This window comes from Trifolium pratense, linkage group LG5, assembly GCF_020283565.1.
Source record: "Trifolium pratense cultivar HEN17-A07 linkage group LG5, ARS_RC_1.1, whole genome shotgun sequence".
NCBI lineage: Eukaryota > Viridiplantae > Streptophyta > Magnoliopsida > Fabales > Fabaceae > Trifolium > Trifolium pratense.
In genome coordinates this window covers 6,935,570-7,068,635 of record NC_060063.1, presented here as the reverse complement: position 1 = coordinate 7,068,635, position 133,066 = coordinate 6,935,570, and the positions used below count along the sequence as shown (strand labels likewise).

The 133,066-nt window shown below is 32.7% G+C and overlaps 14 protein-coding genes and 1 long non-coding RNA gene across 18 annotated transcripts; 6 read left to right on the top strand and 9 right to left on the bottom strand.

Moving 5' to 3' along the window:
• Positions 1 to 3,696: 3,696 nt before the first annotated feature.
• LOC123885616 (eukaryotic translation initiation factor NCBP) lies at positions 3,697 to 7,479 on the top strand. The gene is made up of 6 exons (XM_045934905.1): positions 3,697 to 3,971; positions 5,125 to 5,217; positions 5,311 to 5,415; positions 5,558 to 5,635; positions 6,838 to 6,957; positions 7,061 to 7,479. The coding sequence occupies exons 1-6, from the start codon at positions 3,792 to 3,794 to the stop codon at positions 7,190 to 7,192; spliced, it is 708 nt and encodes a 235-aa protein (XP_045790861.1). The 5' UTR covers positions 3,697 to 3,791; the 3' UTR covers positions 7,193 to 7,479.
• Positions 7,480 to 11,062: 3,583 nt separating this feature from the next.
• LOC123885450 (superoxide dismutase [Cu-Zn] 2) lies at positions 11,063 to 14,863 on the bottom strand. The gene is made up of 4 exons (XM_045934738.1): positions 14,667 to 14,863; positions 13,297 to 13,605; positions 12,001 to 12,054; positions 11,063 to 11,226 (listed from the first exon to the last, which is right to left on the bottom strand). The coding sequence occupies exons 1-4, from the start codon at positions 14,758 to 14,760 to the stop codon at positions 11,198 to 11,200; spliced, it is 486 nt and encodes a 161-aa protein (XP_045790694.1). The 5' UTR covers positions 14,761 to 14,863; the 3' UTR covers positions 11,063 to 11,197.
• An 8,315-nt stretch (positions 14,864 to 23,178) lies between these two features.
• Positions 23,179 to 27,134, top strand: LOC123887434 (tubulin alpha-3 chain-like). Of its 2 annotated transcripts, XM_045936752.1 has the most exons (6): positions 23,201 to 23,500; positions 24,137 to 24,345; positions 24,981 to 25,180; positions 25,456 to 25,964; positions 26,489 to 26,600; positions 26,686 to 26,772. In XM_045936752.1, the coding sequence occupies exons 1-6, from the start codon at positions 23,388 to 23,390 to the stop codon at positions 26,770 to 26,772; spliced, it is 1,230 nt and encodes a 409-aa protein (XP_045792708.1). In that variant the 5' UTR covers positions 23,201 to 23,387. The 2 variants fall into 2 exon arrangements, with proteins under 2 accessions (XP_045792707.1, XP_045792708.1); XM_045936751.1 differs by having other exon boundaries at positions 23,179 to 23,500; positions 26,489 to 27,134.
• Positions 27,135 to 27,153: 19 nt separating this feature from the next.
• LOC123887433 (ethylene-responsive transcription factor ERN2-like) lies at positions 27,154 to 28,358 on the bottom strand. Its single transcript, XM_045936750.1, has one exon. It carries the CDS (start codon positions 28,304 to 28,306, stop codon positions 27,308 to 27,310), a length of 999 nt encoding a protein of 332 aa, XP_045792706.1. The 5' UTR covers positions 28,307 to 28,358; the 3' UTR covers positions 27,154 to 27,307.
• A 3,149-nt stretch (positions 28,359 to 31,507) lies between these two features.
• LOC123885958 (putative B3 domain-containing protein At1g78640) lies at positions 31,508 to 32,296 on the bottom strand. Its single transcript, XM_045935296.1, has 2 exons — positions 32,104 to 32,296; positions 31,508 to 31,971 (listed from the first exon to the last, which is right to left on the bottom strand). The coding sequence occupies exons 1-2, from the start codon at positions 32,294 to 32,296 to the stop codon at positions 31,508 to 31,510; spliced, it is 657 nt and encodes a 218-aa protein (XP_045791252.1).
• Positions 32,297 to 33,233: 937 nt separating this feature from the next.
• LOC123884661 (syntaxin-132-like) lies at positions 33,234 to 37,602 on the bottom strand. The gene is made up of 13 exons (XM_045933805.1): positions 37,406 to 37,602; positions 36,021 to 36,128; positions 35,880 to 35,936; positions 35,707 to 35,755; positions 35,464 to 35,552; positions 35,291 to 35,364; positions 35,103 to 35,145; positions 34,952 to 35,012; positions 34,804 to 34,829; positions 34,645 to 34,722; positions 34,366 to 34,446; positions 33,953 to 34,018; positions 33,234 to 33,602 (listed from the first exon to the last, which is right to left on the bottom strand). Exons 1-13 carry the CDS (start codon positions 37,421 to 37,423, stop codon positions 33,432 to 33,434), a joined length of 921 nt encoding a protein of 306 aa, XP_045789761.1. The 5' UTR covers positions 37,424 to 37,602; the 3' UTR covers positions 33,234 to 33,431.
• A 7,556-nt stretch (positions 37,603 to 45,158) lies between these two features.
• On the top strand, positions 45,159 to 46,255 carry LOC123883177 (two-component response regulator ORR42-like). Its single transcript, XM_045931914.1, has 2 exons — positions 45,159 to 45,456; positions 46,082 to 46,255. The coding sequence occupies exons 1-2, from the start codon at positions 45,175 to 45,177 to the stop codon at positions 46,253 to 46,255; spliced, it is 456 nt and encodes a 151-aa protein (XP_045787870.1). The 5' UTR covers positions 45,159 to 45,174.
• A 5,664-nt stretch (positions 46,256 to 51,919) lies between these two features.
• Positions 51,920 to 56,202, top strand: LOC123884033 (DNA ligase 1-like). The gene is made up of 2 exons (XM_045933029.1): positions 51,920 to 52,168; positions 54,695 to 56,202. The coding sequence occupies exon 2, from the start codon at positions 54,742 to 54,744 to the stop codon at positions 55,984 to 55,986; it is 1,245 nt and encodes a 414-aa protein (XP_045788985.1). The 5' UTR covers positions 51,920 to 52,168; positions 54,695 to 54,741; the 3' UTR covers positions 55,987 to 56,202.
• A 73-nt stretch (positions 56,203 to 56,275) lies between these two features.
• Positions 56,276 to 63,009, bottom strand: LOC123884034 (beta-glucosidase BoGH3B-like). The gene is made up of 9 exons (XM_045933030.1): positions 62,790 to 63,009; positions 61,428 to 61,632; positions 60,291 to 60,381; positions 59,994 to 60,139; positions 59,036 to 59,279; positions 58,571 to 58,675; positions 58,307 to 58,489; positions 58,007 to 58,211; positions 56,276 to 57,173 (listed from the first exon to the last, which is right to left on the bottom strand). Exons 1-9 carry the CDS (start codon positions 63,007 to 63,009, stop codon positions 56,686 to 56,688), a joined length of 1,887 nt encoding a protein of 628 aa, XP_045788986.1. The 3' UTR covers positions 56,276 to 56,685.
• A 3,227-nt stretch (positions 63,010 to 66,236) lies between these two features.
• LOC123884606 (beta-glucosidase BoGH3B-like) lies at positions 66,237 to 71,006 on the bottom strand. The gene is made up of 10 exons (XM_045933742.1): positions 70,903 to 71,006; positions 70,156 to 70,393; positions 69,799 to 70,003; positions 69,299 to 69,389; positions 68,917 to 69,062; positions 68,251 to 68,494; positions 68,068 to 68,172; positions 67,782 to 67,964; positions 67,482 to 67,686; positions 66,237 to 66,847 (listed from the first exon to the last, which is right to left on the bottom strand). Exons 2-10 carry the CDS (start codon positions 70,373 to 70,375, stop codon positions 66,360 to 66,362), a joined length of 1,887 nt encoding a protein of 628 aa, XP_045789698.1. The 5' UTR covers positions 70,376 to 70,393; positions 70,903 to 71,006; the 3' UTR covers positions 66,237 to 66,359.
• Positions 71,007 to 73,385: 2,379 nt separating this feature from the next.
• On the bottom strand, positions 73,386 to 76,907 carry LOC123885056 (probable polygalacturonase At3g15720). Of its 2 annotated transcripts, none has more exons than XM_045934277.1 (7): positions 76,741 to 76,907; positions 76,119 to 76,256; positions 75,269 to 75,460; positions 74,708 to 74,915; positions 74,344 to 74,425; positions 74,142 to 74,250; positions 73,386 to 73,969 (listed from the first exon to the last, which is right to left on the bottom strand). In XM_045934277.1, the coding sequence occupies exons 1-7, from the start codon at positions 76,870 to 76,872 to the stop codon at positions 73,637 to 73,639; spliced, it is 1,194 nt and encodes a 397-aa protein (XP_045790233.1). In that variant the 5' UTR covers positions 76,873 to 76,907; the 3' UTR covers positions 73,386 to 73,636. The 2 variants fall into 2 exon arrangements, with proteins under 2 accessions (XP_045790233.1, XP_045790234.1); XM_045934278.1 differs by having other exon boundaries at positions 76,119 to 76,234; positions 76,741 to 76,871.
• A 351-nt stretch (positions 76,908 to 77,258) lies between these two features.
• LOC123887429 lies at positions 77,259 to 79,209 on the top strand. The gene is made up of 4 exons (XR_006801485.1): positions 77,259 to 77,727; positions 78,430 to 78,534; positions 78,667 to 78,701; positions 78,920 to 79,209. It is a non-coding gene; the product is annotated as an uncharacterized LOC123887429 (long non-coding RNA).
• A 2,748-nt stretch (positions 79,210 to 81,957) lies between these two features.
• On the bottom strand, positions 81,958 to 85,688 carry LOC123884478 (protein QUIRKY). The gene has a single exon (XM_045933569.1). The coding sequence runs from the start codon at positions 85,217 to 85,219 to the stop codon at positions 82,145 to 82,147; it is 3,075 nt and encodes a 1,024-aa protein (XP_045789525.1). The 5' UTR covers positions 85,220 to 85,688; the 3' UTR covers positions 81,958 to 82,144.
• A 7,052-nt stretch (positions 85,689 to 92,740) lies between these two features.
• Positions 92,741 to 94,735, top strand: LOC123884642 (annexin A13-like). The gene is made up of 4 exons (XM_045933783.1): positions 92,741 to 93,286; positions 93,603 to 93,821; positions 93,919 to 94,008; positions 94,264 to 94,735. Exons 1-4 carry the CDS (start codon positions 92,843 to 92,845, stop codon positions 94,492 to 94,494), a joined length of 984 nt encoding a protein of 327 aa, XP_045789739.1. The 5' UTR covers positions 92,741 to 92,842; the 3' UTR covers positions 94,495 to 94,735.
• A 981-nt stretch (positions 94,736 to 95,716) lies between these two features.
• On the bottom strand, positions 95,717 to 111,817 carry LOC123884035 (double-stranded RNA-binding protein 1-like). Of its 2 annotated transcripts, XM_045933031.1 has the most exons (6): positions 111,353 to 111,817; positions 109,215 to 109,361; positions 102,005 to 102,246; positions 101,032 to 101,257; positions 100,181 to 100,306; positions 95,717 to 96,223 (listed from the first exon to the last, which is right to left on the bottom strand). In XM_045933031.1, the coding sequence occupies exons 1-6, from the start codon at positions 111,666 to 111,668 to the stop codon at positions 95,961 to 95,963; spliced, it is 1,320 nt and encodes a 439-aa protein (XP_045788987.1). In that variant the 5' UTR covers positions 111,669 to 111,817; the 3' UTR covers positions 95,717 to 95,960. The 2 variants fall into 2 exon arrangements, with proteins under 2 accessions (XP_045788987.1, XP_045788988.1); XM_045933032.1 differs by lacking the exons at positions 95,717 to 96,223; positions 100,181 to 100,306; positions 101,032 to 101,257; positions 102,005 to 102,246 and adding an exon at positions 106,387 to 107,318 and having other exon boundaries at positions 111,353 to 111,799.
• Between the last annotated feature and the right edge of the window lie 21,249 nt (positions 111,818 to 133,066).

Sequence of the window (133,066 nt, the reverse complement as noted above, 5' to 3'; positions counted from 1 at the left end):
ATGGACCACTTCTTCAAGTGATCCATGGTGCAGGGGCCAAAAATAAAATTGGATTTTGTGTAACATTGCACGTGTTAAAACAACTAAAAGTAGTAACTTTTTTATTAAAAAACAACAATTATTTATTAAAAGATTATACATTTAATATAAAATGCATAAATTTCAATACAAATTTACTATTTCGAACTTCTTAACATTTGTAAATTTGCACATGATAGAAAAATCCAATAAAAATTATAATTTAATAGGAACAAAAAAATATTTAACCCTAAAAAACATATAAATTTTATTATTAAACGATATGTCATTTTACATTTATCAATTAGTTGAACAATTAATTTAAAAAAAAAAAATCAATTACCTAGCTATCAAGTATAAATCATTAGCCAACGTATCCATTTTTGACCAAATAAGGGACATGTTTTTTTATCAGATTTTCCAGAAAAAAATCTAATTTTTTAAAAAAAAAATCACTTTTTTTATTTTACTTGTGTTTGTTTCAGTTTTTTTCAAAAATCATTTTTTTCTTCAAAAAATCTATTTTTTTTAAAAAAAATCACTTTTTTTATTTTACTTGTGTTTGTTTCAGTTTTTTTCAAAAATCATTTTTTTCTTCAAAAAATCTATTTTTTTAAAAAAAAAATCACTTTTTTTATTTTACTTGTGTTTGTTTCAGTTTTTTTCAAAAATCATTTTTTTTCTTCAAAATGAAAAGCTATTGAAGCTATTTTCAATAGCTTTCTTCAAATCTATTTTTTTGAAAACCATTTTATGAGAAAATAGATTTTTATGATTGTAAACAAATGGAAAATAGTTTTAGATTTTCTTTAAAATTTCTATAAAAAAAATCTCTAAATTTTTTTCAAAAAAATTATTTTTTTAAAACTTAAACAAACACACAAGGTCCTATAAGAAATTAAATTGAAGAAAATACGAACTAGTGTTCACTAGAAATTATTCAAAAAAATAAAAAATAAAAAAATTGTGTAGGAAGGAAGTATAAATAATGTTGTTTTGAATGCAAAATATATATTTTGTTGTGTCCTTAACTTATAGGAGTACTAATTAACATTAAACATGACACTTAAATTAACCGGTACTAATTTGAGAAGCTCTTAAAATTTGGGTTATTTTCTTCATTCTTACTACAGTACTTTACTGGATTCACTTTCCCTTGTCAGAGAAAATCTATTAGAAAATTCTAAAAAGTTTTTGCCTTTACCAATTAGTATTACCTTCCAAACTTGCTTCAGCTGGGGTTAGCTTTCTCTTTTTCAGTAAGCGGGAAGGAGACAAACACAGTAGTCTTTATATGTATCTGTTCTATTTTTTAAATGGTTTGAGGCATTCTCTTTTCTTCCCCACTTGTTACGAGATGTTATTATTTGGTCCATATGTTTGTTTTGATCTTGCATTTCGCAGGTTTTGTTCAGAATCTTATACAAAAGCAAAAACATATTGAAGCTGTTAGATTCATCTGTGCTTATAACATGGCAAACAAGAATCAATCAGTTGATCATCTGTTGCGGAAACATGTGGAGAGTGCAAAAGTGATTTCTGAGAACAATTGCAAGAAAACAAACCACATTGCAATCAAGGTTCGTTTTTCTTTTTCATATTCCTTTCTATTTTATGAAACATTTCACACATTCATCTTAGTTATAAATAAGTGGAATGTGAATTCAGGATAAGGCAAGAGACCAAGAAATTGATACTCTAGAAACTGTTCTACAGTGCATTTCGGATAACAAAATAGAATCTGTGGATTTACTTAGCCAGGTTCAAAGTAGAATTCTTGAGCTAAATAGACAGAAAGGAAAATAGCATTTGTATTTGGAGGTAGGGTCATCATCCAAATGCTCAATGTGCAAAGAGAAAAGATATTTTGACATCTAAAATCGACATCCGACACTAGATTGCTATTTTGCTACAATGTCATTGCAGCTTTCAATCTTCTCACGGAAAGACAAAATCAGTTCTCTCTCAGACTCGGTTCTTCATCACATTCTCTCCTTTCTTCCGACGAAAGACGCTGTTGCCACAAGCGTGCTCTCAAAAAGGTGGAAACCACTATTGTTCTCACAGCTCAACCTCCAATTCAAGGACAAACACTTTCCAGACGCTTTCACCTTCCGCCACTTCTTCTATTCCATCATCACCATGCGAGATAAAACTCTACAAATCCTCTCATTCAACCTTAATTGTCGTCACCACGACTTTCACTACAAAACCGATTTATATATCTATATCTATATCTGTATGACCAAATTTGAGTGGCATTGTTCAATTTAAAAGAATATATTGGTAGACTCTTACAATTTCAATGACTTGTTACTCACAACTTAACCCATATGGAGCTTATATTCAAATTCCCCCTTCCACCGGGGTCGTGGAAGTGGCTGACAAAACTTCTTCAAAGTTTAAGTTACAAACTCTTGATGAGATTAATGTTAGGCCACCGCTTTCTTATTTATTTATTTATTTATTATTTTTAAATTTTTAAGTTATAGTACTTATATATATTTTTAAAAAATCCAACTGTAAATCATTGTCAGGTTGATAAATTTGATAAATTTCGCCTTCACAATATTGGAGAATGGAGGGATCCAACAACCGCTCCAGAATGTCTTTCATCTCATCTTACAACATGCACAATTAGAAATTACGGCCGCTTAAACTGCAAATATTAACTTTTTAATGTCATGTTAATTTTTTTTTTTTATTTTATATTTCAACTGATTTAAAGACCCGTGCATACCATTGAGTTTTATTCGATATTTGCGTTTGTCGTTATGTTAAGAAAGGTAGAAAATATATTTTGTGTCAAAAAAAGGTAGAAAATATTTTAGAATTAAATATTTAAAAAACTTTTATTCAATATTTAAGTTTGTCATTATATTAAGATAGAAAATTTATTTATAATTAAATATTTAAAAAATTGTTATATAATATTGTTAAAATATAAGTGGAATTTCGACAAAAAAAGTGGAATTATTTTGTTTTTTCTTGTAAACTTATTTATTCATTTTTTTTTCATGTTTCAGTGCCAAATAATTGTCCCGTGTATATTTTTATTCAAAATTAAAAATTTTATTAAGAATATTTAGGCTAATTTAGTAAGTTTGATACTAATTAACTTTATTATTTAGTGATTAGTAGTAAATTTGGTAGTAATATTTTTGACTTAAAACTTGGTAGTAATATTGTTTATATTTCTTTTCGTTTTTTGATGAAAAATATTTTTTATGTTTCTGTTTTTTAGAGTGTATTTTTTTTTTAAAATTTCTTTATTCCTACTTTTATGCAGTTTCTTCTTATTTTTTCAATATTCTTTCTATAATTTTTTTATTGACTAATTTTTTTATTGATATTTTTTTCTTCCTATTTTTATTTGCATAGATTATTATGTTTTGTTCCTATTTTTAGCATATCATCTTTTTACTGTATTTATCTTATATTTTTTATATATATTTTTTAGTCAAATTACAATGAAGATATAAAATCTGCAACGTGGTTAAAATTAATAAGAATAAATTATTAAATTTGGTGGTAATCGATTTTAATATATTATTAGAATTAGAAGTAGAAAATAGTTACTATATTTCAAAAAAAGTAATTAATATTAATTATTATTATTATTAAATAGAAAAATAAAATATAAGTCTCTTAACATGCTACATATATAAAAGCAAAGCAACCCATTTTTCAATCTTTCCTCTCTAGTCCAAAAAACTCAACCGAAAACACTGAAAGGGAAAAACAAAAAGGGAATTAGGGTTTAACAAATCGCAATGGATTTCACGTCAGGGAAGAATTCATCAGAGAACAACAACAACAACAACAACAATAACGCTGAAAACGCTTACCAAATCGTTGATTCTTCTTCTCAATTTGGTTCTGATTCCTACAATGTCAAAGAAACCGAAGAGCGTCAAGCTCGTGAACTCAAAGCTGGTCTTCATCCTCTCAAGGTTAATCATCATCTTAAACACTTTAAAAACACAATTTATTAGTTCTTTTTTCTGTTAATTTGTTGCCTGTTAGGTCAATTTTGATAATTAGCTTAATCTATTTTATTTCAAATTTTTAATTTGCAATGAAAGTATGCAATTTGTGAATGAATAAAATAAACTGTTGATTGATACTTTGGAGTTTTTATTTCATTTTAGTTTAGTTTTTTTTTTTTTTAAAAAATTGTAACTTTATATATTAGATTATTATATTTTAGATCCATTTTTTTGGTTACTTTCACCATACATTAGATTATTATATTGATATGATGAATATGAATGATTTGGAATTGGGGTTCGTTTGGATTTGGCTTATTTTTGAGCTTATGAAAATAGCTTATGCAAATAAATAAACTTTTAAGCTAATTCGTAAGTTTTAACTAACAAAAATTGTGTCTTTATAAGCTGTTTTTTCATAAACTATCTTGAAAAAACATATAATAATAAATAAAAATTTATTTATTTGCATAAGTTGTTTCGCATAAGCTCAAAAATAAGTCAATCCAAACAAGCCCTTTGTCTTTGTGTGTTAAGAAAGTTCAGCACAATTTATTGATTTCTTGCCTCAATATTAACTGATTGATATGTTGAGGTGTAAATTGATAACCAAATTGAAATTTTTGACCCGTCGGTTTATGTAATTTTTATCATGCCAAACTTAGTGCTCTTGGAAGATGGTGAAGAAATTAAGATTTAGGGTTTTTTATGTTGAGGTTTTGAGTAGGAATAGCTTGCTTTGATATATCAGTATGCTTCCCAAAATCTTTCAATTTGACATATGAAGTTATTATAATTGTGGATGAGTGGTTGCGAATGATATGTTTGCTGTATTGGACTATTGGGTTGCTCTTCTTTGAAGCAGATATGTTAAGATAATTAGGCTCTTAATGCTTTGACAGTCTTGTTGATTGTGTGTGATGGTTTATTTTTATCTCTCTCTCTCTCTCTCTCTCTCTCTCTCTCTCTCTCTCTCTCTCTCTCTCTCTCTCTCTCTCTCTCTCTCTCCGCGCGGGTGTGTGTGTGTGTGTGTGTGTGTTTGTGTGTGTGTGTGTCTTTCAACCTGCTGGGTGACATTTTGGTTGATTTATTTTGTATTGGTGATTTCCTTGATCAGACCAAGTTTGTATTTTGGTACACTCGTCGGGTTCCTGGAATTCGAAATCAATCATATGAGGACAACATTAAGAAGATTGTTGAATTCAGTACGGTAAGATGTTTTCTGTATTGGATGTATTGTGTTGGATTTAGGTTCATTCTTCATTGTAGATTTTCTTACTGTGACAATTGTTTGTGTTAATAGGTTGAAGGATTTTGGGTCTGTTATTGCCATCTTACTCGTCCTTCTGCTTTGCCTAGTCCAACAGATCTGCACCTTTTCAAAGAAGGAATTCGTCCTTTATGGGAGGTAGATACTTTTAACGGCCTTAGCTTATTTATCATTTTCATGGTATTGATAATTTATGAGTTGTTCTGTTTTGGAGGGAGAAAGGTAGAAGTTTGTCCGAATGTTGTTTAATTTGCTTTGACACACTGTTACTTTTTTGAAGGACTCTGCTAACTGCAATGGTGGAAAATGGATTATACGATTCAAAAAGGCTGTCTCAGGTCGTTTTTGGGAGGACCTGGTTAGTGAAAATATTTTCCCGAGTCTTGTTTCGCCTGTTGATAAATTCCTGTCATGATTATGGAAAATGTTAACACTATAATATATTGAATAATTCTTCAAGTTTGTTGCTCTAAAGAATTTTACTGAAAAGTTGGTTCTTATAGATCCCATTCACGTGGGTTCATACATGTAGTTGATCCGATGCCATCTAGTAGGACGAGTTTCAGTTGTAGTTTGCCATACAAATTATAAAATATTCGAGTATTTGAAGTCCATTATGGGCCTGAGATGTTTTTGTTGTTACTTTCTGCCACAACTGAAACTACTGAAGACAACAACCTAGTTTTAGATTCCATTCCTCATAAATATAGAATTTTGTCTCTGAATTGCTTCATTTATGATGCTTGATTTCTATGTTCCATATGGCTGTTCATCCTCTCCCAATCTTTAGGAAGAATCTCAAGTTTGACAAGATTGATGTTTCAAGATGTTAACTGATTAATGAATATTTTTCTGTCTAATAAAGTTGGTGTTCCCAATAACTCGAGAAGGAAGCATTGTCAAAATTCAATTTGGAAAGTAACTGTATTCACCAATTTCCACAGTTCATTTTCATAGAAATTATATTCTGTGTATTTGAAAAGAATTGTGCAAATGGGATTAGGATTTTTGTGTATAAGAGTTTCTGAATAAGCACTTGGTTGTTTTAAAACATGTCTTCATCAGTTGGCAAGTAGGAGTATTCTACTCAATGTATTGAACTTCTTTAATTGGTTAAGTGGAAGGAATGCTACTATTATAATTCTGCACGGCTTGCTTCTTGAATCCTTTGGAGCCCTCAATTTTTTAGAACACTAGTTTGAAAATTGTAGGTACTCCATCCATTTATCATAAAGCTTACAATGATAAAAACTTCTAACTGCTTATTGCCATATAACTATTACTAGATCATATGTGCAAAATAGTATGAATTTTCCCGGGTGAATGATGTTGTGGCAAACAAATGATAAATATTTATGTGGTTTCCACTTGATTTTGTTGATCTGACATCTTTCTTTCTCTTTCGTAAGTTTATTTTAGTTAAGGGGTCAGCCAAATTACCATTTTGAATCTTGATTAGTGAATTTAATCTCATGATCTTTGCCTGGATTAAAATTACATTTCTGTTGTTTATTGTTGGAGACTTCACATTAGTAATAGTATTATATATGCCAAATGTAGGTGCTTGCCTTGGTGGGTGACCAATTGGATTATGGTGATAACATATGTGGTGCGGTGCTAAGCATCCGATTCAACGAGGATATAGTGAGTGTCTGGAATCGCAATGCATCTGATAATCAGGTTGGCAACATCACTGACCCTATTTTTTCGTGTGGATGTTCATGTTCCCAAAATGTATATTCATGTTTGTCCTTAATAATAATATTCATGCTTTTTCACACAGGCTGTTATGGCTTTGAGAGATTCAATTAAGCGTCACTTGAAGCTTCCTCACAGCTATGTTATGGAGTACAAGCCCCATGATGCTTCTCTGCGAGACAATTCATCTTACAGGAATACTTGGTTGAGAGGCTAGAGATACATGTGTTTGTCCAAGTCCCCTCTGCTGAAGTTATTGTATACCAGCGCAGCTTCATTCTTCCTTTTAATCATTGTCCGCAATGTAATGATGGTGTTGGGTGTTTCAGGACTGGTTATGACTTTTGAATTAAATTTACGACAACATTTAAACTGTTTTATATAGTTTAATTTCGATACTCGTGGATTTGCTCTATAACTTATGTTTTGTCTTAGTTGTTGTAAATAGCGTAATTCCTATTGCTATTCACCTTGCTGAAGGAAAAGTGCTACTTTTTTTATCCAGATGACAGATTGCTCTTGTAGCGTAGTATTTTATTATGAATTTTTAATTAATCCTCGGGCTTTTTAGACCTTACACTGCACCCCTTTTCTCCATGTACACCTTCTCCTATCGTTTAATTTGGGTAATTTTAATATACAGTAGAGAAAACAAAAAGGCTCTTGTTTTTCCACAGTAAGGATGGAATGCTTGGCGGCTTTTCTATAGTGAATTTCATGGTTGAAATGTTGTGTGGATGTGACCACTTAGGGTTTCCGGAAGTGTGACTGGATCTTCTCCGGTGGTGGTGACAGGAGAGGTCCAGTCAAATTTCGACCATTGATTTGCACTATCAAATAAAGTAAAAAAAAAAAAAAATGAAAGGTGGAGATCTAAACTGGACACTATGATGTAAATTCCACCGGAGAGGATCTGTTCTCCTACATCGTGTCTGATGTTTGATTGAATGATTAGGCGATGCACCAGTGACAATTTTTAATTCCAATGCTTATAATTAATTCCAATGCTTCCACAACATCTTCCTTTCTTAAATTGTTATTAGATTGACTTATATGTTGCCCTTGATTATAATCATTTGTTGCATTCTGGCTTTTATGTTGATCTGCATTCAGTTTTTTTTTTCAATCATTAAATGACTTGCACCGTGGCTATCACAAATTGAATGCTCATGCTCGTAATCTCATACTTCCGATCTTGATTATTGGCTAAAATCTTTGTCTACAGTGACAACTGACTGTAGAGAATCTATTTCCGTATGCATAGCAACTCTTACTTGGCCAGACGTCCTCGCCTACTGAAGAGCGGGCAAACTAAGGTTGCCTTTGCCAAAACCATTAAGCAGAGAACAAGCAGGGTATAACAACTTAACAATGCAGAAGATTTATCATTTTCACTTTCCTCTCCTCTTTTCCTCTCCTTTTCTAACCCTAGCCGTCACCACTTTTTCCTTTTCTTCTTCTTAGTTTATCAAAGAGGGGTGATTTTAGGTCAAATCTTGACCTTAAATCACCCCTCTAAATTGTTTTTCTTTCTCCTTATATTAAATAAGTGTGATTTTCACATATTTGTTTGTTTTTGTGTATTTTGTTATCCCGTCTTTGTGCGGTGTTGTCCCGTCGTTGTGTGGTGTATTTTGTCATCCCGTCTTTGTGCGGTGTTCATTTGTTTCAGGTTGAAGGATTAGTTTCGATCAAGTGCAAATCCATATTTCAATGTCGACTTTTGTGTCATCAACGCTATAGAAAGAAAAAAAGAATGTGTACCTTCTAAGGCTTTCTTGGTTTTGCACGAGGGGCATTGTGCATAATGAATTGAAGGAAATTCGAGCTTTGTCCCGCACAAATGACAGCAAAAGAAATCACGATTTTGTGAATAAGAAGACATTGTGTTGAGAGTGTAGAGAGCTAAACCAACCGAAAAAGAAACGCAAACTAACAAGTAAGTATTAAGCAAGGTTGTTAAAATCAAGATTCTACTTGAAGAGAACAATAGTGTTGGATTTGGACATGGATCAAGTTATACTCCCTTCGTTTCAAATTACTTGACGTTTTATAAAAAAAACAAGAAATTAAGAAAATGTATTTTTGCACCTTATTTTCCTATTAAACCTTTTTTTTTGCACACCTTTCTCTTTCTAATAAATTTAATATGTTCTCTTTCCAATAAATTTAATATGTTATGTACCAAAAAATAATTAATGTTATGTACCCAAATTTTTTTTTAAAAAAAAACTTTAGTTTTTCAAATATATATTAAATTTTTTTTGGTTTCAAAAACTACTCCTAAATATTTGGAATTTACATGAGGGTATAATAGATAAAATATAGCCTTAAATTATCAAAACGACAAGTAATTTGAAAAAAATAAAATTTTCTAAAATGTCAAGTAATTTGAAACGGAGGGAGTAATTTATAAGCGATAAAATTTGTGATTAATTATATAAATAAAATAAAGGCGGATCACCGGCTAACCTGTGACCCTGCGGATTTAACCCGCATAACCCGCGATTTTAACGGACAAAAAAAAATGGTCTTAAATCCGTGCAGGCCACAGGTTAAACGGGTCGGCCCGCGGACCTTGGCCCATATACCCAGCTCTAAGGATTTGGGCCTAAAAAACAATAAGTTAACCCGGACCCATTAGTTTATGTTGCAAATTGATTTTTTATTTTTATTTTTTTTAATAAAAATAAAGGTGGCTTCACTTTCTATGATCGTATCCGAACCAATCCAAAAATAAAACCGTAAACCAAACCAATTTAAACCGAAAACCGCATTTAGTTTAAACCGCACAGATCATTTTTCTTCTAAACCGTGCGGTTTGGTTTGGTTTACGATTTTTATTTCACAAGGAAATAGTAAGTGAAACCTATGATGTTAATCACATAATCGCAGGAGAGAAGGAAAACCTGAAGTTTCTGGCGGCCTTTCTTCTTCCTACGACGGCCGTTTTCCGGCGAGTTGAGTGAGTGCAGCGCGCTTCTTCTATACAAGGGAAAATGAGACTCCAACTTGTATGAGATGTGATTGTGAATTGGGAAATACAATAACATAAAGCAATGCATTAGATCGGAAAACCAACACCAACAACACAACGACAAGGAGAGATGTGCAGAAATCGAAATCGCACGAAAACAGAAGAAGAATTTGAAACAGAAAAATAAACCAGGAAATCGAATCGAACTCAGCAAATTTGTCTTCAAATCGCAGTAGCAATCACACACAGTAGCCTCAGCATATTTGAAAGTCGGGGACTAATTGCACAATTGGTAAACTTGGGGAGCAAAAACTATAATTTAGCCTAATTTTTATGATAAACACTTATGCTTAAACTTACGTTATTTTCATAGAAAAAGATAAAATAAATATAAATTATTTTAATATATCCTATGAGTTATTCTCATAAGTTAAATTAGAGAAGTTGAAAGAAACCTTATGAAAATTATCATAAGTTGCTTTTATAAGTTCTTTCAAACAATCTCACAAAACTTATGCCAATAAATAAGCTCAAATAAACCGATCGAAATAGACCCCAAATGTCAAAGCAAGTAATCCACCAAAAAAAGAAGCCTCGTAGATATTTATAACATTTTGCAAATGTGTCACTTCAGTTCTATGAACAAAGCCTTGAAGACCTAGTTAAAATGCTCAAATGCACTCTTCAAATTGCTCAAATGCATTCTTCAAATTGCTCAAATGCATTCTCAAATATTGGTCCTTTCTTAACACCATGCGCCAAACAACTTTTAGACATGTTTGATATTTATGACTTACTTATATGTTGCCCTTGATTATAATCATTTGTTGCATTCTGGCTTATATATATATGTTGATCTGCACTCATATTTTTTTTTCCAATCATTAAATGACTCGCACTGTGACTATGACAAATTGAATGCTTGTAATCTCATGCTTCCGATCATGATTATTGGCTATAATCTTTGACTACAGTGACAGCTGATTGCAGATAATCTATTTCCGTAAGCATAACAACTCTTCCCCGGCCAGGCGGTCTTCGACTACTCAAGGGTAGGCAAGCTAAGGTTGCCTTTGCTGAAACCATTAAGTAGAAAGAACAAGCAGGATATAACAACTTAACAATGTAGAAGATTTTTTCTACTAGTCATTAAAGTTGCTATAAATGTAGTTACAACATTATTGTACTTTCAAAGAGAAATCAAAAGACATTGTATACACCATATTTATCTGCAGTCCAACTATCCTAAACAGATGACCGGAGCCCAATGATACCTGGTCGACAATTAGCAATTGTTAGACTTCAAAATATAAAGCAAAAAGCATCATGCCATGTTAAACTAGAACCTGGATCCTCTACAGCCAGTTGTAGACCGTTCGATTAAGAGAAAGAGATAGTCGGCTGCACCATACAGCCGACTGTAGAGGATCCAATTTGGTTAAACTAAACTTAATCATGTATACATGCTACTATTCCTGTCATGCTAAGCTTAACTGACATCAACCCTAGATCCCGTGCAGCCTCTAGCCACACCTCATCAGTAGGATTAATCTAACGGCTGATAGAATATATTCTCAGTAGTTATATTAGTCTAACAGGCGAAATTTGGCTGAAGCGGCTGCAGAGGGTCCAAGTCAACCTACTTCATTTCAGTGTTGTCAATCATGGATTGCTTCCATTACACTACAATGTTATAGCACCGCCATGACTGCTATTTGAAAACACTTTGTATTAAAAAGCGAATTGCAGAACAATAGTGAATTGTTCATCATTATTCTGCTACGCTATAGCGATGTACAGCCGCTATACCACTATTTGGCAACACTTTCATTTAGTTATTGAATTAGTGAAATGCTGTATGGTATGAGTCAAATCCTGACTCAAACTCAAACCGTGTTTATATACCGATCTAATATTTACCATGGAGAACCTAAGCTACTAACTTATTATATATGCAATAATGGACTTGACTTCTAGAGTAGACCATGATTTAGTAATGGGAAATTTAATCCATAAAGAATCTGAATAATAGAAGTGTTACCACTTACCACATGCTACTCTTGCACCTGCATTCCCAGTAGTCTTGCTGAGTTCATGTCCACCTGTTCATTATTAATAGAAAAAAGCTCAAAAATGGGTACATTATACAAAAACAAAGCAATGAAGATTATTGTTATGAATCCAGAGAGGGCAAGTAGTAAATTGAGAGAAAAGAACGAGTAAAACAATTACTTCCTTTCTTATTTTTTCTGATATATGATGCACTTTTAACAACACAACTTCTCCAACTTGTTCTAACTGAGTAACTGAATACCTTCTAGTTGACTAACCAAATCCTAACTGGTATTAAATTATAAACAAAGGCTAACATGCTATGAAGCACCGATACAATACAACTATCGGACACGACACTGAAGCGTTGACACTGGCAATAATTTGGAAAAATAGAATAATTGAATGTAATCACATGCTTTGGTGTTCGACACCGGGGACACACCTTCACAATGTGAAGTGTCGGTGCTACATAGTTAGCATGTCATGTGAAGTGGTGAGCACAGCAGTAGTCCATCCTGGACCTCCAGAATTTCAAAGAAGCTTAGAAGAAAAGCACATTTCTATAGTCTATTAGCTCAAACAAAACTCAGCCATTGAAATTAACCTCCATTTGCAGTTAAGTCACTAAAACTTACTTAACAAGTTGGTCCTTGGATTATAAAACTTGTATCAGGTTGGTCTTTTTTTTGTATCTCAATTCAGTCCTAACGGAATAACTTGACTCATATTTGCAAGTTATTCGAGGACTATTCCATAATCCATATACAAATAAATTCAAAGATTAAACTATGAGTGAAGAACAATTCTAGAGACTAGGTAGCATATTTACTTGCCACACACATTGTGTTCATGCATAAATGACTGACAAACAAAAGCGTGTGACTAGAGCTGCAGTAAATAAATACGACGACTACACAGAGCAGTAAACAAAAGATATCAAGGACTGAAAGAGCTGAATCATTTGAAGCACAATGGTAGAAAGTCATTAGAACTGTGAATAACAAATCTCATTAGCAGAGTTAAAAATTACTTCAAAACAGCTTGTGTGCTTCCTAAGTGACAGTTTCATTTTTACATGTACCATGCAAGTAATTTATACTTTAAGCTTTTCATATTAAGAAATAAGATATTCAATACAGCTTTATCATATAAAAAGTTACCCCGATGAACTATTGTATGAAAACTATATATGAATAAGGGAAAAGAAAAGGTATGATTCAAAGTCGAAAGACGAGAAAGCCTAGTCGAACAAGTTCATCAATTCTAGGACCAAAGCTTTAAATTCTTACCCCTTCCAAGATCATCAGGATCAGCATGCACAACAACAGCCCTCCCGAGTATGGAATGAACTCCATTTAGTGGAATCTGTCCATCTTTGATAGAAATCAAAGCAACTCCATCAGGTCCGGCAACAATGTTACCCAAATCACCGGCATGTCGCTCATCGTCAGTAGATGCTCCATGATCCTTCTTGAGTGGATTGAAGTGAGGACCAGTGGAGTTGCAGCCATTAGTGGTGTCACCAAGAGCATGAATATGAAAACCATGAAGACCTGGGGCCAACCCAGTTATCTTTCCGGTTACATGTGTATAATTCCCTGCACAATTGCAATCATAATTAGTTATAATGAAACATAAACGTCACAAATAACTAGCTCGGTTGGTAACTCGAAGAATAGGTAAGAAGTCCTAACCTGTAGGTCTAGGATTCAAACTCTGTAAACTAACATAACTATTTAGAGTAAATTGGCATTTTGGTCATTGAAATCGTAAGAATTGAAATATTAAATTAGTGAAATGGCAATTTAGTAACCGAACATAAAGAATGCCAGTCAATTCAGTCATTTTATAATGAAAACATAAATGTCCCAAATAGCAAGCTCGATTTATTGTAACTAAGCTGTCTAAGATTCAAACCCTTTAAAGGGTAAATCATCATTTTGATCCACAAATGCGTGAGATGGTGTCACTATGGTTTGTCTGTAGCTGCATGGACTAAACCGACTAACAAAAGACATATTTAAGGACCAAATAACTAATGAAAGCCACATTCGAAGACCAAATTCACTAAGAAAAGATACATAAAAGAATGTTTATGTAATTTCGATACATTCAACTATGAAGCACGAACATTCCTCAGATAGGCGTGTCCAGTGTTGGACACTAACACGACACCGGCACTTATGATTACACTGAATTATGTCATTTTTTAAAATTATTATCGGTGTCGACGTGTCGGTGTCCATATCGTGTCCTGTGTCCATGTCTGTGTCCATGCTATGAAATGCTTCATAGCTCTTAACGCATTTAAGGACCAAAATGACACTGGCCCTTTAAACTAACTAACATAACTACTAATTTAATATCAAGTACCAACAAACAATTGCCTATATACAAAAACCTAAATGTTATTAAAACATGTTTCAATCACTAATCTGAACGTAATTAACCATAATTTTCATATGTACACATCTACATGTGTGAGTTATCCAATCTTGATACATCTATTGAATTGTATTATCAAATTTTTGTGTCTGAAATTGGTGTTTAAATAACATTTCTGATTAAAAAAAATGAATCAGTACCTATATTAACAAATTCATAAAGAAAAATAAGCTAAGGAGAGAGAGAGAGAGAGAGAGAGAGAGAGAGAGAGAACCATTGGGGTATTGAACAAACTGAAGAGAACCTCTAACGTTGTCATCTCCGATGATGAGAGCCACAGCTTTCACTGTTCCCTTTGCAGCTTCCATTTCATAGCACACTGTCTTTTTGGTTTCTTCTTGTTTACCGATAATATTATAATTCTGTTGGAAGAGAAAAACAATGGGCTTCCATTTTTAATTATTTATTATTTTTTCAAGTTTTTTTAGTGGAAACAGTTATTTTAGTGTTGAATGTGCAACCCACTATCATTTTGGTCTCTGACCGAAAAAAAAATATAAAATAATTTTCGACTCTACAATTCGTTAGTTACTTTAGCCTCTGACATTAAAAATGATTGTTAACTTTACAAAAAAGTTGATGTGCCATTTTTTGGGGACACATGGCACGTTGATTAGGCATTAGTTGGACAAGTGGTTTGAAGATATGGCGAGGGACAAAAATGACAATATTTTTTTCTTATTATTTCTTCATCATCTTCTTCCTCCCACTCCTTCTTCATACGTTCATCAATAAAATCCAGAATTTTAAACCAAATTTTTTTAAAAAAATCATCAATAAAAAATTTGCAAAATTTTAACCAAATTTCCAAACAAAATCCCTAAAACCTCAAAATCTTAAAATTTCAAAATAAGTTGAGTAATGGTCGACCATTTATACCTCCATTTTGTAGACAAAATGCTTGTTCTAACAACACACCATTGAAAAAAGTTAACAATATCAATGTGTAAATTTGTTTTTGTTTTTAGAGTGACTACAACAAATGAAAATATTTTTGACACAATTTGGCTGTTCCAATTTTTTCAGAAGTTATGGTAAAGAGCAATCAATTGATAGTTGAGATTTAGGGGAAGATGAAAGTGCATAAACAACTGGGCATTGTTGAGAGCAGTGAAGTGAATTCATTTGAGAAAAGAGAAAAAATCAAATAGAAGAATGAATGTTGGAAAAGAACAACAATATTATGATGATCTATTGTTATGTGTTTTGGGTTCGGTGAGATTTAGATGACGGTGGATGAGAGAAAAGACAAAGTCGCTTTAAATTTTTTGAGATTTAGGAATTTTGTTAGAAGATTTTGTAATTTTTTTATTGATTATTTTTTAAAAAAGTTGGATTTAAAATTATGTGTCTTATTGATGAATGTATGAAGATGAAAATGTGAAGAAGATGAAGAAGGATGAAAGGAAGAAAAGATGAAGAAATGAAGAAGAAAAAAAAAATTTGGTCCCTCGTATTGTCGTTTTGGTCCTCGCCATATCATCAGACCGAGAATGGATTCTCTCAAGTGTAATTTACACTTGAGAGAATAAAGTGTGGTTTGTTACCATTGATCAAGAGAGAGAAACATATAAAAATTTAAACAAAATGAATTTAGATGGTGTTAGATTACACTTTATTCTCTCAAGTGTAAATCACACTTGAGAGAATTCATTCTCCATTAGACCGACCACTTGTCCAACTAATGCCTAGTCAACGTGCCACATGTCCCCAAAATTAACTAACAGATTGTAGAATCAGGGACTATTTTGTATTTTTTTTCTTCAATCAGGGACCAGAATGATAGCGAGCTGCACCTAAAATGATTATTTTTCTTTTTTGTATTTCAAAATTATACTAAGAGTTGAATTGTCTATATACAGTCCAATATATTAATGTTGTGAACCAAAATTAATAAAATATGATTAGGTGTTTTTTTTTACAAATGATTAGGTGTTTTTTTTTTATTGATTTCCTTTTTCGTTAATGGGTCTACCATTTTCTTTATCATAAATTATATTATAAATTTACTTACCATTAACCTTTTTTTTTTTTACAATAATACTTGCCATTAACTATAAACTTACAAAATAGTACTGTTGATAGAAGCTCATATAAAAATAGAATGATGTATTGTTGATGGAAGCTCATATAAAAATCCCGAGATCATCGAGAAAAAGGTATAAGAGGATTTAGTGGACACATTGATTATCCTGATAGCCTATATGCGGAACTCTTAGCCATTTTTTATTTTTTTTGGTAAAGAACTCTTAGCCATTTTAAATGGATTAATAGTGGCTTAAAGGCTAAAAATGTGAGTTGCAAATCAGATTGCTTACAAGCATTAAAATTTATCCAAGACCCAACACTTCAACCATATAAAAATTTATCCAAGACCAAACACCTCAACCATATGAGTACGCTCACGTAATTTATTGCATCAAAGAGCATCTTTTGCGGGATTGCGATAGTCTCATTTTAATACACATATTGAAAAGGTAACTAATGCGCAGACTATATGGCGAAATTGGGTGCAAATAGCATAAACATAAAGTGTATGGAAACATTTGACAAGCCTCCAATTTTTCTACATTCTTTACTCATTACAATATTATGTTAGTTTTTCTTTGTGGTTTGGTTTATATATGTCCCCACACTTTTGTATCTTTTCTCTTGGACATGCCGCAATTGATAGAAAAGAGTTGATAACACAGTTGTTTGGGATGGTCAATTTCTTTTGTGATGATTTGCATGTCCTATTTAGCTAAAAAAATTGGTTTATACCTATGGCATATATTTGGTTATTGGTGTTTGATATATTTACCTTAACTCATTTAATTAATGAATTTGATATGTTTAACTTTTTCTTAAATAAATCATCAGTTTATAATTTGCCTCATATCTTAATATGTTTTTAGTTGACGATACTTTTTAATACTAAAATGTACTTAAAAATATTCCAAAAGTAAAGTTCATTTTGAAAAACAATCCATCAAAACTATACAACTATATCTTTTGTAGAATATGAATATGAAAATCCTTAATGAAATACAACTATATTTTTATTTGAGTTGGAACACTCAAAGAAATTGAAAAGGTTCAAACTCTAACTATTGTAACGTGTATATAGCACACGAACAACTAAGATTGACTTATAAAAAAAAAATAGGCTTAATTAGTCTATTGGTCCCTTAAAGATATTTTAGATTTCACAATGGTCTCTTAAAGGAAAAAAGGTCCGGATTGGTCCCTTAAAGACACATTTGTTTCTCACATTGGTCATTTCTGTCAAGTTTTCACAAAAAACGTTAGTTTTAGTTGACTGAATTGTGGATGTCATTAAGTCTAAGTGGTCCACTAAAAACCTTATTAATTTTTAAAATTTTAACAATTGGAATTTTTTGTTATATTTGGAGTTAAAATTTAACGGAAATGACCAATATGGCAAACATATATGTCTTTAAGGGACCAATCCGAACATTTTTTCTTTAAAGGACCAATTCGGACTTTTTTTCTTCTTTAAAAGACCATTATGAAACCTAAAATGTCTTTAAGGGATCAATAGACTATTTAAACCAAAAAAATACCATTAAATTTTGTACGCTAACTTTGAAAATTGTAATTATTCTAATTAAATATCACAAAAATATTTAGTTTAGAGTTGTCAAAATGATTTGTGGCCAACGAGCCAACCCGATGATTGACTCACATCTTTTTACCCTAAACAATTTGTCAAAGTGAAAAATTGAGTAGGGTCAGTTTGGCCGTTGGGCTTCAAGTCAGCCCAATACCAACATTTCTAAGTGGGTTTGTGAAAAAATGACATTAGTAAAAGTTTTAGTAATTATGATCTGTTCTGGGCCGAGCATCGAGCTCGAGCATCAGAAGGTGTCGAACATACACGATCCGAGCAAGACTCCAACGGTCTGATACTCTTACGTATTGTAACGGCCGAAAACCGGAATGATGAGCATTTACTGCACATCAAGGCCTCCAAGCCGTTTTCCGGCAGCCACTTGATGGCCATTAATGCCATCAAGGGCCTTAGCCCAGCGCTGGGGGCTATATATATGCATCTCCACTTCATTTGCAAGGTACGCATTTTTATAGCTAAGAAAACCTCTATAAACACAAACTGACTTGAGCGTCGGAGTGCCTGCAGGTACACAACCCCCCTCCGCTTCAACAGGGGTCTCAACGCTCTCAACCACCGCAAACGCCGGCGAAGTCGCATCATTCTGGTCAACACGATCATGATCTAATTTAAGTTATAATAAAAATATTTAAGTATTCAAATAACATGTGATCAGAATGTTCACAAATTAATTTTTATTTTATTTTCATGCTGCAGTTGGTTTGTCGGCCTTTTCCGGACCTATATAAACCAAGTTGTTTAATTGTTGATGGAATCACATATTGAAATTCTAGTAGAGCGGTGTTATGGGGTCTTACTAAAAGATGAAAGAAATAAAAAGAGGAAAACATGAGAATAGACGAAGAAAAATAAGATATCATAGAAATAATTTATATTCAAAGAGGTAACCGCGCAAGAATTATAACTTGTCCCGAAAAAATGGAAATTACAAAATTTTATGTTACTATTTAAAAAAGAAGAAGAAGCTATTTGATAGATAATAAATATATAATGCATATATCTATATATATAAATCTTAGATAGTTGTGGAATTGTCTATCTAAACCCTAATCCACAAACCAATGAAAACATTTCATTTAGCCACATCATCCACTTACATTCATTTAATGTGGGGTACTAATTGTAATTATTATTATTATTATTATTTGGGGTTATTATTCATTTTAAATTTTTTTGTTCATTTTATTATTTTGTGTATTTTATTGTTTTTTTTTTCAAAAAAGTTAATGTTTTTGCTAATAATATTTTGTCCAATCTTTGTAAATATAAGAAGTTGGTGGATTGTCAGGACTACTTTCTAATGTTAGTAAAAAAAATAGATAAAATAAAATTTACTAATGGTTGTTATGTCTTGTATGATTTTTATTATATTTGATATTTGAGTATGAGTTAAGTTGGTTTATTTTTGCTCCAATAAGTTTCAAATTAATATAAATGTCAAATTCGATAATACAGTAGTTTTTTGGTAAGAGATAATGAAGTAGTTTATCCAACTCAGAATCCTCCAATGAGATTTATAATATAAATAAAAACTTATGTTTCAACATCGATTGTTTTTCATGGTTAATTATATGTTGTCATTTCAATAGTTATTTTGAAAAATGAGTTAAAGATATTGCTAATCAATGTTAATGAAAAAGATACCAAAGTAACTTCAAATATGATATATAAATAAGTTTTTTAAATGTATAAGCATCTATATATATAATTCCTAGATAGTTGTGCAACCACTAATCTAACCACAGTGTATGAGTATGACCACAAACCGTTTTCATAGTGACATGACAATTTATCGATTACCAACTTATTTTGGTAGATGCAATAGGATCCATTGTAATCTTTTCGAAATGTATAAACACATATTTAATATCTATCTTATATTTACATCACTTTATTATTATTTTTTGAAGGAACATCACTTTATTATTATTATTATTATTATTATTATTATTTTGTTTTTGTTGATGTTATTATTATAATTTTCATAATACTTATTGTTTCAATTTATACGAATGATTTTTCAACATTATAATATAAAATACCGCATAACACCTGTGCATCGCACGGGTGTGGGACTAGTTGTATAATAAGAGTTTAAATTTTACAAAGTTTTGTATTTCTAACTAAAATAAATAATATTTATTATCACATGACTTTAAGATTCATATTTAATACTGCAAGAATTATGAAGAATGAATTCAAAATCCATGTATGTAGTTGGTTAGTAGTGTTCTTCGTTATTGATATGCATGTAGGTAGTTTATGATATTTTTGGTGATTGATATGCATGATTGTAAGTGTCATTTTTTTTTATAAGCAAAAATATATTATAAGGGAGTACAATGGGTACTCAAACCCTTACAACAAAGAGCATTAAACTAAATGCTTAGAATACAAGACATATGATTTAAACACCAAAAAGGAAAAGGAGTACAAGTCATACGTCCAAACCGACTAGTGAACCACAACCAAGAATGAAGTTTGATTGTCTCCAATAACGATGAAACATCCGGTATATTGCCCTTAAAAATTACTTTATTGCGAAGATTCCAAATATTCCAAGTGGTTGCCAACCATACCAAGTACCGGACACGACCTTTGTCTTTTATTTTGAACAAATCACCAAATAAAAGGAAATGATCTCTACACCTTCGACTCTGGTTTGTAAAGATGTCCCTAACCAAGATAAAACTTTATTCCATACTCCCTTACTAAAAGGACATGAAAAGAAAAGATGGTTTTCGTCCTCAACTTGTTGAAAACAAAAGACGCAAGATAATTCGTGATGATTAGTCAAAATACATCGGTTATGAAGAGTTGCTCTTGTTGGTAATTTGTTTAATAATAACCTCCAACCGAAAACATTTACTTTCGAAGGAACATCCGACTTTCATAGGCGTTGAATGGCCTCGAGCACATGAGCATCTTGAAGCTCGACCTGCCGCAGGTCTAATAAATTTGTGTAATAGGATTTAGCTGTGAACAATCCATTGGAATCAGGAATCCAGCGCCACCGATCGTGATTATTGTTGTTAAGGGGAAAACCATCGAACATACCTTGTAATTCAGTAAGCTGCTGGGCTTCGTTCACACTCAACGATTCAGACCAATTCCACCTCCATAATGGCACTAAACCAGTTCCTTGTACACGTTTAGAAACCTTAACATTCTTGATCACTTCTTTAGCATACAAATCAGGATAATGATCACAAAAAGCCTGATTTATGTACCATTTAAATTGCCAAAAACAAATGTTATTACCGTTACCAACGCAACAACTAAAATTGGATTTAAACCAGCTGTCACTCATCCCGCGCCCGGGACTAATAATATCACGCCACCACAAAGAGGAATGTGCACTAGGCGTAATATCAAGACGACTAAGCAAAAGAGAAGGTTCTAAGTGTCATTATATTTAACACATGATAATGAAAGAAATCAATTGTGTATTATTTATCTAATGTTTTTCAATTTTAGTAAATACAAATATTATATTATTAATATTGCAGATAAACACATGTGATTTCTTTTCGATAATTATTTATTAAGTTAAATATATGAATGATTATAGTTTAACCAAAGTTTTGAGTTGAAATTCAAACTTACTAAAACTCTTAGAGAGATTTTTATCGTACATTTAAGTCCAAAAAACTTGAGGGGTTATAGTTGGTATAGTGATAGAGGGCATATAGTTAACTAATCATTCATATAGTTTGGTTAACCATAAGCATTATATGCTACGCTAAAATTCATCGTCACTTGTCCATGCACGGTATGTGAAGCTGAAGCATACGCAACTAACGTCACTATCTTAGAATACTAATATTTTTTTTCTTTCTTTTTTGTGTTTTTGTATTGCAAATTTGGTGGGATATACTTTTATACGGTGACACTCTCCTGATAAAATAAACGTAAGGGACCAAATTAATACTTTTTAAACGTAAGAGATCAAATTGAAACCTAAAATAAATGTAAGAGACCAAATGTGTAATTAAGCTTATTATTTTATGTATATAATACTATATAATATATATTATCAAGTCTCAACTCAACTATCTATTTACAACATTTTAATTTAATATTATACATGCATAAAATAATATTATGATATGATAAAGATACCCACATAAAAAATAGTATATATAAATGGGGAGTGCAAACAATGATTTCTTTAAATATATGAGATGTTGTCAAAATAGTTGTTTGAAATTATAAAAATATTTTCAAATCTGTCTATTATTAGTAATGTTTTGGACAAATTGACTAATACAAAGCATATTTGAGGACCAAACTAACCAACAAAAGATAAATTTGAGGGTTTGAGAATCAAAATAACTAAAAAAAATATGTTTAAGAGTCAAAATAATTGTTCTTATTTTCGGTCCCCCGTATAATAAGTTTCTGGATCCGTCCCTGTTGATGAGTCTAACTCCCATTTGTGTTTTTTTTAATAGATCATGTCTCAATTTTTTTATCAGTACAGATCAGGTCATTGAATGATCATGGAAACAACTATAAAAATTATATATAATTACACAAATCGTTTCAAATTTTTTTTTTATAAATAAAATCACTCTGTAACTCATAAATAACTTAACTACTTTATTTTAAATTTTTTAAAAAAACTATATTTTGTTATTTCTTTGAAAAAATTCTTTGAAAATAAAGAATTAATTTACTAAAATTAAGTTGTAATTTTTATTAATAACACTATCAATTTTTAATGATATTAGGTTGAACGTGTATTTTGTTATTATTGATTGAATGTGATTATTTTTTACATTGTTATTTTCATTTTAAATAAAAGATTACTCTTTTTTAAAATTGCAATTTTTAATAAAAAATTATTTTACCTTCAAAAGTTCTCTTTATCTAATTTGCTTTGGGGCCTCAAAATATATAGGGACCACCCTGCTATGAACATTATATATTAAACTAAGGAATGTGCATTATTTATTTATTTTTATTCCATTCTTTACAATTACAAACTGATCACCAAATAATAGTTTTCAAATGACAGGTACTAGATTAATCCTAATCCAATACCACTCATTAATTTAAGTATTTAATCAACGGATTAAAACTCAATAATACTTTTGGCGTTTGAACTTGATCATGCACTCTCATATCAAGTTTTCTGTTAACTGCAACCTTAATTAAGAATGAAAGAAAGACAATAAAATATTCTTGTTATTTTCTTCTTGGTTTTTGCATAATTTCCCTCCTCTTTGTGATTGATTTTTATGATCATTACTCTATTTTTTATGCATAATTAAATAAAATTAGAAAAAAGAAAGAAAAATGAGAGAAATAATAAGCATTCATATTGGACAAGCTGGAATTCAGGTTGGTAATTCATGTTGGGAGCTATATTGTCTTGAACATGGCATTCAAGCTGATGGAACCATGCCCAGGTTTATAATTAATTATTAACTTTTTTCTTTCTATTTTTATATATATATATATATATTTTTTTAAGAGAGTATATTATTTTGTTATTATATATGTTTCAAGAATTTCATATGTACATTAATTCCATGTGCAATTGATTGCAATATTAGATTATGTGAATTGTGAAACCTTGAGTTTTTCTTCTACAAATTTGTTTAAAACATAATGTAGCAATCTTTTTAATTTCATATGTTAAATGTTATTGTTGTACCTAGGATTTTCTCATGAATTTAATCAAAATTTATAAACATGGATCAAATTATAACATTTCATAGACAGATCACAGATCAAATATTGTGTATTTGAGATTTCAGGTTCGAGTCTTGTGGATGAAAAAAACATAATTCGAAGGAGATGTCTCCATCAATCATTAACAAAACTCATAGATCGAGACCTCTTCTTCCAAGAGAGAGAGAAAAAAAAAACTAAAAACCGAGTGATTGATTTATTGTTGGCGGGGGTCTAAGACAAAAACAATTTGGATTTCAGAATAATTACAATTTTTCCCTAAATTTTAAGCTCCAAATTTATAACTGTTTAGATATAAGAATTTGATTTTCAACAAATTCTATCTAATACTGATTCACATAATTTTGCAGTGATGAACCAAAACATGATGAAGCATTTAACACATTCTTTAGTGAAATTGGAAGTGGCCAATATGTTCCAAGAGCTCTATTTGTTGATCTAGAGCCAACTGTAATTGATGAAATTAGAACTGGTTCTTATAGACAACTCTTTCATCCAGAACAGTTAATTTCTGGCAAAGAAGATGCTGCTAATAATTTTGCAAGAGGACATTATACAGGTTAGTCAAGTTCTATAAAATGCTAAAATTAATTCGGTATACTTTAGCACTAATACCTCTGATTGAAGGCGTGTCTGGTATCTAACATATGTGATTACATTTGATTAACTCATTTTTTTAAATTACTACCAGTGTCAACGTGTTAGGGTCGTGCACAATATTTGTGTCTGTGACCGTGCTTTATACACTTAGGGACTGTTTGTTTATTGACCTATATATGTATCTGGAGACTATTTGAGAGAGAGTTCATGACATGCACAACTTTTGGGAGAAATATTTCTATATTAAGTTGATATTTGTCTTAGTTTATTTACATAATTTATCCAAGATAGCTTATAAAAATAGCTTATACCTTGTTACAAAATAGCTTATACATAAGCCCTTATGCTATAAACACTTAATTAAGTTGTTTATCGATGGATAGTCATATGCACTAGCGAGATTATTTGGAAGAACATATGAAAACAACTTATGATATGTCCCTAAGCTGTTTTCAATTTATTTACGTAAGCTCTCAAGGATAGATTATGAAACAACTTGTAGTTTACATGAAAAAAAATTGACATTATTATATGATAAATGCTTAATTAAGTTGTTTATCCAAACATATATTTGATTGTCTGTGTATGATGCAGTTGGAAAACAAGTTGAAGACCTATCCCTCGATCGCATAAGAAAATTAGCTGAAAATTGCACCGGCTTGCAAGGATTCTTGGTTTTCAATGCTGTTGGTGGTGGAACTGGTTCTGGTTTAGGATCATTACTTCTAGAGAGATTGTCTGCAGATTATGGAAAAAAGTCAAAACTTGGCTTCATCATTTATCCTTCTCCTCAGGTATTATTAGGCTAAGAAAAATCAGCGAAAGTGCATGTATTAATTGACTTATACGAGCTTATCTACTAGCACAAGCACTTCTGAGACTATTTGAAAGAGATTATGTAAACAACTTATGACATGTGCACGAGTTGTTTTCAGCTAATTTTCATAAGCTCTTCATGATAGCTTATGAAAACAGATCGTATCTTATATAAAAACAGTTTGACTTTATTTTATCTTTGATTATTGAAATAGCTTATACATAAAGACTTATATTATAAGCACTTATGCAGGTTTCTACTGCAGTTGTTGAACCTTACAACACAGTTCTTTCAAACCATTCTCACATTGAGCATAGTGATGTAGTTGTTCTTTTAGACAACGAAGCAATCTATGACATTTGTAGAAGATCATTAGACATAGAAAGACCATCATACACTAACTTAAATCGCTTAATATCGCAAAGTATCTCGTCTTTAACAACTTCATTGAGATTCGACGGTGCAATCAACGTTGACATTACTGAATTCCAAACTAACCTTGTACCGTATCCTCGAATTCATTTCATGCTTTCGTCTTATGCTCCCGTGATATCTTCTGCAAAGGCCTATCATGAACAATTATCGGTGCCTGAGATTACTAGAGCTGTTTTTGAGCCGTCAAGTATGATGGTTAAGTGTGATCCAAGACATGGGAAGTACATGGCATGTTGCTTGATGTATCGTGGCGATATTGCTCCGAAAGATGTTAATCTTTCTGTCTCAAATATCAAGACAAAGAGAACAGTTCAATTTGTTGACTGGTAATTAATTTTACATCATTTGAAGAACATCATGAGATTTACAATTTAGATTACATGATCTTTGCATGTTCTGTTTTTTTTTCTGCTTTAATTAACTTCTAGTTGATCATTAGCATATAATTTTTATTTACAACATGTGGTAGATATAACCAACGTAATGTGACACAAATGATAGATACTTGAGCCCCTTAACCATTTGGCTCTGGGTTCGATTCCTGACCGATACATATGGAAAAACATTTGTTGGGAGAGGTCAACCCCTTAAATGGATCTCAGTTACCTTGAGGGGATTAGTTCTCTGCAGTTGTGCGCTTGTTTATCACCTATTATAGAAATAACTTATACATAAACTTATATAATAAATATGTAGGCTATAAGCGCTTAATTACTCTGTTTATCAAACCAAGACCTTATTCTATTCTTAAGATCTAGCACATATTCCCTACGTGACAAAATATAAGCAGAATTCAACTATTTTAGGTTCATTGCATAATTAATGTATCTGATTAAATTTTTTGTTTTAGGTGTCCAACTGGATTCAAATGTGGCATAAACTACCAACCACCAACAGTTGTACCAGGAGGTGATCTAGCAGAGGTGAAACGTGCAGTTTGTATGATAAGTAACAATACAGCTGTATCTGAGATATTCTCAAGGATTGATCATAAATTTGATCTTATGTATGCAAAAAGAGCATTTGTGCATTGGTATGTTAGTGAAGGAATGGAAGAAGGTGAATTCTCAGAAGCTAGGGAAAATCTTGCTGCTCTTGAAAAAGATTATGCTGAAGTTGGTGAAGATGGTATAGAAGAAGCTGGAGTAGAAGATTATTGAATATAGTTTAATGTATCTATACTTCTATGTTGTATGTAGGACCGTTCATGGTTCAGTTCAATCAAAGAACTGAGCCGAACCGAACTGAATCATAACAATGGTTCTTAATAAACAAACCGAACCATATAACTTGTATGTATGATGTTCTTGTTCTTGTCATTGTTTTAAATTGAAGTGTGTATGAATTGTGTTTATAATTCATGTACAATATTGATAGTGTTGAAATCGTTGTAATTCGTCCGTCCCTATTTATAAGACACTTTGGTGTATGATATATGATGCTTAGACTTCATGCATTCATCGCCATGTTTCAACGAGAAAAAACAACAATAAAAATTGAGCAAAGATCTTTTTTAAAAAATCATATTCATATTCAGACTTCACACTTAGAATACAGTAGCGTTAAAACTATAGAAACAAGTTTATTTTTGTCGTGTATATAATCCTATTTGACTCGAAATGTTAGTCTTCGCCGGAGAATATACCTAATGTATACCAAAAAGAAAACTTCATACATGTTGTTTGTTTGAACATAAAAATGAACACAAGGGTGAAAGATTCCATAGAGCTTCATTGGAATCTTGAACAGTTTCCATGTACTCTTGCACACCATTTATTGCATAAAGTGAAGCTGATATTTGCCTTTCAACTTTCATCCTTTCAAATTCTGAAACCCCTAAGTCAACCATATCACACAATATTCCATCATGGTTTTTCATATCCAACCCTTGACCAAAAGGAAAATTATCAAAAATAGGTCCAAAATCCCATGAAACATTGGACTTATTGAAACTAGATTCATACTCATTTAAAATGCTCAAATCTGGCCTATATGCATCCTCCAATAATTTTTTGTTTTGTTTTGTTGTCACACTAGAAATCGTGTTTTCAATGTTTTTGTGAATGTTGTTATCGCTCGAATTAGTACTAATAATAGTATTAGTGCTAGTCACGCTGCTAGCACTAGTACTATTAGTAATACCGCTAATATCATTATTAGTGCTAGCGACACTTCCAGTTCTAGTAGTACTACTAGTACTTTTAACATAACCTCGAGTCGTGCTAGTATTGTTAGTGGTGCTACCGGCCCTAGTCCTATTAGTAGTACCACTAGCTGTGTTAGCACGATTGGCGATGCTTCTTCTAACATCCATATCTTCTTCCTGTTGTTTGGTACCTTTTCCTCGGTTGTTAAGAAGACTTTGAATCCGCGAAGCGAGAGGCGAATCATAGGAAACATTTGTGACGAAGTTGGTGCGAGTGTTGGAACCTCGAAGAAGTGTCGCAGCTTCATCGTAAGCTTTCGCAGCTTCCTCGGCTGTTTCAAATGTTCCAAGCCACATTCTTATGTTTTGTGTTGTGTCCTTAATCTCAGCAACATATCTACCTGATGGTCTTTGTCTCACCCCAACAAATTTGTTTTTTGTTTCAATCTTTTTGTTTTTCCCTTTGAATTTGTTACCTCTTTTTGGTCTCAAACTCTTTGGTTCTTCAAATTGAATTTCCATTGAGTAGGAAGAAATAATATGTATGAAAAAAAATATAGTGCAAAGTTTTATTCCTCAATTTTCATGTTGTTGTAAGAGATATATGAATGAAAAAATGTGTCAAGTGGGCTTAATATAATATAATACACTACAATAATATAATAATTTAATAAATTTTTAAATTATGAATGATGAAGACAACTTGACAATATTAAATTTGTCTCCGATATACCTGTCTGGTTTGTTGGCATTACTCTCATGTTTCATTTTGGATGTTGAACAAAAAGAGAATCAAATTGAATTTTCAACTCCAAAAAAAGAGAATATTCAAATCCATGCAATTTTAGTTGTACCTTCGATACTTTTTTAAACAAAAGAAATTTTATTATGTACCTTCAATAGTTCTTAAAATTTATAACATATATGTATATTTTTTGATTAAATAACATATATGTATATGTATCACCACCGCACAAATAAACATGTTTTCTTATTAAAAAAAGATTAGAACGGAGAGAAATTTTTATTAATTGAAGTGATATTAATGGTCTTTGATTATTTAATAAAATCCATTACTTATTGGAAGAGAAAAAAAAATCCAAGATGACGCGGGTATCTTTTAACTTAACCAAAATCTTGGCTTTCATCCCTGGTTAGGGCATATATCAGTGTTAAAACTCTTATGATGTGTTTGGTTTGAGAGAAAGAAATAGGGAAGAGAGAAAAACACGGAAACCAATGAATGAACTTGGATTAAAATTAGTCTCAAGAAATTAGTCTTTCCAGTTTCGTACGGAGGATATCATTTTACGCAAAAAAAAAAAGTAAATAAAAATAAAATTTGGTCAATAATTTATATCAGTCGTGATTTGAATAAGTCTTCACTAACGACCCTAACATGCTTCTATTAGCCATTAGTTCAACTTTATTGAAAAATAAAAAGTTGGAAATTGGTTGGAAAAGAAAACACATTTTAACCATAATCCTATATATCTAAAATAGTCAACAAAATTCTTAAAGCTTAAGTAAAGAAGAAAGGATCACCAAATGATCAAACCACATAGAAAATAGAAAGTATCAAAAAGTAAATCAAAGAAGCTAGCTAGTGTTTGTCCTTTTTTGATCCCTTAAATAATTTTGTCTAGGTCAAAGAATATATAAAAAAGATGTTAATGATATAGCATGAATGGTCTCCACTTGGAGGCTCAATATTGATTTTGAGATGAATCCATATTCAAATTTTCATGTTTGGCACTTAGTTGGACCAACTCATTTTTCACCTTATACTTCTATTGCCACATACATAAATATATATTAAGACAGAAAATTATTAGTATGACAAAAAAAAGTATATTATTTTTTTTTTGTCAAGTAATTTAGTCGTTAGAAATTTCACTATTAAAATGAATAAATAAATGTGCTAAATTTCAAACATTGATTTCTATGTATTATACGCAATATTCCTATCAACTTATAAGTTGCGTTTACATGACTATATTTTATTTTTATTTTATACATATTATCAATTTATCATGTCGTGTGGACTACGTTTGTTGTAAATTGCTCCTCAAGTCACCGACAACACAACTTTATTATCAATATTTTTACTGTTTTCTTTACCAAACTCAAGCAATCCAATGTTTATTATACATGAGACATTGTCATTGTCTTCTTTGTCATTTGACTAAGAAATGCAATAAGAAAACTACAAAATGGTATTTTAGTTTGATTTAATCATGGATGTGTTCTTAGTTCCATTTAATCATGGATATGTTCTAGAAAGTAGAGGTTGCGGCGGAGGACAACAATGCGAAGTTTCTGATGGGTGGTGTACTTACAAACACTATAAAACTTAAGTCAATAAATGACCCATTGAGGAAGTGTTATTCGAATGTGTGGATTTTGTCGTGATTTTTGAAGATTCAGTGTGTGGCGTTGTGATGTTCGTATTTAGTTTGAATGAGTCTTGGGGACTAATCCAGAACAGAATGAAATTTGATAAATATTAAACAGAGACGTAATGTAAAATTATATAAAAGTTTATAAATATAATAATAAAAAAAATTAGTTCAAGAACCTAAATACAATTTATTACAAGTTTAGGGCCAAGTTACAATTTTTTTAAGAATAATCTCTAGAGTGCAGAATAATTATACCAATAATGTGTCTTAAACTACAATTATTAAGAAAATCAATTCAATAAAATATATTATCTATCTAAGACAGAAACTTGTGACCAACTAATTGTCAAAAATTAAATTTTGTGGATTTTGCTCAAAGGTTCACAAAAAATGGATTTTTAATAATTTTTGTTAGGGGCAGTAAGCAAATAATTCCATTTAGAAAATTCTGCATGAAGGTAACCAAATTAGTAACAAATTTCAAAATGAAAATTTTCACATTTATATCCACATAAAAATTTTAAAAAAATTAATTGTAAATAGCTACGTCGTTAGATATTTTCAATTTGTTGCGAATAATTCCCTATGAAGTTATATATGAAGTTCAGGTCTTCGCGAATCGAAATGTAATTCGATCAATCAAAGATTCACAAATAAATAATCAATAACATTTGATTTCTTAATTATGTATGCTGCATTTTATTTATATGTATTCTTAATCATGGTAGATCAAGGTTTGAGTTTGTCCAATTGATTTTTTTTTTATATATGTACGTATAAAGTAGTGTATTCCAGAACTTTGGTTTGATTTAAGCCATTAGGTTTGGTCTAATGGTGAGGGCTTTGAGTAGTACGTTATAGGTCCTGGGTTCGATCCCCAGCTCATTGTAAAACAAAAAAAATAAAAACTTTGGTTTGATTTCTATATGATGTGATATATGTTTGCAGCTCTATAAATGATTCATTATGTATAAGTTCATCCTCTATGCTCTATACACAACTTCCATATATCTCTTACTTCTTTGTGACAATTTAGGAGGAAATTTGCTTTTGAAATTTGATATGTCTCTTATCTTATTGTTGAATTATATTAGATTAAGTTTGAATCTAGATTTTGGAGCTTGATCTATATGGGCATATATTTCATTTGAATACTATTTGTTTTGATTTGTGCTATAATTAAATTATAATTTTCTAAATAGTTCATATTTATATAGGACATCATAGAATAAAATAAATCTATAATCAATGAAGGATATATGCTTTTCACGCATCAAAAGACTACACAAGAAAATGATCGGTAGTTCTACACAACGAAAAATTATAAAGCAATTACGGAAAAGTTAAAGCGTCCATTATCTCGATCCCAATGTAAGCCAATTTGATCTCCTTTCTTTAATTCCCTTCTAAGAACAAAATCTTTGAACCATCTCTTATTGAAAACATAGCTTTGTGCGGAAGTCCATATCTTGAAAACGAGAGAATGAAGAGACTTTGTGTCAACGTCCCATACTTTTACTTCCACGCCTTTATGCTTGGCAGCTTTAGCACCACCCAAGACCACCGGAATCACAAACTCTTGAGTCAATTCTTTCTTCAACATAAGCCTACTCAAAGTGCGACAAACATCGCTCTTTTCAAGCACCTTCTTGATCTCCCATTCATCATCAACATTACACGTCTTCTTAGTTTCTTGTTTGTTGGCGATTTTTGTGTCGTCGTGGCTGGTAGACGAAGAAACATTGTGTAGCTGAGATTTCTCTTTTCCATATTGATCTTTGTCTTCTTCAATGGAAGATCATATTCGCAATAGCCCCAAAATTCTCCCGTTGATCTTTCTCTTCTTTATTGGAAGATCATATTCCCAATTTCTCAAAACAATATCATCATTATTATCAGTGTCGTTGCTAAGATCACTCTTTTCCTTCTCAATCTTTCTCTTATTCAATGGAATATCATAATCACAAACATCCCAATTTGTCCCAACAACAACATTTTTGGTTTGTTGTTGGGTTTCTTCTTCTTGGCCTTGTAAGAAGGAAGTGTTAGGTGTAGATAGATGACAAACATCATCGGTCAAGCAGGAGGAGCAAGAATTACAGTGAAACATAATTGAATTAATGGAATTCTTGTTTCTCAAGTAATGCTATGAATAATAACAAGGCTCCTCACTTTACTTATATAGTAAGAAAGAATTCCATATCTTTTCTTTCTTTCTGCCCAATTAATATATCTCACTCACATATCTTTTTTTCAGGCAACATATCACTTATCTTCTCATAAAAAGAATTAATCTAATTTAATATATATCTCAATTAGTTGCTAGTTTTATTATTTTTTATGGGATGGGCTATTTTTTTTTTTTTGGTATTTAGTTTTTATTTAATTAATTAATAAAAACGTCAATCAAAATATAAGACCCACAAATTTAGTTTAAAAAAAAGTGTACAAATAATTTTAAATTTAATTACCGAAAATCTACAACTAATTAGGGATATGGATTCTCTAAATCGAGTAAAGTGTAAGATTAGACAATCAAGGATTGTAATTGTATAAATTCATAATTTATTATGATGTACTTATAATATCTATCAATAAAATATGAATTAATCAACATATAGGGATTACTATTTGACCCATACCCAGAGAGTACCCGCAAAAATTACCCACAACGGGTAGGGTAAAAACCCGCATTTTGGGTACGGGCACATGTATGAGTAATTACCCGCAAAAATGAATGGGTATGAGTGCGAGTACAGGGTACCTTAGTACCCACCCTGCCCCATACCCGCATAATATATATTTATTTATTTTATTTATATTATTACTAGCGGGCCACGCGCCCGCCTGTGTCTAACTTATGTACCAAAAAAAAAGATATGCCTTATGTTATGGTTAGTTTATTAATAAAAGATTTTTGCTGCTAAAAAAATATGTGTTTTATGTTATGGTGAGTTTGTTAATAAAAACTATGTATAACCTACTATCGACAATATTCTGAATTCAAACCTAAGTCACAACTAATATGAGTGTAAGGTCCAACTATATATAGTATATAACCAATAAATATTTTGAATTTGAAGAGGCAGAAATGTGATAAACATGCACATGTATAATAGAGTGAAGTTAATTTTCTTAATTACATTGTTCCCTTTAATAAGATACTAATAATCACAAAAAGAATGGAATATGAATAGGAATGTTAATGCTCAATTGTTGTCTAATAATGTGTTACTGATCAGTAACTATGCCTGATGAGTAACCCATGGTTTGAGGACAGAAAGAACAATGAACATAACCATGATGAGAAATATCATGATGGCAATACACATCCATTTTCTCGAGTTTTTTTGCAGTTTCTTCGCCTTTATAAGAGTATCGTTACCTCGCTGCACATGATCTACTGCACTTGTAACCTGAATTTCATCACAAATGTAACTCGTCAATCATATTTACTCATTTTTTCGATAATTTTTAAGAATATTTTAGTACTCCCCATCAGGGGAATTGGATTCTTTGCAGTCACACTGCATGCAGTCAGGATATTTTGACCGTATGATCAATATCGTACGGTCCATCTAATCTTAATCAAACGGTCCAGATATGACCGATTGCAGTGCAGTCACCTCTCTCTGACTGCACTGAATCCGGATCCATCACGAACTATTTTGACCGACATTTGAAATTTTTGAAGATCAAATCAATATTTTTCAATTCTCGAGGACCAAATAGTTCTAACATTATGCGCAAAGTGATGAAATGTTACCTGTGATTCTATGTTGTTAAGCATGTCTCCTTGTGCATCAACTAACACTGCAATATCCATAAATATCTGCCAAGACATGAAAGTTATAATTAACCAAACTAATATATCTGCCAAGACAACTTAATAAGTGCTTATCATATAACTATAAGTGCTTAAGCTATTTCTACAACAAAAAAATAAGATAAAATCAAACTGTTTTCATAAACTATCCTAGAGAGCTAATGAAAATAAGTTGATGTGATAAACTTTTTTCATAAGCTCTTCCAAACAGTCTTGCAAGTGCTTATGCCAGTAGATAAACTCAAATAAGCCATCCCAACTGACCCTAATTTAAACCGACACTTTAATTATGGCACCCTTATTTAAAACAACATGTATAACATTCAAATTAACTGAATGGAATGATTAAATACCTGTTGTAAATCAAGCAGTTTCCTCTCAACATCTCTGACTGCTTCGTGTCGTTCTTGAATTTCTGCAAGGGTATCCATTATCTACAAACATAACTCGAATGTGTGAGAGATAACCTTACAAGGTAGCTTCTGATTTCATTAAAAATCTCTAAATAATAATCTTTGAATTCTTAAATGTCAAAATCACTTTTTTTTTTTTTTTTTAATTTATTTATAATCTGTAACAAACCGATCTTATTCTTTACAACATTGCCTTCTAAAAGTTAAGGAGAGACGAACCTGGCCTCGTCCTTGTTCCTGGATTGCCTTTTGGAAAATTTGTTCACTGTCTCCGGTCTCAATTAATCTGTCAATTGTCTGTACATCGTTAAATGATTAGAAGAAAAACTTCTAAAGCGCACATTTTCTTCCATTAAAAAAGTTCAGTTAAAAAATTACCTCTTCATCAGCTCTTTTGCCCGTTACTGACAATCGCGAAAACCAGATAATACATAAAATTATTAACTCCGTGTCGAGGTAAATAAATCAATGGCATCAAATTGCGTAAACGAAAATGAAAAAACACTAATAAGTAATGAACTCAAACCTGTAAATACACGTCTCTCAACAATGTCTCGATATTCTTCATGGATGGCTGTTCTCAGGGTCTGCAAAGATTTTGACAAATAATAAGCAATTAAGTCGAATATTAGGTGACTCTAAACAAAAATATCGAACAAAAAATGCGATTAACTTACCTGAAATTCAGCCATCTTGTCCTTCAGTTTCTTTTTCAAGTTACTACAAAAAAAAAGTTACATACGAGTTTGGTTCAGTAAAAACTCTAAGCCAATAATAATCATAATGATGATTTAGAAGCGCAAACGTGTAATCATGGTTTGCGGAAAATCCTCAGGTTTAGTCATAAAGATGGATAATTACTGACATTGTCGTTGCTGTTCTTGACCGATCAACAGCTGATCCTTTTCCGCAACCAGGCTTCTGTCTATTAGCCAAATTCTACGACACATAATGGAGTAAGGGATGAGACCATGAAATTAATAACAAGAATCTAAGTACTCAATACAACACTCGAAGATTTTTCAGTAGAGATTTTACCTCTTTGTCTAGCTCTTCAACTTTGGTCTTTAAGAAATGCGCAGTTTTCTTAACTTCATCGACATCTTTATCCATTCTCTGCCTTATAGCTGCAGGCAAGGATCAAGTAGAATAAATTTGTTTGATATTCATAAAACTTCATTTATAGTCACAGAACGCATATTCAAACGTGTAACAATTTAACATATTATATTGAAACATACAAAAGATTGATCGAAAAAAGATAAAACATATCATACGAACCCTTCATGGCAGGAGCTTTGCTAACAGCTTTGGACTCCTCATGAGCATCCTGCATAATGGTTTGCATAAAAACGATGAGCATTGACAACAAAATTTAAACGATTTTCAGTTCAACCGATAAATGTTTCACACGAGAAAATAGTTAGTAGTAAACTGTGAGAAAGAAAAGTAACCTGAAGCTTTCTCAAAAGGTTATCCAGCTTAGCATATTGTTTCTCAAGTTCTTGAACCTATTGAACCAATTAAGTCATGAATGTTAAAACCATCCACTATTTATAATGCTTGTTTTCATCAAATATATAAAGATGGAATACCTTTTTGAAGAAACTATCCAAGCTAATCTCTCCGGAATTCCTTCCGTATTCCCCCATTTCAACGTCACCACCTCCATGACCTCGGCCACGGGGGATGTCAAACGATTCCTGAAGAAAATCATCAAATTAATATATATGGCTATGTTCTTCTAGTTCATGTATTTGCAGCAGACTCTCAACACAAGATCTAACATATCCTAGACACAGACACATATTCTAGACACAAAATTGACACGTCGACACTAGTAATAATTTGAAAAAATGGAAGTGATTACATAATTCAGGGTCATAAGTCTAATTAAATTTAATGCAAGCATATTAGAAATTAATAATTGCAAACACAGTTTCGGTAAACATTCCATGAACTTTGTAAATACCAAAAAGGGTCTTTCTTTCCTAAACACTTGCTTCATAACATTCCATACAGAATATCTTTTGAGTTACTTTCTTACCAAAAAAATTCACTAAAGTTATCCAAATCCAATGAAAAACATCTTAATGCTCCATCCATTACTTAATTTTAATTTTAAAACCTAGTGGATACTTAAATCTAGATTAGTTTAACCGTCGCTATCCCTATAGCTTTTTTCATAAATCAAACAGATCTCAAAACCTATATTTAGAAACCAAACCAAACATCAAATCGGCAAGACCTTAGGGTTATATGCCAACTGCTTTAAATCGCTCAAACAAGGACAAAAGCGCGATCAAATCAGCGCTCAAATCACCAAACCGTTGACAATGTCGGTTCACTGATCACCATTCAACCAGCTGAACCGTCTAGTTCTATTCCGTTTTTAAACATTGCTCATAACACAAATTCAACAAAACATATCAAACCTATAAAGAAAAATCAATACCAATTCCAATAACAGAAATCTCTCAAAATTCATAAAACTATGAAGTAATAGAGGGTAATCAAATTTTGCAGAAAACCATGAAATATCCACCAGCAGCTATACGCAACTACATTGCAATATGTATCATATATATATAAATAAATAATTCTAAAATCCTGTTCTTATTTGTTTTTGGTATTAACCCTCTGGTTCTTGGGGAAGGGGGCCGGTAATCAAGAGTTCGATTACAAGATAAGTAAAGTCTGACCAAGAATTGTTTTCACCCAGAATCGATTAAATAAAAATGTCTAAAAACAACCTTCTTCAAATTCAAAATCCCCCGATTTCTTGGCAAACAAGTATCACAAAGAACAATTTTTTTTTTTCTCAAATCTAGATAACCCAACAACACAAAATCAAAAATCAAGGGAAACCCATTATACAAAATACTAGATCTAAACAAAACCCTATAAAAAGAACAAAACTTGAATAAAAAATAGTTAAAAAATCAAACAAATAAAAAGAAAGTGCAGAATTGAACATTACCGTTAGAAGATCATTCATTGTTGAAGGAAAAAGGAACGAAAATTGAAAAGGAAAATTGAGAATGTGAGAGGAAAAAGGATTTGGATTTGGAGCTTGTTAAGACCTGGTTAACAACAAAGAAACCAGGTCTTCACAAACAAAGAGAAAGAAAGAAAGTGCTTTTTATTTTATTTTTTATTTTTATTTTATATTTCCATATTTTTTTAATTTTTTTTCTTTCTTTTTTGACTATTTATGTGTATTTTGTTTAATGCTAAACGCAAAGTTTGGAAATAGAAACACGATGGAGACAGGCTGGAAAAAGGCTTAAATTGACAGGTAAATCAGATTTGTATTTTTTATTTTATTTTTGTCAAATATCAGTTTATTTGTGATTAAGAATTTAAGATTAAATTTACCCTAAATATGTTTTTATATTAGTTCACAATAAATCTTCAATCAAACAACTAAACCTCAACTAGTTATATTAACTATTATAACTTAAGAAACCTAGTTCATATGAAATTATTGTTATGTCTCAATTGTGACAAAGGGAATCATTCATCTCAATCAATTTGTTCAACTTGACCTAATTGGAATAATAAACACTTAAGAAATTGAAATTCAACAATCTGACGATAAATCTAGTTATTATGAAAGAATTGTTAAGTCGCAACCAACTAATCTGAAAGTGACTAAGGAGACTAAGGAGATCAAATATTCTAAATTTGACTGTTCAACTAGACTAAATTGGAACGAGAAACATTTAAGAATTCAAATTTCGATAATCAAATAATTAAACCTCACTAGTTGGATTAACTATGACTTACGAAACCTAGTTCTTATGTAATGAACTAATACTAATGTGGATTGTGACTAAAGAAATCAAAATTTATAGATCAAATTCTCTTAAACTTGAAACACAGTTCATATATAAACCTAGCTAATTATACTTACTTTCACTAAGGAATTCAAAATTTCTCAATCAAGTCGTTCAATATGACCGAAATTGAAGCATGTGTGTATAATGTTTTTTTTTTGTTGCTTATATGTACTCTATGTAAAAATGGTCGTCATACATTTGTCTGCTTACTTGGTTGGTCTTATAGTAAAATAGGCTTAGTTCAGATTTATATTAAATTTATTCATCAAACAAGTACGGGATGGCCGATAATCAATAAAAAATGGTTTGGGGGCTAATAAAGTACTTTAAAAATGCCCATCTCATATTTCATTCGAATCATTCAAATCGAAATTGGCATTTTTGGGGGCAATTTGTTATCCCATATTTTAGTCGAGCTAAAATATGTTCCTATCTTTGGTTTCAAGGACATTAACTCTATTAAAGTTCATTAATTTCGACTTTCATAAAGTGAGGCATAAATGTCTTCAAGAACAAGAGAGATTATCTTTGATCATCTCATTTATGAAAGTTAAGGGTAATGTCTTTAAGAATAAGAGAGTTCTAATAGAAAGTATTCTGAAAAAGTATGGATTCGTTGTCCTATTTCTAAGTTAAAAAGGTAAAAGAGATGACTTATTTTCCTTTGCTATCAGGAAATATTGCCTTTCGATCGTCTGGTGTTCGATTGCAGTTATGAATCGAAATACTAATGATTGTGGACTTAGAAAATCTTTTCCTTTCAAATATGATTCGATTTCGACAGTTGCAGCGCTTCAGAGCATTGTTTCATTTCAAATGAAGAAGGACGCGTGGCAGAAGACTACTAGTTTAACGTTAAGTAGCAGTTACTTATGTTGTCTATAAATAGTAGTTTATTAGTCGAAATAAGGGTCACAATTCACATACACAAATTCTCAAAAACTCAAAGTATCCATGCTACAGCGAGAAACGAGTACATCGAGAAACATGTATGAATCAGTGAACCATTTTTTTTTATTTGTAAACCTTTACATTTCAATGCAAATTTAAACTTTACAAAGTCTTTACTTTCAAAGTTTTTTATCTTCTTGCATTTAAATGGTTCTCTCATTCGAGTGAACTTTCTTGTCATTTATCTTTGATTTATGATTTACATGTTTCTTTCATACAAACTTTACTTTACAAACTTCGCCTTTAAAACCTTTTTGCTTTAAATACCCCTTTTATTGCAAATTAATGTTGCATCTAATGAAGAACATTCAAAACTCTTTTAATCTAACGCACAAACACTTGTCCCGAGATTTACTAGTTGATCTCTCAAGTAATTAATTTAAACTAGCGATTGTTTACCAAAAATCAGTGTAAACACAAGCACTTAAGCTCTGAACCATTGAATTTCATTCACATAAAAAATACTTTGAAGTCAGTATCTACTCATTGTATTTTAGCTCTAAGATTTCATTAGTGCTTTGTATTATCACAACAATCTTTATTTATACTTTAGATTGAGAAGTCTCTTGCTTGGTGCTTGAACATTGTGTAAAAGTCTCTTGTTGTGTGCTTGAGCAATTGTAATCTTGTGTGATTATAGTGAAAATCCCTTTGAAGTGCAAGGGGACTGGACTACTCTCGTTTTGTGAGAGGAATCAGTATAAATTGCTTGTGTCCATCTTCTTTCTTGTGATCTCGTTATCTTTGTGTTCGTTTTGTGTTATCCGCTGCTTTTAAGCTTAACTCGAAAAAGTTGTAGTTTGTCTTAAAACACAATCCAACCCCGCCTTTCTTGTGTTTTCATACCTTCACGTTTAGTGTGAGTGAAGAAAATAATATACTCTGTATATCTATACCTATAATAAAGGCAAAACAATGTGTTTTGGTGTAGCATTTTTTCAAAAATCCCAAAATACTCTTAACAATTTTTTTAAAATTCAAACTCTTCTTTAATAACTTCCAAAAACCAATTATATTGTCCTTTAACTTCCAAAAACCAACTATACACTACCACTTTCTCTTCATTTGTTCCAATATTCTTTTATAATTAATAAATCTCCGTTTACAATTTATATACGTTAGCAACATAGAAAACATGGATAAATGAAACTAGTATATAATAAATGGAACTGTGCATATTTAGGTTCAAAATATGTTGGAACAAAATTGAGTTTTGTAAAATTCTCAATCACTATTAAAGGTTTTGATGATAACAAAGTATTAAATGTACAATTGGAGGTACTAAAATTTGATTTCAAGAATGCAAATTTATTTTGAAGATAAGCTCTGAAGACATGCCAGAAGATGATCATTCAGAAGTTCTGAAGGCTCATAGGTTATCAACATTCAGAAGATGTAAGCTTCAGAAGTTGAAAGCTCGGAAGATGATGAACCTCTGCACAGATCTCTGATCTTTTCAATGAAGATGTTTGCCTATTTGATTCATATGGTCAACACGTTTATCAAAGACGAAAGCGACTATACCAATGGTTCGGGATAGCTATCTTACACAATCCCTAGTCTTAAGGAAGTAACGTGATATGGCTGGTCTTCTTTGCTGAGAAAGAAAACTTTCTCTACGTCAAGGAAAAGTTATGGAAACTCTTGTTCAAAATTGGATGGTAATTCAAATCCATGTCAAGACAATTTAGATCAGACCAAGCTGACTATCTTATCTTCATCAACGGTCAAATACAACGTCTCTATTTCATTCGCCTATATATACAAGATGAATTGCATCTCTGAAAAAGAAAGACACGCGCATACACTCGAATTGAAAGAACTCTGCACAAAGACTTAAAGCTCTGAAGCTCTGACTATGTCATATTCTGAATATTGCTCAAACACTTTGTAACTTATCATACTTGTGTTTGTTTAAGTCTTAGGTGTCTTTTATACTTTCATTTGAATCCTTGTGTTGTAAGAAGTCTCTTGTTAAGGTAACTTGAGCATTTGAGTAGGAAGTCTCTTCTTAGTGATAAGTTGAGCAAGTGGTGAAGTAACAAGGTTTGTCACAAGAAAGAGAGGTTTGAATTGTGACCCTTTTAAATTTTAAACTGCAAAACAAGTTAAGACAATAACAGACTATAGCAACACAATGTTAGATCAACTGGAGAACGTTCTCCTTAAAATATAAGTGCAAGTAAGTATTTAGTGTGTATAGTGTTTGCACAAATAAAAGAGTAAGGGAGAAGAGAATCACACAAAGAATTTATCCTGGTTCACCCCTTAATAGTATGAGCTACTCCAATCCCCACTTGCGTGAGATTATCCACTATAATCTAGACCAAGATTACAGAAACTTCCCTTTGATCTAAGCCCAGATCAAAGACCCTTTATGATCTAAAACCAAGACCACAAAGTATCCAGCTATAACCAGCTGATCTACCTTTACAAGGTAACCTCAATCAATTATACCCAATTGACTTGAGAGAATCCTAAGGATTTATCAATGATTTCTTTTGGATCTAAGCTTATGAACCTAACCGGTTGTGAAGCTTACAAATTATACACTCAAAGTACTCTACAAAATATGATCTTAGATTTCTAGAGAGCTTTAGAGTAAGAGTGAAAAGAAGAGCTTGATTGCTTGAGATGGAATGTATTAGATTGCTTTGTGTGCTTCAAGTTCTTGCTCTTCCAACCAAATCAACGTGCTATTTATAGATGGAGATGCTCCCTTGTTGCTTGAACATCAGACATATACGTTGTGGGTGGAGAAATAGCCGTTGTGAGAGAAACAAAACAGTCAATGTGAATCTGTCCTTTAGATGCTCCAGGAGATCATTCTTCTAATGGTCTCTGACTGTCATATTGTACTTGTTGGTCATAAATATTCTTTAGCCAACTGTCAATGAGTTGTCTCTGAGTGTATATCCGTTGCAAATGTATTTCCCATGTGTGGAAATAAGATTTGAATGCCTTTGGATAAGATTGCCACCTAAGTGCAAAAACCTGGGAGATCATTCTCCAAGATATTGGAGACCATTCTCTGAAGTGGTGTGGATAAGGTCCAACGAATTTATGAGCTGTTGCAAGTTGTTGCAAGTTGTCAAGAAGTGGTGTGGATAAGGTCCAACGAATTTATGAGCTGTTGCAAGTTGTTGCAAGTTGTCAAACAGCTGTAAACACTCAACAAAGGCATAGATTAGCAACTGTTCACTTGTCCTTCAAAGGACACATGAATAGTAAATGAATTATTCTTTTATGGAAGAATGTAGTCACCCTTGTCATACTCTTGTACTTGGATCAGATGTGAAGCTTCCTTGCAAGCTGTCACCACTTGTTGTTGAGTTCTCATTGGTCTAAATTATCTTCTTTAATGATGTTCTTGGAGAACATAGAGCCTTGTTGCAAGATGTGAATTTATTATTCCTTAAAGAAGCTTATTCGAGTAAGTCCAATAACCAAAATCAATTCCTTGCCTTAAATGACTTATTTGCACTATTATGATCCTTTAATAAGTCCAAGTTGACTTGAATAAATGCTTATGCTTTTGAACACGTGAGTCTGGAGACCAATCTGAGATCATTCTCTGAGGCAGATTTGTCTAAAACGTGTTTGATTCTTTTCTTATGAGTGAAACAAGGTTAATTTAATCCTTTGCATATATCCTTAAATTAAATCACTCAAGAGAACTTGTTAGATCACAAAATGATCAGAATCAAATTAAAATTTAATTAAGGGTTATTATCTTTAAAACATCAAAATAGGATTTTGTCTCAACAAGTGGTTGTAATCTTTGTGATTATTTTAGTGAAACTCTCTTGGAAGTGCAACAGGACTGAACTACTCTCAATTTGTGAGAGGAACCAGTATAAAATCTTTTGTGTTCTTCTTTCCTCTCTATATTTTTACCTTGTGTTTTAGTTTTATCCGCTGCAACTCGAAAAAGTTTTTAAAATACTAAAACACAATTCAACCCCCCCTTCTTGTGTTTTCCACCTTCATAATAAATATGGTCATAAATTGTTGTCAAAAATAATAAATATGGTCATAAACTCGGCATTAATTTGAAACGGTCATAAATGTTGGTTTCCGACGAAAATTTCCTAGGTAAGCACCATAGGAAACGTGTGACAGGCATGGAAAACAACCTTTGTGCATAACAGCTTAATGAAGTCTTGTCTTGTCTGTAACATTAGGTGATTAGTGAGGAAATATTTCAAGGAAAATAACCTGACTCCGTCAAAACTGCTTAGTGAGGAAAAATTCCTCGGGAATGTGTTATTTGTAAAACACGCTTCCTTTACAATTGGTTTCCTAGGAGTATTTCTTCGGAAACTACTGCGTTTTACGAGGAATCTAATTTCCTCGGAAATTTTTGTAAGTAATACCAAGATTCTTGTAGTGTTCTTGGTTAGAAACCTCTTAGAAGGGAACTTAGTTAGCTGGATACAATTACATAGTTGTGTGTGATTGTATGTAAAACAATTATATAATATAATAATAATAATAATAATAATAATATATGTACTTTTTTTTGACAAAAATTAATAATATATGTATTAAATATATACAATAAAATATTATTTATTATATTGTATTATATCATTTAATACAATATATGTGTTTGATGTTTTTAAAACACTTCTATTATATTATAATATAATATTCATTTGTGATCGTATGTAAAACAATTATATAATATATATATATATATGAGTCAGGATCCGTTGACACCAACTAGTTTGACACCAAATGTTACACCTCTCAATAACGTTTTAACCGATATAAATTTTATAAAATCCACCGTTGGATTGAAAGTTTACATCATATAGATCATTTGTGTAAAATTTCAAATAAATCCAAAATCATTTGATATGTTATTGAGATACATCAAAATTAACGGTTTTTGTATTTTTTTAAATGCCGTTAATCTTTATGTGTCTCAATAGCATATCAAATGATTTTGGATTTGTCTGAAATTTTACACAAATGATCTATATGATGTAAACTTTCAATCCAACGGTGGATTTTATAAAATTTATATCGGTTAAAACGTTATTGAGAGGTGTAACATTTGGTGTCAAACTAGTTGGTGTCAACGGATCCTGACTCTATATATATATATATATATATATATATATATATATATATATATATATATATATATATATATATATATATATATATATATATATATATATTATATAATCAAATAAAAATTATAAAAAATTATTATAAATATTACTTTTTCCGGAATGATAGGAAAGAAAAAAGGTTTGCAATACTTTTTCTATATAAATCTATCGTCAAGTTTGGCTGAAGATAAGAGTGTTTGCAGATCTAAGGTTAGAGAAAAATTTCTAAGTAGATTTTTATAAGCTAGTTCACCAACTCTTATTTTGATGTTGCAATTTGGCTTAATTGTGCATAATAGCTTGCAAGCTATAAAAGATTGTTATGTCTTCGTTTTCAATTTGCTTACTATTGTTCTAAATTGTTTTTTCTTGTTGATCACATCATTCACAAACAATTTTTAATTAATTGTGTTATTATATCATGGAATGTTGAAGTAAATTTTTATATCATCCTCAATTTTAACCATTTAGATATATATATTTCTTCTATTACTTCTTTGAAATATTCATAAACTTATAACATGTTTGATATCACAGTGGAATCTCATGTATCGTGTAATAAATCATCGCTACCAGCTTGTACCAGACACAAAATACATCGCAAAAGAGCTATTTCAAAAACACAATTAATATTGATGTTCATAGTGACGAACATTTGTGATTAAAAAATCGTCACCAAATTTAGTGAGAGATTTAAAAATAGATTTCTCAAAAATTTATTTATTTTTTAGTAGGTGTAGATCACACAAGTTTTTGTTTTCACCTCCTTGATCTTTTATACATATTACTTATGTTGTATTCCTCTTTATGCAGAAACTACAGTTAATCAAACAATGGATACAGGGATCACAGGATATAAACGTCTGAAAAATCCCGAGGAGAAAAAATTGCAAATCAAAAAGCGCAAATTAATTGACATTCCTAATCACATCAATGCATTACTGGTAGATGGTGTGACTGCAGCCAGGCGTTTGGAGCATCATATGCTTGAATCAATAGGAATTCGAACAGAGCCTGCATATAATGCTCAAGAAGCAATACAACTTTTATTGACTGGTGTGAAATTTGACTTCATCTTTGTTGATTTTGATTTGTCAATAATCAATGGACCTGAGGTATCAATGATTTTTTTTTATTTTACCTTTTTTATTTTGTTAATTATCTTTATCACATTTTAAACTAATTAGTTGGTAGTTGACATGGTCATCAAATTAAAAAGTTTAACTTATATTGACGGTAAGTCTTGGGGTGACTAGATAAGAGAAAACCTCAATACTGAAATCTCGAGTACAAAATTACTTACATATTATCCAGTAGAAACAATATCATACTAATAGTGGGTTTCAAACTCGTTTTATTTCTAGATCTGAGATGAATTCTTATTAATTAAACTGATTTACGATGACAGTATTCACCTAAAATCATACATCAACAAAAAAGGTCACTTGTCATCAGCTTTATGGTACAACTGACTGCAAATAGTTAAATTATGAAGAGATTCAAGTTTATCTCTTTTAAGCTAAAAACCTATAGTCGGCAAGTTGACTCCGTAGAATCCAAGTCCAGACACAAGTTGTCACATTTTTAAATAAATGTTGATAATTATTAACAATTGTTTAGTTGGAAATAACTCATCTCATTGTAAAAAAATTAAAAATATCATGTGATGTAATGTTCTTAATTACTTTGGTAGTTATAACAATTTTTTACTAAAATGATTTGCAATTATATTTTATGTAGCTGGTGAGGCAAATGCGTGCAATGGGGGTACAAAGTAAGGTGGTTGGTATGTTAACAAACTTCAATGACCATAATGTGCAAATGTTTCATGAAGCAAGAGCTAATGCCAGTATTCAAAAACCTTTGACCCGAGAAAGTTTTGAAATCATCACTGGAATCCTTCGCTATATATAAATTTAGTGTTCGTTTGTTGTTATGATGAGTTATGTTTGGGATTTGTATGAGTGAGATTGACTCTTTGAGTTCAATTAATGTCATGTACTGGATGGAAAATAAATGTAGTTTATCTATAATATGCAATAACAAGTTTATGCGCTTTTTAAATATTGGTAATAACATATTGGGTCATGTTAAACAGTGCACCTGATGCACTTGTTAAGCATACACAAAATAGAAATAAAACATAAAGTTACTGTTAATAAAAACAACTTTTTACACTTTCAATGCAATGAATGTACGAGTTTCAAGACAAAATTTCCTTATTTATGTGCTTAACCATATTTATTTAACTTAATTTTTACAAATGTAGTTTGTCAATTGCATACCTGATTTTAAATAGTGTATTCTCCTGGTGATATGATACAACTTTTCTTATTTAAAAAAATAATATTGATATTGGACATGAGCCTCTATCAAAGATTCAAACTTTTTTTTTTTTTTAAACTTCAAATATCATAGATAAAAATAAAAAGTGGGATACAAAAGAGGGGGACCAAGCCTAAACCCTCAACAAAGGAAACAAAACAACTAGCTAGCAACATCTAAAATAAGGAAAACCTAACCTATTTCTAGTTAAATCTTCCCTAATTTCAACTGGAGCAGATGTCCACCATGTGAAACCTTGCAAAGATAACCCGAGATTAGCAAGCTTGTCTGCACAATGATTGCCCTCCCTATAGATGTGAGATATAATGAAGCTCATGTTTCTAGTCATGTATATACAGTTCATCCATCTGTTCTTTAGTTTCCAAGGAATGATATTCGGAGATTTAAAGGCCAAGGAGACTAGTTTAGAATCACTTTCTATCCAAAGATGAGACCAATTCTGAGCATATGCATGTTCAATAGCAAGAATGACTCCCATTGCTTCCGCAAACAAAGCATTAGCCAACCCCAAATGCTTGGAAAAACAACTAACCATTTCACCTCTATGGTTTCTAAAAATACCAGAACAAGCAGCAATACCAGGATTACCCAATGAAGCTCCATCTGTGTTACATTTATACCAACCAAACATAGGTGGTTGCCACAAAACCTCAATGATCTTAGGGGGCCTAACATGATGTATATTGATTTTAAAAAATTTCAAGATACTAAAATTAGTAATAGATGAGTTAGAAGACAAAGTAGAGCAATTACCAGTTAAAGAAACTGAAGCAATGATTTGAGATATGATAGAAGTCAAGTTTGGCTTAATATTTTTGAACCTTAAGTTATTCCTGCTTTGCCAAATACTATTGAAGATGTTTATAACTGCAGCAGTTATTGTGATTCTGCACTGAGGGTTCCATCCAGCACTGGTTATGTTCAAAATGGATGTGTATGAACTCAAATCAAGCCTTTGATTAATTATAGAGGCCAACCAATGCCAAATAGACAAAGCAAAAGGACATTGTAAAAACAAATGCAAAGAGGATTCACTTTGCTTTTTACATAAGCTGCACATAGAGGTTAGATAAAAACCTCTAGCTGATAAAGCATCATCAGTTGGCATTTTGTGATGAAAAAGCCTCCACACCAAGAAGGATTTAGAAGGAGGGATAGCAATATTCCATATGGTTTTGGACCAGCTAGCAGTAGGACCAGGATTAGAGAAAAATTGATAAGCATCTTTCATGGTCAACTCACCAGAAGTAGTGTGGTTCCAAATAAGAAAGTCCTCTTTATCTTCAAAGGGGATGGAGAATTGCTGAAGATAAGACAGCAGTTGAGGGAAAGCAGTCTGAATATCCATGGGAATGTGCCACTGGTGGTCAAAGATAAAATCTGAAACTGGATAGTTTAATTGACTTTGAAGGTTGCGAGGGACATTAAACAAATCCACTAAAGGAACACCACTCCAATTATGAAGCAAAAAATTAATTCGTCTACCATTGCCAATCATCCAACAAGTGTTATTCCAAAGATTCTGAATTTGAGCTTTAATACTGGACCAAACAGAAGAGTAGATGTGGTGCCTGATAAAACTTTTGTTTCTGACAACTCTACTTCTCAAGAAGCTAGCCCAAAGGCTATTGGAGTTCATCAGATCCCAAATGAGCTTCAGATTAGAGGCTTGGTTCAAGGAAGATAAAGATCTGACTCCTAGACCCCCTTCATCCAAAGTGGAACAAACAATATGCCAGGGCACTGTAACCAACTTCCTAGCGTTCATGTCACCACTCCAAAGAAAGTTTCTCATAAGTTTTTCCAAATCCTTGATTACAATGACAGGCCAAGAATAAATGGTTATGGAATAAATTAACATGCTTTGGATAACACTTTTGAGCAATTGGACCCTCCCAGAATAAGAAAGAAGTGAAGCCTTCCACTTAGCTAATTTGAGCTTGATTTTATCAAAAATAGGGGCAAAATGACAGGTCTTTGGCTTACCTTTGAAAATTGGAACACCCAAATAGATGAAAGGAAGCGAACCAATAGAAAAACCGAGAGAGTGAGCAATATTGTTAACTCTAGATTGAGACATTGAACCAGCAAAGATTGTTGATTTAAGAGGGTTAACATATTGACCTGAAATCTGGGCATACTTAGCAAAACAGTCAGTGAGAACATTGATGTTTGCAGAAGTTCCTTTGCAAAAAAGCATGACATCATCAGCATAGAGGATATGTGAAGGAATGTGGTTGGATCTAGTACCCTTTATGAGCTTTAGGTGACCATCATTGACTAGCTATTAAGTTGTTGTTTGTAAAAAAAATAAAAAATAACCGGTGAATTATTACTGATTCACGGATTTGGAAGAAAAAAGGTGAATTACGCAATTGCTTGACCCGTCGTTTCTAATAATATTATTGGGGGTAAAATGACGGAATCTTAAGTCAACAAACTCAATGAGGGGGTTAAAAGGACATAATCTTGATATTTTGGGGGGGGGGGGGGGGGGGGGTAATTGAAAAAACAAATATTACAAGGGGATAAACCAAAATTCGCTAACATTACCGGGGGTAAACATTATTTAGCCCTTAAACTTATGAGCATAATATTATGTAAAAATATAGTTCATTCAATGTATATTCGTCCCAATGATTGATCTATTTTGTTAAAATCAGCTTAACTTTTACAATAATATCTTGTAGAGAACTGAACTATAATATACGTCGACCCAATGAAGAGCAAACGTTTACGCCTGAACTAATATTTGTATCTTCACCGTCTTCGTCGATAATCAATATTTTTAATCATCCTCTAGAAGTAACTCTTGAAATCGCAACATACAACTGACCATATGAAAATACTGGCGACGAAAGATATATCCCAACATGCTTAAGAGATTACCCCCGATTCTTATTAATAGTCATCGGAAAAGAAACAATTAAAGGAAATTGACTCCGTTGAAATTTAAAACGAATTCTTACGGAAATTAACTCCGTTGAAATTTAAAAGGAATTCTTACGTCAAATGGTGTCAAAGACAATCTTGGTATGAAAACCTGATCACCAATATTACTTCCTGAAATAATTTATCCTTCTAGAACACGTTTTTCCATTCTTGTAATAATAAGTCTTGTTCCATTGCAAAATCCTAATTTTTTATTCAAATTCCTTAATAGCATAATTGAAACTCCAACTTTAAGTCTCAACTTGTGATTTGGAAGCCCCGACGTATAAATCGTGTTAAAAATTTCGACAGTATGAACATCATCCATTACCTGATCATCTACATTGTGTGCCAGTGAAGTATGATAAGTCAAATATGTTTCAACCATCAAACCTAGTAATTAATATGTAGTATAATATATTAAACGTGATCATAGTATAATATATAGTAAAAAAAAAAGTGTTCGATTCGTGGTTAGGTATTTTTTAACATTTTATTTGAATTAAATCTATATATATATATATATATATATATAATTCCTAAATAGTTCTCCTAACCCTAATCCATTTAGACCAATCAAATTGTTTTATTTAGACACATCATCTATTTAAATCCAATTAAATCACTTTACAATGACACATCATTTCTACTTATATTATTATTATTATTATTATTATTATTATTATTATTATTATTATTGTCATCTCTATACTTTCATATTCTACATTTATAGACTTATGACTTTTTAATATACACTCACTCAAGCCTTTACTTTTTTTGACGAATATAATAACTTTTGCTTACTATATTATAATAAGGAGAGAATACAAAATTACACACTAATTAACTTTGTAACTCTCGGTAATATTTTTTCATCTCTTAAGTCACAATTCAATTTTCATCCCTTGGACTCTTCTACCAATATTTTAATATATAGGTTACAATTGTTTTAATTTGTATCTTATTCATATTTTCCTAACTAACCATTACGAATGTTAGAAACAAATATTTTCATCCCCTGATGCTCAATCATGTGCTTAACAATATTACCATTTGTTTTTTCGGTTGAATGTGACAATAAATTTTTTCATATCTTATATGTGCAATTTCTCTTTCCATTGTCTTGCCTCTTCATCTTTTGTGCATTAGGTATAAATACTTATGTTATTTTCTAAAACCATGATTTGTTGTAGTTATTTTATTTTTTGCAAAAATTAACTTTTTGCATAACAAATAAAATTAAGAGAATTTGACATTTTTTGTTTGTTGCAGATCATACATTCAACTTTTGTGTTGCACATCCATTTATAGGTTTAGTTAAGTGTTACTGTATATGTGTATTCATATTCTATTATGATACAAATTAAATAATATATACTTTATTTTTAATTGAATTATGTAATAGTTGTTTTGCTTTCCTTTCCTTTACTTTTTTATTTATTCATTTTTTTATTGATATACTTATTTTTATAATTTTTGATTTTAGGCTTTGGGTCATCATCTCTTACTCAAAAGAACTGAACCGTGAGGTTGATGCTCTTCACATATGTCCTTTTGAAATATTTTTAAAAGGTATGTACCCTTTAATTTTATTTGTTTTATTTGAGTTTTTCTAATTATGTCACTATTTATATGCCAATTGTATGACTTAGATTTTGCCACATCTCTTTTCATTCAATCTTTTGTGTGTTTTGAAATAGATTTATATGTTGTGCGGAGATATATCCTATTACTCCTGTATATATAAATTTTAGATAGTTATTCTGTTACTCATGTAAAGTAAACCATAATCCTTAAACCAATAATATTTCTTCGTTTAACCACTCACTTACAATGTCACATCACTTTTCCTTAGAAAATAAATCTTTTGAGTCTCGGATTCTCTATTTTAAAATAATATTTAATGTTTCAGTTTTATACAATTGTAAAATAAAAACAATGGCATCACACCCGTGCATCGCACGGGTAAGGGTCTAGTTACGGTAAAAATTAGAGGAAAAAAAAAAATTAGGTTTAGGGTTAACAAAATGTTACAAACTTAGAATATAAGAGATTATTTTTTTAGTCCTCCATGTTTTTGCCGTTTCCAACATTAGTCCCTACTGTGAAGTTTTGGTTAAATGGACAAACGACAAATGTTACATAGATTCCACACAGACTCATTTAATGACTTACTCTTTGCGCGTCCAGCTATGCATCTACGTGACATTTTCTGTCTGTCCAGTCAACCAAAATTTTACGATAGGGACCAATGTTAAAAACGGCAAAAATATGGAAGACTAAAAATATAATTAAAAAAATATAGGACTGTTATTCTTAGATATTCGCCAAAATGTAATTAAAAAAAAAAATGAACTATATCTGATCTAAAGATCGGATGGCCAAAAACTACCTAACCGCACGACGTCACCGACTTATGACTGCAATGAATAAACAACCGCTTTGCGAAAATGTTTTTTAAGGTTTCCATTTTTATGTAGACAGTTCCATTTCCAATTTCCGAATCAAGAAACTAAAAAAGAAGAAGCTAACAAAATCCGCACACAACAGGTATCGTTTTATTTCTTTCTGTTCATTCAATTCAACCATTCATGATTAGGTTCTAACCTCAAGCTCAGGTTCTAACCTCAAGACCTGTATATTTTTTTGTTTTTTTGAAAACTTGTATCCTGACCGACTAATCCAAGGGGACGAATTCCACCGCCCACTTGCGGGGCCATTTAAAGCCAGACTTTTTTGATCTGTATGGACTTAACCCACCGAAATTGGAACCAGAAGAAATCGAACCTCAAGACCTGTATATTACAATGTCATTAGATTGATTTTGGGATTTGTAGTTGTGGTCTATTACTAAATTCTATTAACAAATTGGGATTGATTATTTGATTAATCATAGATTCATAGACTAGCAGTTACAGTTGACGACTTAGTTAAAACTTGTTTGGATTGACTTATCTGAGCTTATATATTGACATAAGCACTTGTGAAACTGTTTGTGAGAGTATGTTCATAAGTTGTCTTTGGCTTATTTCCATAAGCTCTACATGATAACTTATCATTGATTCATAGACTAGCGGTTACAACTGATGAGTTAGTTAAGACTCGTTTGGATTGATTTATCTGAGCTTATATATTGATATAAGCACTTGTGAAACTGTTTGGGAGAGCATGTTTATGAGTTGTCTTTAGCTTATTTCCATAAACTCTACATGATAACTTATGAAAAAACTTATAATTTATATGAAAGTTGTTTGATTTTATTTATTTTTATATATATATTTTGATATAAAAATAGCTTTTATATGAATGAGCACCTATGTGCTTAATTTAGTTGTTTATTCGAATAGAGCAAAGCTACCACGTTGGTCCTTAAATCTTACCAAATACCAATGTGAGTGACTCCACTAAGATTCAAACTCAGGTTTCTTAGGGTCTCTCCCTTACAAGGACAAGTTGATTCTACTTGATCGAAACCACAGTGGTTTTCTGTTTGAATTTTAACTACAGAAATGTTACTTGTTTTCAATTTGTTCTATGCTTTCAAATCAAAGAGTTTTATATTTTTCAATTTTAAAAGTGAATTTGAAAACCAAACAGGCCCTAAAGTTGTTCTCATCCCCTTTCACATGACAATATGTTTTGCTTTTATGAATTATATCAAATGGTCAATATTTTTACTCATCTTAAAGTGGATTTTTCACTTGATATAGTTCATTTTCATATATGTTTGTGTGCATAATCTGTGGTAGTTTTTATGTAGCTTGGGATTCAAACACACTATTACATGGATAGGTTGATTTTCTGTTTAGAAAGTTATCTGTAGAAAGCTTGCATGGAAAGGTCTATGATCCTTGGTTGCAGTCTTTAGCTTTCTGTTTTGAGCTTGGATGTGCCAATAAAAGTCGCAGTCAAAACTAAATAAAGTCTGATCTCATCCGTTAGAATTCAACTGTACTCTTAGAATTCGGGTTGAGTCTAACTCATCCCTACAAAACTAGGTTGTAAGGTGAGGACTGAGGACTGCTCAATTTTTATAAGCACTACTTAGACCATATCTCTAGGAAATGCGGGACTAAATCCACCCCGACATACCCAACACAACGAAGGCATTGGAGGCTGCAATAAAGGCAGCCCAAAATCTGCATATAGGCGACTAGAGGCAGACAAGTAAGGCAGAATTTCCAAGTTCGAACATAATGTTTGGTGCATTTAAGATTGTTAACTTTTGTTTGCCAATTGAGTATTAGACTGTCTTGCGTGTTTTTGGGTATAATATTGGATTGGATCTTGAGCAAATATTTTTGCAGTTAAACTTTAGTGTTCTGGTTGAACATACTGTTGGATTAATATACTATAGTTTTTTGTAAATATCCATATTAAGAAAAAATAACATGATATTTTTTAGGATAATATTTATTAGGACATTGTCGCTGCTTTTGTTTGCCTATTTCAAAAAAAAGAAAACATGATGGATAAACTTTAACTTATTATCTGTTTTATTGGCTACTGTGTTTTCCATGTCTCCGATGATAAGAATAGTAAACTGTGTTTCTATTCTGTAAACAATTAACTTCAGACGCACCTAGCACGCTTATCATTAACACTGAATTCCAGTTGCAATGTTTTTTGACTAAATATGAATTCCATTTGCAATGTTAAATATAAGAATATGACATCATTGAATTCTATTTAGATTGATTTATTTGAGCTTGTCTACCGGCATAAACACTTATGAGACTGTATGAAAGAGCTTGTCGAAACAAATTATGGAATGTCCATGAGCTGTTTTCAACTTATTTTCATAAGATCTCTAGGATAGATTATGAAAACAGTTTGACTTTATTTTACATTTGTTATAGAAATAGCTTATACATAAGCACTTGTCATACAAGTGCTTAATTAAGTTGGTTATCCAAACAAGACCTTAGTCATTGTTTTCGGGGAAGAGTGCATCTGCTCTCAAATGTCTCTGTATTGTTTTTTGTTTTTATCTAATGTAATGCTAGTGGTTATATCAAGTAAGTCGACATAACTTATTGTTTTTTTGTGCATGTACATGTTTTTGGGACTTGTCAGATTCAACCAAGGTTTTTGCATCATCACTGTCCAGTGATAATCTAGACATGGAAGACACATCAAAAATATCTCTGAAGATCAAGACTGAGGATGAAAAAGAAGGCGATGTGAAGGAAGATAAGTCTGAGCTAGAAGTAGAACTGAAGGTTAAGAACAAATCAGTAGAGAAAAAGAAAAAGCATAAGGATGAGAGGAAAGCAGATGATTCCAAAGATATCGGCGAGAATGGTAGTGAGAAGAAACACGACGATAAGGATGAAAAGGACAAGAAGAAAAAGGAAAAGAAAGAAAAAGATGACAAAAGTGACACAAAGAAAAACAAAGAGAAAACTGCTAAGGACAACGAGGATAATTCGGAAAAGAAAGAAAAGATGAAGAGTAAGGAAAAGAAAGACAAGGGTGAAGTAGTTGTTGAGGATAAAAAGGGAAAAGACAATGAAGATGATGATGGTAAGAAAGAGAAAAAAAAGGATGAGAAGAAGAAAAAGGACAAGGATGAAGAAATTAAAACAAAGAAGGACAAGGGGAAAGAAGATGAAGGAGTGGATAGTGAAGAGAAGAAGGAAAAAAGCAAAAAAAAAGATGAGAAGAAAAAACACAAGGATGAAGATGTCGAGAAATTGAAGGGAAAGGGAGACAAGGATGACGGCGAAGAGAATAAGAAGGAGAAGAAGGGTAAGAAAGAAAAAGATAATGACAGTGAAAAAAATGATGAAGGAGAAGAGAAGAAGGATGTGAAGAAAAAAGAAAAGAAAGACAAGGGAAATGGAGATGAGGATGACGGCAGTGAGAATAAGAAGAAGAAAAAGGATAAGAAAGAAAAAGAGAAAGACAAGGATGAGAAAATCAATCCTGAGAAGGACAGTGAAAAAACTGATGAAAAAGAGAAGAAGGATAAGAAGAAAAAAGAAAAGAAAGACAAGGGTGGGGAAGACGGGGACGAGAAAGATGGGAAAAAAGTAATAAAAAAGAAAGAGAAGAAAGATGATAAGGATGAAGTTATTTCGAGGGAGTTAGGTGAACAAAAGGTTGAAGAGAAAGAGGAAGAAGTTGATGAGAAGGAAGTGAAAGAGAAGAAGAAAACAGAAGACAAGGACAAAGGTGGGAAGAAGAGAAAGTTAACTGGAAAGGACAAGACCAAAGATCTTAGCAAGCTGAAGCAAAAGCTTGAAAAAATTAATGGGAAAGTAGCAGCACTTCTTGAAGAAAAGGCAGACATAGAAAAACAAATAAGAGAAGAAGAAGATGAAGGTTACGTGGTCGTGGAGAAGGCAAACGATGTAGTTGAGTAGCTGTTCACTCGGCGCTTCAAATTTAAGGTGTGTATGGTGTTCAATACATGTTATGTGCTGTGTTTGGTGTTTGTGTCTTTGTGAATGCTTCATACATGATACAGTTTATATATTAGCTTGAATACATTGTATAATAATAAGTATGAACTAGTTGAATGGTTTTATGTGAATAAACTTGTCCTTTGATTAGGTAATAAATGTTACATTTGTGGTCAATTTTATGCTTCATCATTTTGATTTCATTCTTGATAGCAATACTTGCAACTAATTCCACAAAATCAACACTTTTCACATAACACCCAACTAATTACAGCCTTATACGTCTCTATTGATATTTTAAGGAAATGTCACAAATTTGGGTTATCATGTGAATATACTATATTGATACTATGATTTATTTTGAGGTGAAAGTTAAAAACTGGATAAATCTGTTTATAATGAGAAATTTAGAAATTTATACAAAAATATACACATTAATTACACTTCTAATTTCTTTTAATACAAATGAAAAGTGGCAAAGAGACTAATAAAAAGTTACATGGATAACATCAGTTTTATCAATTTCACTAATTACAAGTTACAATGACAACACCAATGTGGTGTCAACATGTAAAATATAAAAAGACTATACTAAATCAAACTTTTAGTAGCCTTATACCCTTCATTTGTTGTAAATTATTCAACAAAATATAATTCTTCCTAAGTAGCTTTATTCCCTTCGGTTGTAAGACCAAATCCAAATGGAAACAAAGGATCATAATGAGAATCACCAACATTCATAGGTAACTGATCAACAGTCTTAAACCATGTCCTTGGAAGTTTACCACTAAATCCATAATCACCAAATAAAACATCAGTAACACCATAACCTTCACTACCCGGAAGCCAAGCAGCAACAAGTCCTTCAATCATGTCAAGATGTGGTTGAATAACAACAGGTCTACCCGTGATTAAAACAACAACACATTTTACTTTGCCGCATACATTGTATATTGTTTTTGCTCCTTTGTCGGAAATTGTCAAGTTTAAGCTGTCACCTTTTGTTTCAGCATATGGTGTCTCTCCAACTACCACTATTGCATATGAAAAATCATTTGATTTTACATAGTCTAAAGAAGGATTCTCATGATACACTATCTCTGTGTCTTTGTCAACTGTGTTTTTGATAGCACTCAAAATTGTGGTACCTGTTATATCAGTTGAGCCATGTTAACATTATAGGTTAGGAATACCAATGTTGTCAATCATAGATTGTGGAAAATATGTGTGTTTAACATTCAACTATTCTACATGCCATAACAGTGCAATAATGGCTATTTGACAACACTTTGTACAAATTTGCATATCGCAGAACAATAGTGATTTGTCTAAATTCCGCTAAGCTATAGCGCTGCTATTTGACAGCACTAAGAAAAAAATGCATTCACCTCCTTAATGCACTCTAAAATGGCACACACACTCCTATTTCTTAACTGAACACTCGCGACCCTTATTCTTTCGGAGGTTTTGTTTAAATGACACACTCTAAGGGAAGGTCTATGCAATTAATGTATTTTACAAAATAGAGGTGGGTGTATTTAAACCAATGTTTTAAAAAATCAAACCGGATATCAAACCGACAAGACTTTCCAATTATGGTTCAACTGCTTTAAACCACTTGAACCAGGATAAAACTGCAATCGAACCAACAAAATGACCGAACCATAGTTAAGGGTAGTTCTAGATTCAACTAGCTAAACTGTAAAGTTTGGTGTTTAAAACATTGATGTAAACCTATGATGCACGGGTACTCCATTTGAGGGAGAGTACCAGTACCGGGTACATACCTGTACCTTAATTTATGCACATACACGTACACTAATTTTTCTAAAAATGTCGTACCTCGTACCGGTACCTGAACCTAGGCAACGTAGATGTAAACATACTTTAAGGTGGTGAGTGCAATATTTCCTTGTAATACTGGTTCAAGATAGAGTTAATTAATAAGGTTAAAAAAGTTGAGAAGGGATTTAATGTATACCACTAGTAAAGTTGTTTCCATCAACTCCTTGCCATTCAATGGTCCATCCACCACATTGATATCCTAGATTATCAGCATGGCTTCCAGCAACAAGTACTTTTGAAGCCTTTTTAGGAAGAGGAAGTATTGGCTTATCAACATTTTTACCATTCTTTAATAGTACCAATGATTTCCTCACAGCTTCTCTAGCTATTTCTCTATGCTCCTGTCAAATTATTGTTCCAATTTAATTTATCATTATAATATAAATATAATTTGTAGGGACTAAAATCATATTTTAACCTAAGTTGATGGACTAACCTGACTTCCTAGCTGATCGACAAAGCTATAATCAGCCAATGGATTTTCAAATAATCCCATCGCAAACTTAACTCTCAAAATTCTCTTCACTGCATCATCAATTCTACTGATAGGTACGACATTCTTTTTCACTAGTAAGGTTAGGCCATCTATGAATTCTGTGTAGTTATAAGGAACCATTATCTGCACCATAACAAGGGTAAGTATTATAAACTTCAGGGTACCGAGTTCAATTCCTATTGACGAGAAAAAAACATAGTTTACCATATCAAGTCCGGCATTGACTGCGGCTTCAATTGAATAAGTGTAGTTAGCATGAGGAGGTGAAGTTATCTTGTCAATTCCCTGCCAATCTGATATGACAAAACCCTGCATGAAACCATAGAATTTTAGGCTAATATTTTAAACAGTCATTAAATAATATATTGTCTTCTATGTTCTCATTGGAAGAGACAAGTCCAGCATGGCATTCGTTTAGGTTAACTATTCTTGCTAGGAGGGGTGGGTGCAGTGGCTTCCCTATTATGCTTACTTGGTCCTCGTTACCAAGCGTTTTTAGGCACAACTTACCTCCTCTGCAACCAGCTTCGCCTTGTGGTCGAATTTTTTTGTACCAAACAACCTCTTCTACCTAGTGATTTATTGTCACATATTTTTTTCACAAATTAAATTCATAATATAATCGTTCATGATTTTGAAATCAAATATCCACGAAGTGAAATATTATACCTTAAAATTGAGTATGTTCTTGAGAAAGCCGGTGACTAAATCGCGATTAGCATGCATCTTTTCTCCATTCCAGCTTGAGTAAGAAACCATGATGGTTGAGACACCTTGAATAATTGAGTTATAGTAAGCTGGCATGTGAATGCTAAGCAATTCATGACTGGTCACAGCTGTGTTGTTCTCATTGATTCCTTTTGTGGTTCCACCATCACCAACAAAGTGCTTAGCACAAGCTGCAACCTTGTTTCTGAACAAAACAAATGGCAACATATTCAAACACCAACACTTATACAAGTTGCATCAGTTTTCATGTCTTAGAGAAGAAAATAATATCAGTTTTAAGATCAAATTATGAATAAAAAAGTAGGACTGCTAATGGTTCAGTTTCAGAAGGAAAATGAATAGTTCAGGTCTAGTAATTAGATAGGAAAATTAATGGTTTAGTTCAGTCGCAATTCAATTTTTTCGGTCTGGTTTAGTTTAATGGTTTGATTTTTGATGTTTTTATCAGTCCTAGTAATAGCTATGAAAGTTCATATTTTATTGGATAAATAGGTTTTTATCCTCCTGGAGGCGAGTTTTGGATTACCCCTGCAAATGTTTTTGTTTACCCCCTGTAATGTGAAGATTCTCTGGTTTACCCTCTCATGGTAAATGTTGACTTAAGATTCCGTCCTTTTGTCCCGTGTAATGTTAGCGAGTTTTGGTTTACCCCTTAACTGACCATGTCATGTCATCATTTTTGTGGAATCTTAGGTCAACATTTTCCATGAGGGGGGAAAACTAGAGATCAATCTTCACATTACAGGGGTAATCCAATTTTTTTTTTTTTTTTGCAGGGTATACCAAAACTCACCTACTAGGGGTTAAAAACCTATTTACCCTATTTTATTTTATCAAATCTTAAGGTAATTAGATAAGCAAATAATGCTATAAAACTCCAAGTATCATGAAATCTTACTTTCCAGCAACAAATGGAACACCCTTTGGCGAATTTGCAGGGACATCACCTTGCAATCCTGGAATTATTTCAGTCATTGCTTGAACTATTTTATGATCTTCACTATAACTTTCATAACATCTACCCCATCTTGGATCTCTACATACCTATTATACAAACACATATAAGATAAAACAATGTTAAATAATGGCTATAACAGTCAACTAACGGTGCTATAGCACAACGAAATTTGAATGAACCGCTGTTTTCTTCGTGATTGACAAATAGGTAAGGTATAATTTTGATTATCTTAATTACCGCGATGCAAGGCGCAAAGACATATGGAATTCCAGTTGCTCTAGATTCAAGGGCTGTTGCTTCACCAATCTTCTTCACTAGTTGAGGATCCCTGCAGATTCAATGAAACTTCATCATCAATAGAAAGAAGCATAATGAAACATATCATTTTCTTTGTGTAATTAATTTTCATTCGATCAACTTATCATTAGTTTGTTTGATATTCAAATGTGTCTTTTATTAGTCTGTTTAATTCTTTTTTTTTTGTTTACAATGAGCTGGAATCGAATCCATGACCTATAATTTACTACCAAAATCCTTCATCACTAGACCAAACCTAGTGGCTTTATTAGTCTTTTTAATTCTAAATTGTGTCTTATGTTACTTTAAAGATATTTTTGTAATTTTGATATACTCAAGAACTATAATATTAGCGTCTCAGACATTTGTACTAAAATAATTGTTTGCTCAATTTATATAAAATTTAATACCATAGGATAAATAAAATAGAGAGTAAAAGATAATCAAATAGAATTTTACTAACATTAATCTAAATACAAAATGGGTGTGTTCATTTTACCTAAAACAATTAAAATATTAAGACCTTAATAAATTAAATATTTGATAACATCACTCACATTCTTATAGATTTTGCATTATAATTATAATAATAGTAGGTCTCGACCACTAGTAAATTTTTTGTTAATTTTTTTTGACAAAGTAATTTTTTATTTATTTAATAATTGTTTATTTGGTTTGTGTACCATCCTCAATAACAACTTGCATGCACAACTTGAGTCTCATTTTAGTCATTCTACTATTTTCTCATAATATTTCAACACACTAGACATGACTTTTGAATAATAAAAGAAGATCTATACTCAAAAATTGATGATTAAAAGAAAAAGATTTTTTTTTTATTTTCATATATTTTCTAAAATTTAAGTTAACTTTACTCGCTAATGAGATATTAGACTCTTAAAGTGAATAATTGTCTGTATTTTTTGAAAATAAAAGAAATGTTAAAATTATTTTCAGAAATGTGTTTTACATCTTACTAACAAATTAAAATGAACACATTCAATTAAAATAAAAAAACCATATTTTCACACAATAAAATAATTTAAAATTTTCACACATAATTAATGTAACATTTACCTTGTAGCTCCTAGACCAACATTGTGAGGAAAAATAGTTGCGTTATAGACATTGTTATGGCCATGAACAGCATCAATTCCATATATCATTGGAATTCCAAGCCTAGTTGATAATGCACCCTTTTGAATTTTATTTATCATATCAACCCAATCCTTTGCAGTTGCATTTACCTTAGGAGCACTTCCACCACCACTTAGAACACTTCCTATAAAAATAAAAATCAAAAATATAAATATATTCCTAAGGTTGACAATTCTATGTTTCTGAACCATTAGCACCTTTTCAGATTTTCAAACCGAATTATATGAAATTGTTATTGTTAATCATATTAGGATTGTTAAGGAAACCAAAAGTCAAACCGAACCTATGACTGTTTTTTTTTTTTTGAACGACAAATATATTATTAACCAAGTCTCTGCACAAGATGAACAGAGACTGGTATAAAAGTAACTACATAACAAGGCGCCGTATATAAGCAGAACGCCAAAATATAACACCAAAGCAAACACCACCTAAAAAAAGGTCCACCTCCTAATCCCAAAATCAGCAAGACACCCCTTAGATTTCAGACCACCAAAAGACACCAATCCAGCCACAAAAAGTTGCCACTAGATCGACTCTAACTCCCGATCTCGAATAAAAAATGACCGGTCCATCAGAATCCAAAAAACAGCTTCTTCAGGCTAAACGCTGATGAGACAACAGTAGAATGATAACCTAGGCAGACAAGTCCCAGCTCGAAGACACCCTACATTCCAGACGACGCAGAGCCAACACACACGGCAGCAATCGGCATATAAGTCTCAGCTCGCAGACCACCTCAAAACAGTGAACACCGACGCGGAAGAGATCAACCAGAAACACAAGAAACCTGCAAATCTCAACAGATTTGGACACCAACGGAGACTCAAAAAGAATCCTGCAAATCTCAACAGATTTGAAAAGCAGTCAGAGAATCAAGTATCTAGAAAATTTCTGCACACGACATCAACCAAATATCAACAGCGCCAGCACCAAACACCACCCATCACCACCGTACGTGTCAACTCCACCAAAGCCACCACAATCAAGACCATCAAACAAGACCCCACCCAACAAGTACCAAAGTCAGCGACTCCCCCACCCCTTGAACTATGAAAACACCAAATCACCACCACAACAATGACTGTTAAAAGACCAAAACACCGAACTGCACCAAAAACAACCGAACCATCATCACAGGGCAATTCACAAACTTAACCGAACAAAAGTGGTTGACTTCAACACGTGAACTATTTTCATAGTTCAGTTTAGCAGTTGGGTTCAATTGAAACTACTTTGTAGGTGCGGAGATATAAAAAGACAATTGTAGAAAAAACTTACCAATAAAATACTTTTTCATCACATCATCAGTAGCATTAACACGTTCAATCTGAACCATCTGACCGATTTTCTCTTCCAATGTCATTCTTTCCATAAGATCTTGGATTCGAGTATTTAGTGGCTGCTTTGGATCTTTGTATTTCCAATGCTCATCTTCTGCCATAGCTACCCAACAATGCAAAAGCAAAAAACCCACCAAAAAGAATGTACATTTTGCCATTTTTCTTCCTCTTAAAACATCTTCACAATAAGATATCAAGTAAAAAATTATGGTATAAATATAATCAATCATAAACATGTTCTAGAGAAGACAATAACAAAATGCAAATGAAAAAGTTCTAGAGAAGACAAGGGAGAGAACAAATTATAAACAACCTTATCATGTCATGAATGAAACCAAACAACTACGAAAATTTTTGGAATTTGGAAATTAAAAAAAAAATAAAAAATATATAGGATACAACCATTCGTCAATTAGTGCAAAAACCCATTTCAATTTTAGTCATGAAATACAATTGCAACCAATAAACAACAACACAAAGACTTAAGATCCAGATCCTTAGACTAAGAGTTTGCTTCTAGCCTAACCAACGTTTTAAATATGGGTCGCGGCCACGTTTAGAGTTTCATGATTTCGGATGTTTAGTTACATATTACAGTTGTCGCGATATGAATTAATCACAACATTGCACAAATATTATTAAAAGTATTGTTACAAAATTATAATAACTTAATATGTCATTGTTTTTTCATAATTTCATAACTATAATTCTTTTTGTAATTTTTTAGTGAATTGTTCATCTAAAAACCAAATTAACAACTAATAAATTAGGTTGCTTATAAAAAAAAACTAATAAATTAGGTTTTAATATTTTTAGAAGGGACAAGAGCATAAAAAAAATTAAATGAGACAATAATTTGTTTCATCCAATTTTCCACGACTGTAACGGAGTTTTGACGCGACATAATGTCGTTTTTTCGCGGGCCTTGATGTGATTTCTATTCACACTATAAAACCGGAGAAAACCCCACCTATACTATTTTGTCGTAGCTATTTTCACATTAATTGACCCGTTTTTTAAAACCTTGATATGCAGCTGATTGTATCATAAAATCGGAAGCAGGTAACTCATTTCAACGACAAATCAACATTGAATTGAAAATTGAAAAAAATAAAAGTGAAAAAGAAATGGTACTCACCAATTTACTAGTTTGATTTTGTACGAAACAAGCTTTTTGCTGGCTCTACAATGTGTTCTTTCCCAAGAATAAGAATGAAAATGTGAGTTTCCCAAAAATAAGAATGATTTTTACTTGCTCTACAATGTTTTTTTTTTTTGGTCAAGACTCTACAATGTGTTCTTTTCCAAGAATAAGAATGAAAATGTGAATTTCCTAAAAATAGGAATGAAAATATGAATGTAAGGTATATAAATAGACACAAAAACAAAAAGCACCTAAAATGCAAGCTATTACCGTTTGAAAACGTCTGGTATATGATTCATCCTTATCTCAAATAAAATTAGTAAATAAACTCTCTTTTTCAATCAAATTTTCTTCATGCATAAATCTCAAACTACAAAAATAGGACATATTTGTTACCAATTACAATTTTTTTTTACATTCCATAGATTAAAGTAAATAGGTTCTAAGCTAATATTTTTATGGGTGGTTCGAATTGTATACAGAAAATCGTGCGCTCGCGAATTTGAATCTACAAGCTAAATTACAAGTAAAAGGTAAATATGCTGGAATTATTAATTGAGTTCATACATCAATAGAAATTCTACAGAAGTGTATCCTTGTTTTGTGCAGATATATTTCTGTTTTAGGAAGTGTATTTCTCTCTCGGAAATGAACTCCCTAAAACAGTCTAAGATTTCTCTAATAGAACTTTGAGAAATATCTTTGGTAACTGCTCCTTAGTGGCTGGGCTTTGCGATCTTCCACATCTCCACTACCCTTGTTGAGGTGGCCACATCGCGAAACCATTCCTGCTTAGACTTGAAATTGAATTTGAACTTTGAATTTGGGTGGGAACACCTCTTTTTGAACTTTGAATTTGGGTGGGAACACCTCTCTGAACTTGAAATTTGAAATTCGAATTCGAATTTAATAAGACTTTGTTAGCATACTACATACAATGGCACTTTTGTACCCTTTATGTCATCATTATACACACTAACACACCCCACAACATTCCTTATAATAACAGAAGTAAAGGAGTAGAAGGATAAAAAACTCTCAGACCCGCAAGAAACAAGAGATCACAACATAAACTTCAAAGGGATAAAACAAAATCACAAACCCTTATAAATTTACAAAAGTGAGAACAAAAAACAGACTTATTTTTAGCCGCGACTAGAGGTTATATTTTCGTTGCGTGCAAAACGGTTGTTGCCGGAGAGTGGAGTGGTTGGCGGCGAGCAGGGTGGTTGTTTTCGTCGAAGCACGTGGAAGAAGAAAGGGTAATAATATTTTAGGGTTTATAGACAAGTTAACCGCGGACTAAATTGACGGATGAAAAATAGATTAGGGAACTTTTAGTTGTTTTTAATAGTTTAGGGACTAAGTTGGTGAGAGAGTGATAATTTAGGGACTAAATTGACCGATTACTCTCATATATCATATAATTTGTATATACTTGTTTGGTTTCATTTGACTTATAGGTTGACTGTTGTAGGGTTCACTTATAACTAGTTTAATGTTTATAATTTTCCAAAGAACAAATTATATGATTTTCTAGTAACTTGTTCTTTGTTGAATCTGAAGCCTTGGTTCAATAAGACTATTATGGTGATTTTATTTTGTTATTTAATAATGCAGGCTTGGTTTCTTAGCTATCAATCTTTTTGTGAAGCTCATAATTAATTTGTGCTTTAGCAAAGTGAATATTAACAAGAATTAATTTGGTTTCATGGCGAGGACTTATCAAAGCTATGTATATTTATAATTATGTTTGAAATTTTAATACACAAACCACTATTCATTCTCTCATGTTCTTTGTTTTACATATATGCAAACCTTTTTAAGGTTCTTTACTTAAAGATAAATATCTTTTATTAATTTTAGCAATTAGAAAACTGACAACACCAATGTAAATTTGAACATGTAAATTAGAAAAAGACAATACTAGTGTTTGATTGATTTGTAAAAAATATGTATGAATAGAATAATACAAGATAAAATAGCACAAAACAGGACAAATAAGAAAGAAAAGGACAATGGGGATGAGGACGATGAGGGTGAGAAAGGTAGGAAAAAAGTAATAAAAAAGATATTTGGTTGTCCATTCAGGAAGCAAAATGAGAGATCTTCATATTGCAGGGGTAAAAAGAAAAAAAATTTACACAGGAAAGTAAATCAAATTTCACTAACTTTGCAGAGGATAAACAACCATTTACCCTAATTAATATATATGAAAAGTGGCCAAGAGACTTGTAAATATTTCAGGCATAACATAACTTTTATTAATTTCACCAATTACAAAGACATATTACAACACCAATGTGGTGTCATGTAAAAGAGTAAAAGAGAAAAATGTTTCAACAAAGTTTAATAATTTAATTCCTAGGTAGCCTTATTCCCTTTAGTTGTAAGACCAAATCCAAATGGAAACAAAGGATCATAATGAGAATCACCAACATTCATAGGTAACTGATCAACAGTCTTAAACCATGTCCTTGGAAGTTTACCACTAAATCCATAATCACCAAACAAAACATCTGTAACACCATAACCTTCACTACCAGGAAGCCAAGCAGCAACAAGCCCATCAATTGTGTCAACATATGGTTGAATAACCACTGGTCTACCCGTGATTAACACGACAACACATTTGACTCCGCCGCATACATTGTTTATTGTTTGTGTTCCGTTACCGGAAATTGTCAAGTTTAAGCTGTCACCTTTTGTTTCAGCATATGGTGTCTCTCCGACTACCACAATTGCATATGAAAAATCATTTGATTTTACATAGTCTAAAGAAGGATTTTCTTGGTACACTACCTCTGTGTCTTTGTCAACTGTGTTTTTAATAGCACTTAAAATTGTGGTACCTGTTATATCAGTTGAGCCATGTTAACATTATATGTTAGGAATATCAATGTTGTCAATCATAGATTGTGGAAAATAGTTGTTTTTTAAGTTCTACTATGCTACAATGCTAGCATTGCAATAATGACGATTTTTTACAACACTTTGTACAAATTTGAATATCGCAGAAAAATAGCAATTTGTCTAAATTTCGCTAGCTATAGCGCTACTATTTGATAAGATTGATAAAAAAAAATGCATTCACCTCCTTAATGCACCCTAAAATGGCACATTCACTACTATTTTGTAATTATTGAATACTCGTCACCCTTATTTTTTCGGAGAAAATGGACACATTTCCTAAGGGGAGGTGGTGTATGCAATTAATGAGTTTTACAAAATAGAGGTGGTTGTATGTAAACCAATGTTTTAAAAACCAAATTGATATTGAACCGACAAGACCTCTCGATCATGGTTCAATTGCTTTAAAACCTTTGAACCAGGATAAAACAGAAACCAAACAACTAAAATGACCGAACCCTAATTAAGAGAAGTTCAAGATTCAACGTTCGGTTTTGTTTTTAAAACACTAATTTAAGGAGGTTCAAGATAGAGTAAAAAAACAAACTAAAAAAGTTGTAAGGGTTTAGTGTATACCACTAGTAAAGTTGTTTCCATCAACTCCTTGCCATTCAATAGTCCATCCACCACATTGATATCCTAGATTATCAGCATGGCTTCCAGCAACAAGTACTTTTGAAGCCTTTTTAGGAAGAGGAAGTATTGGCTTATCAACATTTTTACCATTCTTTAATAGTACCAATGATTTCCTCACAGCTTCTCTAGCTATTTCTCTATGCTCCTGTCAAATTATTGTTCCAATTTAATTTATCATTATAATATAAATATACTCTGTAGGGACTAAAATCATATTTAAACCTGAGCTGATGGACTAACCTGACTTCCAAGCTGATCGACAAAACTATAATCAGCCAATGGATTTTCAAATAATCCCATCACAAATTTAACTCTCAAAATTCTCTTCACTGCATCATCAATTCTACTAATAGGTACAAAATTATTTTTCACTAGTAAGGTTAGGCCATCGATGAATTCTGGGTAGTTATAAGGAATCATTATCTGCACCATAATAAGAGTAAGTATTATAAACTTCAGGGTACCGAGTTCGATTTTTATTGATAAAAAATTGCTAATCAACAAACTTGCAAAACTCATAATTTACCATGTCAAGACCAGCATTGACTGCGGTTTCAATTGAATACGTGTAGTTAGCATGAGGAGGCGACGTTATCCTATCAATTCCCTCATAATCTGATATGACAAAACCCTGCATGAAAACATAGAATTTTAAGCATATATTATACGATTGGTTGATCGAAAAGAACATTAGGTTAAAGTATTATACCCTGAAACGGAGTGTGTTCTTGAGAAAGTCGGTGACTAAATCGCGGTTAGCATGCATCTTTTCTCCATTCCAGCTTGAGTAAGAGACCATGATGGTTGAGACACCTTGAATAATTGAGTTATAGTATGCTGGCATGTGAATGCTAAGCAATTCATGTCTAGTTACAACTGTGTTGTTTTCATTGATTCCTTTTGTTGTTCCACCATCACCAACAAAATGCTTAGCACAAGCTGCAACTTTGTTTCTGTGCAAAACAAATGGCAACAAATTAATTCAAACACTAACATAAGGTAATTAGATAGGAAATAAGGATATAAAACTGCAACAACATCATGAGTTCTTAAGATTCTCTGGTTTACCCTCTCAAGGAAAATGTTGACTTAAGATTCCATTCTTTGGTCCCTTGTATTGTTAGCGAGTTTTGGTTAACCCCTAACTGACCATGCCACGTCATCATTTTTGTGGAATCTTTGGTCAACATTTTCTATGAGGGGATAAACTAGAGAATCTTCACATTACAGGGGTAATCCAATTTTTTTTGCAGGGGTATACCAAAACTCGCCAACAGCGGGTTAAAAACCTATTAACCCTATTTTATTTTATCAAATCTTAAGGTAATTAGATAGCAAATAATGCTATAAAACTCCAAGTATCATGAAATCTTACTTTCCAGCAACAAATGGAACACCCTTTGGCGAATTTGCAGGGACATCACCTTGCAATCCTGGAATTATTTCAGTCATAGCTTGAACTATTTTATGATCTTCACTATAACTTTCATAACATCTACCCCATCTTGGATCTCTACATACCTATTATACAAACACATAGATTATAAGATAAAAAAAATGCACTACAACAAATTTTGAACAATCTATTAAGGCTTAAATATCACATTCGTCTGTTCGTCTCTGTATGTATGCGCTCTTTTGGTTTTAGTCCCTGTATCACTACATAGAGGGACGAATGTGATACTTAAGCCAACTATTATTTTCCGTGATCTACGGTGGACAAATAGGTGATGTGTAATTTTCATTATCTAAATTACCGCGATGCAAGGCGCAAAAACATATGGAATTCCAGTTGCTCTGGATTCAAGCGCAGTTGCTTCACCAATCTTCTTCACTAGTTGAGGATCCCTGCAGATTAAATTAAACTTCATCATCAATACAAAGATTCAATGAAACTTCAAGTTGGAATTGAATTAAGTACAGTCAAAAAGAAATCTTCAATACTCAAAAATTACTGATTAAAAGAAAAAGAAATTTTTTATTTTTATTTTTTAAAATGTAAGTTAATTTTACTCTAAGGTGAATAATTGTCTGTATATTTTAAAAATAAAATGAAAATTTCCATTATTTTCATCATAAATACATCATCTTTAACTGACATTTTATCTTTTCTCCATCACACTTGTTTATTTCAATAGTTTTATATTTTATTAACAAATTAAAATTAAAATATTTTTTTAAAATAAAAAATAAACCATATTTTCGCCAAATAAACATAATTTAAATATTTCACACAAAAAAAAAATGTAACATTTACCTTGTAGCTCCTAGACCAACATTGTGAGGAAAAATAGTTGCATTATAGACATTGTTATGGCCATGAACAGCATCAACTCCATATATCATTGGAATTCCAAGCCTACTTGATAATGCACCATTTTGAATTTTATTTATCATATCAACCCAATCCTTTGCAGTTGCATTTACCTTAGGAACACTTCCACCACCACTTAGAACACTTCCTATAAAAAAAAATCAAAAATATAAATATATTCCTAATTGAACCGAATTGAACCATTATATAACAATTCGGTAAAATTAAATTGAATTGTTAATGATTGAACCATTTTTTAAATTAAAAGATAATTATAGAAAGAAAAAAAAAAACACTTACCAATAAAATACTTTTTCATAACATCAGCAGTAGCATTAACACGTTCAATCTGAACCATCTGACCAATTTTCTCTTCCAATGTCATTCTGTCCATAAGATCCTTGATTCGAGTATTCAAAGGTTGTTTTGGATCTTTGTATTTCAAATACTCAACTTCTGCCATAGCTACCAAACAGTGCAAAAGCATAATTCCCACTAAAAAGATTGTACCTTTTGCCATTTCTTCCTCTAAAAACAACTTCACAATAAAATCACAAGTCAAAAATTATGGTATAAATACAATCAATTATAAACATGATTTAGAGAAGACAAAAAACTGTTCTAGAGAAGACAATAGCAAAATCCAAATTAAAAGTTCTAGAGAAGACAAAGAAAAGGGACAAAGACATAAACATGTCCATCAAACAAAAAGAAAAAACAACTTTGTCATGAATGAAACCAAACAACTAGTCCAAATTTGGAATTTGGAAATTTTAAAAATAAAATAAAATCATAGAATACAACCATTCATCAATTAGTGCAAAATAAAATCATACAATTGCAACTAATAAACAAAAACACAAGGACTTAATATCCTTGCGAACAGCTTTATGGTACAATCAGCGCTAGACTTTTAGACTAAGATTTTATTTTCTCTAGTCTAACTATCTGCAGCTGACTGTATCATAAAATCACAAGCTGATAATTTCTTTTCGGCAACAAATCAACATTAAAAGTGTAAAAGTGAAAAAAGAAAATGATGCCTACCAATATACTAGTTTGTACAAAATAAGCTTTTTGCTAGATCTACAATGTTAGAGAAAAAAAATGAGCAAGAAACAGAAAAGTTTTCTTTCCCAAGAATAAGAATGGAAAAGTAAATGAAAAGTGTGGTATATAAATAGACAAAAAAAAAGAGCCTAAAATGGAAGCTGTTACGATTCATCCTTATCTCAATTAAATAATACCAAAACAAGCGTTCCTTTTAAATTTGGATTTGTTTAGATCTTTTTCAAATTTAATTATTATTAGATCAACTATGGACAATTTTGAACATTGTCTCAATTTTAGTGATGATTACGTCAAATATTTGCGGAAGAGATAATTTTAGAATTCAAACTGACTAACATGATGGCAAGATCTCTCATTGCTGACTCAGTGATTAGCTTATAACGAATGTAAAAGATCTTAAAATTTTAATTAAATTTACATTCAATATATTAAAGTTTAACTTTTTTTTTTTTTTTATAAGCAAAAAGTTTAACTTTTTAGTCCCAGCGAGCATATCTCTTTTTTTTTTTTTGAAGACCCAGCGAGCATATCTCTATTGGTAGGGATATTGCATTATTATGGCGATTGGATTCGAATCATGGATCGAAGCAAATCTGCTAATCTGAACAAAACAAACATTATACCAAAATAGAAATAATAAATAAACATCGTACCAAAATGAGAAATAAAAACAAAAACCGCACTAAGATGAGATTAAAACAAAACCAGATGAAAAAAGAATAAAACTTGAATGAAACCTAAATATGTGGTTACTCTTTATTATAATTTAAATAATGAAAAATACTAACTAGTGTCCTCGGGACTAGGCATGGCAATGGGGCGGGGCGGGGACGGGTTTTGTCCTCCCCAAACCCAAACCCATAAAGTTCTGGTTTCCCCAAACTCATCCCAAATTCGAGCAGGGATAAAAATGATAACCCCAACCTCATACTCAACGGAGATCGGGTATCCCATCGGGTTTCGGGTATCCCTATTACGCCTCTTTCCACATGAATTTAGATTATATTTTAGTATTTTTTTATTAAAAAAAGGTTAAATGTCCAAAATTATTTTCTCTCAACAATATTTTTTTAGTATTTCTCTCAAATTAAAATGTCCAAAAGTTAAATGTCCAAAATTTTAGTATTTCTCTCAAATTAAAATAAAAAATAAATATATGAACGTAATTTTAGAGATTGTTTAAGCGTTTCTAATTTAAAAGAGGTGAAATCTAATTTTTAGTATAAGCGGGGCGGGTTCGGGGTGGATATCAATGTACCCATTACCCGTCCCAAACCCATCTTTTGAAATCGTGGAAAACCCAAACCCAATCAACTCGGGTTTTTCCCGTCAAAGCGGGTATGATTTGGGTGGGTACCCGCGAGTATGGATTTTATTGTCATGCCTACCCGGGACAATCTTTAAACATTTCCATTTAAAGCAATACTTATTCAAAATTTAAACATTTCAATTTTCAGTGTATTGACTTCACATATTTTCATAAAAATTAAATTTCATAAAACTCATTATTTAAAATACTTAAAAGATGATTGTAAAAAAAAAAAAAAATACTTAAAAAGGGACACTCATTAGCCATAAGATTTAGTGTACTTGTATTGAATCCAATAGAATAAACTTATATTAGATTTAGACATGAATCACTATAGGTGAGAATACAAGAATAATAATGTGGAAACTCCGATTCGAAGAAAAAATTACGACTGTTGTCAAATGACAACCAAAGAATAACACTATGTAAAAATTATTACAACACATATAGATTACCATCAACCATCCCACAACCCCCTACACGTACTTTCTGCAAAACAAATATCTAACTATATCTCACAACATTGTAACATAAGAGTATAAGAAGCAAAAAAATCGGTCAAATATAAGTTTAAAGTGCTTTTAACTGGTGCATCTTCTAATTCAATATCACTTTGTTTTGAAACATATTCAGTTTAAGAAAACAAATTCTTGCCAAAAATACGAACCCTTGTTTTTAAATATATTCAGTTTAAAAACAAACCAAATCTTGCACTAACTTGTTGTCCGTTTGACTTCCATTCAAGTGTAATTATCTTTTATATATATATATATATATATTAAATTATTAATCTTGAGCTATAAAAAAAAAATCTTGCATAAACACATTTTAAGGCAATTTTCATAAATCTAAGCAATGTGAGAATTTTCATCATACATATTTTCAACTAACACCAACAGAAAATATGCGGGGAACAAAAATTTAAAAGAAACATTAATAGAGACTTTGAATAAAAGTTGAAGAAAAAATAAATAAATAAAGCTGATATTTTATATGTACAAAAAAAAATTTATAACCCAATATGTATGATACTTAACTTTTTTTTTATAAAAATCAGTAAAAAAAGATATAAGAAATTACCATCATTATTAATCTTATTAATCTTTATATTAATTAGTAATTATATATTATCAACATAATATAATAATAATGATTAAAAAACAATGTTTGATACCTAAACTCGTCCCAACTATAATACAATTGAAATTACAATAAGTTAAAATAATTTAAGGTCTATCAAAATCTCCTTAGACCATACCATCTAGTCCTAGTTAGTGAGTTTACTATGGAAATAAAATAAAAAATAAAAATAAAATTACTAGGAAAATGAGAATCTATGTAGAGGCCTACATTGGATCTCAAGACAAGACAAACAAGGACACAAATGCCACAAAAACTTGGTCACTCTTGAAAAAGACATGGAACATATGGAATACATGAAGTGCATATCCCATTTACATTTTTACATGATGCATGAACTTCCTCTCCTATTGAAGATGTTATATTAATCCCTTCAAGTATAATGTTTGTGCAACTTAGGGCTTCATCACAATGTAATTGAATTGCATGCTTAGAAATTGATGTTCCTCTTATGTTGCGAAAAGTAACATCACTCACTTTCACTGCATATACACTATCGTACGGATTGTATTCTTGATCAATAATCACAGGATTGTTAGCTTCAATTACTATTATATCCTCAAATGTGACTTTTCTTGCATACCCTTGTCCTCCCTAAAGAACACACAAAACACCAAAGTGTCTTTTAGCTACAATTTGATCGTGAGAGAAATTAATGTCATTTCGCCTTTGTGAAACTCTTCTTTTATATTTGATTTTTCATATTTCAATGCAAACTAATATGATTATGTTTGGAAAAAAATAATAAATATGTCTAATAACTTACTATCCATGTCTTGATTCTGGCTCCATTTGTTGTCCCATTGAAAGTGCAATTTCGCACATATATCTTTTCCACCGATTCTTGAGCTCCATTTCTTCCTAGGCTCCCCACACTATATAATCAACAATGCATCCCAAAGATTTTCATTATTGACCAAAACTCTTGATTATTGTATGTTGAAAGCAGACAATTAACTTGAACTAACCTTATTCCATGGCCAGGTCCACAAAAAATTCCAACAATGTCAATTGAACTCGAACCGTGATTAATGGCAATACAATCATCACCTTAATTAACATAACGAACGGAAACAATATATATTGAGAATCAGATGATTATTGTTACTTTCTATCATCATGGATGAATGTATGTATCCTATAAAGTCTAGTATGTAAACAAGACATGGATAGTATGTGTCCTATAATGTTAGAATAATACATTTTAAGATTATTAAGAATGTGATAGTTTTCTAGTATGTAAACATAAATGTGAAAACTATAACTTAAAAATAATGGTAAATTTTATTTTTTTAACCAAAACAAACATCTCCAAAAAAAAATGTGACTTACCAGTTTCAATCTTTGAATTCTCAATGATGATATTTGATGATTCTGCAATGTCAATCCCATCAGTGTTTGGGCTTTCATTTGGTGCAATAATATGTAGTTCAGAGATGTGTGAGCCATGACATGCATTCAAACTTATATGATTTCTTGGGCTATTTATGTGAGTCAATTGCCTTAGAATTAGATTTTCACATGCATGAAAATGCAGAGCCTGCACAATTTATCACAAAAAATATAACTGTAAAAATTTATTACACTCTTGTTTTTTGAAAAGTTTATTTTTTGGATGTTTTTATGATATGCATAACTATTAGCTTAATTATCCCTTGCATTTTATTAGGACAATTGGTATTTTTTTTTTTTTTTTGGTAGAAACAATTGGTATATTTTTGTTTTAGAATTAAGTTGAAATTTTGATATTTATATTTATTTTTTTTGTCAAGTAGTTTAGTGGTTAGAATTTCACTTTTTAAAGTGAATAAGTATATATTTCATGTATATAATAATTTTAATGAGATAAATTTGTAGTAGTTAACGAGTCGATTTTACATAGACAAAACTTACCGTTGGATTTTCACTTTCACACTTGGTATTAGAATAGCAATCCCACCATGAAGCACCTTTTCCATCAATGAGTCCACCACCATAAACCACAAGCCCACTTATCTCTATGAAACGGATCCATGTGAGTCTGTCAATGTTATTGGGCCATTTCCAAGCCTTAATGTTGTTTGGGGCTATGATAGTTCCCTCAATCTACAAAGTCAAACAATGCACATGATAAATTGGATATATATTGATTGTAAAATCCATGCGTTTGATCTGCTAAAAATTAAGGGATTGAACAAGATAATTTTAGCTGTACTGTGTTTGATTTTAAAATTGTTTCTGGTACTAGACAGATTCGGGACCAAGGGACAAAACAAACCTAAAATTTTTTGTCTCCCAATGAACCACGAGACAATTTTTTATCCTCTGAACAAGTTGTCTAAAATACCAAAATAATATTTTACCCACCAAACATCGCACAACACAAAATTTGTTCAATACCTTAAATGTTTGTCTTGTGCTGTGTTGTTCTGTCTTATACTGTCCTGTATTGTTCTGTTCAGTACATACATTTTGCAGATCAAACGGACTCATATATTATTGATTCTTAGGAGAATAAAACTTAACAAATAATTATGTGGTTAGTAGGAAGAATTATTAATTGAAATTTCAATTTTATTATTTAGTACATATATTTTATCATAATCTCATGGATTATCAATAATAAAAATTGCAGAATTTTTTTTTTTCTAGATGATCTAACTTTGCGTGAATTAATTTTGTCATTAGGAAAACTTTATTATAATAAATAGATTTTTGTTTTGAAGCAATTATAATAAAATAGATAGTTAGATTGTTATTTTACCTTTATATAAATGGTTGCAGAGTTGCAAGGACCTTGAAACCACATCGGCTGCAACATGAATGTTTTTCCTTTAGGTATCAGAAGTGTTGGGTTGTCATGAACTTCACTACATGTATCTTTCCATGCATCCATAAAAGCCTTTATAAGTTTCCACTAGTTAGTAAATTTATATGTCTGAGACATTTTTTTTACTAACCCTCTAGTTCTCGGGAAAAGAGGGACTCCGATAATACACGATTCGACCACGACGTAAATAAAGTCTGGCAAAAAATTGTTTTCACCAGGAATAAAGAAGCTTTGAAGTTCTGATGAGAATAATTTTTAGTCAGATTTTACTTACTTCGTTGTGGATCACTGAATACTGAAATTCCCTTTTCATTGGAACTAAAAGTTTCACAAAAAAAAATAAAAATAAAAAAAAACATCATAAGGTGTCGAGTTCGATCTCCGCTTTCAAACAACTACTAAAAATCAACTTCGAATGTTAAAGAAGATGGGAAACAAAAAATAAATAATAAATGAACTACAAACATATTTTAGTTTCAACATGTTAATTGACATTAAAAATTGGTATTATTTTAAATTAAATAAGATACATGATATGAAACAAATGAAAACATACCCTTGTTTCATCATTTTTGCCATTCCCAACAGCACCATAGTCAAGAACATTGAAGCTGGGACTTGTATAAGGTGAAGCAGCAGCAGCAGCAACAACAACAAACATTACAAAGGAAACAAATTGAAATTTCATTTTTATTAACTTTAAACCAAATATAAGTGAGACAAAGGTAATATAAGTGTGAGTACTGAGTAGAGAAAAGGTATATGTGTCAACATATGACACTAGTTACATTTTTTAAAAAAAAATATTATATACTTCAATCTTACCTATTCCATGTTTTTGCGGGTTTCTTTTGTTATAGAAAATTGCTACTAATGAATAAGACTATTTAATAACTAATTTATTTTTTATAAGTTCATTTTGCAAATTCTGCAAGCAACATTTTAAATAAATGGTTTTTTATGCCTCTCCAATGTTGTGAAGACATATTTGAGGCGCACATATAGGAGTTTTTTATTAAGAGTTGATCTATTAGACTTGCACACTATAAATTTGAAGAAATGGAAAATTCACTACAAAAAAAGTTGTGCATACCCAGGGTGTTTTTACCCACGGCCATTTTCCGTGGGTATTACCCACGGCAAAGCCTTTGAAAACGTGAAATTAAGAAATCACTTGTTTGCATCTCACTTTTTTAAAGGAAATGTTGCATCCACCAAATGAAGGGGCTGGGCGCCAAATGAAATTTTAGTTACCCACGACAAATTTGTATATAAGTATAAATTATAATTTTAATAATTTTTTTTATTAATTTACTTACACTTTACCTTTCTTTTCTTCATGTTACTTTTCTTCACTTTACCAAAGACTGAGGAAACGAAGGACGGAAGACATATCACAAATCCCTATCACTCTCCATTCCAGCGACCCTGTCATCTCCGGCTACCATCTTCGTTCTGGCGACCCTCTCCACTCTAGAGAGCATCTCCACTTTCTCCGTTTCCCAGCTGCGTTCTCTCTGTTCGTCCCCCCTCCACCGGAACAGTGAGTCTAATCCTTACAACTCAATCTTCATGTTTTGCTAATTAATCGATATAATCTTGTTGTGTGAAGCTGAGAATTGATTTTGTTGTTGTTGGGAGTGAAAACCCTAAATTTAATTTTCATATGATTTCAAATTTACATTTTTTTTCCTATAAAAGTTCATTTGTGATATGAAAAAAATTCCCAAATATGAAATTTAATGGTTACCTTTGTGATTTCTGATTAGTGACTACTTAACCATGGTTTTGAGCTATGGAAAAATAGAGGTACATTTAAATTTGTCCCAAAGTTTCTTCAATGGGTCATTGATTGATATATTCCTATCACAACCAGCTAAGTGGAATGGAATACAAATAAAAAATAGCAATATAGCAACAAGTACTACTTTCAGGCCTTGGGCTACTTCAATTTTTTTTATTTTTGTTGTTGATAAGGACCATTTATTGCATCTGTTGATTTATATAGCAGACATTTTTCATTTGAAAAAGGCTTTGATTGTTATTGATGGTGGTGGTGATGTGTACCATGCTATGTTTTAAGTCTATGCATGCAGCAAGGTTTGGTTATTGATGCGCACAATATTCTTCTATATAAATAGTCACAATCATTTAGTTGAAGTCATATATTGCTGCAATACTTTCATTGCTGCTAATTCACAGTACAGGCCAAAACATGTTGGATCAACCACCTTTGAATTTTCAGGTTGAAAATATCATCTATTGGTCTGTGGAACAACACCTTTTATGATACGAGGTTCACGCGAAATTGAAGAAGCTTTATTGAAACACTTGGGAGTGAAACGAAATGGTTAGTTCACTTGTATTAATTTCTCCCATTACCTACTTTGAACTTGATTTTGTTCTTGATAAATTTGAACCATATGTTTTTCCTCCTAAGAATTAATTTCTTTTTACCTTTGATTTGCAAAAATAACACAAGATGGTTTCTTTTCTGTTGGAGAAATGGGATGCATGGTGAGTTTTTCTATGAACAACAACTTGTTTTAATTTCAGCATGTTTCTAATATTCAATGTTTTATTCTTGTATGATTTGCTCTGATGCAATCATTGTATTAGGATAAAGTTACACGAAGGACAAAATTGGACTTTCTGATGGTCATTGTTTCAATAAATTTGGATATCTTTGATATTTGATATGGAGTGTGTAATTTTTAGTATTTTTTCTGTTTCAGTTTTATGAAGTTATAATGCAGCGGGCCGAGCTGGTTGGCTTTAGTATTTGCCAGCCAGGAAGTTTAAACTGCTGCTAAAATAAGACATGGCACAGTACCAGCTCTTGACTGCATAAGTTTTCTTGGTGCAAGATAGATTGTGCCGTAAATTTTTCTTAAAAAAAAAGTTATATGATGCAGTTATCCTCCTGTCTCACGGCAAGTGTTTTGATCTTTGGCCGATTACTCCTTGTTTTCCTTTTCGTTAGTTTTATATTTAATCTGTGTTTGTGGATTTTGACATTCTTTTACTTTTACTTTTAGGTCCACTTTGTCTGTTTAAATTGATTTGTCAGTCAGGGCCAAAACAAGTGATGTTAATGTTGGTGATTTTAGTGCTGGTTCTTATGCAACAATAGTTGGAGCGGAGGTGAATTTCCATTTTGTTTTTCTTCCTTTACAGTAATCTGTCTACATTTTTTGTATTGTTTTTCATGTACTATTTCTTTCTCAATGCATCAAATTGGATTCAATGTTGCAAATTGATAGATGATTGGTTCTAGTGCACTAATATTGATGCCCTGTGGTCATAATTTACATGTATGCAGTTAGACATGTATCTAAATTCAACACAAATAGCAGTTCAATGCTTATTTTTATGGTATAAGGTAGCATACAAGACTTAGGCGCTTTTGAGTTTGTATGTATGCAATGTATCTTACTTCCTTTCTCAATTCTTCCTTTGGATCTGCATGTTCTTAATAAAATAATGGTTAATAGCATAAAGCTAGTTTTCTCCTATGTAAGAAATGTTTGGCACAAAACTAAAGTTTGTCTTGTTTTATGTTTATGAAAGGCTGCAGAGTTGGGTAAAGTACCCACAGTGGACGAGGTCTTTGTAAGAACTCAAACCAGTGCATAGGATTCATCTTGGGTTGAACAAGATATAAGTTGCATCAGGCCTCAGAAGGTGCAGATGGTAAGGGCTCCCAAACCATCAACACAATCGACCCTAAGACTCGTCTTAAGCTATGTGCCCAATCATCTAGTGGAAAAACTGTTATGACTACATATTTTGTCCAAATTGTTAAGTGTCTTATTTGTTTATTTTGACAATTGTAATAGTGTCAATTTTTGTTAACACTACACTTTAGTTTGAGTAAATGATCTTTTGATGATATGACTCAATTTGCTTTGTTTTAAATTTAGTTATTGTTTGTTTGGTATTGGTTATCTTGTTGGGTGAAAATGGATGAAGTTATGTGATAGTAGCATACAATTGCTACCAGCTGTTTTTAAATGAAAAAAAAAATTGACCTTACCCACGGTAATACAGTAGGTAATGCTTTTCTATGGCAAAGCCGTGGGTAAGTATCTAGAAATGTTTTCTATGGCTTTCTATGGCAAAGCCGTCGGTATACTCTACTCATGGTATTGCCATGGGTAACTATCCATGGCAAAGTTTTGGATAATAACGTGGGAAAAGCCGTGGGTAGCTTACCCACGGCATTTTCTTGGGTACTTGAGTTACCAACGAGACAATATGCCACGGACCAATGCCGTGGGTAATCCGTCGGTAAATCTCATGTACTCATAGCGAAGCCGTGGGTAATGGCAAAAATGGCCGTGGATATAAACTGATTTTCTTGTAGTGATTTCGGAGTTCGAACTTTAATTTCTTCAACAATGTTTTTAATTTCTACTGCATAGAGATTTTCATATGAAATTTATCCGAACTTAAATATTTTTAATTTTATTTTTGTTGCAAATAGGTTTCATCCAATAGAAATAGTCTTATTTAAGACGTATTAGACACTAAATAAGAATTTTTTTTGCGGATAATTTTAGAGAGAGATGGCAGAACAGGCCGAATCTCAATGGGATTCAGTTTCTATCCCTCTCTGAAGATGATAATCTCATGTTAATACACCTTTTTCAAGTGAAGTTAAAGAGACAATTTGGAGTAGTGATGGTACCAAATGCCTAGGTCCAAATTATAAAAGGTGATATCTTTCCTTCATGAATTTTATAGTAGTACATCACTCCCTAAGGCTATCACTGCATCGTTTTTTGCTCTCATTTACCAAGAAAGATCATCCGCAAACTTTATCGGATTATCGCCCTATTTGTTTGGTTTCTAGTTTGTACAAGATTTTATCAAAGGTCTTAGCGGCTACATTGAAGAAAGTTTTGGGTAAAGTAATTTTGAAATTCCATTCGGCTTTTCTACCCAATAGGCATATATTTGATGGTGTGTTGGTTGTCAATGAATTGATAGATTTGGTAAAAAGAAGGAAAGATAAATGCTTGATTTTTAAAGTAGATTTTTAAAGAGCTATGATACGGTGAATTGGAATTTTTTGGAATATATGATGGCTAGAATGGGATTTGTAGAAGGATGGAGGCGATGGATTCGAGCCTGTGTAGTTCGGAGTTCTATCTCTATTTTGGTCAATGGTCGTCCTACGGAGGAATTTGGCAAGGAGACCCTCATTTACCGTTTCTCTTCTTGATTGTTGTTGAAGGCCTAACAAGACTTATGCATAAAGCGGTGGATCGCAGCCTTTTTCACAGTTAAAGGTTAGCAATGTTTCACACTTTGCAATTTGCGGATGATAGTATCAGAGTTCGAACCCCGATCCCTGCAATAATTTGCAATGTCTCTATCAATTGAGCAATGCTCTCGGGGACAACTCGTTCCTTATTCTTATTTTTTATTCAGGGAACTTGATGTAACAAAATAAGTAGCATAAAAATTGTATAAATAGCTTCAAAATGTCTTTTCTTGAATCACCTTCCCCCTTCAAGTATAAATAGATTCTAATACCGCAGAAAGACATACAAAATCCTTTATCAAAACTAAAAGAATTAACAATCAAAGTCAAGGTATTAAATTCAAGTGTCACAAAACAGTAGTAACAACCATAAAAACCAAGTTCCAAAACTTAACATACCATTATTATTAAGCTATTAGCATCAGCAACAAAAGCATATGGCAGCATAAGTATTTTATAGGACAGTACAATTTACAAACACCAAGTCTACATTGAAACAAAAACTTCTCTTATGACAATCTATATTAATAACATTAACATTACATTTTTAAAAATAGTTAAAAGTGGCTGACACATATTCAACCAAATCTCCTTTAATCTATCTATACTACAATATGATATCTATTTTACAAGACTCTCAAATTCTCTCACATTAACTTAGTTTCTTACTCTGCCAAATTGAAAACCAAATCTACATAATTCGATCTGACAATGAAGGGAGTCTTCTAAAGAAATTCAGCACCGGTGACGGTAATCGATCACGAAAGATAGGGTGGCGAAGATAATAGAATCCACAAGCCATAGCCACCATCTTCGAAGGCACCAAATACAATATAAATGCCACAACCAAACACAAGATAACAAAAATTCCAGTCGCGTGTGGATCACGCCATGTCACCAATGCCTGCATGCGTTCCCCTTGTGTTGCCAAGTCCCCTAACACAATCTGCACGCGTGCCCCAAGCGTACGCAACTTATCATACCTTGCACGCACAGCTTCATATGACCGACTACTCGGAATGGTATCAAACTCCTCGTCCAACTCCTCCCTATCCACCACATCAGCAAGAGAAATCTTCGGATCAAAATGTGGAAGAGGATCACGCGCACGAAACCTATAGTTCCACGCGCCAATAGCAAAGACATAAAAAGCTAATGTGGGAATAATCAAGTCGGGGAACCAAACCAACATAACAAGTAAAGCATGAACAAGAAGCGTAGCGGTTGGATTCTTCCATCCACGTGTATCCTCTATCCACCTCACGATCTCGATCAAGCCTGCAACCACATTAATTATCCTATACCAATTCGCACGCACCTTCCTCACACTAAAATTATGCGAATCAGCATCAAGCATATAAAATACAATATCTTTCCTCAACGGAGGTTCTGATCTCGAAAGATGCCCCGCAACCATTTTCACCGCCGTGTTTCTTAAAACCTCTTGATGAACCAAACCCAAAGGTTTTATATGGTGCATCAAAGGCAACATCGGTTGAGAGTACACGTGGAGGAAATCTAACCGTTGAACCGTCCTAACAAATCTTATTGCTAATTCAATCTCACCCATCCTTTTTAAACCACCATGTGTCAAAACCAAAAGTGGATACGTATTTTTATACACACGCCCCGTTTGAAGAGTAGAAATACGTATCCGTACTTTACCAATACGAAAATCAGGTCTCATTGATTCGTTAGTTATTTCACTGTTCGAATTATCCAATTCGAAAACTGAAAAACTATCGAAAACTCCAATGGTTAAAACAGTTGAAGGATCGAAAACTTTCCACGTGTATTGTTCATTCCACTTCGGTTCCAAATTATCGGAAACTGTTCTCGTACGTACCCATTTGTTACCGTACTTCGCAACACAGTAACCATCAGTTGAACTTTTACCATTTACCGTTTTCATCGGTATCAAATTTTTGCAACCAATGATACCAAGCTCGATAGTTCCAACCGGTGGTTTCCAAAGTTGTCTAGCCGTTGGCCGGTAATCACTTGTCACGTGAGCAGCTTCATCCATCACGTGATACCCTCCATCGAAACATAACCGTAAGTGTACTCTCCCTTTGTAACCGTTATTCTTTTCTTCTTTGGGATCTTCAAATGTGAACCATCGTGACCCGACGTTTCGATCATCAACTCTTCTCTCAACCGTCGCTAAAGGTATTTTCACAACGCCCATTGTCACCGGCGCTTTCGGTTGTCGATTTTCTAAATTGAAAACAATGTAGTCACTTACAGTTATTGGCTCTGATGCTACAAAGAGAAGATCTTCATTCCATGAAACGACACCGTTTTTCGTAACGGCCGTTTTTGTTTTAAACACTTGAAATCCGAATTGAACTCTAAGTTGAAATTGAAACCATGCTTCTTTTAACGGTGTTAACGGAGTTATATCTTGAGCTTCAAGAATAGTTACACGTAGGTACCAAAGTTTTGGTGATTGATACACTTTGGCTTTTGAATGTATGTGATTGTAAGTATCACTTTTCCACGCGTCAGAAAATGATTCGTCAGCTTGCGTACCAATCCACGTGGCAATCATTAAGTCACCATGTTGGGCCCCACCACCTTCCATTCTATACCATTGTGGTGCAAGAGGACTATCCGGTGGGTCTCGCACTGGAATCTCGTTTACATCAAAACAAACTCCACCGAGTAAACGAGGTTCCGGTGAATCCCACACAATGATTTCAAGTATAGGGGAAGAATCTTGTGCGTCGCGGGTGAAAGCAAATGTTTGGTTCCATTCGAACAATGTTGTTTTGCGAGCGGGATTGGAATTAACATTGTGACCCGAAACCGAAATCTTCACAATCGGGCTACCGTTTGTTGGTAAGTAGCGCGCTTTCACCACGCGAACGAAGAGGTAGTGCATCTTCTCAACGAGATCGAATGTTGACCGTTCGATCAACATACTGTCAAATGAAGCTTCTGATGTAAAACTAGCAGTTGATGCTGATCTTCTCATTGGCTGTGGATGTGGACCGTTGATTCCGCTGAATCTTATTTCTGAATTTGACCTTGAAATAGATGCTGCTGCCATTTCAAATGCTTCTGGTGGTAACGCATCCACTGGATTTTCAACTCCTTCTTGAACCGGTTCAGATTCTGGTTCGGTCTTAGGTTCGGGTTCAGGTACGGGTAGTGGTGTAGCTTCTTTTTTGTCTTTCGCCGATGGATTTTCTTGTGGCTTTTCACCTTCCGGCGGTGGTTCAGACGGCGTTGCCGGCGGTGGTTCTACTTTTCCCGGCTCAGTTGCTGATTTAGTTTCTTCTGCTTCCTTGATCTTTGCTTCCTCTATCTTCTCCGGCGGCGGTGCTGAATTTTCCGGCACCGGTGCCGGAGAAATTTCTTCATCAACGTAATAAATTTTGAGGCCAATTTTTCCTTGAACCATATTGAACAAACTTTTCTTCTTCAACTCATAATAAATCAAAGCTTCTTCACCTTTTTTAACAAACTGAGTTGAACTGAGTCGTACTCGACCCAGTGAGTTTTCTCTCCGAGTTGGACCATATTTCATATCATGGTAAACATCGAGTTCTAAAACATCGCCAAAAATTTCGTTATGTTCGCCAACGTTAAACGACAGCGTTTCGTTCCAAACCGGGTTCAGATCACGAACCGCGGTTCGGGTTTTTCTTCTTTGACCGTAAAAGTCAATTACAATATAAGGACTTGAAGTACCGTGACCGTCCTTTGGTGCAAGGTTTTGTGCGTCTATTACTTCTACTATGAGTTTTTTAACGGTGCCCATTTTGGTAATTTCTGAAATGCTTGAAACGGTGCGTTTAATGTGTTATGTTGATGTGTATGTTATTTTGTGCATGGCATAAGATAGGTAAATGGTGGTGGAGTTTGGAATTTTGTTGCTATGGATTTGAACTTGTGATGGGTTTGAGGGGTTTGAAAATGGTGGAGGAAGAAGGATGTATTATGTTTAGGGGAGCCACTTATATATAATTTTAGAATATGAAAATGAATGTGACTTGCCTTTTGATTTGGAAAGTATCCATGTACTCATAATATTTATGTTTTTGTAGTTTTACTTTTAGATTTATATGTATTTCATACGTAATATCTCTAATTATAAATTGTTTTGGCAATTTAATATAATTAAAAAAATAACCCAATTGAGTTGGTTTGGGTCTTGGAGTATGCTCCTCTCAAGATTTCATATTCGATTATCTCTGATGTCAATTTTGGTGGGGTAGTCCATACAAAACAAAAAATTATGGCTTTAAATGGGGCCGCCGCAAGTGGACGGTGTGATTGGTCCCCTCGAATTAGTCGATCCTAGGACTGGATACCGAGTTTTCAAAAAATATATATAATTAAAAAAATTAGTAAATTTTTTATAGAAAAAGAGAAATGATAAGTGATTTCATAAAATTATCTTTTATGAATAGAAATTAAAATAATTTAAAGAAGATAAAATAATAAATAGTTCTCTCTCTTTATAAATTAGAAGTGGTTTAGGAAAAAAAATTATTTACTTCTTTTAAGTTATAAGTCACTTAAAAAATTATCATAAGTTATAACTTGTTTTACGATGTCAATAAAAAATATTTCCATACCATTAATAAAGGCTAATTCTGTTAAATAATTCACAATTTGTTTTTCTCATGTAAAATTAATTACATTAAAAAATAAAATTTCTTAATTTATGTGAAACGATCAAAATAACTTGTAATTTGTGACGGGAGTAATAAATAGAAAAAAAAATCATTATTGTTTGTTGATATATTAAACTTATGACAAGTTAACCTTTTTTTCTTTGTTTTTTCACACTAATTATATAAGTCTTAATTTTTCAAGTCGTATATTATTATTTTAGAAAAAAATTATAACAAGTTAATGGATTTCTTAGCTGTATATTGTTAATATTGGAAAGAATATTTTCACCAATTGTTTTTTTGCTAAGAATATTATAAAATTGTAAAGAGGAAGACATATAAGAAAAAGACATTAAAGGATGTTTTCTTATCTTGAGCTGCAAGCACCTTTAGACAGTCCAATACCATAATTATTTTCTTTTACTTTATCATGTTAGGAAATACTAATATATAGTTTTATTTTCCTTTTTTGCTTTAAATATGTATTTTTCTTAGTAGAGAAGATTCTTTGTCAAACATAGCCTCTGCTTTATGACCGTCCCTTGAAATAAAGGATTCCAAATTCTAAATAAAATGACATTGGAATGCTAACCAAGAATGAAGATGGGGTAAGAAAAGGAAGCACTTTTATTCTTAGGGGAATGACTTTTGTGTCACCGTCTTTGTGGCTTCTACTTGGATACAGCTTTAGTATAGTTATATCATATATGGTTTATTTTGTTGACGAAGATATGACACAAGCAATACCTTTTCACTTATTCACACTTTTTAGGGACTAAGGATCCTTAATTTGTGTGATCTTATATGTATGGTTGCCATTTTTGCTGTGTATTTCATAAGCCAATGGATTGTAATTTGTAAGTAAGGGCGTCAACACGGGTCAGGCTTGTCGGGCAGGTCCGTTTAATCCGCTATTTTTAATGAATCAAGCCTAAGTTTTTTAGGTTTGGTATCTTAAGTAGGCTTGTCCTGCCTAACCCGCTAAAAAATGGGCGGGACGGGCCGATTTGGCACACGGACATTTTAGTTTAATTATAGATAAAAATGAAGGAAAAAGTTAAACTTTACTTATGAGTTTAATACAATTTTTTTCTTACATTAGACCCAAAATAAAAAAGGGTTAAACAAAACCTTACTTGCATTGTTTCTATTTCTAATTCAATTATTTTGATTTTGACACTTATTTAGGTGATTGAATTCATTTTGAGATATTTTTTTTAAAGAAGTTAAATTAGTCCACTCAAATTGGCACCAGAGAAAATCGAACCTGAAACTTTAACGAGGAACACACTCTCGGGTCACAAACCAATACCACTAGACCAACCCAAATGGGTTGAATTCATTTTGAGACGAGCTTTAGGCGGTTCTGACCTAAACAAGGTGGAGCATCCACTTTGCCACCCCTAATTGTAAGTCACAAGCTTTCTATAGCAAAAGAGTAGCATTTATAAGAGGAATGTGATTTTGCTCCATTTACTAATTGTTTGTTAATTTAATAAGTGGATTTTACTAATGAATTTTACAAGTCTTTTATTTGTTTCTATATCTTTCATAACTGGACAATAAATTGAGAATAAAAAATGAAGCAAAGTCAAATTTATTTAAGGTTCAAGAGGTCGATCTTTTTTCTCTTTTTTTTAATAAATAGAGTCAAATCCTTAATTTATTATATTTTTTTGGCGTTTAATGGAGCTGGGTATCGAACATAGGACCTCCAACATACTATCTAAGCTTCTCACTACAAGATCAAATCTATTGCCTTTGCCTTAATTTATTAAGAAAGAACAATCTTACGAAAGAACAATCTTACGCCGAAACTTAAAGAGTGGAATAAAGATAAGTTTGACAATATCTTCAAAAGAAAAAATGAGCCGTTGACAAGACTCAATGATATTCAAAAGAGTTCTAGTTATGGCTACAGTATTTTTCTTGACAATCTAGAGAAGGAACTTCGGGTGCAACTAGCTATTACTCTTTACCAGGAAGAGTGTTTTGGTTTCAAAAATCTGAGGTCGTTGGATTGCTGATGGGGATCGTAATACTAGGTACTATCATTCTAAAACTATTGTTAGGAGAAGAAAATACAAAATTATCTCTCTCCGAAATGATGATGGAGAATGGGTAGATGAACAAGAAAGACTTAGAAACATGGTGAGATTATTCTATATTAATCTTGTTGGGTTTTGAATGTTGGCTACAATTTTGCAAAAACAACAATAGCCAAATGTTGGACCAAGATGTCGTAGCATGTCCGTACAATTTGTGTCTCCTGAAGCAACGCGCGCTATACTCTGTTTTTATATCTTTTGAAGATTTGATTTACAAATAAGTTCGTGCTTATCCAGTAAGCTAAACGCGCCTTCCACTGCAAGTTATTCAAAAGGCGGTTTGTTTTATTTGTTACAAAAATATGTTTCAATATTTTTGCATCAAATATTTTTGTGGAAGAATTTTTTTTTGGAGTAAATCTTTTCTTGAAGAATTATTTTTGGGAGTGCATATTTTATTGAAGAATTATTTTCAAGTAAATCTTGTGAGCTGACCATTGAAGATTCCAGCCAATTATTCTGAAGACCTAACTTGGGCATCAAGATTATTCAAGGCTATAAATACGAAGGCCTAAAACTTGTTTTATTCATGTAATCTACAATACGATGTGTATGCGTTCGGAACCTACGATACGAATGAAATGGAGTTTGGGATATATTGTAGAATCCAAACTAAATTGGCATTTTGGGATTTTTGGGGGGTCTCTGGATGCAATACGGGGGGCCTAAAAAGGAAAATTCTATTTATTTTGTTTATTTTTAATAATTCTTTCAAGTGGATCTATATTTACGAAGTGGGCCTTTTAGAGTTTGATTTGGGATCTATATTTACGGAGGGTGAGAGGTTCAGTTGGGGGGATGACAAGTAAATTTTAGTTTTTTTAATGTGTCCAGATGATACATTGATTTTTTTTATAAGTTTAATTACTTGTGGCCCTCATCATTTCCAAATATCATTTGAGATTTATTTTTGCCATGTAATCGGTTTCTCGCGCGTCTTACCAGTTTTCATTTTCACATTTCGTGGAAAAAATATCCTACATGAAATACTCTCGTCCGCTACTTAAGTAGCAGTTATAAAAATGAAAAATTTGAGGAAAAAAAAACCTCATAAAATGAAAATTTCTCATTTTTATAACATTCGCTACTTAAGTAGCGGACATTGTAAAAATCAGATTTTTAAGAAAAAAAATACACTCCTATCATGAAATTTTCAAGATGTTAAATGTAGAATATGCTACTTAAGTAACGGACGAGAGTATTTTAATAATTTTGTAGAGCGCGTGAGAAATAGAGTAGGATGCAAACCGTAAATATCATATTTAGTGCATGTAGGGTATGTTTGGAATAAAATGTTGAAGTTATAGCATTTAATGATTTCATTTTTATTTTTTTTGAACAAGCCAAAATGAGATATATTAATAAAAAGTCTCCTCAGCACAAGATGTGCCGAGAATGACTACAAAAAGCATTTAATGATTTCATTGGCCTTGCATCAAAAAGTATATATAAAAATTTATTGGCCTTGTTATTTATTTTTCTTCTTAGTTTATAGGACCAGGGGTAGTACTTAATATATTACCACAGTCAATTACTTGTTAGAAAAAGAAAATAAACGAACATATCAAGAATACAAAGAACTTCGAAATTAGAGAAAAATTATGACAGTTGTCTAAACCAACAACCAAAGAATAACACTATAAGTGCGATCGGGAGGGGGCTGGAACCACTTGATTCCAGAACTAACCCCCGAACCAGATTAAACTGGTGGTGAAAAAAAAAATAACACTATAAGCAAAATTATTACAACATATAGACTGCCCTCGACCGTCCCATGGTTCCTAGTACACCCGCACTCTCCAAAGCAAATAGTTAAACTAAGTTAGATACAAGTTTAAAGTGCTACCGACCAGTGCATCTAAAAACAAAGAATATAGGTTCAATATATATAGCTTTGGTCTCCCACTTGCTTCACGACACTAAACAATGCGAGACTCCTTTACAATGGCAAATTTTTTAACCTCCCTTTTTATTTAAGAGTCCGAACGATGTGAGACTTGACAATCAACCCCAACATTATCATCACGCCAAGTTTAAAATTAAATGAATGAGAAAACTATATCGATCAATGGGATTTTTATAATATGATTGGCGATGACTTTATTCATGTACCTATTTTAGTGGACCAAATTATGTATATGTCGTGGTTTTGGTTTATAGGTCGAGGTTGTAACCTCAATTTAACTTTTTTTTTATTGTTGTAACAATCTTTTAGTTTGTCTTTAACATGACTTTTTTTTCTTTTTCGAATGACAAATAATTAGTTGTTAGTATATTACAATGATATGTTAGTTTTTCTCTTTGTCGAGACTTGAACTCTGGACCTCCAACTCCTAAACCCTTAACTCAACTAGCTTAACCAGTTGAGCTACCCATCCCACCCTATCTTTAACAAAACTAAAGAGTTTGTTGTTGAATTGTAAGGGTTGAATACCCGTCTTATAATTCAAATTTTATTTAATAAAAAAAGGGATTTTTATAGTTTGTTCTCTATGACACATCATAAGGTAGCAATTTGCCCTTTTGAGGAAGAGAAGTTGCAAGATGAAGTTCTTCATCCTCCAAAAGAGTGACCCCAAATAAGAGAATGCCAACTTTTTCCCAACAAGGATTCCGTAAATTTGGTAGAAACCTTTTGATCCACCCATTCAGCCACAAATACAGAAATAGCTAAGGGTTGGTTTGATTTAGCTAGGATCCTACTAGTTAGTTAAGCTTATGACAAATATGAACAAAAATAATAGACCAATCAATTACATTAATTATATTGGGTTGTGACTTGTGAGATGTAGTTTCAAATACATTGAATTTTGAACAGGCTAATGCTACGGTGCACCACCTTCACAAGTGGTTCACCGTGGACAAGTGATCTACCGAATATGAATTTTATGAAATTTACTGTTGGATTGAAAGTTTATATCGTATAGATCATCCATAAATTTTTTAAAATTTTTTGAAAATCATTTGATATGTTATTGAGACCCATCAAGATTTACGTTATTTAATAAACCGTTAATCTTGATGTGTCTCAATAACATATCAAATGATTTTCAATTTTTCTAAATTTTTCTATGGATGATCTATATGATATAAACTTTCAATCCAACGGTGGATTTTGTAAAATTCGTATTCGTTATAATGTTATTCATGACTGGTCCACCATGGACCACTTGATGAAGTGGTCCATATTAGAATTTACCTTTTGAACAATCACATAAAAGATTTTTGACACTACATCTTAACTCATAGATTTTAACATGCCCCTCAAGTGTGCACGAGTCATCACTACTCACTTACTTACCGCTCCCCATCAAGTTAAACTGGACTCTGATAATATTATTGGGCTATTCAAGGGGAGCTTCACTAGCTTAGATTAACACATTGGACTATTCAGAGTCTCACTAGCTTGAAGTACATGTTCAGTTCATTCCCACTGTCAATTGAACTAATAACACAATTGGTAGTGAAAATGATTTGAACATGTACTTAAACCCAATATCCGTGGTTTGATTCTCATGAAAAACAAAAACTCTACAAAAGAGAGAAGTAGAGAAAATTGTTAGATTACAATGCCGAGATCACTTACTAAATACATAAAAAAGGAATACGGACAATTGAAAAAAGGCATCAAAACCAAATAATTTTATGAGTGAGTGAAAATAGAGGACCATAAGTTAAATATATATAAAATTGAAGTCATTGAATGAGAAGACACAAAAGTGGTTGGTGTTAGGACACGAGTACTGAAAAAGTTGCTGTAAAGGTATGATAGTGGACTCACAGTCTACTTGGACACCAATGACAATTTCAGCTAAGAAACAAACTTCACATGGCAAGCATATTATAAGTACAACCTGCGTTACACATCACTTTCAACTCATTGCACAGAAACTTCATTTACCCTTCAACTCAATAACACAGAAACTACCACTCATCTTTTTCAACTTTACCAAATTTTGATTAATTGTTAGGAGACACATTATGACTATAAAGCCTTATAGTTGATTTTGAGATATTTAGGCATATATGTTTGAAACATATTTCTTGTTGTTATAGCGTCCTGCTATAGTAGATTTGAATTATCCGATTCTAAAATGATGGTCGAAATTGTTTTATTGCGTGAAACCTTTTTTGTAATTTGAACCGTTCAATTATAAATAAATAGTTGAGATTTCTTTTGGCGAAAAATTGCATCAAATGTTTATAGCAAAGTAATCCTGATGCAATGCTACCATAAAAAAATATGAAGCTACAAAATATAGTGATGGATAAACATGTGTTTCCACCGTACAAATAAAATTTTCTAAGCACATGCTAAGTTTTTCGAGTAGAATTGATTTCGACTTCAGAGGTGTGTATTAAAAGCTTTACTTTTAGTTTTAAATTTATTGTTTAACGTTATATTCAAACATCAATTACTTTGCATTCAATTTATTTATTTTTTTGACTAAAATCAATTTTAGAAAGCTCAATAAGTTCAAAGTATAAAAAAGGCACTTAATGACCAATGAGTCCACCATTTCCCAATTTCCTTTCCAAAAAGTAGTATTCTTGCCTTGGCCTACAAGGAATATCTATTTATATACACATGTTAAATTGTCATCTCAACTACCTACTTTCAACAAAGAAAACCATTCCATAGTTTTCCCCCCATATATGGCTACTAACATTCTAACCATGACAAGCCATAATTTTGAGCTTGATTGCAAGAAAATTCATGACTCTCTAGGTGGTTTAAGCCAACTAATTCCATCTCTTGCTTCCTTAACCCTCCATGAAAGACAACAACTAAGGGAGACTTATAAGGCAGTGTATGGTGAAGACTTGATAAGTCAACTACAAAGATATGATGAAGATGACTTTTCATCTATGAAATTTTCTACTTTATCTTTATGGATGCTTTGTCCACATGATAGAGATGCTTTTGTTGCTAGAGAAGCTCTTCAACAAGATGAGACCAATTTCAAGGCTCTTGTGGAAATTTTTGTAGGTAGGAAATCAAGTCATGTTGTCCTCATCTCACAAGCCTATCAAAAAATGTTTAGAAGAGTGTTGGACCAAGATATTATGAATTTAGACTCTCCACATCCATTTCAAAAGGTAAGGTTATTACATTATACATTATTATTTTTCTTCTTTATCAGGATTTGAACTCTGGTCTTTAACTTAGGCTATGTTTGGTATCACGGTGGATGCATCAGAATCGCGATGACTCACCGTGATTTTGCAGAAGCTACACTCTTAGCTTTAGGAAAATCACGATGGGTCACCATGATTCTGAAATACCCGCTATGATACCAAACATACACTTAAACCAATTGAGGATATTGGCAAACACTCAATTGCTTTATTTGAAATTTTCATTTATTTTTGTAAATTTAAATTAAGAAAATTTGGTTTGGTTTTGAATATATAGGTTCTTATGGCATTGTCAGCATCACATAAAGCTCACCAAGTAGATATTAGCCATCATATATCTAAGTGTGATGCAAGAAGACTATATGAAACTGGAGAGGGAAGCTTAGGAGCTATAGATGAAGCTGTTGTACTAGAAATTTTAAGCAAGAGGAGTATTCAACAATTGAAACTCACATTTTTAAGTTATAAACACATTTATGGTCATGACTACACAAAGGTACTAAATAATTAGATTATGCTATTTAATCTATTTTTATTATTTCCATTGATTTTGAAACTTGTATTATATGTCTACAATGAATTTTGTGTTTTAGTCCATCAAGAGGGGAAACTATGGACAATTTGGTAAAGCTCTAATGGTAGTTGTGAAATGTATTTGCAATCAAGAACATTATTATGCTAAGGTAAACAATTTTTTATTAAACATTGTTTTTTCCACATAATTTAATTTTGATCAATTTGTTTTTTATTCATAACTATTAACTAGTCCTAAAAAATTAGAAAATATTTATGTTTTAGTCCTCGTAGGAGACTACCGAGGGACTAAAAACACACTAATTACATGAATAATTTTTTTGGTCAATTTTAGTCGGGTCAAAAACATATTTAAACTAGTCGATTATTATAAATGAATTCATAATTTGAGTTGATAATGGCAGGAGCTGTATGCATGCATCAGAAGGGAAAAAGGAGACATGGGAACTTTGGCAAGAACATTGGTAAGCAGGGCAGATATAGACATGGATGAGATTAGAAGGGTTTTCAAGGAAAAGTATGAGAAAGAACTTGGTGATGTTATATGTGAAAGTATTCCATGTGGAGACTATAGAGACTTTCTAGTTGCCTTGGCTACAAGATCTTCTACCCCTTCTAACATCTATAACAATTAGCAATATAACTTGTTGAGAACAATGTAATTTTTTAAAATGAGAAAGGGTGAATTTATTATGAATTAAAGTGTCCCTATGTCATTTTAGGATTGTCTTTGAGAGGGTTTGAACTTTGTCTATTAAGACTATAAAGTCAAACAGCTGACACTTTATAGACGAAGTCGATTAATGTAATTCAGAATACCTTTTTTTTTAAGATTGTTTTGTGAGTTGAAAAACTTATTTAACTTAATTTGTTGTATCTTATAGTTGTATATGTAATTGACAATGTTAAATAATGTTGTCTCCTTTTATTTATTTTGTGGTTTTCATTACAAATATCCGGCCCACTGGACCATTTAATCTGGTTCGGGGGACAGTTCTAGCATTAAGTGATTTCAGCCTCCTCCCGATCGCAGAGGATCGAACCGCAGTTCTCCTTACTAAATACAACGTCAATCACCACTAAACCAACTAAAGATATCAACTAACGATCGGTAATGATGTCTCTTTTTAAGAAGCAAATAAAACTTTGCCATCTTTAAAGTACTTTATGTGCAAACCATTTTGCAACTTTTGTTTTTATATCTTTTTGTTGGCGATTTCTTTTAGTTTTTTATGTAACTATAATATATAAAGTTGAGTCAGAAACATAGGTATTGTTTGGTTATTTTAGGTCTATTTGTCAATGTCTTGGCAAAAGATGAGTAATAAGTAAATAAATAATATGTTTACTTGACAATGTTGTTTTAGTTTAACTTATTCAATTAAGAAGTTTTAACTTTTAAGTGAAAAAATAAAATAAGAAATTAATTAGTGGGATCTCATTTTCCATGCATGTTTCTTCTCTCAAACGACATGTTTACATGTTGGTAACCTCTTAAATTAGTGTTACTAACTAATAACCAAGGGCTTATTTGAGGGTAAGGATATGATATAGTATTTGATATAGTGCTTGTTGAGTTGGATGTAACAATAGAAACCTACTGAATAGCATAAGAAATTACTTTCATCCTTATAAAAAGTAATTTAAAATATATAAATATTTAAAGTAAAAAGGAAAATTTTGAAATTAGTATTATCAAAGGTGAATTTTAAAAAGCTAAAAAAAATTCTAATTATTTTCCTCCCTAATTGCAATTGTTAAACTGAACATTTTTATCCGAGTTCGAACACAAAATCTCACAATTATATATGTGTATGTGAGTTTTAAAGAGGATGTCATTCCCTTGATTCTCAATCATTTCGGAGAAAGCAAATTAATCTGAAAGACATGCAGCAAGCAATTACGGTAAAAATGATAATACCGAATTGTAATCAGATGTTAGCTACAATGGTAAAAATGGCTACAGTTATCAGTGTGCTTGTAAGCATAAATCCTAAGATTGTTTTATCTCATTGACAAAGCTTTCTCCAATTAACTTTCTACATTCGAACAACAAAATATGATACGGATAGGGAGCCTGACATTCAGCTTTCCAATCATTTCAATGAGAATACGAATAAGCAATCCACTTATCATCGCTAATCGGCAACACATTACCACCCTTTTCAATTTCAACATTTGTCTTTGTTGAGTAAACAATGAGCTTTTTTGGGCGCGATGGGGAACTTACTGCATTTGAAGACACAATGCTTGTCTCAAAATCAAAGTTGTTGCTGTCAGAGACCGAAGGAATAGCCTTGGACTTTGATCCTATAGAAACTCCAGAGCAGCCATTTGTATTTTCAGGTGACAAATTTTTCTCCACTGTAACAAAATCATAATATTTAATCACAGTATTGTGTGTTCTTCTGTTCTAAGATCTATCTTTATCTCTTTCAAATTGATAGTGTTAGCAGAGACATGGATTTATCAATGCATTGCAAACTAAATGTTGAAATAACACCAATTTTTCACCCTGCCTGAGACTAACGCCATATTGCCATTCACAGTTTTAAAATAGTACATAATTTCGTAATATATAGAAGGTAAGGCACAAGATACAAAATTATCAGGGTATATATATATTATTCATCAGATTTTATATAACAGGGTAGAAATATGTAATGAAGCTAAAAAAAAAGAAATGTTCTAGAATCAGCATATGAGTCAGCAAGGCAGGTGGAGGGCCACAGAATGTGCATGAGAAGGGTGCTTCTAGCAATAACGCGGATACGCAGAGTGAGGTCACGCAAGCCTCATGGCATATTGAAGGAATATGTGAGGAAATGAGCCAACTATATATAGTGCATTAGGGATATCCTGATATGTTATGTGATTAGTGAAGTTGTTATTCTTCTCTCCCAAACTCTCTTTTCACATCTCAAATTCATTTTGTATTGCAACTATTTGATCTAAGTTCAATAAGAATCTAAGTTCAATAAGAATGATTCCTATCTTAACTTTATTTCCTATTCAATTTTAGTATCATTTCATTGGTGCTTTCATTCTCACCATGGCAGAGTACGTGAAGAACATCCCTGAAAAGGATCCATGGGATCGATGGGAGAAAATGCACGCTCGCAACAACGTTGCTTTCGACAGAATCATCTCCAAATTGGAGATTCTACTTCAACACTACAACTGCTCGCCGAGCTCTTCCCATGGTGCATCGAACTCATCCAAAGACATCCCTACTTCTGAGCCATTCAATGTCAATCTTCCGATTCAGGATGAAATTCGTTCATCTGCAAAACAGATCGAGGTCCTCGCTAAGCCAATTTCAGAATCGTTGAGTGTTATTATGCCAACGCAAGATGAGTTACTTCCTCCCGTCGAACAGATCAATATCCCTTCTCCTCTTGAGCAGAGTCTATCAGTGGAAATGGTAACTCCGATGAGTGATTTAATTGAAGATGTTCTGGATCTTTCCGCAACAGCAAAGCTTGACGACAACAAGTTCCAACCGTATGAGCTCATAATAAAAGGGAGAAAATTCTCCGCGATTGTCGACACCGTTCCGGTGGTTATTGCTGAACAAAAGGAGCTTGTCAATGCAATTGGTAAGGATTTAGATCAAAGAGTTTATTTCGGTTTTAATTTTGTCATTCCAGATTTGGTTTACGATTCCCACTTAGCGTTCGTAAACTTTGCTCCTACACCCGTGGTACCATTGTCGATGAAGACGGCTCTGAACACTATATCCACAGCACCACCACAACACCTCGTTCAATTGTTTGACCCTGGCGGAAATTCTGCTAAGCTGTTTGATGCACAAAAGCTGTTTGATTATATGCCTCATAGAAACCAGATTACTTGGTATCACACTAGTTCTATGTATGTTCAACATAGTTTCAACATATTTGGCTTGGTGTTGTGTCTTACTAGTGATACAAAACAATGGATTCACCATATACTCCAAACCTTGAAAAATTTAGAGATTAATGGTTTCACAAATTCTATAAACATAGATCAAAGTTCAACACATCTTTATGTTGGTTATGACTTGGGACATGTTTTAGCTTTAGACATGGGTGACTCAAGCTTGTTATGTTGGACACATCTTGTTGACCTCTTTTGGCAGTTCCTAAGTGTTTATTTGCATTGGTCTAAAAACCACATGTTAGAGGTTGGAACTAATTATTCTTATAGTCTTCCACTTGATATTGAAAAATTTAATTCATTGAGCACTAGATCAGTTGCAAAAGGTGGAGTAAATTTGAGTAAATGGACTCATATGGAGGAAGCAACAGCAAAGTCATTGTACATTCTGTCTTCCTTTGAGAGTGCTCTATATGTCTCTTCCTTCATGCTTATGAGTCTTAGAGGAGTTGTCTCATGGCATCAATATCTTGCTGTGAAATTTGGAGAGCAGTTTCACCTCATTCGATTCGATGATTTTATTGAGGGTGTCACTCTTAGTTTGTTTCTCAAATATTCTAAGCCACACTTTTTGGAGCCATACAAACCTTTAAAGGAAGAGAGATTGTTACTTGTTAAGGAGTGGATTCTTGAGACAATTGCAAACACTTGGTTATGTTTTCATCATAAATGCAGTCCACTTTGGATTCCCGAAACTGTCAACAAAAGGTTTATATCTATAGCCTTGTCACCCCGAAATTGTGATTTGATTTTGTGTACTCTTAGACCTGGAAGTTATATTATGGAACCTAACTTGGAAGATTGGGATTCCCTTAATTACTTTCTTGATTATTTTCAAGCTTTGTTGTTTGGAAATAATAATGTTTGTGAAGCATTGGAAGAGTTGTTATATCTTCATGAGAAGCTACTAGCAGGGGTTTCTGTTGCAATGAGTTTTGCTAAAAGTTTCATTGTCATTCTCAGCTCATTCAAGCAACCAAATCACTCCCTCGGTATATTGTACCGGATGCATCCAACAACTAATTCCTTTCCAAGTTCACGCTCTCATTTGAACCAAATTTTTGATGTGGCAATGGTGAAGGTTGTTTATTTTGAAGCAGTTGTTTATGTTATGACACTCACAAAGGTTGATTCCTTTGTTAAGCTTGTCATTATTAGGCCTTGGAATTTTGGCTTACTTGGCCAACTTCATCCAGACCTTAGTATTAGTGTTGTTTCATTAATGCTTAAGAACTCTCCAATCATCCTTACTTGTATGCCTGACACCAATATGAAACATGTAGCATTTCTAGCTTCAAATGGAACTAATGTTCTAGTCTTTATACTCAATCTCTACATGATTTCCATGAGTAACAATATTCACATAGTTATAAATTTCACTCCTTTGTTCATTATCACGGTTGTTCCATCCTTGATCAAAATTAAAAGTCAACATCTACATTCAAAATGTGATGCTACTATTGATCAAGTTGAGTGTGAGAAGGCAACTTGGCTCCACATTGGAATATCATCAAAGCTAATTGTCAATATAGCATTTGATCTTGAGGACAAGATCACTTTTAGAGGAGTTGGTAATGATATGATCAATGTTGTATTGATTTCCTGTCTGTTCACAAATATGCTTTACAATGAGGAAATTATTTGTGACATCAAGGTTGTTGAAGTTGAAATGATGGAAAGAATTAGGCATAAGAAGATGCTTCGGTCATCATCATGGAATGATGCACTTGAATTTTACCATGTTCAAATTATGGATCTTCTTGAAGTTGATAGTTTGAATTCTCAAATTTTCTTAACTGAGGTGGTGAAGACATCCATTTGGACCATTTGTAATCAGTTTCTAATTTCTTTTGCCCACTGCAAACAATGGGACCCTGGTCACCATTTGGAAATGTGTACAACAATTGGCTCCTTCAAGTTCAAGCAATGGGATCCGGGTAAAATTTGTGTTGTGAGTAATTTTCACAACCTTGAGGACAAGGTTGTTTTTAATGGGGATGGTATTGTAATGAAGCTAAAAAAAAAGAAATGTTCTAGAATCAGCATATGAGTCAGCAAGGCAGGTGGAGGGCCACAGAATGTGCATGAGAAGGGTGCTTCTAGCAATAACGCGGATACGCAGAGTGAGGTCACGCAAGCCTCATGGCATATTGAAGGAATATGTGAGGAAATGAGCCAACTATATATAGTGCATTAGGGATATCCTGATATGTTATGTGATTGGTGAAGTTGTTATTCTTCTCTCCCAAACTCTCTTTTCACATCTCAAATTCATTTTGTATTGCAACTATTTGATCTAAGTTCAATAAGAATCTAAGTTCAATAAGAATGATTCCTATCTTAACTTTATTTCCTATTCAATTTTAGTATCATTTCAAAATAGTAAAGGCTTTGACGACTCACCTTTATCTTTGTCAGCTGGATTCTCAATGGCTAATCCAGTACTTACAGATGATTCTCCATTAGAATGTTGCTGCTCACCAGTTGTGACATTTTCCTTTGCGCAGTCAGGAGCTTGTCCACCAAGAGCTGACAAAAAGTAACAGTCACTATTTTGTCTAGTTCATAGAAAGAGCATAGTCTCTTACATCTTAATACAATGATACGACAACGATAATGGTGATGGTATAAATTTTAGATAGCTCAATGGTTGTCTAATATTTTCATAGCATCTATTGAAAATGGTATAAATTGTCACTGGAATCTACAATCAGAGCCACAGCCACTGGCAAGAGGAGACTTCGAAATTTTGAAGGAGATAAAGAAAGTAAAGTGCAAAGAAGAAAAATGTATAGTATAATTAGGTAGTTTATTCATACTTTAACAATCATACATGGACTATAAAACACTTCTAATTGGTCAATACCAAAGCTTACATGGTCATGTTCAGTTATTTTCAGTTAACTTTATACTACTAGACCAGTAAAGCATGTAAGCTATAATTTATAAGCATTCGATAACAAAATAAACAAATATGCATGTCCAAAATAAAACTCCTATACAGATTCTTTTGTTGTTATCAAACAAGTCTTCTTTAATCATATGAGTTTAGAAGCTCAAAAATGTGTCTTGCCAAACTGATCCTAAGAATATGATCGAACGCTAAATGCATATTGAGATACAAATAAAATCCTTTATCCCAAAGGCCATAGCTATACATTAAAGTTAAACTTTCAAGAAATTCATACCCAATATGTCATTTTTATGGGCATATGTCAGAATGGAACACTATGACACTAACATTATAAAAATACCTTTGCGTTCTTTCAAAGTTGTATATGCAACTTTGGCTGCACTCATCTCCGCCTGCTTCTTGGATTTAGATTCTTGTCCAATAAATATCTCCCCTACTATCTCCACTTGTGAACTAAATATAGGCTTGTGAGCCTCACCAGATTGATTGGTACTATAAACAGGCAACTGCAATCCTTCCTTTTGAACCAATTCTTGCAAAAGGTTCTTGTAAACCACAATTTCATCCTGAAATATAGATAATCATACATGGTAGTTAATCCCGGATCGCGGAGCGGCCAGCCCTAAAACTGGGATAGCAGCATTGCAGGTAGTGGGAAGCCTGCTATTTCATTTTTTAAAATTACATAAATAATACTATAAACATATAATTAAACAAACATCTCAAAATCCATAAAACATTCATAAATCAAAAATTCAAAACACAAATCTCACGTCTTGATCAAACATTATCAACAAAAGTCATGTGAAGCTTTGAGAAAGAAACAGAATCAGGTGAGAAGAAACAGAGCTTGGAGAAGAAACAGAATCACATGAAGCTTTGATGAGGTGAAGTGGTTGAAGAGACGAAGACTCGAAGCTTTGATGATGGTGAAGCGGTGGATCGGTTAAGAGGTGACAGAATACAATGGTGAGAACAAAGGAAAGGTAAAATACCAATTGTGCCCTTACTATAATCAGTCAAATTTCAAAAATACCCTTTAAAACCCACTAACATGAAATAGCAGTCCTGACCCGGGATATGGAGCTCGCGACCCGCTCCGATCCACTGAGAACCCGGCTGTAGCGGCCGGGAACCGTAACTGTGCCGCTCCCACCCTACCCGTAGCGGCAAGGCACTGAGACGCGACACTCCGCCGGGATCGTGCAGGACCGACTCCACTGCAATCATATGGATGTAAAAAGGACCAAGCAAAAGAATTAAGTTATAGAACGAGAAAGTTATCTAATTAGCCACAAATGATTAAGACTAACCTCTTTAATTCCACTTGGTGATAATGATGTCAAAGCATTTTCAGCTGCTGCATGTTCAGCTTCCTTCAATGTAGAATAGAACTTAGGACTCTCAAAGGTCTGTCCATCAATTGTAACTTTGCACTTGAAACGCATGGCATGAGGTGGACCCTCCCACTCAGGAGAATACTCTGGAAGCTTTAAGTTTCTCTTTTGAGCATAGATTTGCAGTTGAGCCTTGTACAAATGTATCATATTCATATCTATAATAAAGTTGAATGTCAAAAAGTCATAACTCATAAGCAATACTATGATTAATCATAAACAAAAGAATATTAAGCAATCATAGTGAAAGGATAAATAACATTAAAGACCAAATATGTTATGTTGATATTATCAACTTCCTCTTTCTCGGTTTCTCTTATTATGGCTTGGCTGATCTAGGTATCCAACCCAACCTAAAGCATTAAGGAAGGACCATTGTTTTTTATTGCTTTATAAATTCCACAGATCAACATTGCCATTCAACAAAACATTGAGGTTTGAAAATTTAGAAGAAATTTTACAGGAAATGTTCTTATATCTGCAGTTTGTTATTATTACTGACCTCCAGGAACAAAACTCTAAACAATCCCTTAAAGCATTAAAATTGAATCAAACTGCGGAAAAGTGATTTTTTTTTTGTTACAGCGGAAAAGTGATTTCTAATTTCACTTTTATAATTCTGAATGATACAAGTGAGAATAAATAGAGGGGTTGCAGATCCTATACATAAATGCTAGGCTTAGGAATCCGTAGGAAATAATTTCCTCATAAATTTATAACTAAGAAAGGAAACAAAATAGTGTACACCCTAATGCCTGTTGTACAAATAAATTATTATTATTAATTACAGATATGAACAGAAACTGAAACAGAATCATGTGATTATGTCAATCGTATAATTAACTACACAAACCACTATGGTAAAGAAAAGTGATGCCTCCGTAGTAAACTAAGGTAGTTGATAGATATTAGCCATTGTTTGATGGAGCATAACACGTGCTATATTCTATAAAGCAAGGACACACACCGACATGAAACTGTTCTAAAGCATCTAAGGAAACATGTTCATCGTATATTTATTTCTTTTGGTAACTCGACACGGCCAATTTAACATTCAAAAATAAAATTAGGGTTGAACTAGTACATGGCTGATTAGGTTCTGGTTTCTAAATACCAAGTATTATTGACACAAAACATGTATCATGATATTGTAAATGCATCATGAATATTTCTCAAATGTTTTTCAATTATGTCTGTGTGCACTCTACCATGTCCTACAGTTTTCGAGATTTGGTGTTTCAACATGTCTATTTGATGGGGAATTAACACACAATAATAATAACAGAGCAATACGCAGCGGAAATAAAATTCCCCAAATTTGTAAGAACCTATGAGGATCAACAACAAATAAAAGCAACCAATAGAGCAAAATAAAGACACCGAAATTTTAACGTGGAAAACCCTTGATGTGAGAGTAAAAAACCACGGGTCGTCCAGACCAAAGAAATAGCTCCACTATAATCAAATAAGGGTACAAAAGAGTCTCCAAGTGAGGCACAAACAAGTGCTAACAACCAATTAAACAACAAAGCACTAGCTTACAAAACAAGAACCAGAAGTTGAAAAATCCCCAAAAAACCTGATGTACTGCGGACTGAATATCTCACGAACCAGACCTTGTTTCGACGATCCGAACGGTCAAAAGATAGCCTCTGGAGCTGCGAACCTGCCCTCCAAGTTTGAGCGAAATCCAACGGTTAAAGAATCGGGAATCGAAGTTTTAGTGGGATTGATTTGATAAAAACGGGAATTGGTTTCTCTCTTCTCTCTTTTTGAAGGTTGTTCTCACAAAATATAAGTGAGACATAATCACACCATTCTCCACTTATATTATATAAATGAGACATAATGGGCCAACAAACTTGGACTTTTCTCCACATAGGAAGGGAGCCCAAACCCAACACTATTTTGTCACATGTCAAAGTCAATGCTTCATAAGTTATAGTAAATACACATTCAATGCAACTGCGATCGGGATGGACTGGAACCACTTGATGCCAGAACTGAATTGGCGATGAACTAAAATCATTGGTTAATGAAATGTCATTCATGCATACGGGTTTATACAAAAGTGAAGCAAAGCTTTTAATTGAAACTGGATCTTCATGTATGAAGATTTTGTAAAACATCAATTTTGATTAATTTATGACCCTAAGTAAGCATTAACTATTCATCATCATCATTGTTTACCTATTGAAAATATTTAACTGAGAAAGAAATATTCTAAATGAATTGAGGATGAACTAAAATCATTGGTTAAAGAAATGTCATTCATGCATACGGGTTTATACAAAAGTGAAGCAAAGCTTTTGATTTAAACTGGATCTTCATGTATGAAGATTTTGTAAAACTTCAATTTTGATTAATTTATGACCCTAAGTAAGCATTAACTATTCATCATCATCATCATCATCATCATCATCATCATCATTGTTTATATATTTGAAAATATTTAACTCATGCCTGATCTGGATTCCATTCTTCATTAATTTGTAATAAATTGATTGTGTTTAAGGCTGGTAATAAATTAATTTTTTGCAGAAAATAGAGAAACACGTCGATGCAAGGTAATTAGGTTTCAAAAATGGAAGTTTCATGATAGATGGGGATTGTATAGATTTGTATCACGTGATCAGGAAAGAGAAAATGCCACAATCAATGGATAAAAATTAGTGTAACTGTTGGTGTAATTGGATGGATGGATCATTTTATTTTGTGGTAGCAATAAGTAATAACTAATTAACTATCTCATAGCTATGAAATCCTTCCCCCACCTTAGAGGGGGGATTACCCAACACAAATTGCAAGTCCTTAGAGCACTTGCGGCCTATCGGCCTTGACGCTCGAGAGCTGCATATAGTGCCTTAGGATTAGTACCCCAATAAAGGGCAAGGAACCCTCTGGAACAACCGATCTAAAAGACAAGGTGGAATACGATACATTGATAAGGACCAACCTACGGCTTGTTCAAGCTCCCATCTAGAGAAGACAATTGACCGAGGGCTCACTCTCAATCTAGGTAAGTTGGTCGATTACCACGTGGCACCCACCATATACTACTACTGTATTGTGCCTAGTCATTTCTAGCTGATGACAATATTCCTCGAGACTCCCACCTCCTATGGATTAGGGTCTGGCAATGGTTGAGGGCCCATGAGCAGACAAAACTCTAAGATAGTCACTACATAAGGGAGACTTATCTTCTAAGGTAAGGGATCTCACTACTACACATTCACTCAAAACTCTAGGCAGCAACCCCCCATCAAATACCAAACCCTAGGATTGTGTTCTAGATAGGAACTTTGGGGCTACGGTAACACTCGTCATTTATGTGTTAAATATCCTTTGAATGTTGGGAAGGTGAGGGTGATCAGGGATGATCAATTTCTAGATAAGAGGTGTTATGAGGATAGTCTAAGGGCCAAGCGAAAGGACGAAAAGTTGAAGAAAGAAGAACTCCAGAAATTTTTCTTACCTCCACATTTAAGGTATTGAACTTGGATATGTTGCCATGTTTTGCTAAAGGCAAGAAATGAATAGATCAAAGGTAATATGTTATAAGTTGTCCACTTACATGGAATGGAGAAGCGTGGTTGGTCGGCCGAGAAGCTAGTAAAGAAAACCCTGTAGAACCTAAACGCGATTGAGGGACAAAGAGATTTCTACAATGTATTAATGAATTTATGTGATAAATGGCCATATTTATACATCACGTGTATCAATGAATTTCCGGTGATATTTTTTTGGTAACAAACACGAGCAAGAACAAAATAAATGTGTAAGCCTTTTGGCTGACAGGTCGAGGCATCATGAAGGGTGCAAGGCCTTGGCCTAACCCAATGGCATCAAAAACATTCAGGTCATATGTAGAACATTGTTGTCTGGACCGAAAAGGATACATAAAGCAAGTAAGCCTTCTGGAGGGCGGTCCTATGCATCATGAAAATCCTAGGTTAATTCTTTATTGTCGGGCCAAGAAAGATCATATTCAAAACGAGTAAGACCTTCAACATAATCCGAGGGCATCACAAAATGATAAGTTTTGGGTCGAGCATTGTTGTCGAATCGAGAAGGTTACATAAAGTATGCAAGCCTTTTGGACGAGGCATCGTAGTTTTTCAAGAAAAATCCAATCTAAAAGGAAAATGTATCTATAAAAACGCATACTTCGAGTGCTTTGGCCTTCGATCGAGCTACCTCATCATTCCGAGTGGGGCATGCTAGTTCAAGAAGAACATAAGGTAAAGTAGCAAAGGATAAGTCGTAAATTGAAAGGAAAAGTGGAAATCATGTATCGATTAAGGAAAAATACCAAATTCATATAGCAGAAAAGGAAATGATCAGGAAAAGTCAAAATCACAATGTACGACGCATGCCTCAAAATATTACAAGAATCCCGCAAAATAAAATATCTCCAAAATCATTACAAAATAATGGAAGTATAGTCAAGCTACGACAGCTGCTAAACATCCCAATTATTGTTCTCAGCACCAACATAGTTGATCCCTCTATATGGACGATCTCAATATTATCAGGAACAAGCTCTCCACAATTTGCTTGTCACAAACCTCCATCTCATTATTAGCCTGTCATAATTCTCCAATCCTCGATCCTCCAAGATTTTTCGCACGGTTGCTCAGACTGGCAAGTTCGCTCGCAAGGTCATCAAATGCCTTGTCGGACTTCTCCTTAGACTCTTTCAGATGACGCAACTCTTCAAAAGTCTCCTTATGGATTTGCTCAAGTTTATCATACTTCTTGGAGAGTTCTTGCAAGGAATCCTTAGCAGTAGTTAGTTGAGTAGACAGGAGAGCAGCCCGATCCTCCTCCTTTTTCAGTCGCTCAATCTCTTCATTAAATTTAGCTCGCTCTCCATTTAGTAGATCATCTGCTTCCCGGAGGGCCTGACAAACATCTTGCAACCATGAAAATTTAGATCGAAGGGTTACCAAGACCTTCTGGACCCCCATAGGAACGACCTCTTTGAGGTCCAAAGAACTAGTTGCGTGAGAATCGATAGGTGTCAGTGCCCTCTTCTTTGGGGAGCGCTCTAGATTGATCACATGTGTGGTAGTCCTCTCTGAGTCCACCGCTTTCGGTGATCTAAGTCTTTTACCTAGGTTAGCTTGACAAGTGGTGCCCTCCAGTTTTGGGTATGCGGGAAGGACAATGGGTGGGCTAGAGGGTCCCTTGCAGTCGGTAGCAGAGACTAGGGCCATGTTGTTATCTCCTATAAACAAAACCAGGTAAATAGAGGGATAATCACATTGATGTTAAAAATAAAATGGAAAGAAATATTACATAGATAATTTGACATGGAATCATAATTGCGATTGTGTTTAATAAGTTCAGTGCATTTGGGAGAAGTAGCTTTCCTAAAGATTTCAATTTGAAGCCGGTCAGAGTCACTCGATATACCCTTGTCAATCTTATACCAGCAAACGAAGTCGTCAATCAAAAAAAAAAAGGAAAAAGCTCTCGATCGTCTAAATCAAGGAAGGGAGCATTAATACCTTTAACCCCCTCCGCACGAATAAATCGCAACTTAAAAGACTTGACAAATTGAGCAATAGGAGTTAAAAGACCCATGCGTGCCAAATTGTTGAGAGATATACGGGCTAAGAACCCTTCACTTGAAAGAAACTGAAAAAACATTAAAGAGGAGGGCTCAAACCATTATTTCGTACACCCACACAAAGCCCCAAGAGACTGGATGCATTTGAGTTGGAGCAATCCTAAGAAGTCAAAACATCCGAAGAAGGGGGGAAAAGAAATTCGCACTCAACATTTTTCATGACCACATCTTACATGTAAAAGTTAGGTGGATTGAGAATCCAAAAGGCGAGTCGCAAATGGCTTGTTCCTCTCCACAAGTTTGGAGGAACACATAGTCGTACTCCAAATCCTCGAAATATTGGTGAAATTCATCTAGGGCCATCAAAGTTGTGATGGACAATTTGATCCGTCGAACTTCACAATGCACCCAGCCACCTCCGTCATACAAAATATTCCTCAAGACCCCACCTCCTATGGATTTAGGCTTGACAATGATTGAGGGCTCATAAGCAGACAAAACCCCAAGACAAAAACGATACACACGTGACTTAATTTCAAAGGTAAGAGATCTCACTAATACACACGCAACACTCGCTCAAAACCCTAGGCAGCCACCCCTCATTAGGGGCCAAACCATAAGATTGTGTTCTAAACCGGAACAACCGCTATTGCAAAGACTAAAATTCAATGTACAAAGTAAACCTAAATATTCTAAAATGAAAAATGATACACAAAATTAAATAGACCATCAAAAATTAAAAATACAGAAAACCTAAAGTGCAGAGCAATAAAACTTGAACAAAGAACATAATAGAATTAAACTAAGTAGAGCTATAAAACTTAAAGTGCAGAGCAATAAAACTTAAAGTGCAGAGCAATAAAACTTGAACAAAGAACATAATAGAATTAAACTAAGTAGAGCTGTCAAAAAAGCCCCAATTTCCATGGCCCTAATATTTGGGTCACCTTCATATGGGCTAGGGCCCAAAATACTCAGAGGCTAATGAGCCTCTTTCACAAAAGCCCCCTAAATCTAAAGTAGGCACCACTTTAAATTTAGGGGGATTACTACTCATGTGAAAGAGTCTCGTTTATCCTTCGAGCATTTTGGGCCCTTTCATATGGGGGTTGGGGCCCAAATTTTTTTAGGCCATCAATTTGACAACTCTAACTAAAAGTAGAAAGAAGAACAAAATTGTTTGTGAGCAAGAATAGAACATTATCCTTAACAGGGTTTGAATTGACATTTATACCCTTAATAGCAGACAAAATAGTGGTTTGGGGCCGCAATTTCACTTTAATTAGTGGCAGCAACAACGCTATTGCTGACAGCGGCTGGGAGGCCAATAGCATCATGTCGAACCCTACCATCACTATCCTATTCCGCTATAGGGCTCAATAGTGGCACTAATGACAACATAATTATATATTTGCATAAATAAATCATGTTAAAAGTAACTTAAACCTGCCACTTCAAAGTCCTCCCTCCCTCTTATGAAATAAAAATCTTTGCACCACTCAACTGAGTGTCAAATTAATCAATAAACGAAAGACAGAGAAATTGAATTACTTTTTAGATCTTGTGATTTCATGACATCAGCAACATCTGCAACAGGGCTACTAATCTGAGAAGTTTCGCATGCTGGTTCTGAATTTGGTTGCAACACGCTGTTTGTTGGAAGTGTTTTATTAACATCAGGGCTGTGAACAAGCAAACCTGCAGGTCCAATGGAAATAAACATCAAACTTTTGTAAAGATTAAATTTTGGGATATAGTCACACAATTTTATTATAGGATCCAATTATGTTACAAGTGTAGTAGAAAAAGATCAAACGTCCCTACATTTAGTTACCGTAAGGAACACAACACAATTCAAGTGAGTTCTTACATCATTTTGAGCAGTACATTAAGTATAGAACACTGTTTTCCTTCGTAAAATTTACATAAAACCTAACATAAACAGTCTTAATTCAATGAGCTATGATAAATAACTTGAGATTTATGCTTCTAAGCACACAGAGCACTGCTTTCCTTCATGAATTTAAATAAAAACAGATGCATCAATCGATAACACAAACAGTCATAATTCAATAATCACAATTTACCATCTAAATGCATTAATTATATGACAGTAAAAGAAAGGAAAATGCTGAAACATCAACATGTGCCGAAACAACAAGGTTTTCAAAGTTTTCCCCAACTATCAATTTTCGGGAATTTCAAAACCCGCATGTTTTAAAACTTCAACCACAGTTTTCACTTTTAATTACAAAAGTATCTCAAATTATTTGGAACTTTGAAACAAAACCGCAGCAGATATATTTAAAAGCACACCCCAAATACAACAATACCAATATATATAATTCTTCTAACTTCCAACAGTGTTGCTAAATAGCAGCTATAGTGCTATTGCATAGTGGACTCTGAACAAAACGTTATTGTTCAAAAGTAAAAACCTCAGAATAGATGCAGCAAATAAGTTTGTGGATAACAACCACACTGCAATAATCACACTTTATGATTAGAGTAAACACCCAAGTTAATTCTGGAATAAAACACTCAAACCTATTTGATCATCAGATATAAAAAGTATCAATTTGTCATATCAAATACAGGTCAAATTAATCTCTAATAGAACTCAAAATGACATTTAAAATTATACGTAAAATGACACATTTGACATTCTTATAGACTAAATTGGTATTTTTTCACTTTTCAAAAACACTCAGACCTATTTAATCATAAGAAATAAAAAGTAACAATTTGATCCTTATAAATGTCAAATGCAGATCAAATTAGTCTCTAATAAAAGTAAAATATCATTACAAATTTTACTAGAAAGGACACATTGGACATTCTTTAAAATACCAGATTGGTACCTTTGTCCAATTCGAGTATTTTCTTAAAATTTACCCATTTAATCATATGAAATAAAAAGTAACAGTTTGATTCTTAAAATGTACCAACTTACGAAAATAAGTTGAAAACAGCTTATGAACATGTCATAAGCTGTTTTCATAAATTCTCTAAAGAATGTTACATGTGCTTACACTACGCAGGTAAATAAGCTCAAATAAGCCAATCCAAACAAATTCCAAACCAAATTATATTATTAGGTCAAGTTACATTATTAGATCATAAAATATCTCTAGAAACAACCACTAATAACATATAATTTGATGCATTTGCACAAAAACCAAAAACAAAAATCAGTATAAACAAATCAAATCCATGTAATTAAGTCAAAGTTCAGTATAAAATCAGTATAAACAAAACAAAAATCAGTATATCAAAATTCATAAAACAACAACAAAATCGAAATCACTGAAACAACAACAAATTAAATCCATATAATTAGGTCAAGTTCAGCATAAAATAAGTATATCATATTCATAAAACAACAACCAAATCGAAATCATGGAAACAACAACAACAACAAATTAAATCCATATAATTAGTTCAAGTTCAGCATAGTATATCAAATTCATAAAACAACAATCATAATATTAGGTCAAGCTACAAAAAATCAGTATATGCAAATCAGTATTCACAAATCAATCAAATGCCTAAAACAACTCCAAAATTGAAATCACAACAACAACAATCATAATTTTAGGTCCAGTTACAAAAATCAATCAAATCCCTAAAATAACTGCAAAATTGAAATCACATAAACAACAACAAAAACGAGACGTGCGAGAATGTACCTTCAGAACGCGACGATGAGGAAGCAGAGATTGCAGGTTGAGGAAAAGAGGAGAAATTAGGCAAAAAAGGTGGAGAAATAGGGTTTTGTTGTTGTTGTTGTTGTTGTTGAGAGAAGTGATTAAACGCAAGCATAGCAGCGTCGTTTTGAGACGCCTTAACTGTTCGCGATTCTGTAGGGGGAGTAAACGGTACGGAATTTACGGTAACGGTTGTTAAGAAACGAGAATTATGCGGTGGGCCTTCTCGTTTGGTTTCATAATCTGGTAAATCCCATGACTTTTTTTGACATAGTTCTTGCAATTTGTTTTTGTACATTGTTGTTGATGGTTATGATGAAGTTCAAATTGAGGTCACTGTGGTTTCAACAGTAGTTGATGAATGTTGTGTTGTGTTGTGTTGTGTTGTGTGAGTTGGTAGAGAGAGTAAGGTTTTATTTATAGTGATGAATGTTGTGAGACTTGGTCGAGAAAGTAATTATTACTCCCTCCTTATCTATAAGATGTAATTATTATTGATTTTCAAATACTGTCTCTTATCCTTTTTAATGTACCTATACCATATTATGAACTAAATACATTAAACATTTTATGAATCTAAAAAACAAATTTTTTTGTTATAATAAGGACCGGAGAGAGTATATCCTTTATTAATTAATACCACTAATTTGCATTGAAATATGAAAAAATAACATTGAATATATCAAATGTAAAGGGCAAATTAGTAATAATTTCACATAAGTATAACAAAATTAACAACTTTTCTTAATATGTGACGTTCGTAAAAGATTCCTATAATAAGGGATAGATGGAGTATTTGGGTCTTGCTAACGGGTGTCTTCAAGACACTTTTTAAGGATTTCATAATAAGAAATTAATCCCTCTAGTCTCATATATAAGCAACTTTTCACTTTTTGGATTCATTCAATAATTGATGTATCTGGACCAAAAAATAACCAGATACATTGATTATTCAATGAATATAAAAAGTAAAAAGTTGCTTATATATATATGAGACCAAAGGGAGTATTCTTTAAAAAGGACAAATAATTCAATTATCAATTTAATGAATGCACAGACTTTCATAAAAACTTACCATAAGTTATTTATTATTCTAGCTTCTTTCAATTTTATGTATAATTTGCATTGGAATATGAAAAAATAACATTGAATATATCAAATGTAAAGGGCGAATTAGTAATAATTTCACATAAGTCGAACAAAATTAACAAATTTTCTTAATATTCGCAACTTTTGTAAAAGATTCCTATAATAAGGATAGATGGAGTATTTGGGTCTTACTAACGAGTGTCTTTGGGCACTCTTTAAGGATTTCGTATTAAGAAACTATTCTTTAAAAAGGTCAAATAATTTAATTACCAATGTAACAAAGCACAAACTTTTATAAAAACTTACCATCAGTTATTTATTACTCTCGCTTCTTTTAATTTTTCAATTTATCTTTACTAATCATTAATGAATGACAATTTTGTAAACTAATTCGTAATTTCTCTTTTTCATACAATATTAATTACAATTTTTAATTTGTGTAATTTGGCTAAAGTGATATATATTGTGGTATGGAAGGAGTATTCATTTCCAAATATATTTCTTATTAATACTACTAATTTGCATTGGAATATGAAAAAAAAAACATTGAATATATCAAATGAAAAGGGCAAATTAGTAAGAATTTCACATAAGTCGAACAAAATTAACAACTTTTCTTAATATCCGTGACTTTTGTAAAAGATTCCTATAATAAGGGATAGATGGAATATTTGGGTCTTGCTAACGAGTGTCTTTGGAAAACTCTTTAAGGATTTCATATTAAGAAATTATTCTTTAAAAAGGTCAAATAATTCAATTACCAATGTAATCAAAGCACAAACTTTTATATAAACTTACCATCAGTTATTTATTACTCTTGCTTCTTTCAATTTTTCAATTTATCTTTTCTAACGATTAATGAAGGACAATTTTTCAATTTATTTTTTCAATTTCTCTTTTTCATACAATATTAATTAGAATTTTTAATTTGTGTAATTTGGCTAAAGTGACATATATTGTGGTACGGAGGGAGTATTCATTTCCAAATATATTTCTTATTAATACTACTAATTTGCATTGGAATATGAAAAAATAACATTGAATATATCAAATGTAAAGGGCAAATTAGTAATAATTTCACATAAGTCGAACAAAATTAATAACATTTCTTATTATCCGGGACTTTTGTAAAAGATTCCTATAATAAGGGATAGATTTGGGTCTTGCTAACGAATGTCTTCGGGACACTCTTTAAGGATTTGATATTAAGAAATTATTCTTTAAAAGGGTCAAATAATTCAATTACCAATGTAATCAATGCACGTACTTTTATAAAAACTTACTATCAGTTATTTATTATTTTACTTTCTTTCAATTTTCAATTTATCTTTCCTAACTATTAATGAAGGACAATTTTGTAAACAAACTCATAATTTCTCTTTTTTATACAATATTAATTACAATTTTTAATTTGTGTAATTTGACTGAAGTGACATATATTATGGTACGGAGGGGGTATTCATTTCCAAATATATTTCTTATTAATACTACTAATTTGCATTGGAATATGAAAACATTGTATACATCAAATGTAAAGGGCAAATTAGTAATAAGCTCACACAAGTCAAACAACATTATTATTGCGACACTTTTTTAATATTCGTGATTTTTTTTTAAATGTTCCTATAATAAGGGGTAGATGGGGGTATTTGGGTCTTGCTAACGAGTGTCCCTAGACAGTCTTTAAGCATTTCATATTAACAAATTATTCTTTTAAAAGGTCAAATAGTTCAATTTTCAATGTAATGAGACTGAATGAAGTACCATTTAAGCCTCTTAAATAGTGCCTTATAGACATTTGTTAGCATTTTCTTTATTATTTACTACCTCCGTCCTTAATTATAAGGCCCATTAACAAATTGCGGAGATTAAGAAAGTGGATTGTAGCATTAAATTTGTTGACAATTGGTATTATTTTTACAATTTTATTCTTTTTTTTTTGTTTTCACCACTAGTTTAATCTGCTTCGGGAGTCAGTTTTGGCATCAAGTGGTTTCAGCCCACTCTCGATCGCAGTTGCGGGGGATCGAATCATGGTCCTCCTGATAACACCAAAAATACACTATTTATTTAGTTAAAATAATATAATATTTCAATTATTTTTATTTCAATTTTGTAATTTTATTTTATAAATAGTTACAAATTCCTGGTATTTTATTTAAACAGATAAAAAGTTAACTGTAACACCCTTAATTTTTACCCTTTAATTTTATTTGTAAAATGTCTCTTTAATAAAAATGCAGCGGAAACAAACTCATAAACAAAACTAATTTGTCCGAAAGATTCAAATCACTAAGGTAAACACCACGGTTCAATTTAAAAATTCGTAAAGCAATAAAACAACTAAAATAAAATTTAGAGTTCCCCCATAGGAATTCCTAGCAGAGCGACTCAATTATTGAAAACGCAAAAGGAAGACAGCTCCTAATGCCATCTCCGGACTCTCAGCTAAGCATCATTGTTTACCTGAAAACCTACGATTGCACATCGTAGGGGCGAACCAGAAAAGAGGTGAGTAACAACGTCAAACAATTAACTGAATTCTATAGTAATATAAGAAGTAGCCAAACACATAGTAACAACAAGCAACATATTATCCTTTTGGACGACTGAATACTCACACAACACAACTCTTAGATACCACAACTCAACAAGCTAATAATAATAATGATACTTCAAGAACATTATAATCATTATCATATTATAATTCAACATCGTTATTAATAGAAAACAACATAGGTTATTTTATCTCTCCAAGTTATAAGGATTTTGTTTTATTATTTAATATTTATTATTATTTTATCACCTCCCAATTCATGCTACAAGGCCCAATTTCTCTAACTACTTCTAAATCATTTATTTTCCTACTTCATCTTATGTACTTCAAATTTCCGTCAACTAATTATTTAACATGCTAAAATAATTAGATAATCACGCAAACACATCTAAACCATTAATTCCTAACAAAATAGACAAGGATTAACTAAATTCTAAATAAACGAATAATTCTAAAAGTCGGGGTGTTACATTAACGAAATGAAATAAAGGAGCGAAAACGGACCGAAAAGGAGTGAAAGCGGACAAAAGGCCACACAAGTGCAGCCCATATGGACCACACCTGCGTGGCCAATCAACGAGCAATGCCTGCCGCTCGCCACCCCCCCCCCCCCCCCCCCCCATTTAAGCATGGCGCCTGCCACATGAATGAACAAATGGGCCAACATTCAAAGCCAGCCCAGCTATGCCGCCCGCCATACCAATCATCTCCAGCCATCCATTTCAATCTTGATCGTGGGACAAGTCCCACATCGCCTATTTTGTTACTTTTGTCTCCTAGCTACTAGTATAAATAAGTGTCAATTTCTTACATTTGAAACACACACAACATGACAAGAAATATTCCCCAACTAGCAATAGTTGAAGGAGGAGCATTAAGACTAGACCTTTGTCAGTCTTTTTCCCTCAAGTTATAATTTTATTGTTGCTGTTCCGGTGTCACTTGAAGTCATTTGAATTCAGGTTTTTTTTCTATTTATTTTATTGTCTTTATTTATTTTTGTCTTATTTATTTCCGCTTTTATTTATTATGTTTATTTTTATTTTCGTTTATTTATTTATCATGTCTTTAATTTTTATAATGTCTAGCTAATTTAATATTGCTAGGATGTGTAGTTAGTAGCTAATAGGGGTTCGGTAATTAATTCGTGCAAGTAGGTTTATCAATCAGTTTTTAATAATACATTTCCAATAATTTGACACGAGAGTGATAATTATTTTAAGGTTTAAACCAACATTGACGAGAGTTGAGGTTTATACCCAATAATAAAAACTGATGCTTAAATAAGTTTTCAACCACCAGTTTTAAATAATACGTTTCAAATAATTTGTCACGAGAGTGAGAATTGTTTTAAAGGCAATAAACCAACATTGACGAGAGTTGAGGTTTAGGGCCGGATAGTTAAAATTGAGCGTTAGTTCTAAAGTCCGCGAGGGCTATTTAGGATTAATGAGTTTTATATTGATTTTCAAAGGTGCTTTTATAAGTAAGTGAGCGCGTGAGAGCTGAGCATTTATTTTATCTAAGTATAACGCTAGTCAAGATTTGCGAGAGCTGAGATTAGTGTTTTTAAATTAAATATAATTCTTGAAAACTAATTCTTTTACCTAGCACGAATTAAATACTGTACCTTCTGAAGCAACTAAGATCACATCCTAGTAATACCCTTTTTATTATTTTAAAAAAAAAACCAAAAAAAATTAGTTTCTTAAAAACCCCTATTTAAATTATAGCCTTAGATTTACAAAGTAACAGTAGATAACGGTAGGTCGACTACTGGTCCTTTGGGTTCGATAATCTTTTAAAACTACGCGACAAGATTGTATACTTGCAGTCACGCACTTAAAATCGCGATCAAGTTTTTGGCGCCGTTGTCGGGGGACCAATTAAGTCGATATCTTAACTCCAATGTTGCACCGTAGAGACTAAGGTACATTTGTTTTAATAATCTTAAGTAAATGGATCACCCATATTTCCTCTACGACTACCACTCCCAATATTATGAGGGACCACAAGATCCCCATAAATCCAATCTTGAAATATTAATGGAGGATTTCATTGAGGCACAAACACTCTCTAGGCTAGAATCTCTGATGGATAGGTTTATGGCGACACAAACTCTCGTGAATGAAGATTTTAGAAAGCGATATCTCCATAATAATGAAACTCTTAGGCAGCTGAATACTATGTCGAGTCCCTTGTGACTAGCAACAAGGCATTGGAGACTCAAATCTCCTTGCTTGCACATAAACCTCTAGGACCCTTCCTTGAGAGACATGGAGATGTTGTAACAAGCAATAGTGAAGGACAAATAAAAAATCCTAAGGAGAGTGATAATGAGGTCGGGGAGGGTTCTGGTGAGAAAAGAGTAAAGATTGAGAAAAATCCGCTAACGCCACCCGAAAGGGAGGTTGTCGAAGAGGTAGAGAAGGAAGCACATTATGTTCTTCCTCCTCCCTACCACCCACTGATCCCTTTCCCCTAAAGGTTTGTGGAAGTTGAGGTAGACTCCCGATCAAAAATGTATGTGGAGGTATTGGAAAATATCCACATTAATGCCCCTTTGTCTGAGGTCCCGCATAAAAAGAGAAAATCAGAGGACGATGGAACTAGGAAAATCATTAGTAATAAGAAGGGGAGAGTAGCCTTTCAGGTGGTGGACGTAAGAACTGAACCCAAACCTGTAAAGTTGATACTCAGGATTGAGCCAGAACCACCACCACACGTTCAGGATTTTGAACCAACTTATAAGAGGAAGAAAGGAAAAGGTGAGGGATATGGAAACCGAAATTTATTAAAAGTTTGATCGGAGATTCATTCTCGAGAAAACTACCTTGAGTGCTTACACTCATGAACAGTCGAGCTGCCGACATTAAACAAAGCGCTGCATGGGAGGCAACCCATGACTTTTTACTTTTTGCACTCTTTTATTTATTTTATTTTATTTTTCTTTATGACTAATAGAGCTCCCACGCACATTTCTCAAAATATTGTCGCTGGTGGGGGCGCCAACATCGTTCCACCTACACACACTACACATTTTTCTAACACTTTTGCAGGCAGTTCCTCCTCATCAAGACAGAGTACCATCGATGATGTGCTTTATGAAATGCGCGCCAAAAATGCTATCAACAAGGAGCGCGATGGACTCTTTTATGCAATGCATCAGCAACAAGAGGAGATGTTGGAACGAATGTAGTTCATGCAAGGCCAGCAAACACAAATTCTTCAAAACCAACATGAGATGCAGGGCTATTACCACAGATGGGAGAACTCAGAAGAGCGCCGTCAGCAGCAGCTCAACAATGTCATACAAGAACTAGGCGGTTTGAGGCTTCAGTTCAACAATTTCCAAAATTATCAACAACCTACCCCATGATTTTTTCAGGTTTTGCGCTCCAATCCTACTCTTGAGTCACAACAGTGATGACACTGTTGGATTTAAGTTTAGGGGAACATTCCACTGCTTTTATTTATTATTCGTCATTTAAATCTTTTTAGTTAATTTTCCCTTTCGCATAATAAAAAATTAAATTTATAGTAATTTCTTTGGTTTTTCTAAATTTTTCCTTTTCTTGAACCAAATTAAAAATTTTCCAAAGACTTAGGATAATAGCTCACTTAGAAAGTATATAGGTTAAGAAAGGACGAGAGGCTAAGTTAAGGAAATTAGGGAATTTTACAACAAAATCAATATTTTTCCAACACCCAGAAGTCTCCCTTGTATGGATATCAATTTGAATCCCCGTTATGACAAAATCTCCTGATTTGAATTTGTGGATTCCTTTAGTAGTTTATCTATCCAGTCGGACACCATCTATAAAGTCACACATTAAGTAGGTTTGTCGATGAATATAAGCGAATCATCTAAGCAAATTAAAGGTCATACCGTGGTAATACGATTAAACCTTGAAAAAAAAAATAATAATAAGGTCATACTGTGGTAATACGGATAAACCTTGGAAAAAATATATATATGATTGCTCATACAAAATTTGCATCATCAAGCTAAATGCGAGTTGAAAAAGATGAATAAAGACGCTAACCAGCTTTTTTACCATGTGTGTGACATAGATAAAAGGTCTTAATGTGACTTTCTAGAATGAAAAAGGATAAAACAAAGGAGAAGATCTAGATTTTAGTACAACAGCATGATCCAAATTCGGTATGTATAAGAGGGAGAACTCTGTGTGTCGTTGAAATACTCTTCTTGATTGAATAAGCACCTAATTAATTAATCTTAGCTGATTTGAATTTCTGACCACGTATGAGTATTTGTGATGTTGTTTTCTAAGTCTGCATGTGTAAGTTGCTTAGCATTTTAATTTTTTTTCTATATGCAAGTTAAATTGCTTGAGGACAAGCAATGGTTCAAGTTTAGGGGAGTTTGATAACACAAAAATACACTGTTTTTTAGTTAAAATAATATAACATTTTAATTATTTTTATTTCAATTTCGTAGTTTTATTTTATAAATAGTTACTAATTCCTGATATTTTATTTAAACAGATAAAAAGTGAACGAAATGAATAAAGGAGAGAAAAAGGATCGAAAAGGAGCGAAAATGGACAAAAGGCCACACAAGTGCAGCCCATATGGACCACACCTGCGTGGCCCATCAACAAGCAATGCCTGCCGCTCGCCACACCCCCCCCCCCCCCCCATTTAAGCATGGCGCCGATACACCAGAAAATGTACTATTTATTTAATCAATTTAGCCTATGTTTTTACTATTTATTTCTACATTTATCGTCGTATTACTTTGGTATTTTTATGTTTTTAAGTTACTTGCTCCGGAACACGCTTATAAAAGGACACTGTAACACCCTTAATTTTTACCCTTTAATAAAAATGCAGCGGAAACAAACTCATAAACAAAACTAATTTGTCCGAAAGATTCAAATCACTAAGGTAAACACCACAGTTCAATTTAAAAATTCGTAAAGCAATAAAACAACTAAAATAAAATTTAGAGTTCTCCATAGGACTTCCTAGCAGAACGACTCAATTATTGAAAACACAAAAGGAAGACAGCTCCTAATGCCATCTCCGGACTCTCAGCTAAGCATCATTGTTTACCTGAAAACCTACGATTGCACATCGTAGGGGCGAACCAGAAAAGGGGTGAGTAACAACGTCACACAATTAACTGAATTCTATAGTAATATAAGAAGTAGCCAAACACATAGTAACAACAAGCAACATATTATCCTTTTGGACGACTGAATACTCACACAACAAAACTCTTAGATACCACAACTCAACAAGCTAATACACACGCGCTACCAACGATTCATCAACTTCATTGCTACATCATTACTACACCATTATCAATATATAATTCGATATCATTATGAAATCTTTGCTACCTCATGGCTACCTCATGATAATAATAATATATACGACATCATTTTGACATATTTACTACCTCATGGCTACCTCATAATAATAATAATAATAATAATAATAATAATAATAATATATACGACATCATTATGACATCTTTACTACCTCATGACTACCTCGTAATAATAATAATAATAATAATAATAATAATAATAATAATAATAATGATACTTCAACAACATTATAATCATTATAATATTATAATTCAACATCGTTATTAATAATATAGCTCAACACTTATTAATAACCAACTACAATAACATGACTAAAACGACACTGCTACTAATAACGAACAACGACTTAAGACAACACCAACGATATTTCAATCTTAGTCAAACTAATTAGTTTACTCTTTTTAACAGCAACCTACCAATACCCGGAACAGCCCCGACTCAAGTAATTTAATTAAAAACTAATTTACAATTTAAGTTAGAAAATTAACTCAATTTAATGGACAACAATTATAAAATAATTTCAAATCCAGGAACCAGAGAGAGTGAATCACACCAGAGGGTTCTAAAATATTTAAAATACTGTACATAAAGTTTTCGGAAATTTTCACAAAATTATAACATTTTTAATCACAGTTTTACTCCAAATAATTATTTAAAAATAGCTACAAGTGTCCAAAAATTCCCAAATTGGTACCAAATTTTCAACAACATTATTTAGTATTTTTATCTAAAAAGAATGAAAACAATTGGATCCCTATAGGCATCACACGCGCCCCCACGCGCCGGGGATGAGACTGGGCGAAGGGAAGTGACACTGTTCACCTCCTTCTTCACCCGGTTTGCTGTAAAACGGGTCAGGCGACCCAGACTCCGACCCGGTTATTTCTTAAAGATATTCAACGTTCTATATATCGTTTTGATGATCGTTCGATTTTAAAGAGATACCTGTAATTATTTTTAAAATTCGGCAATCGAATCGCATGTAAAAAGAGGTTAGAGTATCTCCTTAAAATTGAACAATAACAACGTTAAATACTCCCAAAAGTTCCCTGTGATGATGTTTTCTCGACTCAGAAAACTCAGGATTGTTTTACGGCCAATTATGACCCTCAAAACCCATAAAAAACTCGACCCCTCGAATTAATAAACTCAAACCCGGATTTGTGACTTCTTGAGTTTTTATATTTTTTTTCTTTTCTTTTAGAATAACTCGACTATTAACTCGGCAACACACTCAACCTTATCAGTACATAAGATACGAATTTTCGAACATCAAGACAACACACCAGGATAGCAACATCATACGACACACAACATGATTAGAAAACAACACACATATGGTAGTAAAAACAACACAACAACCATAACACAAGCAATTGATAACCCGAGAAAGAAAAGGACGGTTGCATTCATAACACTATAAACTCAGAATTCCCCTAAGTGAGTTGAACAAACCCCTTACCTGTCTAGTAGTGATCTCCGTGGTTTTTCTCCTCTTTTTTTCTCTCGTGAATCCTCTCTTTACTTCTCTATTTTATTTTTCTGTTTCGGTAAAATAGTGGGCAATCCTAATTTGTCACTACTTTAGCCTATTTATAGAAAACAACCTAGGTTATTTTATCTCTCCAAGTTATAAGGATTTTGTTTTATTATTTAATATTTATTATTATTTTATCACCTCCCAATTCATGCTACAAGGCTCAATTTCTCTAACTACTTCTAAATCATTTATTTTCCTACTTCATCTTATGTACTTCAAATTTCCGTCAACTAATTATTTAACATGCTAAAATAATTAGATAATCACGCAAACACATCTAAACCATTAATTCTTAACAAAATAGACAAGGATTAACTAAATTCTAAATAAACGAATAATTCTAAAAGTCGGGGCGTTACAGACACATTGATCAAAACGAAGAAAAATGGACAAAAAGACCACACATGTGCAGCCAATTGGGCTACACATGTGCGGCCCACCACAACAAAGCATGCAGCCCAACAACAACACACGTGGCGCTCGCCACACACCACAAGAACAACCTTGTGGCGGTCGCCACAAGGCTAATCCTAGCCGTCCTTTCGTTTTTCATCGTGTGGCGATCGCCACACTGCTACAAGTTCCACATCGCTTAAATTTGTTTCGGTTGCCAGTCTCCATCTAGTATAAATAGGTGGTCATTCTTACATTTCAGAACACACACCAACTTGTAACAGTTGAGGAAGAGAATTGAGACCGAGATTTATTCTTAGTTTCTTCTCTTAGTTTAAATTTTATTGTTGCTGTTGCGCTGTCGGTGTCCGTACTCAAAATCTTTTTATTAATTCAGGTTTTTATTGTCTTTAATTATTGCCTTTATTTATTTTATGTTTTTTTATCGCTTTTATTTTATTATGTTTATTTTTATTTCTGTTTATTTATTTATTATGTCTAGCTAAATTTAGTATTGCTAGGATGTGTAGTTAGTAGCTAATAGGGGTTCAGTAGTTGATTCGTGCAAGTAGTTTTCCACCATCAGTTTTAAATAATATGTTTTCAAACAATTTGTCACGAGAGTGAGGATTGTTTCAAAGGCATAAACCAACATTAACGAGAGTTGAGGTTTAGGCCGGATAGTTAAAACTGAGCGTTAGTTCTAAAGTCTGCTAGAGCTATTTAGGATTAATGAGTTTTATATTGATTTTCAAAGGTACTTTTATAAGTAAGTGAGCGCGTGAGAGTTGAGCATTTATTTTATCTAAGTATAACGCTAGTCAAGATTTGCGAGAGCTGAGATTAGTGTTTTTAAATCAAATATAATTCTTGAAAACCAATTCTTTTACCTGGCAACTGTTTTGTTTTCTTAAGCAGTTTTTAATTTAACGATTATAATTTGTCACGAGAGTGAGAATTAATTAAAGTAAAAATCAATAGAGCGAGAGCGTGAGATTTCTACTAGATAGTAAAAACTGAACATTAACTTTAATCAACAACGAGAGTTGGGATTAGAGTTAATTAAATTATATTGATTTTCAAAAAATATTTTATTAGCGGGTGCGAGAATGAGAGTTAAGCATCACATTTATATTATATAATGCTAGTCAAGATTTGTGAGAGTTGAGATTAGTATTTTTAATTCAATATAGTTTCGAAAACTTAACAGTTTGCCTAGCACGAATTAAATATTGAACCCTCTGAAGCAACTAAGATCACATCCTAGTAATACCCTTTTTAATAATTAAAAAAAAACCAAAAAAATTAGTTTCATAAAAACCCTATTTAAACTATAGCCTTAGATTTACAAAGTAACATTAGATAACGGTAGATCGACTATTGATCCTTTGGGTTCGATAATCTTTTAAAACTACGTGACAAGACTATATACTTGCAGTCACACACTTAAAATTCGCGATCATGTTTTTGGCGCCATTGCCGAAACCAAATTAAGTCGATATCGTAACTCCAATGTTGCACCGTAGAGACTAAGGCACTTTTTAATAATCTTAAGTAAATGGATCACCCATATTTCCTCTACAACTACCACTCCCAATATTATGAGGAACCACAAGAACCCCATAAATCCAATCTTGAAATATTAATGGAGGATTTCATTGAGGCTCAAACACTCTCTAGGCTAGAATCTATGATGGAAAGGTTTGTGGCGACACAAACTCTCGTGAATGAAGATTTTAGAAAGCAATATCTCCAACAGACCTACTCAAGTATTAAACCAATACGTGAGAGGCTCACAAAGACACGAAATCCTAAAAGACTACATCTTTGATGAACAGTGGCTTCGATGAATAAAATATTGGTCTTGAGTCTTCTTTATATAGACAGAGCTAGCACGCTCCTGATCTTTCAAGATAAGCTTCAGAACACAACTGGTCTTTGAGTCACGTCCAGCTAAGCAAATCAGACCTTAATAAAAACTTTCCTAAAATGTTGATCATCTTTAGGAAATAAACAATGTGTTGAATCATTCCATTAAGTCTTGATAAGAACATATCTTCACTAATAAAGTCTTGATCAGATCAAATCTTGATATACACGTTTGTAGAGTGCATTTCCATATATAGCAGATACGTGTAATAAATGCCCGAGATTTGAGCAATCTGACTGTCGTACCCAAACATGTTTAAACATTTGGTCCAACATCTTTTGTACCCAACATGTTGAAACATTTGGTCCAACATCATTCTTGTATATTTGTTTTAGCAAAATGAGGTCAACACACAAATATCCAACAATAAATTTATTAATTTTTTTCAACAGTTTAAGTTTATTAATTTACATTAGTTTTTTACATGTATAAATGTATTATCATAAACTAGAATTGAAATAGTGAGGTAATCCCTATTACTCTTGGTCTTTCATTCATTTGAAGTATTGGTGGTATTTGATTAAGATTGAATGATTTAAAAAAATTTTGTTGGAGAAAATAAATAAATATAAGATAAGGAGATGATGCCCTAATTCAAAGCAGAAAACACATTAAAGTTCAAAGAACACTTGCAAAGATATTTACATTTATCGAGGCAAAAATTTTAACTATATGTGTAGTGCCTTAAATTATAAAACTTAAAAATAAATTCTATTTTTCTTTGAAGTGCTTATTAGATGGTCACCGATGTTATGAACATGTGAAAGCTTATACATGATGATAATGTGGATTTCAATTTCTAGTCCCTCCGGTCTTTTTCATCAACATTGTTTTTTGCACTAAAATAAGTTTTTTTTTTAATTTTAAGAGTCATGCTAATGCCCATAAGAGTAAACTTGGCCAAATGAAAAAATGTCTTTATAACAAAAAGAAACTAGTGCCCTTGAGGCAGTTACGAAAATAAAAAAAGGTAAAAAAAAATTTATAATGTAGTTTGACAAAAAAAAAAATGATTTGCAGCAAATGTCAAAGGAGAGTAGTGTAATTCAAACATTTTTTAGGAGAGGTGAATATAATTTACTCTAAGTATTTATTTCTCAAGGGAGAACAGTGTATATTTTAACATAAGAGAAAAAACAAGTATAATTCCAGTTTTTCTTAAAAAAAATAAGGGAGGGTAGTCTACTATTTTAATTATTTTTCAAATTCAATATTTGAATTCAAATCATTTACTTTATATACAACTATAATTTCTAGTTTGAAAGATTATTCAAAGAATTATTTTGTAAGATCATTAAATAGGTCAACATATTTAATATTTCGTCAAAAAACAAATTTATCTTGATATAGGATAGTAGTTTTCAATAAATGACAAAAATGTTCAAACTTTTATAATCTACTAGTATAATTTAATTTTGCGTCTGCCATGAAGTCAACAACATGCACAGACGCCACTATCCTAGAGTCATGCAACTGTAAAGGAAAAAATGCAGAATAAAGCAAACAAACGTGTACTTATGCAAGTAAATCAAGAAAAATGGGACTTAAGCAATATAAAGCCCTAGTGGGGAAATGTTAAAGCACACAAGCTAGGAGACAACCAAATTCAAGTACACGACTCTAAGGCCAAAACGCCACGCAGGGCCAAAAGTATGAAGAAAAAAAAACAGCAACAAGCTCAAATCGGGACCAGTTTCCCATTCTTCACAGCCTGGCCTGGATGAACCTCCTCCCGGGATATTTGGATCCCTTTGACATGCTCCACCTGAAGGACAGCAGACTCGAACATTTCAGTGCCAACATTCACAGAGTCGTTAAGGCTCTTGGTAAGTTCCTTCTTCAGGGAGTGACACGTGTGCCGGAGCCCCTTAATCTCCGAATCCTTAGCAAAGAGGGCAACATCCTTGTCAACGGAATCCTTCTTCAGGGAAGTAATCAGAGAACTCTTCTCTGTTAAATCCCGCTGCATTGCACTTAAAGCACGCTCAGCAACTCCCAACTTGATCTTAAGATCACAAGGCTTCCCATGCTCTTTGATGGTAGACTCAAATCTGTTGACACGAACCAACAACTCATTCTTCTCATTCTTTAGCACCTTAAGGTTCTCCTTCAGGTCATTTTCCCGACCAAGGGCATCATGCAGGACATCTTGGCTGGCACCGACCTCTTTCTTAAGGCGCTCAACCTCTGCCTTCAAGGACTCCTTCTCTTGGTACAACACGACATTGGTTGAGACGCCAGAACTCACCATGAAACCTCCCATGGCAACCACCCTAAGGACGTGGGGAAGAGACTCGACCATCAACTTTCGCTGCTCAACATTACTCATCTGATCCAACTTCTCCAGATCAGAGGGGTTGAAGAAAGAGTGAAGCTCCTCCACGGTCTTGGGAGAGTGACCACTCAATAGAAGAGGAGGCTGCGGTGCTCCAATTGTTGGCCCAGAGCCCATGACAACAACTTGGCGCGAACTACAAACATTCAAACCCTCATTTCCACCCCTACTATCAGAATCAACCTTAGTTCTCTTGGAAGGAGGCTCTTGGGGCTGATTGCCATCGTGGCCTAGATCGTCTGTAATCCGCTTCCCCAAAGGGGCTTCAAAAACACCTTGATTGTTGGCAGCCATCACCACACCCTTCACCTCCATAATAGAATGAACCACCCCGACATCCACGTCATCGTTGCCGGAAGGGTTTTTTGCAAGGTCCACCATAGGGACGTTGGAGATGTCAGATCCTGCCTCACCAACATTTAGAGTCGTGGCGAGGGCATCACGACGAGCTTTTATTTGAGCAAAGGATGTTGTTTTGTCTACAAAATAAATAAAGCAGATTTAGGAAAGATGACACAAAAAGCATCATCTAGAAGAGCCTTGCGACCCTCCTTACTATGCTCATAGACAACTAGTAAGGCATTAATATATTTGGGAGTAAGCTTCCAAGAAGGAAGCATATTGAGTTGGATCTGGAGCTCTTGCAACATGTATTGGGGCTTGGCCCAGTCCGGAACAAAATCTCACAGTTTGAGAAAATTTTCTTTCTAGTATTAACAAAATACACAAAAATATTATAGGGTGGGCACACTTTTCTTCTTGCATTGAAAAATTAACTTCAAACACCCCAAAAAAACATGAAAACAAAATCAATATTCATAAATAAACCAAATCCATAAAACAACGACGAAATTGAAATCACATAAACAACATAACGAGTGTGAAAACGTACCTTGAGAATACGACGAGTGTGGTTGATCATCTTTAGGAAATAAACAATGTGTTGAATCATTCCATTAAGTCTTGATAAGAACATATCTTCACTAATAAAGTCTTGATCAGATCAAATCTTGATATACACGTTTGTAGAGTGCATTTCCATATATAGCAGATACGTGTAATAAATGCCCGAGATTTGAGCAATCTGACTGTCGTATCCAAACATGTTTAAACATTTGGTCCAACATCTTTTGTACCCAACATGTTGAAACATTTGGTCCAACATCTTTCTTGTATATTTGTTTTAGCAAAATGAGGCCAACACACAAATATCCAACAATAAATTTATTAATTTTTTTCAACAGTTTAAGTTTATTAATTTACATTAGTTTTTTACATGTATAAATGTATTATCATAAACTAGAATTGAAATAGTGAGGTAATCCCTATTACTCTTGGTCTTTCATTCATTTGAAGTATTGGAGGTATTTGATTAAGATTGAATGATTTAAAAAAAATTTGTTGGAGAAAATAAATATATATAAGATAAGGAGATGATGCCTTAATTCAAAGCAGAAAAGACATTAAAGTTCAAAGAACACTTGCAAAGATATTTACATTTATCGAGGCAAAAATTTTAACTATATGTGTAGTGCCTTAAATTATAAAACTTAAAAATAAATTCTATTTTTCTTTGAACTGCTTATTAGACGGTCACCGATGTTATGAACATGTGAAAGCTTATACATGATGATAATGTGGATTTCAATTTCTAGTCCCTCCGGTCTTTTTCATCAACATTGTTTTTTGCACTAAAATAAGTTTTTTTAATTTTAAGAGTCATGCTAATGCCCATAAGAGTAAACTTGGCCAAATGAAAAAATGTCTTTATAACAAAAAGAAACTAGTGCCCTTGAGGCAGTTACGAAAATAAAAAAAGGTAAAAAAAAATTTATAATGTAGTTTGACAAAAAAAAAATGATTTGCAGCAAATGTCAAAGGAGAGTAGTGTAATTCAAACATTTTTTAGGAGAGGTGAATATAATTTACTCTAAGTATTTATTTCTCAAGGGAGAACAGTGTATATTTTAACATAAGAGAAAAAATAAGTATAATTCCAGTTTTTCTTAAAAAAAATAAGGGAGGGTAGTCTACTACTCCCTCCGGTCCTTTTTATAAGAAACACTTTGGAATTTTTATTTGGTCCTTTTTATAAGAAACACTTTGACACAATTCCATTTGTACCCTTATTAAATACAATCAAATAATTCATTATAATGCTAGTGCATTAATTAGAGAAGTCTATTTTCCATGCTAGTCAAAGGTTAGTTTTGGAATATAACATAAAATGTTAGAATCATTAATGAGAAAATTTAGCTTCCTTGGTCTGTGTGATTTTGTCAAAGTGTTTCTTATAATAAGGACCGGAGGGAGTATTTTAATTATTTTTCAAATTCAATATTTGAATTCAAATCATTTACTTTATATACAACTATAATTTCTAGTTTGAAAGATTATTCAAAGAATTATTTTGTAAGATCATTAAATAGGTCAACATATTTAATATTTCGTCAAAAAACAAATTTATCTTGATATAGGATAGTAGTTTTCAATAAATGACAAAAATGTTCAAACTTTTATAATCTACTAGTATAATTTAATTTTGCGTCTGCCATGAAGTCAACAACATGCACAGACGCCACTTTCCTAGAGTCATGCAACTGTAAAAGGAAAAAATGCAGAATAAAGCAAACAAACGTGTACTTATGCAAGTAAATCAAGAAAAATGGGACTTAAGCAATATAAAGCCCTAGTGGGGAAATGTTAAAGCACACAAGCTAGGAGACAACCAAATTCAAGTACACGACTCTAAGGCCAAAACGCCACGTAGGGCCAAAAGTATGGGAAAAAAAAAACAGCAACAAGCTCAACTCGGGACCAGTTTCCCATTCTTCACAGCCTGGCCTGGATGAACCTCCTCCCGGGATATTTGGATCCCTTTGACATGCTCCACCTGAAGGACAGCAGACTCGAACATTTCAGTGCCAACATTCACAGAGTCGTTAAGGCTCTTGGTAAGTTCCTTCTTCAGGGAGTGACACGTGTGCCGGAGCCCCTTAATCTCCGAATCCTTAGCAAAGAGGGCAACATCCTTGTCAACGGAATCCTTCTTTAGGGAAGTAATCAGAGAACTCTTCTCTGTTAAATCCCGCTGCATTGCACTTAAAGCACGCTCAACAACTCCCAACTTGATCTTAAGATCACAGGGCTTCCCATGCTCTTTGATGGTAGACTCAAATCTGTTGACACGAACCAACAACTCATCCTTCTCATTCTTTAGCACCTTAAGGTTCTCCTTCAGGTCATTTTCCCGACCAAGGGCATCATGCAGGACATCTTGGCTGGCACCGACCTCTTTCTTAAGGCGCTCAACCTCTGCCTTAAGGGATTCCTTCTCTTGGTACAACACAACATTGGTGGAGACGCCAGAACTCACCATGAAACCTCCCATGGCAACCACCCTAAGGACGTGCGGAAGAGACTCGACCATCAACTTTCGCTGCTCAACATTACTCATCTGATCCAACTTCTCCAGATCAGAGGGGTTGAAGAAAGAGTGAAGCTCCTCCACGGTCTTGGGAGAGTGATCACTCAATAGAAGAGGAGGCTGCGGTGCCCCAATTGTTGGCCCAGAGCCCATGACAACAACTTGGCGCGAACTACAAACATTCAAACCCTCATTTCCACCCTTACTATCAGAATCAACCTTAGTTCTCTTGGAAGGAGGCTTTTGGGGTTGATTGCCATCGTGGCCTAGATCGCCAGTAATCCTCTTCCCCAAAGGGGCTTCAGAAACACCTTGATTGTTGGCAGCCATCACCAAACCCTTTACCTCCATAGTAGAATGAACCACCCCGACATCCACGTCATCGTTGCCGAAAGGGTTTTTTGCAAGGTCCACCATAGGGACGTTGGAGATGTCAGACCCTGCCTCACCAACATTTAGAGTCGTGGCGAGGGCATCACGACGAGCTTTTATTTGAGCAAAGGATGTTGTTTTGTCTACAAAATAAATAAAGCATATTTAGGAAAGATGACACAAAAAGCATCATCTAGAAGAGCCTTGCGACCCTCCTTACTATGCTCATAGACAACTAGTAAGGCATTAATATATTTGGGAGTAAGCTTCCAAGAAGGAAGCATATTGAGTTGGATCCGGAGCTCTTGCAACATGTATTGGGGCTTGGCCCAGTCCGGAACAAAATCTCACAGTTTGAGAAAATTTTCTTTCTAGTATTAACAAAATACACAAAAATATTATAGGGCGGGCACACTTTTCTTCTTGCATTGAAAAATTAACTTCAAACACCCCAAAAAAACATGAAAACAAAATCAATATTCATAAATAAACCAAATCCATAAAACAAGAAATTGAAATCACATAAACAACATAACGAGTGTGAAAACGTACCTTGAGAATACGACGAGGTGGAAGAAGTAGAGAGAACAGGTTGAGGAAAAGAGGATAAGTTAGGTAAAAAAGGTTTACCAATAGTAGGGTTTTGTTGTTGAGAGAAGTGATTAAACGCAAGCATAGCAGCGTCGTTTTGAGATAGCTTAATGGTTCGCAATTGTGCAGTGGAAGTAAACGGGATGGAATTAACGATAACGGTTGTTGAGAAACGAGAGTTATGTTGTGGTCCTTCTCTTATGGTTTCATATTCTGGTAAATTCCATGATTTTTGTTGACAAAGTTCTTGCAATTTCTTTTTGTACATTGTTAATGTTGATGGTGATGAAGTTGAAATTGCAATTGAAGTATTGTTTTTGAGAATGAGGTCTGAGTGGTTTCAAAGTTAATTTATTTATAGTGATGAATGTGAGAGTTGGTGGAGAGAGGTAACGTTTTCTTTTTCACTAAAATTGACTTTGGTCAAAATGCATTTATTTTTTTGATAGTGTGGTCAAAATACATTAAAAACTATTATTAAAAAAAATAATTAAAAATAATTTCAAAATCATGTTTTATTTATTTATTTAACTTGAAGGCGGGAATCAATTAACATAAGAGAATAATATAAGAGAATAGTGGAGAATAATGTTTATTTTAACATAAGAAAAAAAACTATAATTCAGGTTTTTCTTTAGAAAGACTAGTGTATTTTATTCTATTTTAATTATTTTTCAAATTCAATATTTGAATTCAAATCATTTACTTAATATGGTCCTATAATGTCTAGTTTGAAAGATTATTCAAAGTTTTATATTGTGAGAAGATTAAATAGGTCAACATATTTAATATCTCTTTAAAAAATATATTTATCTTAATATAGTATAATAATTTAAAAATAAAAATCAAGCGAGAATAGTGAATATTTTAACATAAGTGAGGTTGTAAAAAAAAATAAATAAGTGAGAGAAAAATTATAATTCATTTTTTTATTAAGAAAGAGTAGTGTATTTATTCTATTTTAATTATTTTGCAAATTCAATATTTGAATTCAAATCATTTACTTTAATATAGTCCTATAATGTCTAGTGTAAAAGATTATTCAAAGATTTATAATGCAAGAAGATTAAATAGGTCAACATATTTAATATCTCGTCAAAAAACATATTTATCATAATATAATACTCCTTCCGTTCCTATATATAAGAGAAAATTTATTTTTTAGATTCATTAAGAATCTAGTGTATCTGATCCATAGTATGGTCTAGATACATTAGATTCTTAATGAATCTAAAAATTAAATTTTCTCTTATATATAGCATGGGAGGGAGTAGCAGTTTAAAAAATAAAAAACTTTAGAAATATTACATTTTTAAATTGATTTCCTCAATTTTTTTATTTTATCTTTTTAATTTTTTTTTAAAATTTTTGTTTATATAACTCAATCTCATTTATATATATATATATATATATATATATATATATATATATATATATATATATATTTCCAAAATAATTACATATGAGTGAAAGGCAAAAGCGCAACAAGCTGCGCCGCTAACCCTTTTTGGATGGCAAAACCAATCATTTTGAAAACTACATCCATAGACCTAGGAGAGACAATATTGTTATGCATGATCCTTTGAACTCTTTTTAAAAGATCAGCAGCATCTGGTGCTAGGAAACCAAAAGAACACTTTTTCCTCAATTAAAATGATTTTTGCAATAATGGATAAAAAAGTACAAATTTTTATAATTTATACCTTCGTAAGCCGTTATAGATGCAATAACAAAGAAAATCTCTCGAGCTACCACATGCATTAGATATGTCTAGGGCGACATAGCATGAAGTTGAAACATTAGATTATATTAGGATATGTGTACATTATGTGATAATTGGTATGTGACATATTTTGCTAAGTGTGATAATTGTTATGTGACACTTATGTTTGAAATTGTTGATAATTGTCTATGTATGTTAGACTTGCTTTATGTGTTGATTGTCCGATGATTATAAATGTAATTGGCTTCAATCTTTTGTATACTGTGATTGGTATGATGATGATGATGATGATGTATATTATGATTTATGAATATGTATGATTTGTGATGAAGTGTTTAAGTATCGTTTACTTACACTTGTATATTTTTTTAGTATGTTA

Coding starts and splice junctions, on each gene's coding strand:
- LOC123885616 (XM_045934905.1), top strand. CDS start 3,792: ATGGATTTCACGTCAGGGAAGAATTCATCAGAGAACAACAACAACAAC. Junction 3,972..5,124: donor CTGGTCTTCATCCTCTCAAG/GTTAATCATCAT, acceptor TTCCTTGATCAG/ACCAAGTTTGTATTTTGGTA. Junction 5,416..5,557: donor GAATTCGTCCTTTATGGGAG/GTAGATACTTTT, acceptor ACTTTTTTGAAG/GACTCTGCTAACTGCAATGG.
- LOC123885958 (XM_045935296.1), bottom strand. CDS start 32,296: ATGTTTCACTGTAATTCTTGCTCCTCCTGCTTGACCGATGATGTTTGT. Junction 31,972..32,103: donor AAAGATTGAGAAGGAAAAGA/GTGATCTTAGCA, acceptor CTTCCATTGAAG/AAGACAAAGATCAATATGGA.
- LOC123885056 (XM_045934277.1), bottom strand. CDS start 76,872: ATGAAATTTCAATTTGTTTCCTTTGTAATGTTTGTTGTTGTTGCTGCT. Junction 76,257..76,740: donor GCAAAAATGATGAAACAAGG/GTATGTTTTCAT, acceptor AAACTTATAAAG/GCTTTTATGGATGCATGGAA. Junction 74,916..75,268: donor GTGAAAGTGAAAATCCAACG/GTAAGTTTTGTC, acceptor TAAATTGTGCAG/GCTCTGCATTTTCATGCATG.
- LOC123887434 (XM_045936751.1), top strand. CDS start 23,388: ATGAGAGAAATAATAAGCATTCATATTGGACAAGCTGGAATTCAGGTT. Junction 25,181..25,455: donor TCATTTATCCTTCTCCTCAG/GTATTATTAGGC, acceptor GCACTTATGCAG/GTTTCTACTGCAGTTGTTGA. Junction 25,965..26,488: donor ACAGTTCAATTTGTTGACTG/GTAATTAATTTT, acceptor TTTTTGTTTTAG/GTGTCCAACTGGATTCAAAT.
- LOC123887433 (XM_045936750.1), bottom strand. CDS start 28,306: ATGGAAATTCAATTTGAAGAACCAAAGAGTTTGAGACCAAAAAGAGGT.
- LOC123884606 (XM_045933742.1), bottom strand. CDS start 70,375: ATGGCAAAAGGTACAATCTTTTTAGTGGGAATTATGCTTTTGCACTGT. Junction 69,390..69,798: donor GTTGGTCTAGGAGCTACAAG/GTAAATGTTACA, acceptor TTTAATCTGCAG/GGATCCTCAACTAGTGAAGA. Junction 68,495..68,916: donor GTTCCATTTGTTGCTGGAAA/GTAAGATTTCAT, acceptor TGTTTTGCACAG/AAACAAAGTTGCAGCTTGTG.
- LOC123884661 (XM_045933805.1), bottom strand. Junction 35,553..35,706: donor CAAAGCTCCTGCCATGAAGG/GTTCGTATGATA, acceptor CCTTGCCTGCAG/CTATAAGGCAGAGAATGGAT. Junction 35,365..35,463: donor TTGAAGAGCTAGACAAAGAG/GTAAAATCTCTA, acceptor TATGTGTCGTAG/AATTTGGCTAATAGACAGAA.
- LOC123884478 (XM_045933569.1), bottom strand. CDS start 85,219: ATGGGCACCGTTAAAAAACTCATAGTAGAAGTAATAGACGCACAAAAC.
- LOC123884033 (XM_045933029.1), top strand. CDS start 54,742: ATGGAAGACACATCAAAAATATCTCTGAAGATCAAGACTGAGGATGAA.
- LOC123884035 (XM_045933031.1), bottom strand. CDS start 111,668: ATGTACAAAAACAAATTGCAAGAACTATGTCAAAAAAAGTCATGGGAT. Junction 109,362..111,352: donor CTCATCGTCGCGTTCTGAAG/GTACATTCTCGC, acceptor TTGGACCTGCAG/GTTTGCTTGTTCACAGCCCT. Junction 96,224..100,180: donor TCCAGCTGACAAAGATAAAG/GTGAGTCGTCAA, acceptor ATTTTGTTACAG/TGGAGAAAAATTTGTCACCT.
- LOC123883177 (XM_045931914.1), top strand. CDS start 45,175: ATGGATACAGGGATCACAGGATATAAACGTCTGAAAAATCCCGAGGAG. Junction 45,457..46,081: donor CAATAATCAATGGACCTGAG/GTATCAATGATT, acceptor TATTTTATGTAG/CTGGTGAGGCAAATGCGTGC.
- LOC123884642 (XM_045933783.1), top strand. CDS start 92,843: ATGGCTACTAACATTCTAACCATGACAAGCCATAATTTTGAGCTTGAT. Junction 93,287..93,602: donor CTCCACATCCATTTCAAAAG/GTAAGGTTATTA, acceptor TTGAATATATAG/GTTCTTATGGCATTGTCAGC. Junction 94,009..94,263: donor AAGAACATTATTATGCTAAG/GTAAACAATTTT, acceptor TGATAATGGCAG/GAGCTGTATGCATGCATCAG.
- LOC123885450 (XM_045934738.1), bottom strand. CDS start 14,760: ATGGAAGCTGCAAAGGGAACAGTGAAAGCTGTGGCTCTCATCATCGGA. Junction 13,606..14,666: donor GTTTGTTCAATACCCCAATG/GTTCTCTCTCTC, acceptor GCAATTGTGCAG/GGAATTATACACATGTAACC. Junction 11,227..12,000: donor AGGTGCAAGAGTAGCATGTG/GTAAGTGGTAAC, acceptor ATTGTCGACCAG/GTATCATTGGGCTCCGGTCA.
- LOC123884034 (XM_045933030.1), bottom strand. CDS start 63,009: ATGGCAAAATGTACATTCTTTTTGGTGGGTTTTTTGCTTTTGCATTGT. Junction 61,633..62,789: donor GATGAAAAAGTATTTTATTG/GTAAGTTTTTTC, acceptor TTATTTTTATAG/GAAGTGTTCTAAGTGGTGGT. Junction 57,174..58,006: donor TGGAAACAACTTTACTAGTG/GTATACATTAAA, acceptor CTGATATAACAG/GTACCACAATTTTGAGTGCT.